At 42.6% G+C, this 144,179-nt stretch overlaps 6 protein-coding genes and 1 long non-coding RNA gene across 16 annotated transcripts in view; 2 read left to right on the top strand and 5 right to left on the bottom strand.

Annotated features, from left to right (window-relative positions):
- The window catches only part of if (integrin subunit alpha inflated), a 237,568-nt gene extending 211,406 nt beyond the window's left edge, over window positions 1-26,162 (bottom strand). For all 4 annotated transcript variants that reach the window (XM_069330688.1, XM_069330689.1, XM_069330690.1 and 1 more), the window contains exon 1: window positions 25,732-26,162. In XM_069330688.1, the coding sequence (XP_069186789.1) occupies window positions 25,732-25,889 (158 nt within the window). In that variant the 5' untranslated portion in view covers window positions 25,890-26,162. The remainder of the gene's footprint in view (window positions 1-25,731) is intronic.
- A 12,935-nt stretch (window positions 26,163-39,097) lies between these two features.
- HSPBAP1 (HSPB1 associated protein 1) lies at window positions 39,098-58,333 on the bottom strand. 3 transcript variants are annotated; one of them, XM_045747756.2, is made up of 5 exons: window positions 58,199-58,333; window positions 49,279-50,835; window positions 46,258-46,356; window positions 45,878-46,074; window positions 39,098-44,293 (listed from the first exon to the last, which is right to left on the bottom strand). In XM_045747756.2, the coding sequence occupies exons 2-5, from the start codon at window positions 50,575-50,577 to the stop codon at window positions 44,197-44,199; spliced, it is 1,692 nt and encodes a 563-aa protein (XP_045603712.2). In that variant the 5' UTR covers window positions 50,578-50,835; window positions 58,199-58,333; the 3' UTR covers window positions 39,098-44,196. The 3 variants fall into 3 exon arrangements, with proteins under 3 accessions (XP_045603712.2, XP_069186788.1, XP_045603713.2); XM_069330687.1 differs by lacking the exon at window positions 58,199-58,333 and having other exon boundaries at window positions 49,279-52,798; XM_045747757.2 differs by lacking the exons at window positions 39,098-44,293; window positions 45,878-46,074; window positions 46,258-46,356; window positions 49,279-50,835 and adding an exon at window positions 54,003-56,377.
- A 3,048-nt stretch (window positions 58,334-61,381) lies between these two features.
- Window positions 61,382-82,489, bottom strand: LOC123761671 (uncharacterized). Its single transcript, XR_006773246.2, has 4 exons — window positions 82,351-82,489; window positions 68,171-68,337; window positions 65,050-65,147; window positions 61,382-63,133 (listed from the first exon to the last, which is right to left on the bottom strand). It is a non-coding gene; the product is annotated as an uncharacterized lncRNA (long non-coding RNA).
- A 1,769-nt stretch (window positions 82,490-84,258) lies between these two features.
- Window positions 84,259-104,008, top strand: pug (pug C-1-tetrahydrofolate synthase, cytoplasmic). 5 transcript variants are annotated; one of them, XM_045747760.2, is made up of 23 exons: window positions 84,273-84,414; window positions 84,663-84,713; window positions 85,501-85,585; window positions 86,373-86,486; window positions 87,463-87,599; window positions 88,422-88,517; window positions 89,223-89,364; window positions 90,786-90,897; window positions 91,045-91,106; window positions 91,389-91,552; window positions 92,037-92,210; window positions 92,348-92,484; window positions 94,448-94,662; window positions 94,768-94,885; window positions 95,082-95,299; window positions 95,480-95,635; window positions 95,760-95,963; window positions 96,513-96,616; window positions 96,952-97,110; window positions 97,769-97,895; window positions 98,217-98,369; window positions 100,783-100,880; window positions 103,514-104,008. In XM_045747760.2, the coding sequence occupies exons 1-22, from the start codon at window positions 84,410-84,412 to the stop codon at window positions 100,858-100,860; spliced, it is 2,811 nt and encodes a 936-aa protein (XP_045603716.2). In that variant the 5' UTR covers window positions 84,273-84,409; the 3' UTR covers window positions 100,861-100,880; window positions 103,514-104,008. The 5 variants fall into 5 exon arrangements, with proteins under 5 accessions (XP_045603714.2, XP_045603716.2, XP_069186787.1 ...); XM_069330686.1 differs by having other exon boundaries at window positions 84,296-84,436; XM_045747758.2 differs by lacking the exon at window positions 100,783-100,880 and having other exon boundaries at window positions 84,259-84,414.
- A 3,936-nt stretch (window positions 104,009-107,944) lies between these two features.
- LOC123761673 (uncharacterized) lies at window positions 107,945-111,791 on the top strand. The gene is made up of 4 exons (XM_045747762.2): window positions 107,945-108,638; window positions 110,159-110,334; window positions 110,685-110,789; window positions 111,485-111,791. The coding sequence occupies exons 1-4, from the start codon at window positions 108,450-108,452 to the stop codon at window positions 111,642-111,644; spliced, it is 630 nt and encodes a 209-aa protein (XP_045603718.1). The 5' UTR covers window positions 107,945-108,449; the 3' UTR covers window positions 111,645-111,791.
- A 10,728-nt stretch (window positions 111,792-122,519) lies between these two features.
- Window positions 122,520-132,069, bottom strand: pths (probable ATP-dependent RNA helicase DDX47). Its single transcript, XM_045747763.2, has 10 exons — window positions 131,998-132,069; window positions 131,228-131,321; window positions 130,082-130,246; window positions 129,579-129,745; window positions 127,942-128,061; window positions 126,925-127,041; window positions 126,369-126,592; window positions 125,032-125,164; window positions 123,539-123,667; window positions 122,520-122,869 (listed from the first exon to the last, which is right to left on the bottom strand). Exons 1-10 carry the CDS (start codon window positions 132,031-132,033, stop codon window positions 122,744-122,746), a joined length of 1,311 nt encoding a protein of 436 aa, XP_045603719.1. The 5' UTR covers window positions 132,034-132,069; the 3' UTR covers window positions 122,520-122,743.
- Window positions 132,070-136,925: 4,856 nt separating this feature from the next.
- LOC123761676 (U-scoloptoxin(01)-Cw1a) overlaps window positions 136,926-144,179 on the bottom strand; it is a 12,354-nt gene continuing 5,100 nt past the window's right edge. The window contains exons 2-4 of the mRNA XM_045747764.2: window positions 143,976-144,105; window positions 140,692-140,839; window positions 136,926-139,343 (exon numbers count right to left, since the gene is read on the bottom strand). Of these exons, the coding sequence (XP_045603720.1) occupies window positions 139,230-139,343; window positions 140,692-140,839; window positions 143,976-144,105 (392 nt within the window). The 3' untranslated portion in view covers window positions 136,926-139,229. The remainder of the gene's footprint in view (window positions 139,344-140,691; window positions 140,840-143,975; window positions 144,106-144,179) is intronic.

Below are 144,179 nucleotides of genomic sequence, written 5' to 3'. Positions count from 1 at the left end.
CATCTTGACCCGTCCCCACTCGTGCGCCTCACCGCCCTGCCTCTCCGCCAGAGGTGTCCGAGCCGGAGGTCAACTACTATTTTGAAAATCACAATTACTATGGGGAGGATGTTCTAGAATATTCATAGGAACACAAATATGTGAATAATAAAAAGATGAGCCAAATGAACCCAATGCTTCTGAAAACACACACACACACACACTGACATACACACACACACACACACACATACACACACACACAGGTAGTGTAGATTTTTTTTAGCGCAGACACAAAACAAGCAAGAGCAAAAAACACGCAGACAGACAAGCACAAACAAGCAAAACCAGTACAATATGCTCAGGAACCTGTATACCAGTGAATAGTTCAGAGGCGGGACCAAAGGGCCGAAGCTCAACCTCCGCAAGCAAAATTAGGCAGGTGAGTACTGCTCACCTAGTTGTGCTTGCGGGGGTTGAACTCTGGCTCTTTGGTCCCCGCCTCTCAACTATCAATCAACTGGCCTACAGGTTCCTGTACATCTATCATATCTACATTTCAAACTGTGTATGGGTCTGCTTCCATCACATCACTGCTTAATGCATTCCATTTGTTAACTACTCTGACACTAAACAAAATTCTTTCTAATGTCTCTGTGGCTCATTTGGGTACTCAGTTTCCACCTGTGTCCCCCTTGTTCGTGTTCCTCCTATGTTAAATAGTTTGTCTTTGTCAACCATGGCAATTCCTCTGAGAACTTTATAGGTGGTGATCATGTCTCCCCTTACTCTTCTGTGTTACAGGGATGTGAGGTTTAGCTCCCGTAGCCTTCCCTCGTAACTCATACATCTCAGTTCTGGGTATTGACTACTACTCATACCTCTGAATCTTCTTTAACCTTGTGTTAACTAGGTATAGGTAACTAACTAGGTAACTAGGTAACTCTCTCTCTCTCTCTCTCTCTCTCTCTCTCTCTCTCTCTCTCTCTCTCTCTCTCTCTCTCTCTCTCTCTCTCTCTCTCACACTCTTCACACCGAGTATCTTGAGGTTATCTTGAGATGATTTTCGGGGCTTTTTTAGTGTCCCCGCGGCCCGGTCCTCGACCAGGCCTCCACCCCCAGGAAGCAGCCCGTGACAGCTGACTAACACCCAGGTACCTATTTTACTGCTAGGTAACAGGGGCATAAGGAGAAAAAACCTCTGCCCATTGTTTCTCGCCGGCGCCTGGGATTGAACCCAGGACCACAGGATCACAAGTCCAGTGTGCTGTCTGCTCGGCCGACCAGCTCCCACTTATTCAACTTGATGGCCAAAACGCCAGGAGAAGGGCGGCGAGGCGTGATGGTCAGACGATGTGCTCTACCACTCGGGGGAAGAGGAGGGGGATGTTGCAGGGAGAGTTGGAGGGGGAATGGGTGTTGTAGGGGAGGACAGGGGTAGATAGGAAAGGGTAGAGGGGGTGATGATGATGATGAGCGCTGAGGAAGGGGTTGAGGGGGTTATTGTGGTGACGGGGCGCTGCGTGATGTGAGAGAGAGAGAGAGAGAGAGAGAGAGAGAGAGAGAGAGAGAGAGAGAGAGAGAGAGAGAGAGAGATTATAAGGATCAGAAGGGAGAGGCAGCAAGATAACTATGTGTGAAATTGGGACCTATAATTTGGACGAGGGAGTCTATAATCACCTTAGCGCAGGGCTGGAGGGTCGGGGGGCAGGGGGGGTGGGGTGGAGACCTCTACCCTAACTAATTAGCAACATGTGCAAACCGATAATCATTAAAGGGCAGTACATGGAACCCCGAGGGTGGGGGGGGAGGTCATTTGAGGTCGTCGTCGGTCACGAGAGGTCAGGTTGAAGTGTGATCAGGTCAGGTATCAGGCCAGAACAGGGGTGAAGCCAGGTCAGGTATCAAGCCAGGCCGGGTATCAATCCATTTATTTTCTGTTAATCACTTAAAACTACGATAAATATCCAGAAGGTCCAACTGCGTTTTTTTTTATAAATGAACTTCATGCGTTTTTTTCTGTTCGGAGCACGTTACCTAAAATGTTTCACCAACGCACTCTAAATACCAGTCCCTAAATCTAAATATACGCCAACGAAACCAGTCCACGCGGCCAAACATGTGCCTAGGTTTACAAGCATAATATACAGCTACAAATATATAATTGTAGTGGGTGTATAGGCCCATGTGGGCGCGCCAGGACAGTGCATAGGGCATGTATCCCCCCTGCCCATGCTCCCCCCCCCATGTCTGTACCCATCTCTGTACCCGTCAGGGGGATGAATGGCAGCTACAGGGGGGATATAAACAAAATTGTTAAAATTGGTTAAAATTTGTATATAAAATTGGTCTTCAAATTTTTAAACCAGCTCAAAGCTCTTTAACATTGGTTATAAATAATATATATTCCGGTTTATAAAGGATATAGGCATTTTTTTGTTAGCAATGAGATTAAATGGAATAAAAGACCAACCAACATAGTTGAGGCTAACAATTTAGCAGGCATTAGAAAATACGGTTGGGAGATACAATGGTTGGATCTAAATGGTACCTGGACCGGCCAGTGGGCTTTCCTTATTACCATGATTTTAAACTCCTGAAGATCTGGCGAGAGGACCAGGCTTTTGGCGGCAGTAGCCTCTTCCCACGTCCCTCGAAACCGCCAAAGGCAAATTTAATGAGAAGAAAAAACAACACATGCTTTTTTCCTACCTACCAGTGGAGGCCTGGTCGAGGACCGGGCCGCGGGGACACTAAAGCCCCGAAATCATCTCATCTCAAGATAACACGTCGCTGTTCCCCGTAAGAACACAACTTTCCCCAGCAACAAGAGATGCGTCAGCGCGACAAACCTGTCTCGACAACAGTCTCTTTTTGTCTCCAACAAAACAGAACAAAACTGTAATGCAGCGCAGTGTAAAACTGTCTCCTTCGAGTGTGGCTATTCACAAAATGGCAACATTAAACAGATATACCCTACGCGCGAGTCACCCCCCACTGCCAGAGTAACGGGCTCCCCGGCGCGCACTCAACACCCTAAACTGATTACCAAGGCAATAGGAAAGCGCGAAAGATCCTGTCAAATGGGGGAGCCTTAAAATAGGTGTCAAAGCATCACTGAAGAACAGCACCTCTGTCAAACAACACCTGGAGGTGTGGGGGGGAAGGAGAGACACACTCGGCTATAATCACTGTTTATCGGCCATTATTACGGAGGGGAATTAGAGTCGGAAACGCTGTAGTTACCCCGGCCGTCCGTCCTCCACACTCCGGTAATTTCCGAGTGAGAAATGCCAGGGAAGGGGTGAGAGAAGCACGTTTTGCCCCCATCTCTTTTTGAAGCCATTTACTCTCCAGTCTCGTTCACGGTAGAGAACCCCTTTTATATTTTACAAGTCATTTCCTTTTTGAGATTGGATGGGAGGGATTCAGCTGTTTCTGAGACTCGGATGGAAGAGGTTCAGTTGTTTCTGAGACTCGGATGGAAGAGGTTCAGCTGTTTCTGAGACTCGGATGGAAGAGGTTCAGCTGTTTCTGAGACTGGGATAGAAGAGGTTCAGCTGTTTCTGAGACTCGGATGGAAGAGGTTCAGCTGTTTCTGAGACGAGGATGGAAGAGGTTCAGCTGTTTCTGAGACTGGGATAGAAGAGGTTCAGCTGTTTCTGAGACGAGGATGGAAGAGGTTCAGCTGTTTCTGAGACGAGGATGGAAGAGGTTCAGCTGTTTCTGAGACTCGGATGGAAGAGGTTCAGCTGTTTCTGAGACGAGGATGGAAGAGGTTCAGCTGTTTCTGTCACTCAGATGGAAGAGGTTCAGCTGTTTCTGAGACTCGGATGGGAGAGGTTCAGCTGTTTCTGAGACTCGGATGGAAAAGGTTCAGCTGTTTCTGAGACTCAAATGGAAGCGGTTCAGATGATGTTCAGTTTCAGGTGATGACAAACATCGTGGGATGTTTAACTTTGCAAATGTTAAGTAATCAGTTCACATCTCTGTCAATTTACAATATATTTGTTTCTTTTTGTTTACTGATTTACGAGTTTATTTGTTAATTTATTTTTTGTCCACTTCTGGGGTTATTATATACGAGACGGGACGCCTTTTTTGGGGGGTTTAATTTCGAATATGTTCTTAGCAATTAACTTCCAAAAACAAATATGATTTCTGTGTCATTTCCTCTTGATAATGATAGTCTTCCACGGCAGTGGTGTTCCTCGTGTCTTTGTTTTGTTTGGTGTTCCGTGTGTCATTGTCTTAGACGTGTCAACGCCAACGGTCCAAGACGTATCAACTCTTCCCCTCTGAGTCTACACCGTAGGAACATGTAATTCTCCGACCTCTGAGCACCGTCTGTGCGGCCCGGTCCTCGACCAGGCCTCCTTTTTTGTTACACACCCCCAGGAAGCAGCCCGTAGCAGCTGTCTAAACTCCCAGGTACCTATTTACTGCTAGGTGAACAGACCATCAGGGTGAAAGAAACATTTTGCCCATTTGTCTCCGTCTCCACCGGGGATCGAACCCGGAACCTCAGCACTAGAACCACAAGCCCCGCCCTCCTGGACATCTGGGGCCCACAAGCCCCGCCCCCTGGACATCTGGGGCCCACAAGCCCCGCCCTCCTGGACATCTGGGGCCCACAAGCCCCGCCCCCTGGACATCTGGGGCCCACAAGCCCCGCCCCCTGGACATCTGGGGCCCACAAGCCCCGCCCTCCTGGACATCTGGGGGCGACAAGCCCCGCCCTCCTGGACATCTGGGGGCGACAAGCCCCGCCCTCCTGGACATCTGGGGGCGACAAGACCCGCCCTCCTCCTGGACATCTGGGGGCGACAAGCCCCGCCCTCCTGGACATCTGGGGGCGACAAGCACACTGCTGCCACCTCCCCTAACACAACCCGCCGTGTTTGTTTTCTTCTCGGCGCCCGCAAAGAAAACCTGCCGCCACTTCCGGGGCAACCCTGCATGGTAATTCACAGGTGTGTTGTTCTTACTGCTTTGTTCGCGGGGCGTAGGTGGGGGTGTGTGCTCACCTAGTTGTGCTTGCGAGGGTTGAGTTTTGACTCTTTGATCCCGCCTCTCAACCGTCAATCAACTGGTGTACAGATTCCTGAGATTCTCAAGCTCTAGTATATCTACATTTGAACCATTCTTTCAGTTTGTCTAGGTCATCTTGTAGCCTTATACTACCTTCTTTAGTCATAATCCTCCTCATATTTTTTGCATCATCAGCATACATTGAGAGGAACAAGTCTATTCTCTCTGGGAGATCATTTACATATATCAGAAACACTATAGGTCCAAGGACTGATCCCCGTAAGACTCCACTGATGACGTTTCCCCACTCCGAGACCTCACCCCTCACAGTGACTCGCTGCCTTCTGTTGCTTAGGTACTCTCTTATCCGGTGGAGTACCTTCCCTTTCACTCCCGCTTGCATCTCCAGCTTGTGCACTAGTCTCTTATGTGGTACTGTGTCAAAGGCTTTCTGGCAATCCAAAAATATACAGTCTGCCAACCCCCTCTTTATCTTGCCTGATTTGTGTTGCCTGGTCATAGAATTTAATTAATCCTGTGAGCAATACTTGCAATGTGCAAGTATATAATTATGCATATTATCGAAGTATTCGTCTGTAGTGAATCTGTCTACTCCTGTCCTCAGTTTCATTACCAGTTCCTTCACTGTTGTTTTCCTCCTGATGTGGCTGTGCAGCAATTTAGGTTAAGTCTTTGCCTTGCATGCTATGTCATTTTCATATTGTCGCTCTGCGTCTCTTCGTACCGTGGCACATTCATTCCTGGCACTCTAGCATCTTTCTGTGCTCTCACGTGTCCTGTCATTTCTATAGTTTATCAACGTTCTTTTTACTTTGTTGCTATGATGGCTTACATCACATACATCTGTGTAGACCCCACACAAGGGTGTAAAGACACCTTTGATAGCATTTAAGGGTGAATGAACTAAACTACACAAACCGAAAAAAGGTTTAGAGGCACTCCTTAGGTGACGAATCTTGAGAAACTTGGCCTTATACATAACAGTAAAAACTGTCTTTCTCCACTGTCTCTCTCTCTCTCTCTCTCTCTCCAGGCCGCTCCAAGCAACAGCCTGGTGGACCAAACTCTCACAAGTCAGAGTAGAAGAACTCTGAATAGAAGAACTCTCCAAGAACTTCTACTCTTGGGGAGTAGAAGAACTCCCAGAACCCCATCAAGCAGGTATCAACCAGGTATCTCTCTCTCTCTCTCTCTCTCTCTCCTCCGTATCCCTCTCTCTGGCAGTAAACACAGGGCGGGACGGTAATATGATAGAGATTGCCGTGTCATGTAGTCAAGGGGGTCCGTGCACGTCGTAAAATATATCCTACGATGTCGTAATATTTTTCACGTTAGAGTAAAAAGGTGTTGCATAATTTACAACTTTGCGGTAGCTACTATGCCTCTTTTTACCCCTTTACCTCTCTCACTTTTCAGAAGAAGAAAATGTCAGGTTTGGTTAGACTGTTTACCCCGAGGGTGAAACATTTAGGGCACCTCATCTTGAGACTCGTCTTCATCAGTCACTGTCATACTGTATCAATATGAACTGTAGCGATATAAATAGGAGCTGCCTTATATAGCCCAATAGCTTCATGCTATTGGGCACGACTCATGCTTCATTTATTCTAGAGTTGGTCGCCAGAACCTGCAAGATATGTTGCAGTCATATATGATCTATCTGCAGGAACAGCTACTTGTATGCCTCTAGGATATATAGCTCTTCAGGATGTCTTGAATACACTCGCTATTCCAACACACATATTCAGGAGCCTATCGGGCTCTGTCATATCTACACTTGAAACTGTGTATGGAGTCAGCCTCCACCACATCACTTCCTAATGCATTCCATTTGTCAACCACTCTGACACTAAAAAAGTTCTTTCTAATATCTCTGTGGCTCATTTGGGCACTCAGTTTCCACCTGTGTCCCCTTGTGCGTGTTCCCCTTGTGTTAAATAAACTGTCTTTATCTACCCTATCAATTCCCTTCAGAATCTTGAATGTGGTGATCATGTCCCCCCTAACTCTTCTGTCTTCCAGCGAAGTGAGGTTTAATTCCCGTAGTCTCTCCTCGTAGCTCATACCTGTGTGTGTGTGTGTGTGTGTGTGTGTGTGTGTGTGTGTGTGTGTGTGTGTGTGTGTGTGTGTGTGTGTGTGTGTGTGTGTGTGTGTGTGTGTGTGTGTGTCAAGTGTCCTCAGGTCAATAGGGGTATTGGGTGACTTGTGGTGACCTCTCTCAGTCAACCACACTTCCGCTCTGGTCACCTCACTACCCTACCACCTTCACCACCACCACCACCACCACCACCACCATCACCACCACACACCAACCCCAACACCATCGGAGGCAAGAGACTGGCAGAATAGTAAATAGAGGAATGAAGATGAGAGAAGCGTGCAGAGTGCAGCCGTCGTCGTGTTGACAAAACAAAGGAAACACGCTGACTTGTGGAGCGTGAACGACCAAGTGATGCAGCAAACTGACAGGACTGGACGGAAAGAGACAGGTACATGATGCCTGGCAGCTGTGACAGGGAAGATAGAGACAGACAGGTAGGTAGATCTCCGGGTACTGATTATCATTGTTTCATTATGCAAATGAGGAACTGTGTCAATCACAGCTGTGTACCTCTGATGTTCAGACAGTGCTCTCTGATTGTGCCTATGGCACCTCTACTCATTTGATACCTTTCTCGTCTCCTTTCCAAAGAGTACATTTTGAGAGCTTTGAGACGGTCCCAACAATTTAGATGTTTTATCGCTTCTATGCGTGCCGTATATGTCCTCTGTATTTCCTCTAATTCAGAGATCTCTCCCGCTCTGAAAGGGGAAGTGAGTACTGGGCAGAGTACTGGAGTCCAACATTTCACATTTCAGCACAGTCTCATGACCCCACATATCGAATGGCTTTCGTCGTGTTTCCGGCGTGTGTACCCTTAGCAGCAGGTGTCAGCGTAAGAGGAGTCAGGTCAGGTCAGATGACCTTGGAAGACCATAGGGGGAGGAAGCGTCAGAGGAGAATGACTGGGAGGGGGAGGCGAGGCTGGGAAGGGAAAGGAGGTGGAAGGCAGGGGTGAGGGGGTGATAATAGCTTCACCTCCTTTTCTATCTGTTCTGTCAACCATTAAAATTGCTTATATCTCTTGATCTGGTACTCGACCAGTAAGTAGGTTGGTCGAGTCGAGACTCAACCAAGACTGTAGTCAAGCCTGGCCTCGGGCCGGGCTTGGGGAGTAGAAGAACTCCCAGAACCCCATCAACCAGGTATCAACCAGGTATTAACCATGTTTCAGTGAATGCCATTGTGTCTGACGTCTTCAACATACAACAGTGTTCAGAGGTCATCCCAGAGGTCAACGTCTGGAGTTGGTATAATATGCATGTATATACATCGTTGCTCTGCTGCCATATTTATATGTATATTCTGTCTATTACTGTTAATGGAATAAAATGGTTTGTTATTGTTTTTAATACATATTCCAACCCCCCCCCCCTCCTCCCTATTTTTTAAGTTTTCTCTAACCAGGAGTGGAAACCGGGTGGGGAGACGGAAGTGAACCACGGAACATACTGGTAATGCTGTTTAGGGCAATACACTTTTCGGTAATAATAATTTGGACACTTTTAGAACCCATCATTGGTAGCATTCTTTGTCGACACCTTTTGTACCTTACCTTGAGGTTACCTTGAGGTGCTTCCGGGGCTTAGTGTCCCCGCGGCCCGGTCGTCGACCAGGCCTCCTGGTTGCTGGATTGATCAACCAGGCTGTTAGACGCGGCTGCTCGCAGCCTGACGTATGAGTCACAGCCTGGTTGATCAGGTATTGTAACATTGTTTCGCTATTACCATTATTACCAACGCCAGTTTCCATTTCACGAATTACTTTTACGCATGTTATGAGTCGTTATGAAAACTTTGTTATGATCTTGATTGGTATACAGTAACTAGCACTCGTTAAATGCAAGCGTGAACCTTTTTCTTTCAGTTTCCTCTCCTCCTCTTTCCTTTCCTCTGCCCGAAACGCTGCGCGTACTAGTGGCTTTACAAGGATGTAAATACTGTACTATTCAATGTATTCTCACAAACCCAATGTACCTTCTTGTATATATATAAATAAATAAATAAAATAAATAAAGTTCTCTCTGCATTTAGGCTAGTATAGGCTCATTCTCATCGATCCTATCTTGATGAATTACTGATACATTCCGCAATCTCTCTCTCTCTCTCTCTCTCTCTCTCTCTCTCTCTCTCTCTCTCTCTCTCTCTCTCTCTCTCTCTCTCTCTCTCTCTCTCTCTCTCTCTCTCCGTTCGTTGCCACAAACTCCATCACCCACAGTCCTCTGTGACTTCACTTAGAAGAAACACTATCCCCACCCCTGCTTTATTAGGAATGACCTCCCCCCCTCTCCCTCCTCCTCACCCTCCACCACAACAACACCACCCCCACCCCTCCCTAGCCCCCTCCCACCCACCTCCTCCCAGGTCATTCGCTCAGGGATGGTCGAGTAGTTAAATCAAGGGGAAAAAATTCAATTGCGGCGCATCAGTCTGATTTTGTGTCCTAGGCGGAGCTGGCGGGTGTGTCGCGCCGCGCAACCCGACGACTCGGTGGTCCTTTTCTCAATCTTGTTTGCTGGTATTCCAAGCCCGAAACGCCAGGCCCGTTAAGAGGCTTTGGTACACGCACACACACACACACACACACACACACACACACACAATGCACTAGGCATTGATGTGGTGGAGGCTGACTCCATACACAGTTTCAAATGTAGATATGATGGAGCCCAGTAGGCTCGGAAGACATGGCAGGATGTGCAGAATACCCCCGTTGAAGAGCAGAGGTGCAACAGGTACTCTGAGAGAGAACTCTATCAACATCAGAGGCCCGAGACTGTTCAACACGCTTCCACTACACATAAGGGGCATAACTGGCCGACCCCTCACAGTGTTCAAAAGAACTTGATAAACACCTTTAAATGATACCCGATCAACCAGGCTGTGACTCATACGTCATAGAAAGGCGGGGTCCAAGAGCTAATAACTCGATTCAGCAGACACAAATAGTGTCTCACTTTTCTCCCAGTAGCCTAACTTTCCCCTACCGAGCCTCACTCTCCTATACCATCTTTAACTTGACCCCTATATGTGACATGTATCTATATGTCATCGCTCACGTCTTAAACCATACCTGCGTCTTCTCGTCTTTCTCTAACTCTACTTCTTGTTCATCTTTATATCCCCCATCTTCCTCTCATTAATATCTCTCTCTCGCTCCCTAACATCTTCCTCTCTCCATCCTCCTCAACATCTCCATCGTCTTCCAAAGACCATGTGATCAGTCAGGCTATTGCTGTGCAGTGAAGAAACGCTCGATGTAGAGTTACCAGTCGAGCCAGTGTAATGAAAACCTTTGCAACAGTGTTACCAGAAAATAAGATATGAAAAAAAACGTTTATATGCACTATGTTTATATGCAAAGGAAGCTGGTCGGCCGAGCGGACAGCACACTGGACTTGTGATCCTGTGGTCCTGGGTTCGATCCCAGGCGCCGACGAGAAACAATGGGCAAAGTTTCTTTCACCCTATGCCCCTGTTACCTAGCAGTAAAATAGGTACCTGGGTGTTAGTCAGCTGTCACGGGCTGCTTCCTGGGGGTGGAGGCCTGGTCGAGGACCGGGCCGCGGGGACACTGAAAAGCCCCGAAATCATCTCAAGATAACCTCAAGATAACTCTTACCAGCAAAGGCAAACTCTTGAAGCAGTATTACCAAATACAGAGACTACGAAATTACTCAAATTAAATGTTCCCAGCAAAAGGAATTAACGAAACCACTATACAATTGAAGCGTTACAAGTAAATTCAACTAGGATAAATGGTCAAGGCCCCAGCCTGTTCCCCGAGGGTCCGCCAGGCCTCCCTCAGGAGTTAGCCCTCATTAGCAGGCCTTGTCGGCGGCGCGCGCATCACCACCGGCACCCACGGACAGGACACCACACCCTGCTATCCCACACCGCGCAATTGAGTCTGTAATCACTCGGGAAAACTATGCCAAAATAACCCTTGCAGTACATGCTCCTGCAGCCGCCTCACCCCCCCTTCCACCGGGTGCAACAAATCCAGGCACACTCGTACCAATGGAATGTTACACCACTTGATACGCTTAGCGCAGTAATCCCCCATAACACTAACACGAAGCAGCCCTTAAAAAGCACACTAACCAGACACCCTTTTTTGTAGGGTGGAGTCGGTGCGAAAGATCTTGCAGATTACCCCCGTGCTCCGAGTGCTCTCCTCTGCTCCAAGCTCCGTCTCAACGTCTACGACACTGCTGTATCCGGTCGAGAGGGAGCCGGTAGGCCGAGCGGACAGCACGCTGGACTTGTGATCCTGTGGTCCTGGGTTCGATCCCAGGCGCCGGCGAGAAACAATGGGCAGAGTTTCTTTCACTCTATGCCCCTGTTACCTAGCAGTAAAATAGGTATCTGGGTGTTAGTCAGCTGTCACGGGCTGCTTCCTGGGGGTGGAGGCCTGGTCGAGGACCGGGCCGCGGGGACACTAAAAAAAGCCCCGAAATCATCTCAAGATAACTCAAGATAACTCAAGATATATCCAGGACTACTAAATAAATATGAAACTCGCCAAACACTCGTGTATCTAATCTACTCAACAACGTAACATAATGGTACGTTACCTTGAGCCGTTGGTGCGCTTAGCGCCACAAGTCGTCCAGGAAACTACCACAAGCTGGCCCTTGGCGCCACAAACACCCTTGCTACTATATAATGCTGCACACAAAATTAAGACTGCGTATGCCTAGAAACAGTAATGTAGGAGGGAGGGAGGGAAGGGGAGAGAGAGAGAGAGAGAGAGAGAGAGAGAGAGAGAGAGAGAGAGAGAGAGAGAGACAGAAAGAAAGAGAGAGAGAGAGAGAGACAGAGAAAGAGAGAGAGAGAGAGAGAGAGAGAGAGAGAGAGAGAGAGAGAGAGAGAGAGAGAGAGAGAGAGAGAGAGAGAGAGAGAGAGAGAGAGAGAGAGAGAGAGAGAGAGAGAGAGAGAGAGAGAGAGAGAGAGAGAGAGAGAGAGGATGCAGCATCAGGGACAGCATCAACTGGGAGTCATGTAGAGAGAGAGAGTCCTCCTAATAAGAGGCTTCAAAGCGCGGCCGATCAGCCCAGGCACGGGGGAGCAGGGGCTTGGACACCCACCACCACCACCCAGGGCCAGACGACAGCGAAGACAACTATGGTAGCAGCTCTCCCAGGGGGGGTGGGTGGCAGGGGAGGGTGTAGGGGGGCAGGTGAAGGTGCTGACGTGAGGGAACAAAGATACGGAGGAAGCGAGGAGCAAATGGAAAAAACCTTAGCTTATGTGTCTAAATACATCTCAACACTCTCCCTCTACCCCCCTCTCTCTCTCTCTCTGTCTCTCTCTCTCTCTCTCTCTCTCTCTCTCTCTCTCTCTCTCTCTCTCTCTCTGTCTCTCTCTCTCTCTCTCTCTCTCTCTCTGTCTCTCTCTCTCTCTCTCTCTCTCTCTCTCTCTCTCTCTCTCTCTCTCTCTCTCTCTCTCTGGAATAGATACAGGGACGTTAGAACAAGCGATGTCACTAATGTCACTATGGCGGTGTGTCCACTCACAGGATGGGTGACGCTGCCCAGTACTGTCACTATGGCGGTGTGTCCACTCACAGGATGGGTGGCGCTGCCCAACACTGTCACTATGGCGGTGTGTCCACTCACAGGATGAGTGGCGCTGCCCAATACTGTCACTATGGCGGTGTGTCCACTCACAGGATGGGTGACGCTGCCCAATACTGTCACTATGGCGGTGTGTCCACTCACAGGATGGGTGACGCTGCCCAATACTGTCACTATGGCGGTGTGTCCACTCACAGGATGGGTGACGCTGCCCAATACTGTCACTATGGCGGTGTGTCCACTCACAGGATGGGTGACGCTGCCCAATACTGTCACTATGGCGGTGTGTCCACTCACAGGATGGGTGACGCTGCCCAATAAACTCGCCCATCGGGATAAATTAAAAAAAATAGCAAATAGCAAACTGTGAGAGAGACAGGACTGAAGGGGATGACAGCTATGAGAGAGACAGGGCTGTAGAGGATGACAGCTATGAGAAGGACAGGATTGCAGAGGATGACAGCTGTGAGACACAGGACTGTAGAGGATGACAGCTGTGAGAGGGACAGGACTGTAGGGGATGACAGCTGTGAGAAGGACAGGACTGTAGAGGATGACAGCTGTGAGAGGGACAGGACTGTAGAGGATGACAGCTATGAGAGGGACAGGACTGTAGAGGATGACAGCTGTGAGAGACACAGGACTGTAGAGGATGACAGCTATGAGAGACACAGGACTGTAGAGGATGACAGCTGTGAGAGGGACAGGACTGTAGAGGATGACAGCTGTGAGAGGGACAGGACTGTTGACGGTAAAAACCCTTGTGTTTTTGTCCATCTCCTCATTTCGAGAAACTCGGCGGAAATTGAACAAAACTCCAGAGGTCTTTCTATAAAAAGTTCCAATTTCCTCCTTGTTATTTACCTCCCCTTTCCTCTTCCTTTCTACGGTGCTCCCCCCCCCCTTTTCACCCTTCATCTTCCCCTGAACACACTCCTTAGTTTACTGTCTTCCCTTCATAGCACATCATCGCTAACTGTCTTCCCTGCCAATTACATCCTCCTTCAGTGTTCTCCCTGTCAATTACATCCTTGTTTACTGTCCTCTCTGTCCTTATTCAGGCAGGAAGGACCAGACCTTCCCTCCCCCACCCGTCCCATCCCAAATCCTTATCCTAACCCCATCCAAGTGCTATACAGTCGTAATGACTTGGCGCTTTACCCCTGATATAATTCCCTTCCTCCCCCTCATTCCTACCTCACAAAGCACAAGCATTTTAAAATTGTAAGCGCCCTGTCATCACTTTACCATCCCCCCATCAACCCCCACCCCTCCTCCCCCCATCAACCCCCACCCCGCATCAACCAGCACAGATATGCAAATTACTCTGCACGGTAACTCGATGGTTTAAAAAACGTCAAATCCTCCCTTGTAATCGCTTTCCGGTTTTCGTGTGTGGTCCATCCCTCGTGCGTAAGTAATTGTCCTAATTGAGGAAATACGATGCCCGAAGAGACCCGTTGGTCGCTACCCTGGAAACACAAACCGAAACTGTCTCTATTTTCCGCTTGTTACAACTTGTAATAAAGTTGTTACATCTTGGCTTAACGTGTTTATGACGTATTAGAACGGATTTACAACTTGGTATATTGGTTGTTATAACTGGTTAGGAAGTGTTAAAACTTGTTCGAACGTTGTACCAACGTCGTAGTTTCGGTGTTTGTTTGGCGGGTACTAATTCCTCCTCCCGGTGTCATTAGACTTTGTAAAATGTTCCCTCGCAGACGGCCCGATATATTTATATACTAATGCCTGGTATGCCCAAGGTACCAAAGGCTCAATGTAACTGAGATAAATAACTCATAATAACTGAATAATAACTAAATAATAACTGAACAGTCTCCGTGGTGTAGTGGTAAGACACTCGCCTGGCGTTCCGCGAGCGCTATGTCATGGGTTCGTATCCTGGCCGGGGAGGATTTACTGGGTGCAATTCCTTAACTGTAGCCTCTGTTTAACGCAACAGTAAAATGTGTACTTGGATGAAAAAACGATTCTTCGCGGCGGGGATCGTATTCCAGGGACTTGCCCGAAACGCTACGCGCTGTACAAGAATGTAACAACTCTTGTATATATCTCAAAAAAAATATAAAAAATAACTGTAAAAGTGGGCACCGGGCATCTTCTACTCAGCTTTGACTACATATAAAATGCTGATAGTTTATCTATTACCGAGTAACAAATTATTAACGAATTTATTCGTTATTAACAAAGTTTCAGCTCCTGCGCGACGTAAAAAATGAAAATATAAAAACGGAAACCACGAACAAAACGCAGTCAAATCATAACATAGAACGAAAAGGCAAAGGAAAAGATTTGGGTGTACTCATGTCGGAAGACCTTACCTTTAAAGAACACAATAAAGTAGCCGTCACAACTGCAAGAAAAATGACAGGTTGGATAACAAGAACCTTTCACACTAGAGATGCTATACCGATGATGGTACTCTTCAAGACGCTAGTGCTCTCAAGAGTGGAATACTGCTGCCCAATGACAGCCCCTTTCAAAGCTGGAGAAATTGTTGACCTGGAGAGCGTGCAGAGATCCTTTACTGCTAGAATCCACTCAGTAAAACATCTAAACTATTGGGACCGACTAAAGAGCCTAAATCTGTATTCTCTTGAGCGCAGTCGGGAGAGATACATAATAATTTACACAGAGAGAGAGAAAGAGAAAGAGAGAGAGAGAGAGAGAGAGAGAGAGAGAGAGAGAGAGAGAGAGAGAGAGAGAGAGAGAGAGAGAGAGAGAGAGAGAGAGAGAGAGAGAGAGAGAGAGAGAGAGAGAGAGAGAGAGAGAGAGAGAGAGCTAGAGCTAGAGCTAGAGCTAGCTATTACAGTAGCCTAAGAATGATGAACGTTTACTGGTCCGCAAGTTGCACCGACCCGTGCTGCCATTGTCACGATGTAAGGATATTGTGAAATATGAGACGCTCTTGCAACATTAAATTACCTCAAATTACATTCGGCTTTTTGAGTGTGACAAATTTATCCATGTAGTGTGGTTGGTGTGAGTAGTTTATATCGTAGTGGAGAGAGAAAAGGGTAAGGGCGTACCGGAGTGCTCGCTGTAAGCGTGATTGGTCGTTCGCGATGAAAACGAGCCCGTGATTTGTTGTTTCGCTATGTAAGCGGCACCATGATTGGTCGATCGTGATGTAAGCGGCTCATGATTGGTCGATCGTGATGTAAGCGGCTCATGATTGGTCGTTTGCGATAAAAGCAGTGCAATTTTTTTTGTCGTCTACTCTGTAAAAAGCTAAAACACAAACCTAAATAAACCTAGGCCTAGTATAGCGTACATATACACTATATTAGGCCTCAGATAGTGAGCATTAGGCCTAGGAATGATAAGTTAGGTTAGTTTAGGTTCATTTGCAACATGAATACTAAACTTTTTCCGGTTTGTCCATATTCAACAGTGCCGAGGCCTACTCTTTAATTGCCTTTTCCGTCAATATATATGCACGATGGTCCTCGCCGTTACTATAAGTACTACCTAAACAGGAGGATGGGCTGTTGATAACAAACGACCCGTTAACTGGCGCAGGTAAAACAGTCAATCAGTGGACTAGTAATGGAAAACAAGGACTGGTTGTTGAACCTCAAATAAGCTATTCGTCTGTGGTGTAAAAAAAAAAAAAAACTTCTTGATTTGTAAAGAAATAAAACCAGCCCTGGAAACACAAACCGAAACTGTCTCTATTTTCCGCTTGTTACAACTTGTAATAAAGTTGTTACATCTTACCCGCCTCGTCACCGTTGCACTGCCCAAGCCGCACCTTCCTCGCATTCCAGATAATTAGTCACTTCACTATTACGTCTGCTAAATACCTGCAACAGCCTCACCATTATACCAGTTTGGATATACGCCCATTGCTGTTACATCATTTCGCAATTAGCCAGCTTTTACCGGTTACTTAAACCTCAGAAGGTCAGACTCGTGCTTGTCTAGAGTTAAATTTGCAGGTGCAGATAGTTCAACCCTTTCAATACGATACAAACAACGAAATGGGATCAAATTACTTAACTTGATTTGAACTGTCATGCAGACAAAGATAATTATCGTGGTCTGATCACCTGGTAGGAACAGCGCTCAAGCTCAAACTCCGTGATTATCATTCATTATCAATTCCCAATCTTCCTGGAGGATCTGCAAGTTAATGCCTGGTGGACCTTGCTCTCACAAGTCAAGCCTGGCCTCGGGCCGGGCTTGGGGAGTAGAAGAACTCCCAGAACCCCCCATCAAGCAGGTGTATCCCGGCCACAAATACACAACGATTGCAGTTATAAATTCCTCCATCTGATTCATCTTGAGGATCAGAAGAAAAACAATATTATATATATATAAATGTTTGTGTAAGCCATCAACCCTCAATTACCATCAACTGCCAGCTCCTTGCGAGCCCGGCCCCTGTGTGCACTGCAAATGACGCCCAACTCAACCCTACTTCACTCTACACAAGTTCAAATCCGCGGTGGTTGGGCCACCGATCTTTCGTCGCCTCTCTTCACCTCGTCTCCCGTTCCTCGCTCAAGATTTCTCCATCCTCGCCCCGTTCTTCCATCCCCTGCTTGCCAGCTCTATGAACATTTTCAAGTTTTAAATATGTGTGTATGAGTGTCTATTCACCCAGTTGTGCTTGCGGAGGTTGAGTTCTGCTCTTTCGGCCCACCTCTCAACTGTCAATCAACTAAGTTTTCTCTCTCTCTCTCTCTCTCTCTCTCTCTCTCTCTCTCTCTCTCTCTCTCTCTCTCTCTCTCTCTCTCTCTCTCTCTCTCTCTCTCTCTCTCTCTCTCCCCACACCACACACACACACCAAGAAGCAGCCCGTGACAGCTGACTAACTCCAAGGTACCTATGTACTGCTAGGTAACAGGGGGCATTTAGGGTGAAAGAAACTTTGCCCATTTGTTTCTGCCTGGTGCGGGAATCGAACCCGCGCCACAGAATTACGAGTCCTGCGCGCTATCCACGAGGCCCCTAAGTGTGTGTGTGTGTGTGTGTGTGTGTGTGTGTGTGTGTGTGTGTGTGTGTGTGTGTGTGTGTGTGTGTGTCTACACACAGACACGGTCACTCGCACACACACATTCGTATGTGCCCAGTACAATTTTGCGATCAACTTGCAAATTTAAGTGTGAGTGAATATGGCGCGTCCCATAAGCTCTCCCTGCATAAATTCCTGTGCAATAAAATGTTCAATCTCTGGTCTCTCAAGTGGTCAAAGTTGTTGTTTATATGCAAAACTCCACTATATTTCGTTAAGGCTACTCCTATTACACTCTGAATATCCCCCCCCCATTTGCACCACAAGTGGCCGCCAGCAGACATCTTATCAATACTCATCTTCACCCTACCACAGCCGTCTATTCTTATCCTTGGCCAATTAGAGCCCGTGATACGCGTTCAGCCAATCAACACTCTTCTTGTTAAACCCTACCCATTCAATGGGCTTCTTAGTGTCATTATTCAGATTGTCGACTAACCGAAGGATATCCCGCATATCAAAGACCACTAATATCCTCCATCCATCATACACTCGGTCAATTAACAGTGATCAAAAGCTTTACCGACTAATCAGCGATCATCATTCAGCTCAAGTTAAAATGGGGCCCACCGTTCTTCCGCTAACTGCAGGATTACCCTCAGATAGTTAAGCACAAAGCATTCATATTATGAATATAACTTGAAAAGGTATTTGAATCCCAGCCTTTCCCACCAGTAGGCCGAGTAATTCACTCTTGGCAAGAGATCTCTCATGAACAATATGGCAGCATGGGGCCCTTAGAATCGTGCCCATGCGTTTTGACGACACTGCATAAAAGGACCGAGTTACGAGGAATATAAGTTTCAAATGTACATATGATAGAGCCCAGTAGGCTCAGGAATCTGTACACCAGTTGATTGACGGTTGAGAGGACTGGACCTCACCATGCTGGAAAATAGAAGGGTAAGGGGAGACATAATTACTGTGTCTACGGGAAGTTTCTTCAGAGCCGTTAAAAAGGAAAGAACCGAAAAGTTTCTTATCACACAAACACTAAAGGGTATTTTTGACGCAAGTATAAGAGATATGAGCAAGTGAAATAAGCTAAAAGAGGAAGTTCGGTAGTTGATGCTACTTTCGTCCAGTTTCAAGAGTAAGATAATAAGCAAGAGGGTCAGTGCCATCGCCACAGGAGGCTGGCGAATAAAAGGCATACCCTGGGAGCTCAAGCTCGCCTTGCAAACACATGCATGTTTGTAAACACACACACACACAAGCGCGCTCACACACACAAGCGCGCTCACACACACACACACACACACACACAGGCCAGTGTCCCTAGCTTGCATTCCATATACATGCAAAATGATGGAAAAGATTGTGCGAAAAAAGCTAGTGGAACATCTGGAGCGGAAGAACTTTGTAAAACAACATCAGCATGAGTTCAGAGATGACAAATCATGCCTAACAGGATTAATTGAGTTCTATGACCAAGCAACAAAAAACAGGCAAGAAGGAGAGGGCTGGGCAGACTGCATATTCCTGGACTGCCAGAAAGCTTTTGACACAGTACTACATATGAGACTAGTGCACAAACAGGAGATGCAGGCAGGAGTGAAAGGGAAGGTACTCCACTGAATAAGAGAGTACCTAAGTAACAGGACACATCGAGTCACAGTGAGGGGTGAGGTCTCGGAGTGGAGGGGAGTCACCATTGGAGTCTCATAGGGATCAGTCCTTGGACCTATACTGTTTCTGATATACGTAAATGATCCCCCCAGAAGGAATTGACTCGTTCCTCTAGATGTTTGCTGATGATGCAAAAATTATGAGGAGGATCAAGGGGTCAACCAGTTATGCCCCTTATGTTTAGCGGAAGCGTTTGAACAGTCTCGGGCCTCTGATGTTGATAGAGTTCTCTCTCAGAGTACCTGTTGCACCTGTGCTCTTCAACGGGGGTATTCTGCACATCCTGCCATGCTTTCTGGTCTCATGTGCTGTTATTTCTGTGTGCAGGTTTGGGACCAGCCCCTCTACTATTTTCCATGTGTAAATTATGTATCTCTCCCGCCTGCGCTCAAGAGAATACAGATTCAGGCTCTGTAAAGCCTAGTCACAGAGATGTTAGGAAGTTTTCTTTAGTGTGAGAGCAGTGGAAAAATGGAATGCACTTAAGGAGCAGATTGTGGAAGCAAATTCTATGCATAATTTTAAAACTAGGTATGATAGGGAAATAGGACCGGAGTCATTGCTGTAAACAACCGATGGCTCGAAAGGCGGGATCCAAGAGTCAGTGCTCAATCCTGCAGACACAAATAGGTGAGTATACACACACACACACGCACACACAGTAAATTACACTTGCATTACAAGCGTGGGAGAAGGAAGTAAAGCTAGTCAGTCGGGTTAGTTGCCATATTCGGGAGCGTAGCCTAGCCACACACTCCTTCACCCTGGCAATGACCCTGACATCAACCACCTTGCTCCCTCATCTTCTCTCACCCATTTACCACTTATCTTCCTGTCTACAACCTTCATTCCCCCCCCCTCTCCATTCATGGTGTGTTTCATAAGGTTGATTCTCATTTCTGAAATAATCCACGGCCTGGGGGACACAAGCAGGTCCCCCAGGCCTTCAGCAGGTAACACAAGATAAGGTGGCTTATTCAAAGTTAAGCTTGTATTTCTCTTATTTGTAATACTGAATATAATAATTATATAAATACATTGCTAAATGAAGAGAATTAAGTCACAATAAAAGTGGCTAACAAAGAAAACCCGGTCCACACCTAGAAGCAAGGAATCTGATGACGTTTTAGTCCGGTCAGCACCGCTACAAAATACCAACTGTTTACATTAACATTTGCGCCTTTCTATGAGGAATAGTATCATCAGAGTATTCCATTGTCATGTTTTCGACACAGGGGGTATCGTAAGACATTTCCACCTAATCGCAGCGTTTATTGAACTTATTTACATCGTATCGTAATATATAATATATCACCTGAATGTTCCCTACATGGTTTGATGCGTGGAGCGGACACTCCAGGAAGACCCGTACGGCGCACTACGTTTTACATTGCTATTAATCTCATTAACAAATATTGCACCATTCTAAAAATCATATCACACCCTGACATTAACCTGATTGCCAGACAACCACGCCCGCTGCCCAAGGTCGCCCAACATTATAATCATAGCCTGTATATGCACTATGGTCTAACAAAATACGCATATTTCTACCAATGCATATACGGTATATATATATATATATATATATATATATATATATATATATATATATATATGAGTGTCAAACCACGGAGGAAGAATTGAAACAGGAATTTTCTTAACTACTTTCGTATATTAATACATCTTCAGAAGGAATGAATGAATCATTCATTCCTTCCTCCTGAAGATGTATTGATATACGAAAGTACTTAAGGAAATTCCTGTTTCAATTCTTCCTCCGTGGTCTGACACTGTCACATTTTTCATCACGTGTGAATTTTCGCGATTAACATAAATACATATTTGTATGTTAATATATTTGACGATTAACATACAAATATATATTTGCATGTTAATATATTTGGGCGATTAACATACAAATATATATTTGTATGTTAATCGCGAAAAAAATATAAAAAACTTTTTATATAAAAAAAATATTATATATATATATATATATATATATATATATATATATATATATATATATATATATATATATATATATATAAAGTAGCCTAAGCTACTCAAATAGCAACCATACCTACGTTGTGTTCCTTGGGTCAACGTCCCCTCGTTGGTCGTCTGGTCAACTAGGATGTTGGACGCATCCAAACTTTTTTTTTTAATATCCTGATATGATAACACTAACTTGGTAACACGGAAATACAACTTTCATTAAGAAATGTATATGTTTATCACTCAGAATGTTCGGTAATATGCTTATTGTTGTGTATTATTATATATATATATATATATATATATATATATATATATATATATATATATATATATATATATATATATATATATATATATATATATATATATGAACTCGTTATACTGAACGGAGTGAGAATAGCTTGAGCTACCTCATCCCTTTGTGTGTATTTATACCGCGACAAACTTATTTCAATTTGAACTCTCATTCACCTTACACTACACAGAAATTACAATAACGTGATATATCAAGTGAACAAATCCACCAGGGCCGGGATGAGGGTAGCCTAATATAGATGAGGGCTAGGTTCCTACCCCCTCATCACGGCCCTTGTGGATTTGTTCATTCATCTTCTGTCCTTAACACCTACTCCCTTTCTTCTCCCTGGCTATTCACGCGACTATATCCCCTCTTTCATTTTGTCTCCTCTTTTTCCTCTGCCTCCAGCACCGAGGTGTGACCAGCACACACTCATATGTTGGCTCTGGCACTGTTATTGTCCTCCAACAAACAGACTCGAGGGGAAAAGAGGGAGAAGGGAGGATTAGAGGGGATGGGGGAGGGGATCGAGGGAGGCCTCCAGCGGTCACGTTGTATCCCTTCAACCTCATTCCAACCTTTATTTTATTATTATTATACCCTAACTACTTACTAAAAAAATAAATAACAAAATTAAATAATAATAATAATAATATACATACAATATTACAATTATATTATAAACAGTCATTAATGATAACAATAATGACTCCTTACTACTGCTGTAACAGTATGTGTGTTTTACTGTAAAGCTGCTTCCTAAACACCCTAACAATAATAAAACATTAGTAATAATAATTATAACAATAATACTAGAATTAATTTGAAATAAATTATATTATTTATCAATAATTATTATTAATTCATTATAATAATCATTATTAATTTGCATTAATAATCATTATCAATTAATTATAAAAAATAAAATTAATCAACTATAAATGACTGCACACATTTATGATGATATTAAACTACATACTAAAACATCAATACAATTTTATAATAAAGGCGACAGCATGGACTGACCCCCAAGGCATATCAGATGACCCGGGTAAGAGGAGCATATGCAAGCAGGGACAACCGCGCCTGCCATTTAGTCTATTACCTTGGCGGTCGTATACCTTAACATAAAGTCCACTACGGGCTCACCATAGCCCGTGCTACTTAGAACTTTTTGTTTTAGGTAGCGAATCTTAAACAACAACACCTTAACGTGATCACCTAGCTGTAAATAGGTACCTGGGAGTTTGATAGCTGCTACAGGCTGCATCCTAGGGATGTGTGTGTGTGTGTGTGTGTGTGTGTGTGTGTGTGTGTGTGTGTGAGAGAGGGAGAGAGAGAGAGAGAGAGAGAGAGAGAGAGAGAGAGAGAGAGAGAGAGAGAGAGAGAGAGAGAGAGAGAGAGAGAGAGAGAGAGAGAGAGAGAGAGAGAGAGAGAGAGAGAGAGAGAGAGAGAGAGAGAGAGAACTGTGAAGTAGATATGATAATATGATAAAAGAAAACAAAATAAGTCGAAAGTCAGTACATTAGAGATTAGACAACAGACGGTTAGAAAGACAAGGTCCAAGAGCTAACAGCTCGATCTTGCAGACACAAATAGTACATACAAATAGTAAATATGCACACATCTCCAAGATGAAGTCCACAACAGCTGACTAAATTCCAGGTGCCTGTTTACTGCTAGGTGAACAGAAGCATGAGAGAGAGAGAGATGCATGCGTGCGTGCAAGCGTTTGAGCGAGATATAAGGAACCTACTTCAAAGAGGAAGCATTCGACCACTGACCACCTGTCCCAAGCCAGCTGATTGCATCTCTGGGAGACCACCTCAGGAAGTAGTGATGATACCCATGTAAACGAGTTGCCGGAGGGGGTGAGGGGCTTCGATAATAGCCTCCTGTCTCACTAGGTGCTGCTGCCGTGACGCAAGCTCTCACAAACACACTCTCACACACACACACTCAACCGCCTCGCTGGCGCCTATAACAGGAGCTACCTAGACAAAGGGCCGAGCAAAACAACTTTGGCTTACGCACAGTTCACTCTACTCTGACAATGTTAGACTTAGCCTAGTCGCACATAGGTTGTCTTCGGACTAAAGGATCAAAGAGTACTGGCTATACAGCTTCAGGGACTAGAACATAGTAGAATGATACGTCAAGAAGAACGTGAATTACTATAATATTTGTCAAAGACAAAACGTGCCAATAAACCGCTATTAACACCATAAAACTAGAACGTTAGGAACCATAACATACTAAATTAAAAACATTCTAAGGTAAACCGTTTCGTAATGAAACATTCTTAGCTAAAAATCTCATAATGAAATGGTGTCAATTTAAACTGTATTTTTGATGGTACGTTCTAAATGAAAATACATCATAATGACACGTTATACAATGAAACGTGAACGACCTAAACCTTTTATACTCTGAGAACGCATGCGAGTCCCAGCCATCAGGCTACGCACGTGGTATTCGGTAGGGCATCTGGCAAGCCTCTCGCTAATCAACACTTACATCGCATAGCTGACTTAAGACTCACAACGAAGGGCCAAAACATGACTTAAAAGATTGGGTCTAAACTCTTATGACTTACAGCTTAACGTATGGCTCAACATTTTCAACAATACGTTACAACTTAACGTATTCAAAGTCTTTCAGGTTATCTGTGCCTAATAATCGATTAATATTTCAATAATAACTTATTTCACCACTAGCATGAAATATACAATCGGTGTATTACAATTCAAATGTTAAGATAACAAAAAAGGTGTCATTCAACCGGAAGGCAGTATTGCGGGTGGAGTGATCGGGCACAATGGAACCCCGTGTCCTGGGCATAACCTTGTGGGACTGCTCCCACTCCCTCCCTGCCTGCCTGCCTGCCTGCTTGCTAGCTGGCCAACTTGCCACCTTGTTTCCCATCCTATTTGCCTGCCAGTCTGCCATCCGGTCAGTCAGCTTGCTAGCTGGCTCTCCTACCTGCCTGCCTACCTGTCTGCCATCCGGTCTGTGAGCTTGCTAACTGGTTATCCTGCCTGCCTGTCTGTAAGCTTGCTAACTGGCTATCCTGCCTACATGCCAGTCTGTTACCCGGTTTGTCGGCTGCCAGCTGGCTATCCTGCCTGCCAATCTGCCATCCGGTCTGTCAGCTTGCTGTCTATCCTGCCTACCTGCCCGACTGTCATCTGGTCTGTCAGCTGCCAATCTGCCATCCGGTCTGTCAGCTGCCAATCTGCCATCCGGTCTGTCAGCTTGCTAACTGTCTATCCTGCCTACCTGCCCGACTGTCATCTGGTCTGTCAGCTGCCAGCTGGCTATCCTGTTTGCCTGTCTGTCTCCCATCCTACCTGCCTGCCAGTCTGCCATCCGGTCTGTCAGCTTGCTAACTGTCTATCCTGCCTACCTGCCCGACTGTCATCTGGTCTGTCAGCTGCCAGCTGGCTATCCTGTTTGCCTGTCTGTCTCCCATCCTACCTGCCTGCCAGTCTGCCATCCGGCCTGTCAGCTTGCTAGCTGGCTATCCTGCCTGTCTTCTAGCTGGAGGTATTGCCAGTCTGTCTACCATCCTGCCTACAGTAAACCATCTTACCTGTCTATCTGTCAACCTGACTGCTATGCTTCCTACCAGCCGGCCAACCTTACTGTCTGCCTGACAGAGGTCGTCCCAGCGTTCCTCAAGCCGCTACTGTTTGCTACTGACGGCTCCTGTCTCACGCTCCACCCACACTGGCAACTTGACCCTCAAGTCTGTGGGGGCTTAACACCACATAATAAAAACGCTACTGATTTAGTACCCTGTCTCAAGGTGGAGAGGGGCGCCTTAAAGATAGCCAGATGGGGTATAGCGAGTATATTTTAACACATCGAGCTTAAATCCCACATTATCCTCATTATTTTATATATAAAAAATATCATTTACACGTGGGGAATAACTTAATTTTGTTGCAGAGACGCAATGAATTGTATTCCAGAACGGTGAGGAATAATGACACGGAAATTTGGTGGTAAGTAACATGAACTAAGGAGTATTGAAGGATACTCACCGACTCTGTCCTCTGTCCTTATGTTGAGCAACGGCAAAGCCGAACATGGATCCCTTCTGCGTTCCGAAATGTGTAACATGGTTGCCAATGTCGATGTTGAAGCCTGAGGAGCATCTCGCTAACCCCAGCAGAAATACTAGCAACATATCAGTCGCCATAGTGATCACTTGTTATATCCTAGTTTCCTAACTTAACGCCCCTAGATACAAACCCCTCGCAAAAAAGCTACTACAATACGGCACCTTGAAGCATGACACACACACAGAAGAAGAATACAGTCACTTGAATCAGAATCGTCATGAGTTATCTCGTTTTACGTTAGAATATCCACGTATAAAAAAAAGGATGCGGGAACGCGTGTTAAAGTCACCCGGTGCGCGTAGAGAGTACAGCCTGCTCTCACGGGCGGTCCAAGGAACACTGAGCGGCGGACACTCTTCAGGGCCATTTTGGTTCGTCGAGCTGGCTGGCCGTGTGCCGGCTCCTGATAAACACTTTCTTCTTATAAATGTTTCTTATGGGGGGAAATAACTATTACAAAATATTATGGGTAGATCACTTAAAGGAGATTACTTAATATATATTGGATGTCTTAGCAGTTGGCGGGTGCATGTAGTTGCCAGTTACTGAGACCTGTCAGAGATGCCAGTTTGAATACAAACGTTTCACTGATCCTAGTGGTATAATAAATGAATTAAAAAATGCCATCTGCGATCACAATCCTTTAATAATACCGCTATCATTGTATATGCTGCCAAATGAGGTACGTTTCGGAAAGCAGTTCCAGAAGGCACGAAACCTAGCTGAATAAAAATACAAAAGGTAATGAGCGAGGCCTTGAGAGAGGAAGAGTGTGTGGGACAGGAAGGTCTTCCCGGCCACCACCACCACACTTTATGACAACCGGGCTATGGGGCTCCACCTCCCTCCCTCACTCCCTCCCTTCATGCTACTATTTAACTTGGGTAAATATTGATACCACCATCAACTGGAAAGGCTACATTTTTTTTGTTTTTCAAGCGTGTATAGACACAGTAATGCGGAGGAGGAACATTAGTGCCAAGCTTTCTTGTGGTGAGTGAGGCTACGGTACACTATGGCACTTGGCACCTCCATCACCCCCCCCCCTCTCCCATCCCACCTTGCTCTCCAAAGGTTTTACAACACAATTTCCCCCAACCCTCATTTCCTTCCCCCCTTCCCTTTCGCTACTACTCTTCCCTCCTTCCCATACAACTCACCTTCCATTCTACTACAATCCCCAATTCCCTTCCCTATTTACTACTTTATCCAACCCTGTTCCCTTTCCGTATTACACACTGATCCCATGTTCAGCCCCTGCTACAAATCCTCTATTCTCTTCCTCTATAACTCGACCCCCCTCCCCATTGCCCCCCCCCTACCTCCTAGCCGTGGTTGGTTGGTCTCTGCCAAAAATAAGGGCCCATCCCACGTGTTCATCCCTCCTCGGCCTTATATAACTCTCTTCCCTAGAGCAATACTCTTTAGGGGCTATTCATGCCCGTGTCACCTCTTGGGAAGCTTAATCTTCATCTATCAATCAGCAACCCTCTAGGTACTCTTAATAGCGTGGTCATAATTAACGGTTATTCATAATACTTGCATTATTCAAGTTCAAGTTCAAGTATGTTTATTGAGATAAGCAAGAAATACATCTCAAAGGGATAGAGTAGCTTAGGCTATTTCTACCCCCCTATTGCATTATTAGATCTTAGAAATCTTGCATTATTAGAAATCTTAGAAACTTGACCTTAGAAATGCATCCAAATACACTAAATGATTCTTGAGAATGTTTACGACACAAGAGTATTCACTAAGTTGATAGTGTAGCTTCATAAATAGCCACAGTCATGAGGGATTTGATAACAGATGGAAATATTGACCTTAATTCGTCAAGTTTGAGCGTTAATATAGTTTATTTAATTTATTATACACCACATACCTTCATCCTCTTGTTCACCAAGCAGTAAATAGGTTCTCAGGAGTTAGTTCAAGTTCAAGTGTTCAAGTTCAAGTATGTTTATTGAGATAAGCAATAAATACATCTCAAAGGGATAGAGTAGCTTAGGCTATTTCTACCCCCCCCCTCAGGAGTTAGCTTGTGAGGTTGCATCCTGGTCCAAGGTATGTAGTTCGATTGCTGTTGTTGTTTTAGATTTAGCTACTCGGAACAAAAAGTTCCAAGCAGCACGGGTTATGGTGAGCCCGTAGTAGACTTACCTGGCACAGGAGCGGGGCTGTAACTGTGTGTGCCGTAGTTCGAGCTTAGGGAAGGGAATCTCGATAAAAGCCTAGCATGTATATATACACTGGCTGCCTGTCCCCCGACACAATGAATTATTATTATTATTATTATTATTATTATTATTATTATTATTATCCCATAAGTGGTGATGGGAGCCGGTCGGCCGAGCGGACAGCACGCTGTACTTGTTTGTGATTATGTGGTCCCGGGTTCGATCCCGGGCGCCGGCGAGAAACAATGGGCAGAATTTCATTCACCCTGATGCCCTTGTTACCTAGCAGTATATAGGTACCTGGGAGTTAGTTAGCTGTCACGGTCTGCTTCCTGGGGGTGGAGACCTGGCCGAGGACCGTGCCGCGGGGACACTAAAAAGCCCCGAAATCATCTCAAGATAACCTTAAGAAGATAGTGTAATTTACTATTGATATATGTACATATGATATCCGTGTAAAAAGAAAGTTATGTAACTAGTTTCACTAATTTGTTACTTGCTTAGCTAAATTAAATGCATGTAGGGTTCAGTTCTTGAACCCATTGTGTGCCTCAATAACCCTTACTACCACCGTTCCCGGGATGGGTATAGGGTGCATAATAAATGACTAAACTAACACACACCCACACAAACCAAATCATTATATTTCTCTAAGAATGTTCGGAAGGCGGGGCATGGAGCCTAGTTCAGCACTGTTAGTACATCTAGGCGAGCACACACGCAAAACAAAACATTCTTATAGGAATTGACAGGGTTATCTTGAGATGATTTCGGGGCTTTTTAGTGTCCCCGCGGCCCGGTCCTTGACCAGGCCTCCACCCCCAGGAAGCAGCCCGTGACAGCTGACTAACACCCAGGTACCTATTTTACTGCTAGGTAACAGGGGCATAGGGTGAAAGAAACTCTGCCCATTGTTTCTCGCCGGCGCTTGGGATCGAACCCGGGACCACAGGATCACAAGTCCAGCGTGCTGTCCGCTCGGCCGACCGGCTCCCGACCGGCTTAGGGTAGACAAAGACAAATAATTTAGCACGGGTGGAACACGAACGAGGGGACACTGGTGGAAACTTAGTACCCAGATGAGCCACAGGGACATTAGAAAGAATTTTTTCAATGCATTAGGCAGTGATGTGGTGGAGGCTAACTCCATACACAGTTTCAAAGGTAGATATGATAGAGCCCAACAGGCTCCAGAATCTGTACACTAGTTGATTGACAGTTGAGAGGCGGGGCCAAAGAGCCAAAGCTCAACTTCCCCCCCCCCCGCAAGCACAATTAGGTGAGTACAACTAGGTAAGTACACACATCCTGTACAGCGAAGGCATCATAAAACAGTGCCGCAAAAGGGAGGCATGATAATGATTCTGAAACTACCCATGGACCTTATGGGTAACCTTCCCAGAGAGACTAATAGTGTAATTTTATTGCCTACTTTACAGTTAGGGTTATACCTATAAGCTTTGTGGGTGTGAAGTCTTGAGTCTTACAATAAAATTTCCGCAACACGGAGAAGATAGTGAATATTAACAATTATAAATTTAAAGCAAAGTTTGTTGGAATCGAACTCTTGTAACCACCATTACGATCACTCATTGTGCTTGCACCGGGTGTACCCTCGCCAGTTTGGCAACATCTGCAAACATCAATAAGGAGCCTAGCCCCCCTCCTCCCCCCCCCCCAGGGCGACCGTCCACATATGGCAGCAATAAGATGGGTCCAAACACTAGCCCCTGTGGGACCCCGCTGGTGATCTACCACCCCATTTATGACATCCCTCACTGTGACTCCTTGTTCTCTATTGTTTAAGGCAATTCCTTATCTTCTGAAGCTCTCTGTCATTCCACCTGTTTCTCCAGCTAGTAGACTCCTTTCCTGTAGGATGCAACGGCAAAAGACCATCTGGCCGGTCAGACAATTATGCAGTATGACGATACTATTCTCGGTCTTGTTTGATCTCCATCGCCTCTCATGGCACTGTCAGGGCCGTGAGACTCGTCTTCCCAGACGCTCCACTGTTTTCTGAATGGTAATATATTTCCCATCACCTTATACAATGTTCATGAAAGGAACACCGACTTGTTCTTTAGGTCCCTTTATCCGTCTGTCTTGGTGCATATTATTAAAATGCAAGAAATCTTCCAGCCCTTTGGTTGTTATTAATAATCTATTTGTATTTATATCTGAACTCCTGTGTAGAATTGGTCTTTGATCCTCTCATTGTATAACCTACTTACTGTCCTTCACACTGACTCAGTTTCTCCTGATATCTCTGGTTCATTTGGGAGTTCGTTGTTTTGATCGCATACATTTTTTTGTTATTCATGTCCTCGTCGCACCCATTGTGTGGGCCCCTCGCTAAGGTCCCACCTTAAATAATGAGTATTATTTACAGACTTGGAATGGCAATGGGGAATCCTTTATCGCCATTGCTTTCAAACTTGTACATGGAATTCTTCGATAAGAAATTTGTTTAAAAAATTACCCCTGGGATCATTCCATGGTTTAGATATGGTGATGATATTTAGTGTATATGGCCTTCAGATGTAAACACAGACGAATTTGTAGCCAAACTTAATGATCAAGTCACCTCTATAAAATTGACACTGTAATATATATATATATATATATATATATATATATATATATATATATATATATATATATATATATATATATATATATAAAGAGAGAGAGAGAGAGAGTGAGAGAGAGAGAGAGAGAGAGAGAGAGAGAGAGAGAGAGAGAGAGAGAGAGAGAGAGAGAGAGAGAGAGAGAGAGAGAGAGAGAGAGAGAGAGAGAGAGAGAGAGAGAGAGAGAGAGAGAGAGAGTGAGAGAGACTGAGACAGAGACAGACAGACAGAGAGTAATAATGTCATTATAAATAGCTAGACATTATTATTACTATCACTAATTAAATGATAGTAAGTGAGAACTGAATAGCAGAAGGCGACCGACCCGGATGCCAGTAGTATCATCTTTATTAATAAGATATTAACACGCTGTGAGAGTGTTAGCTTGAGAGGTTATACAGTGGTCAGGCACCAATAAGCACCCAGGTCGACCTAAGTTCAAATGTTTCCAGTCTGGGAAAAGTATGTTTCACTCTGGTCATAGCCCCCCATTGTCCTCCCCTCCTCATTCCCGTCCCCATTCCTCCTCATTCTCATCCGTTCCCCATTTATCTATATTTTCATTTCATCTGCCCTCATGGCATTGCTGGATACATCCGTATATACATTTCTTGCTATCCTCGAGCAAATAATGGGTTGATATTATTATACAACATAATGGTTGATGGTGTTGGTCATTAAGAAGGTAGTGAAGTGCCTCATAATGGGATGCTTACCTGAGGGACCTGCCTAGCATGCCGCCGTGCTGACTTAGCATCACCCTGGCAGCTGGGCCGTCACCTGACCTCTCTAGGGGTCACAGTCTCACTAAACTGATGCACTAAATTGCCTGAACCTAACCTGACCGTAGACCCCACGAGTGGAAAACGGGACATCACGTCAATTTTAGCGAGCCGCCGCTATGATTTTTAGTCCATCAGTTTTATGGTCTTAGGCGGATAGTCTTTGAGTGAGTGAATTGAGTACATTAATGTAACGTTACTACGCGACACCAACTTGAGGTCCGCCAACTTTTTACACCCCCAAAAAGTATATTTTGTGACGATAATGATTAAAATTGTGCTCGTGTGGTATTTCCTAACGTGTATGGGTGTGCTAGGTGGCATTTCCTCCCTTGAATGGGTGAATTGAAATTGAAATAAGTTTATTGAGGTAAAATACACACAAAGGGATGAGGTAGCTCAAGCTATTCTCACCCCGTTCTCGCACTTTCTTACAGTTAATATTGACTTATTAAATAAGTGCATATGTGACATACTAATTTATTGTGAATATTTTAGTTTACCTTGAAAAGCTTCATAGAAAACACCGACCTTACCTAACCTTCTTAGTATGTTAAGATAAGCATCTTATTGCTTCGTAATTACACTTATTACTTAACCTATACCTATAGTATGGTAAATTTGTTAAAAACAGTTTTAATTTATAACGAGGGTAGTAATCTAATTATATTACAGTACAGTAGCTATGAGATGAGATCGCAAGAGCCTTGCTGTCCGTATATACGCTTTTCTCTTGCTATGTTCGAAGCTCACTTTCCGAACTGCTTCCCTCACGTCCTATATGTGCAGCCCGTCGCAAATGTTGCCCGCATGAAAGCCTTGCGAAGCTTCGTATCTCATAATTATTCATACGACAAATTTCAAGTTCAATTTTCTAATATTTCACTTATAAATTTAAAAAACATATAATACACTATGCATATTGAATATTTGGTATAAATAAAATGAGTTAAATTTTCTAATATTTTTGTGAGCAAATAATATTCTGATTTCAAGCCTCGTAAAAGTTTCAGTTTTTCAAGTACAGTGGGATGTTTACAGATGTTCGATAGCGTGGGCGTTGGTGACATCAAGAATTTCAAGCATCACTATATAGACATGTTGCTTCAAGCATCAGCAGCTTCAGTTAGCATTAATAAACCTTCCTCATCCCACTATGCTCATCAGAGGAGGCAGAGGGAAAATTAACTATAATTATCTTCTGCGAGATGACTGTGCAACATCAAGTCGTATACTCATGTGCATTTTCTTACTCTAAAAACCTTTCTTTGATGCTTCCATTGTAGTTCTTTTTTTATTTCAGTGATTAATGGGCCATTCTCAGCGTCCAGAAGTCTGCTACAGTTGGCGAGGCAACGTCCATATAGGTTTTTGGTTCTGAGGGAGGGTCTTCCCCACCACTCCACCTCCAGCCTGCACCTGTGGGAGGGTCTTCCCCACCACCCCACCTTGAACCTTTCTTTGTCCATTGTCTTGGCCAACATACCTCAACGCCTTTGAGCGGCCTGTATCATTGGTGGTAAAATAAGACAAATGAAATACCTGAAAACTGCAGTATTTTAACTATTTAGAGTATTTTTTACCTATTACTTTAGTGATTGCACATTAGAAATAAACTACAAGATCAATATATAAAAATACACGCACTTATAGATGATACATACTGAAGTATTTATATTGAAACTAAAAACTTGGCAGTCCACATATTTTTTAGTTGTAAATCAATTTATTTGGGGTTTGCCTCTTAGACTGTCATGTTGGCTGGTAACCTGTTCTCTGCAACCTATAATTTTCGTTAACAAATTGTGTTTGGAAGTTCCAGCTCTTTCCCGAAGGCACTCCAAATAATTTATGTATTCATTAATTCAAAACTTATTAGTTGTTCTTTAATCATCCGCATATGTGTTCCAGCCCTGTATTTTCTTCAGGCCATGCTGATGTTGTCTCTCACAATAACAATGTTGTCAAAAGATTCCTTTCGCGACAATAATGTGATGAAAGTATCCTCTCTCGTGACGACAAATGTTAAAGTACTGTTCAAAATTCAAATTCAAATGTTTATTTAGGTAAAGTACAATCATACAAAGGGTGATACAGATATTGATGAATTTATAGATAGAGCTAGTACACACAATGCCTAAAGCCACTATTACGCAAAGCGTTTCGGGCAGGAAAAACACTAAAGACTAAAACTTAATACTAATTGAGATTAAAGTATAAAATGTGTTGAAAAATATACAAATAAAAAAGGGGGGGGGACATGGCAAAGAAGTTCTCTTCTCTCGAGATGACTAGTACTCCTCTATTCTTATTAACATACGTGGTTATAGGAACAGATTCCTGTTAGCAGGATGAGAGCTTTCCCAACACGTAGCTCATGGTAGGCCTTACCCACCAGTTCCCCCGGAATACGAACCGCCAATAGTACCCACAGGACGAGTGTATTACCACTGAGCCACCGGACCTGGCAGTGACAATATTCTGAAAGTATTCTTCTGCCACGATGAGAATGTCATAAAAATATTCCTTTCTCAAGATACCAATGAAAACATTCCTGCCTGCAATCTTTCTCCACATTAAATGTATCTTATATTTACACGTGAAGGATACATGCCCATTAAACGTAATGCAATAAATAAAAATAAGCATATTAAATACGCAATTCTCGAGAAAAAACCGGACCGGCGCATATGGCTTTGCGCCAACGTGTAGGTTCGTACGAAAAGATCAATATTTTCATACCATTAAAAGTAACACATGTAAGTATTAAACCAAAAAAATAAAATGAAGAAAACAAATCAAGTGGACACAGCAACAGAGGTACATGGAATGTTAACTGCCACCCGTCCAGTCTTCAGTGAACCGTTACATGTAATAGTGTTATCAAGACCGTCTTCTCCAAATAAAGGAGATTCAACGAATAGTTCAACTGGTGCCCTGTCAGCTTGTAGTCTTGGGTACACATGGAGAAATGTGAGAATATGCAAGGCTAGCTCGCTAGGTAGCCCAATTATATTGACCCCCCCCCCCCACCCACTTTCTCCCCAAGACATTCTTAAAACTCTTACTACCAACATAGGAATGCAGTGAAGCAGTGTTCTTTGTGCAATCATCACGACTATAGAAAAGTAACACCACATTATTTATTAAAATTCTGCTCATAATCAATATCGGGATATTTTAATGATAGTGGGTACCAGGACATTTTAATGTCGTTACAGGAGGTACCAGGCCATTTTAATGTCGTTACTGGGTACTGAGACTAAGATATTTTGGTCCAAGGTGTATGGTTTCCAAGAGGCTGGGCATGGCTCTCAGAATCTAAACATGTGGAGTGACCCCCCAATTGTAGCCTAGCTGGCTGGCCAGGTCTTGGTGTAGGTGAGCACCCAGCTGTAACCAGCCTTCATGACCCAGGTGTTGTGTGCACCCAGCTGTAACCAGCCTTCATGACCCAGGTGTTGTGAGCACCCAGCTGTAACCAGCCTTCATGACCCAGGTGTTGTGTGCACCCAGCTGTAACCAGCCTTCATGACCCAGGTGTTGTGAGCACCCAGCTGTAACCAGCCTTCATGACCCAGGTGTTGTGTGCACCCAGCTGTAACCAGCCTTCATGACCCAGGTGTTGTGTGCACCCAGCTGTAACCAGCCTTCATGACCCAGGTGTTGTGTGCACCCAGCTGTAACCAGCCTTCATGACCCAGGTGTTGTGTGCACCCAGCTGTAACCAGCCTTCATGACCCAGGTGTTGTGTGCACCCAGCTGTAACCAGCCTTCATGACCCAGGTGTTGTGTGCACCCAGCTGTAACCAGCCTTCATGACCAGGTGTTGTGTGCACCCAGCTGTAACCAGGCTTCATGACCCAGGTGTTGTGTGCACCCAGCTGTAACCAGGCTTCATGACCCAGGTGTTGTGAGCACCCAGCTGTAACCAGCCTTCATGACCAGGTGTTGTGTGCACCCAGCTGTAACCAGCCTTCATGACCCAGGTGTTGTGTGCACCCAGCTGTAACCAGGCATCATGACCCAGGTGTTGTGTGCACCCAGCTGTAACCAGCCTTCATGACCAGGTGTTGTGTGCACCCAGCTGTAACCAGGCTTCATGACCCAGGTGTTGTGAGCACCCAGCTGTAACCAGGCATCATGACCCAGGTATTGTGAGGACCCAGCTGTAACCAGGTTTCATGACCCAGGGGTTGTGAGCACCCAGCTGTAACCAGGCATCATGACCCTGGGGTTGTGAGCACCCAGCTGTAACCAGCCTTCATGACCAGGTGTTGTGTGCACCCAGCTGTAACCAGCCTTCATGACCAGGTGTTGTGTGCACCCAGCTGTAACCAGGCTTCATGACCCAGGTGTTGTGTGCACCCAGCTGTAACCAGGCTTCATGACCCAGGTGTTGTGAGCACCCAGCTGTAACCAGCCTTCATGACCAGGTGTTGTGTGCACCCAGCTGTAACCAGGCTTCATGACCCAGGTGTTGTGAGCACCCAGCTGTAACCAGGCATCATGAGGACCCAGCTGTAACCAGGCATCATGAGGACCCAGCTGTAACCAGGTTTCATGACCCAGAGGTTGTGAGCACCCAGCTGTAACCAGGCATCATGACCCAGGTGTAGGTGAGCACTCAGCTGTAACCAGGCTTCATGACCCAGGTGTTGTGTGCACCCAGCTGTAACCAGCCTTCATGACCAGGTGTTGTGTGCACCCAGCTGTAACCAGGCATCATGACCCAGGTGTTGTGAGCACCCAGCTGTAACCAGGCATCATGACCCAGGTGTTGTGAGCACCCAGCTGTAACCAGGCATCATGACCCAGGTGTTGTGAGCACTCAGCTGTAACATGGCTGAACAGGTCTTGGTGTGGGTGCATTATTAATTCAATCAACTGGTGGATCAACGGGCGGATCAACAGGCGAGTCAGCTGATGGATAAATTGGTGAATAAGCTGGTGGACCGTCTGAAGCACCCAGTGGTGGACCAACTAGTGAATCAGCTAGTAGATTAACTGGGAAGTGAGCTGGTAGATCAACTGCGGATCAGCTGCACCTTACTATAGATGTGCTAAATTAGAACATGCATGGCTTACCCGAATATCCTCATATATGCCTCAGTGGCCTCGACGAGGACAGGAAGCCGGCGGCTTGCCAAAGGCTCTTCTCCCATTTGTCCTGATGATGATATATGATGTGTCACGACTGCTGTGTCGTAATAACTGGTGTAATGGTACCACAGTACTTAACAAGACTACCCAGAGATCATTTATGTATAGCAATCAAAATTATAAATACCCAGGTTCATTAGAGGATTTAATTGCAAGTCTGCTTAGAATAACAATGAATATGTACTTAATTTAATATTCCGTTCTCTTTGTGTTCACTATTAAGACTCATAAAATTATTGTACTAGTCATCAAATCCCTCCAAGTCATTGCTTTCACCTCTCTTGAATTATACAAATGAATGTGTATTTATTTCAGTATGTTTCACAAGCTTATTCTATGAACTTTTTCACATGGTGCCCTTTAACAATGTCAAATATATTGCATCCAGTGAGGTAATCATTAGAGCAGTGAAATCAGTTTTACCAGAAGCCTCAGTCAATAAACCCACCGACAGCACACTGCTTGGAGCACCTCTGGGCCACAATGCCACTGCTGCAATCCTTGACGGAAAGTTTAACGCCCTAAAGAGGATGGAAGAGAGAATAGGGGACTTGGACTCCCATGATGCCCTCTACCTTCTCACAAAGTGCCTTACCTTGCCCAGGCTAACATACTTTTTAAGGTGTGCACCCACTTTTGGCAACCCACTTCTAAATCAATATGATGAGCTCCTCGGTCAATATTCAGGAAGGCACTCAAGCTAGATTTAGATGACAGTTAGTGGAACCAAGCAACACTACCAGTGAGATTTGGGGGGATAGGCATACGAAAGGCAACTGAGGTAGCACTTCCAGCATTCTTATCCTCATGCACAGTGACCAACGAATTAGTAGGGAAGATCCTACCAGAGCGTATGAGAAACCAACCCGTTCTCGCACTTTCTTACAGTCAATATTGACTTATTTAATACGTGCATATGTGACATACTAAACATACTAGTTTACCTTGAAAAGCTTCATAGAAAACACCGACCTTACCTAACCTTCTTAGTATGTTAAGATAAGCATCTTATTGCTTCGTAATTACAATTATTACTTAACCTATACCTATAATAGGTTAAGTAATTGTACCTATAATAGGTTAAGTAATAATTGTAATTACAAAGCAATAAGATGCTTATCTTAACATACTAAGAAGGTTAGGTAAGGTCGGTGTTTTCTATGAAGCTTTTCAAGGTAAACTAGTATGTTTAGTATGTCACATATTTAATAAGTCAATATTGACTATACGAAAGTGCGAGAACGATTTGCAGAAACACAGCGGGAATTCATGATCAAACGTTCATCGCAGTCCGTCTAATTACCGCAAGCTACCACAAACTACACAAGCTTCACAAAGCTTCCTGGCAACACAGTAATGAATAAAATGATATATTTACTCATTATAATGTTGGTGCTGAATCTACAACACGAAAAAACATAATTTTAATCTGAAAAAGTATCTTTTTATAAAGAAATTAGACGAAAATAAAGAGCTGGTGATGCCAAATCAAGTCGACGATCCAAGCATTGGTTAGGTTAGGTCAGCCTAACCTATCATATTTATTCATTACTAACGTATTGCCAGGAAGCTTGTGGTAGCTTGCAGTAATTAGATGGACCCGTTCATCGAAGCAGCCAGACAATAGGAAACCATTGCACACCCTCTTCTCCGACCACAAGCAGGCCCACTGGGATAGCCCCATAATGAAAAAGACTGTCACAACAATGCTTGAAAACACACATGCTGAAAACAAAGCCCTCTTCCTAGTGGTAACAGCACCCCATGCCAGGGATTTTTTATTTGTTGTGCCCAATGCAGCCCTGGGAACTCGCCTCAATCATGACGCTCTCCGCATTGGAGTTGCCCTTCGCCAACTTATTGAGCACATAATCATAACATCTTCACTACTTACTATCTTCATCACTGTAACAATCTTCCTTACTCACTGTCTTCACTATAATCCGCGTGAATTCAGATCATCATTTTAGAGTAAATCATGAAAATACATGGGTAAATGGCAGATTAAACACCAAAATGCCTTGGAAAACATATCAGCGATCACCTTGTAAAATTGGGTGAGGCTAGCCCCAAATGTCTGGTATTGGACAAACCAAAATAGACAAACAGTCTGTCATATATAAATACCTGTACAGTAGAAAACTTTCCTAGATATTTTTGCTTGGTATTTTACCACATTTCACACTACTGTGCCATGATCTATCTTGTACTGGCCCCTAGGAATTAATGTTCCTCACTAGGCCACATTAAATTCAATTTTTGTATTTCTAAGCCTATATGATGGCTTAAGGTGATTACTGAAGATCTTTTTCATTATCTTAACAATATGAATGGGAGAGAGATTTAAAAAGAATTCTATTTTATGTTCTGTCCTGATTCAGTGAAGTATTGTACTGTTCTGTACAGTACAGTATTTAAACAAAATTGAGTGAGCATAGAAAATGTAAACTGCACAACAGAAAAATTATGGAAAATTACTTTATTTTAGATAAGAATTTACCAGTGTTAAGGTATATTAATGTGACAAAATGTATTCAGATATCCACATTTATAAATAAATATACAAGTTACATTCAGTGAGATCATATAAAATGCAAGATAAATGTATAATTATCAGTGCAAATGTTTTACTGTTTAAAAAGAACATTATCAGAAATAATTTTGTTAAACCTCACATCATCCAATTTTTATTATACAGTAATGAGGTATAATGTATACATTCCTTCTGAATTGCCATACATATGTGATTTATTCCTGTGCTGAAATTGCAATGTGATTGATCCCTATAGGTTTTCAATATTTTTTCATGCACACCTAGATGTGGTATTTTTAAAAAGCTTAGCAGTTTAGTGGGTAAAAGAACATCAGTACTGAGCTAAGATTTTCATTTGAGAATGCTTTACCCTAATTTAATATTTTAGCATACAGTATTCCTTTAATTAAACTTAGCTAACAGCATTATACATTTACTGTATCCTTCCTAGTAGGTAATTCATAGAGACTATTTTTTTAATAATGCTAGGCTATTTGAAACATCCATTTTAAATAAACAAAAGCTATTCTGTTTTAATTACAGTATTTTGAGCACACAACATCTACACTGGTAGCGGCTGTAGAATGTGTATATCAAGATTAACTATTACTGTACATAGCAAGAAATTCTGTAGCTATTACTGAAACCCCAAATGAGCAGAATGAAATTATTCACACTTAAAAAATGCCAAATGTACAATAGTTATGCCACAGGCTATTAAAAGCATTAAGACCAGGAATGAAGAAATTCTAAGAATATGTATAAGATTTATCTTTAACTGTTAGTTTTGGTTAGTCTTAATCTGGCAGATCAGGTAGATGGAAACACCTGTCACAGAGTTTATGTCAATACTTTTTTTTACCTACAGTGCAAATCAATCACTACATTGCATAACAAGAGTAGAGTTTCTTATCATTCAAAAATAAATACTAAATTGACCAGAAAGCCACTAACACACTAGTGTTAGTGGCTTCAACAAGCCACCGGCTTCCTGTCCTCGTCGAGGCCACTAGTGTTAGTGGTCTTCAGGTAAATAATCCAAGTGGGGGCATCCACATACAGTTTAATAACTACCTTCTTTCCCTTAAAAACAAAAGTATGCTTGATTATTCCTAAGGTTTGATTAGCTTTTTATTTTTTACTGCCGCATACATAACAAAATTTTTTGTATAAAATTAACATTTATAAACACTGCACACTTTAGAAAATGGGAACACATGTATAATAACTCTTTGGGAGGGAAAATGACAGCCATTTCATCCAAGATTTAGTCTTAGTAACCCATTGATGCACTATACAGGAGATAAAGGGCCAGCCTCTCTCCTGTTGATGGTCTGCTTCTTGTGACCACATTGATGTTTAAACATCACATATCCTTACATACTAAATTCAACTTTCCTAACAAATTATATTTGTTCATCATCCATGTGCCTGGGAGCCGGTCGGCCGAGCGGACAGCACGCTGGACTTGTGATCCTGTGGTCCCGAGTTCGATCCCTGGCACCGGCGAGAAACAATGGGCAGAGTTTCTTTCACCCTATGCCCCTGTTACCTAGCAGTAAAATAGGTACCTGGGTGTTAGTCAGCTGTCACAGGCTGCTTCCTAGGGGTGGAGGCCTGGTCGAGGACCGGGCCGCGGTGACACTAAAAAGCCCAGAAATCATCTCAAGATAACCTCAAGAAGATGTGTTTGCCCTGAACAATACAGTACTAGTAATATATATACACAGTATGTGAATATTATTTTTCACTCTTCTTTTCTCTCTGCTTCAATTTACTTTCCTCCTTGTGTCCTTCTACTCTCATGAAAGCTTTCTCAAGATGTTACTTATACTTCAACCTATCCTCTAAAACTGATAGTACCTATAGCTGCTATAGATGGAATGTACAAAATTTGGACTGGTGGACTCCTCAAAGTTCACAAAGTTGCTTCACAAAGTTCACTGTACTGTACTCCAGTAGTGTACTATTGTACTGGAGTACTCCAAAAGGCATGCCAAAAAGTGTTTTAGTAACTATAAACCAACCCTGACCTGTCCCTGGGTCTGGAAAAACAATCTTAGCTCTAATATATGTCATCTTTTCCCTAATTTAGTACAAATACTGTACAGTATGTAGAGTATATACAGTAGCCTAAGAAAGTTTAGATTAGGTTGTTTCTTTCCTTCTCTGGCCTGCTACAAAATTAATCATATAAAATGTTTTTTTTTGGGGTACAACAATCCATATTTTCTATTTTCCATCCAGAGCATTAATGGTACAGGTACTATCATTTTTTGGATGACATATTGTAATATTTATATAATTTTGTTATTTACTTAATAGGAACTAATAATCATTAACTTCAAGAAGTCAATGAACATCCAAATTGAATAAGAGATTTCGCATCTACACAGTAAAAGTTTTATATACAGTACAGTATATGTCAACAATAAATGAATGTGTAAGGTTTTGCACTAGATGCATGGAGTTATATATCATGCATAAAAATGACAAAAGAAAAGTTACTGAATAATACTGAGATAAATACTTTCTAACAAAATCCAGCATTACAAGAATTCTTCAATTGTGCTTTACAATTATTTGTAATAACAGAGTCAATGTTTATAGAGATGGTTTGTGTAGTAATCTATATAATTACATTTCACATATTTCCATAAATAGATAAGAATAGTATACAGTTTGGTTTTAATAAAGCAGCAGGTTGGTACTATGAATTACATTTCTCTAATATAATTTGTCTTTATATACTTGTCATGTACACATACCAAAGCATGCGAGTTGTAATTAGCAGGAACGTGAGCATCTATCAAATAAGACATAACTTTGAGTAATTTATGTGCTAAACTTGGAATTTTACCCTTTTTTGAGTTTCCTAAATATCATTATTCATTACATATTAATAACTTCTTCCCAACCACACTGTAAATCATACTGCTTTCATATTACCAGTTGGTCCACTTCAACAGGTTTCTTATCTTACCTTAACCCTTCGGCTGCAACAGTTGACAATATCCACAATGCAGTGTTCACCTACTTACTGTTTTGATTCAGTATGTATGTCATTTTGAGGAGTGAATTACTATCTGAAAATCTGGAACTTATATCACGAGTTGCAAGTCAAGCTAGCAGCGTGAAGATAAACTGAATGGAGGCATTTTGTAATTGGTTAATATTTCATCATACAGTATTGTAATATAGTTACTGGTAAGTAGTGGGACTGTTTGCAACCCATTCTTAAAACATAAGACTCAATTTAATTCCATGAAGCAATTAATTCCCCCCTGCTTATGAAATAAATGTACTTTATGCACAACTCACCACAGATGATCTTCAAGCTTGTCTCAAAAAATTAAAAAAAATTCTTTCACTCCCAGAGTTCAAAGCACCTGCCACACTTCTGAAATCTAAATGCACAGTGCAAGATGCACTAAATGCACAATCTACTTGATAATGGTCCAGGACAAATTGAAATGTCGTCGTCTTTTCATCTTCTAGTGTGCGGTTTGGTCAACATTCTTCAGCCACGTTATTGTGACTCATCATCTGCACAGTGCAAGAGTTCAACATATAAGCTTTCCACATCAACTTTCTTCTTGACATTAAATTTTGATTTTCAATAATAACAGTACAGTACAGTACTGTGTTTTTAACTACAATTCTTAAAAATGTCACTCAAGAGATTCCAAAGTTTTTCCAGTTTATCAATCTTGGCTGAATATATGAAGTATTCCTAACAAGTGTAAAAATATTCTGAGTATTCAAGCTTTTCATTATAATGCAGTAATTAATGCTTATTGCTCATGTTTTCAGGTGTAAAATTTTATGCATTCATTAATTCGTCTATGAGGGACAAATAGAGCATCACTTTACAGATTGAAACGTTTACAAAATGTGTGACCCTGGTCTAGGGGAAAATTATTTTACCCTACTGTATTTCAAGGGATCATAAACTATTATTTGTTCTTGCAATTGTACATTTATGTTTACAATCCTTATTAATCTGTTAATATCCCTTGTCAACACTGAATTTTCCTTGCAGGCATCTACAATTTAGGATGCTTTGCCCTTAAGGACAAATTGGGAGAGGGGGATCATATAATACAGTATAAAAAATGGCTCATCATTTCAGAGCAGCCATTATAAGACACTATTCTTATCAGCTCTTAAAATCTTAGTTAAGTAACATAGGTATATAGAAAATCATATCTTACTGTGACAGTATGGAGGACTTAGTGCATGTCTGTCTCTCAGAAGGATATATCAAATGATGGTATAAATACAGTCAGAACTTGTAAATTAATTCCATCTTGCTGAAAAGTCTAATCAAATTAAAAACAAGTAAAGCCTGCTAATTCAATACTGGCTCACTTGGCAGATCTACAGTCTTTTATTTCAGGTAAGACTATATTCAGCCAACCTGGACTGTTCAATCATTTCACAGAACTGTAAGATCCCGGACACGCGTTGCGCACCCCCCGTCGAGCACCTGCAGGCGCGTTGCGCAGTTCAGTGGTTAACTAAGCAATGTTGCAAGTGGAATTTTGAAATAAATCTTTCATATATATATAAATGATTTAATCCAACTCTTTATTCAGCTGACTCTTACTGTATTGTTATAATGCTTGGTCTTAGAGTAGTCATAAGTCCTGTAGCCTGGCTAGGCCATGCTGCTCAGCTTAAGTGGATGATTACATTTAACTGAAAAATGTCTTACTTGGTCTTTGGACTTATGTGTCATCATACATCAAAATAAATAATGTACATAAGCATTTATACATTTCAACAAATTGTAATTATGCAATACAAAAAAAAAGTTAAATTATGAAGATTTAGTTATTTGGTACTACTTACCAAATCTAAAATTTTCTTCCAAAATGGCCATACAGTACATGAACAGTGAGTTACAATAGACTTTAAACATAACAAACCCAGATGCTATTCTTGTGATAGATCAACATGGCCCTTCATTATACAGTATATCTTCAACTGACAACAGTGAAAACATATATAAAAATATGAGCACGTGATGGAAACATACAATACGCTGTTATACACTGCATAGCAATAAACGACCTTTGAATGATGAATAGCACAGGCTACCATGGAACATTACTGGAGTTATTCTTCAGAGGCCGTGGCTCATGAGCGACATCACAGTAATCATCCAGTCCATACACCTCAAGATTCCTATATCTGAAATAATTTGTGTTCATTACTGTACTGTATATGCATATCAATGACGTTTTAATACGTCCAATTAAGGTGAACATTTTCTGGTCCTAATGTCATTACACAGTAATCAGCAGCTAAGAAATAAAGAGCAAAACTAAGAATTTTATTTTATGACAAGATGCTGTTTTCTAATGATCAATAATCAAATTACTGTATCTCTATTCTAATGACATTTTATAAAGTTAAGGGCTTCATTTAATATCTCCTTCCCACTATATTCTCGTCTAACAATTCCTTTGCACAAAATTTATGCTTATCTAATGTAACTTTAAACTAAATCCCTTATCATCCTGTTGATCTAATTGTATTAATTCTAGGTACTGTATATGTCATGCTCTTGCTCTGCATATTCTCTATACTAACTAGCACTCTCTCAACACACCAGTTCAATAAATGATCTTGTAACTTTGAGACACTTCCTTTGTAACTTTGAGACACTTCCTTCAACTTATTCGCAACATATATTGGCTTGCCACCTGTTCAATCCCCGACCATCCAAGTGGTTGGGCAACATTCCTTACCCCCCCACCTCCCCCGGTTCCCATCCCATGTCCTTATCCTGACCCCCCTTCCAAGTGCTATATAGTCGCAATGGCTTGGCGCTTTCCCCTGATAATTCTCTATCTTCTCTGTTACCTACCCCTGTTATCTAAATCCCTACTCTGCTGTTTTATGTTACAGACCTATGTTTTACTAGAATAAAATATTGTTCACTGCTTGATATTTCCTATGGAAATATCAAGCCGATGTTATGAACGAAATTAACTACAGTATTCATAACTGGTTAGTCAATCATCCTTTGACATTTATACCAATGAATCTGAATATGTATCTTCATGTGCATATGTGTCTGGTATGCATTTGGATACTATTGACTGAAATTCAGTCAAACTCCATATGATAGTATGGAGCCTCCAGAAAATAGTCACAAGTGATAAGTGGGTTCACACAGCCCTAGGGGTCATTGATGACACAAAAACTTATACAATTTTGGTCCTGGAGTTTCCTAACTGCCCCCAGTGTGCAGGGTATAACCAATATTCTTAGCTCAGGCATAGACCAGGTACTAAAAGAGCCACTGGGCAACGCCAGGTATCCTCTGCTATTACTGTATCAAAATATTTCTGTAGGACTTTAATTTTGATGAATGAGTCTTTCATTCTGTGTAGAAAGGAATTTTTCCAACAGCCCCCCCCCCAGCACATTCCTGTCCCCCTGGAAGGACAATGTGAAAGGATTCCTATGCCACCAGTGCAGTTCTAATGAACATAATAGAACTCACAGAAGTAAGATAGCTTGAAAGTGTTGCGAGGCGAGAGGTGCAGAATGTACATATGGTTAGGCCATGTGGAGACAACATATTCAATACTTAGCTTTTCAGATTATTACTCATGAAAGAAGAATTATTTATACTTGGCAAAATAAACAGACATGACACAAAAAACAATAAAAATATATAGATAAATGATACAAACTCCAAATTCATGAGTCATATTAATTAATGACCACAAAAATCTTAACTTTATTACATATAATGCTCTTTACCTTGCTTTAAATGTATCAATGAGAAATAGTTTTGATTCTTCAGTTATCGAGGTCCACCAATCTGTTCGACCAAGAATTCTCAGATCATTGGTTCTTTGAAGTATAGCGAAGATAACATCCACATCTAGATCGTGTTGCAATCCAATTCTTAATTCTTCCAGTCTCCGTAAACCATTTCTTTTCACGGCAAAATATAACTGAAATAATGCATGACAATGCCTAATGAAAAACTAACATTGAAAGTAATGAAATGCCATTTTCTGGGCTAGCCCCAGAGGATCCCTGAAGCTATTCATATCTTTTAGTCTCAAAAAATACACACAACAGAATCTGCACTCAATGTACACAAGTACTGTATGATTATAAATATATAGGCATACCTTGTCACCTTCAATAGAATTTGTGTAGAGGGTAAGGCTCCTCAGATTTCTACACCACGTAAGCAACACATCAAACATATTTTGTAATCCTTGTTCTCTCTGAAGTAAAAAAAATAAACCCATGTACATTATACAGGAAAGAGAGAACATACGGTACACATATTCTAAGTACTGTAATCCAGAAATACAGTAATATTTACTTTTACATACATATAGTACAGTACAATATTTCAGACAGAATGCAAATACAGTATGCTATTTAACCCTTTCGCTGCAGGAAATATACACAATACTGTATATTTTTTCTTATTTTTATTAGATTTCAAGTAAAAAAACCAGTATTGAATGTAATGAATTGCCATTTTTTGGGTGAGCACCGGAGGCTGCCTGGAGCTATCGGGCTAATATATGATACATTAGACCAGGGCATTAGTCTATGGAGTTCAGCTTACTGGGGACCACAAGCCAGAACCTGGCCCCCTCAGAGAGGTGCAGGGAGCAATGGCCCTAGAAAACCTCCCTGTGGTTGTTTTTTTTCTTATCTGCCATTGACTGGGGTTAGGCACCCAGAAAGGTAGGCATAACAAAACAAACTCCACATGGTAAGAAAATTACAAATAAAAACTGAAAATAGAGCCAGAACTCCCTCATATCCCAAGGAAATAAGCAAACAAGTAAATGTCACATTCCACTGCCACATTGCTCATCCGTGCAGTCCTCCCATCCCCGCACCGGCAACCTAGAACTCCAGTTCAGAAGCTAATCACCAAACAACACAAAAACTGCCAACCAGAGGGAGGGAGGGTTGCCAGCGAGCCTCCGGGGCTCACCCAGAAAATGGCATTTCATTACATTCAACTTTGTTTTCTGTGGGGAGCCCCTGGAGCTACATAACCAAAGACAAGGAAAACAATATACTGTACATAACAGACAAGGAGAACATATACAGCATACATAGATGTGATAAAGCACCTAAATTATTGGGATCGTCTCAAAGCTCTCCAAATGTACTCACCAGAAAGGAGACGAGAGAGATTTCAAATACTGTAATATATTCAATACATGGAAAATACTGGAGAACCAGGTCTCAAATCTAAACAGTAAAATAACAACATACTGGAGTGAACGATATAGAAGAAAATGCGGAATAGAACCAGTGAAGAGCAGGGGTGCCATAAGCACAATCAGAGAACACTGTATAAACATCAGAGGTCCATGGTTGTTCAACATCCTCCCAGCGAGTATAAGAAATATTGCCGGAACAAATGTGGACATCTTCAAGATAAAACTAGATAATTTTCTCCAAGAAGTGCCAGACCAACCAGGCTGTGGTGGATATGTGGGCCTGCAGACCACTCCAAGCAACAGCCTAGTGGACCAAGCTCTCACAAGTCAAGCCTGGCCTTCGGCCGGGCTTGGGGAGTAGAACAACTCCCAGAACCCCATCAATCAGGTATCAAGCAGACCACCAGGACCAAAACAGCAGAAACCCCTGTGCCAGAGGAGAACATAAAGCTCACCGACCCGACTCCCAGAGACCAATGTCAACAAAAACAGAGCCTTGGAAAAACAATCTTGAATAAAAGAGGCCATCAAAAACTGAAGATAGGAAGCTAGAAGAGCACCCTGTCCATGGACCAGGTTGGTTCAGGTGGCGAATGAGCAGGCCGGAGGTGAAAAAAGCATGAGAAAGCTTATGGAATGGGGCAGAAGAGACATCTACCCTGAACGCAAGCTGAAGCGGCTCCGCCTGCACCGCAGATATGAGGAGACAGCATTACACAACAAATGATGGTCCTGAAAAAGCCAAGACAGAAAGAACAAGACAACCTGATCAGAAATAGAAGATAGCCTGTGATGTGATCCTGTGGTCCTGGGTTCGATCCCAGGCACCGGCGAGAAACAATGGGCAGAGTTTCTTTCACCCTATGCCCCTGTTACCTAGCAGTAAAATAGGTACCTGGGTGTTAGTCAGCTGTCACGGGCTGCTTCCTGGGGGTGGAGGCCTGGTCGAGGACCGGGCCGCGGGGACACTAAAAAACCCCGAAATCATCTCAAGATAATCTCAAGATAACCAAAATAGCCTACAAAGAGAGAGAAAATAGCAGAAAGAGCGCCAGGAAACTTCATACTGTTGCCAAGACAAAGCACTCAGATGGAACACTACCAATGAAGCCACCTGATCACCAAACAAATGGTGATAAACCCACATCAAAAAAGACCAGACACGAAGAATAGAGAAGACCGAACCAACCATGTACTGAAACAAACCAACCGTGTACTGAACCGGACCGACCAGCTGGAAGAGGCGGAACCATGTAAAAAGCCAGCACGACGAACCAGATGGGACTTCCGCCAGTTCACCAGGAACCCAGACCCAGCGAGCTGGGAAAGAACCACACCCTTGGCGAGCAGACAAGAGGACCGACTAGGAGCCCACACCAGCCAGTCATCGAGATAGGCCAGGACCTGAACCCCTAGCAGACTAAGCTTGGGGAGCTACTGAGAGCTTCCTTCTAGAAAGACGATATAACTAAGCTTGTAAATCAACTTCAATATTCTTAATTACCATATATACAGTATACAGTACTGTTTATCAGTACAGTGCTGTGTATCACTATTACACATGTCACAATGAACAAAACATTTAGATTAATTAAGTAGAAACATTCAAAGGGATAATTAAATTGTCAATGTGGGGGTTTAAAGTCAGCATTCTTGGCAGTTTTTGTGCTACCACTTAGGATGACATTTGATTCAATCAACAGATAATATCATATACCTTGTGTGCAGGTGCCAGCTTTAAAGACTAAAAAATCTGATTGAATATTACAGGGCGTGGAAATTTGTTTATTGCACTGAACAGCTTTTGATCTTCAAGTAACCAAAGATTTTGTTTTTTATTTTGCAGCGAATGGGTTAAAAATGTTAGAGAAAACTTCATACTGTACAAAGACAAAAAACAAAAAACAAGAAATATATTACACATCAAATTACTGATTGTTTTGCTATTCAAATTACCTCAATTCTACCAAAATCTTCAGTAAAGACTTCTCCTTGGAAGTAGAGATGCATCAGATTGCTGAAAACTCGGCCACCATCCCATGCGTCATTATTATTGTCTTGCCGTGGCCCAATTACCCACAGGTGAGTTATTTGAGGAAAGCATATTGAGAGAGCACCTAAATGATATGCATCAGCTTGACATGGTTCAGTCAGTGTTACTTCTGTCACGTGATTGCTGATAGGCATGGGGTCTTCATTGATGGCTATATGTGAGCGGAGGAGGTCCCATTCAAGGCCACATAGAGTGACCTTTTTTAAATGCTGCAAGTTTGCCAGTTTTTCAAAGTAAGACCTGATATCCCCTACACTGCAATGTTGTATAGTTATGCACTCCAGATTTGGGCAAGCTTTACAGATGGCTTGAACATTGGTTTCCCCAGGTGTAAAAGTATATGATGTTCTAGGTAATGATAATGTGGTATCTTCAGATGCTAGCAGTGAGTCTTTTATCACTACAGCCTGGAGATCATATCCACCATCTATTATAGCATCTAGTCTTTGAAGAGGTAAATGTTTTACTATTGCCTTAATGCCTACATATGTCAGCCATGTTTCACTAACATTGAGATGTTGCAGACGTTTCATGTTTAGCAAGGCAGGAATACAATCGGCAAAGTTTGCAACTTTCCCAAACTTTCCCACAGAATCTGGATCAAGTCCTGAGTCCGTAATCATTCCATACTTCATGTCTAGATATACAAGATGAGGGCTATTCGAAGCTAAGCCCAATAACAGATCATTAATTTTACAACTGTCAATTCTAATGTGACGTAATGTTAGGTGCCTGAGCATTGGCATTTTAATAAGTGCTGAGGAAAGTAGTTCAAATTTACTTAAAGAGTATTTCCAAACATTTTCTCTATAACTGATTAGCATTTTCATGTTTTTAGCACGTTGTAAGGCCATTAAATATTTTGAAGGATTTCTTGTTGGGAATTTAAACTTACCAACGTCAATCTGTGTTATAGATGGTGATAATAATATTAATGCCAATTCATCTATAATGTCAAGGACATTTTTATCTAAAGGACAATTTGTGATACTATCAAATATTGGAGCTAATTTATCAAGGAACTCGGCATGAAAGTTTGGAGGTATTGATTGCAGCGACTCTCGTAAGAACGATGCACAAGTCTCAGCAAATTTGATTTTCACAAAACGATGCAACACCACTCGTAAAAACACAATACAATTTTTAACCGAGAGAGATGATAAGGTCTGAATGCAATTTTCACACACTGCCATGACTGTCATTTAATTCAAGGCATCAAACTGTCAAAATACAAGAAGCCTTAATCTTAAAGTCGAAAAACGCACATAATGTATCAAGTGCACCCATCCTACGGTGTATTACAAACAACTGGCTATATTTTCTCTCCATCTCATTTTTTCTCATATACAGTACTGTATCTAAATTGAATTGAAGAGTGGTGTAATGCAATTTAAAGTAAGACTTTATTGCTTAGACTGTACTGCTATTGCATTCTTGAGACTGCAAACACATCCATTTCTCTGCAAAGTAATACTGCATGTAAGAGTAGTAAAAACAATCCTAAATCTACTAAAATATTTTGTTAACCTTTCAAATCATTAATTTTACTAAAATAAAAAGAGTGTACAAGTTTTAATGTAAATTTTTAATTCATTAATTTGTTTTATAAGTTGGGAACACTTTGTTATAGTTGAGGAATATGACAAGCAAACACAATAAAACAAAGCAAACAACAATTCAAGTTAATATAAAATGATTCAAGTTAATACAAAATGATTCAAGTTAATACAAAATGATTCAAGTTAATACAAAATGATTCAAGTTAATACAAAATGATTCAAGTTAATACAAAATGATTCAAGTTAATACAAAATTATTCAAGTTAATACAAAATATACATACATTTAGACATTCTATATATTTTAGAATGTCTGTCTGAAGATGGAGGCATGATGCTTTGGGCTAGCCTCACCCAACTTTGCATTAATTCCTGTGGGGTATGTGCCTAACATGGTCAGGAGAGGTTTGCCAAAATTCAAGAGGGAAAGCATGCCACAGTCACATACTCACATAACGAGCTCGGTGCCAGAACGGATTACACTCATTAATAGAGGTGCCACTGTCTTTCACAAAACTTGACATACATCTCATTTACTTCATGTCCTAACAGCAAGTCTTTCCAATCAAAGTCCTTAAAGAAATGTCTTGAGTTCCCCATAATGACCTCTCCTGAAATCAGGTTTTTCAAATACTCCAACCTCATTTTCTTCCAGATTATAACGCATTGCATACTTTATTCCCAAAAAGACATACTGTAGTCACTTTTACCCAAGGGAGGAAGGTACTGAATGTCAAATATCTCTTCCTCTTTCTTGGTAAATATCATGTGTGATGTGGAGGGGTAATAATAAGGCATAGGTGACTAGGCTATTTTTTATGGAGTGGGTGAATGAGGCGGTTTGCCCTTCCATAGAAAAATATCTGGAGGAGAAAAGTTTGCCACTCAAGGCCCTGCTTCTTCTCGACAATGCTCCTGCTCATCCTCCAGGCTTGGAAGATGCATTGTTGGACAAATTTAATTTTGTCACAATAAAGTTCCTTCCTCATAACACCACTCCTCTAATTCAGCCTATGGACCAGAAAATCATTGCCAATTTTAAGAAACTTCATGAAAGGGCACTTTTCCAGAAATGTTTTGAAGTGACTGATGCCACAAACCTCACCCTCAAAGAGTGCTAGAAAAAACATTTTAACATTTGTAGTGCTTTAAAACTCGTTGATAAAGCCTGGCAAGAAGTGACTCAAAGAACCCTGATCTCTGGCTGGAGAAAATTGTGGCCTGAAGGTGTTTCAGAACTTGACTTTGAGGGGTTTGAGCCTGCAAATGAAGTGCCTATTGTTGAGGAAATTGTTACTCTGGGCTGGAAAATGGGCTTGGAGTTGGATGGTGCTGATGTGGAGGAGTTGGTGGAGGAACACAGCGATGAACTGACCACCGAAGAACTCCAAGCCCTTCAAAAGGAGCAGCAACAAGAGGCAGCTGAGGATATTTCTTCAGAGGAGGAGGAGGCAGTAGAGAATGTCCCTTCCTCAACAATTAGGAAGTGGTGTAGGCTGTGGGAAGAAATGCAAACTTTTGTTGAAACGACTTACCCAGAGAAAGCTGTAGTAAGCCGTTGCATTAACCTTTTCAATGACAATGTGATGCCTCACTACAGACAAGTGTTGCAAAGAAGGGAAAACAATCTTTAATGGAACGATTTCTAGTGAGAAAATCAAGCAGTGAGCCACAAGCAGGTCCTAGTGGTATGCAGGCAAAATGTGCCAGAGTGCACCCCAGTGAAGTCTGGTAAAAACGCAGAAGCTTCAGCAGGAGGAACCGGCTCAAATGCCTCAGTTGTCAATCCGGATGGGGCAGCCCCTGAAGCCGCCCGAGTCTCACTTCCGTCTAAACCCTGCCCCAACTCCTAAACCCTCAGACGTTTGGGAGCAGGGAGGGTGGGGGGGGGGGGAAGCAGGACGGATAACACCAACAAGGGAAGGACTTGATAGCGCGGATGAAATCAAGGTCAAAGCGACTAACACCCTCAAGTTCGGGTCCCTATAACCCAAACGTGGCAGCCTCAGGGCATCCGGGTGAGCAATCAACCTAGCATGCTGCAGCAACAAAATAAACAAAAAGAAAAAGAAAACCCCTGCGAAAGCACAACGGCTCCAGGAGGAACAAACCGGCCACTGTATGTAATGGGAGACAAGCTGCACAGTAATATGCGCCCCTACCAGCAACGATACCACTTCCAACCCAAGGCAAAACAAAAGAAATGAAAACCCCCAGCTGACCCCAAGGGTGTGCAATTGCCGAGCAGCAAAAGATCCCTACGGAAGCGGTTCCTGATCGCCCTGTGGAAGGGAACCCCAGAATGCAAGGGTAGTACTTACAGAGCACTTAGGGAAGGTGACCCTAAGCACATGCAGCCCCAGTACTGATAAATTACTCCTGGCCTGTGCACCGCACCTCAGAAAAACTCCACAAGACACAAGACCGCACAGCATGAGAGGCCAAAGTCGACAACGTCCACAGTCAGACATCAGCCGAGAACTGAATGGTGTGGGAGGTCCAGGGGTGTTGGGTGGGGGGCTGTGCAGATGAGCAACGCGACGGCGGAGTGTGATGTTTGCTTGTCTTAGAATTGAGGGGGGTTCTTTTCTCTGTTCGGTCTTAGGGCAGCAAAAATATTTTTTTTACCATGTAGGGTTTGTTTTGTGATGCCTACCTTTTTGGGTGCCAACCCCGGTCAATGACAGATAGGGAATGCTTCCAAATATGTACATGGGGGTTTCCATTGGCCATTGCTCCCCTAGCCTCTCTGAGGAGCCCAGGTTCTGGCTTGTGGTCCCCAGTAGGCAAAAGAACTTCAATCGACTGATGGTCTAATACATACGTAACAGCCCGGTAAGCTCCAGAAAGCCATAGGGGCTCTCTATTTTCCAGGCAGTCATCCATCACACACCCCTCAAGTGAATTAAGTGTAAGCAGCTAAATGTGAATGTTTAAAATAATTTTGTTAGCTTAGGTTTTTATTGCCAATTTTACATTTGAACAATTGTGTATGTTGTAGGTCATTCTTTACATGTATATATATATTCTTAAATAATTGTTCTATCACAAGGTAAAAATAAAAAATAATTGCATAAAATATTTATTTTCTGTGATATTTCATTACGGGTCGCATTAAATTCTTTATCAATTGACTTGTTATTAATTTTTCTTTTAATATACTGTACCATGAATGGGTTATATACAATATTTACCTCAATTTGCAACACCAACTATCACTAAAGCTCCCCCTTCCCCCCGCCCAAAATAGAAAGTATAGTTAACACATGAGAATGTGTGAACACTTGTATCACTCACAAGCCATGTGACTGAAACTGTCTGCAGCGTATTATAATGGAAAATTCATATTCTTGGGAGACTCTTATTGATGCATAGTGTGCCTTTGGAATAAAGAATTGCTATAAGCTATAAATACAAAGGACAGTTTCAAAAATTCTATACGTATCATTAAACTAAAGGCCTATTTAATGTACTAACCAGTTGATCTATCCAAGGCTACAAAGAGTTGACGATTTTTGGATAGTTCAACCCATTTAGTACTTACTTAAGATAGCTTTTAGTTAGTGATACATTATATGCAGTAAAGGATTTTTGTCAATTTCATGTATATTTACAACTTAATATTGAAAGTCTATTCATCTTTCATGGTATATTTGACACTCTTTCATGTATATTTGACACTATACTCATATACTGCATACATCAACTTCTTTTTAGACTGAACAGTCTAATTATTTATTTGGTATAAAATTCAGTCAATCTTTTTTTATAGCACTTATGATCGGGACCTAATCTCTCAAAAATACCTGAATTGGGTCATTATACAGTGTATATGTATGTATGTATATATATATTATATATATACAGTATATATATATATATATTATTTTGTCATAAAAACATGACTTACACCATATGTCAATTTTCTGCTAATTTTTCATCTATAACCATTTTCAAAATGCTTATAACCCTTTGATCAGTAAAGGAATCAACCAAAAGCTTAATCTGTGAAAAATTTATATCATCATCATCATCGTCTCTAGAATTGGCATCTTGAGCCTTGGTGAGAGAATCTCTCTTTTTCATAGATACCTCAGTCTCCATGCAACAATTTCCTGAACCAGGTCCAAAAACTAAATGCATGTAATCCAAAAATGACATACTGCAAACCTTTTCAATGTTGTGATTTGCACACCACTTTTCATCTTTCCAGTTAAAATCAGTACATTTTCTGTCTAACAAAAGATTGCAATCTTTTGTTATCAAAGACTGTTTTCTCATTGGTTTCTCCCTGATTACCTCTTCACAGTTACTTTTAGCAGCAGTAGTTTCTCTCGGAACTGAATTTTTAAACACACGCTTAGTCAAAAGTTTTAAAAGTTCAGATGATGTCATAGTAGCAACATCCATCATATTAGGATTAAACACAGAACTAATAAGGTCCAAAGACTCTAATCCCTGACACAAACTGGCAACCTGATACATCACTAGTGACTCTTTAACCCGCTCCTCATGATCAGAAGGAAGTTCTAACCAGGTGTTTATACTCACTGCAAAGTCTAAATTCTCTACAAAGTGCCACCATTGCTTTGGAACAAACAAAACATCCCCTGGCTCAAGTGTGAATACATATGGAGTACTAGAGATTAATTTGGGATGGGAGGCCACACTAGGATGAGGAAAGCCTACTTCACTATATATACTAGATTCTTCATATGGAATACGTGTTGGTGATAGGTACTCAGACTGGGTTCTGGGAAAGAGTACCCATCTTTTTCTACCAATTAACTGTGCCACAAGGTTGCAGCCATATGTATCTATATGACATGGGGTGTTTGCTCCAGTCGTTCCTATCCAAAGAGTACTGTCTTGAACTCCTCTGTCAGGAAAGCCAAATAAACCCCAATCCAAAGCACCTTCCACCTGGTTAACATTCTCAATGTCCTTCATATAAAAATAATCAAAATAAGCCCAGTGATCATTACAATTCACTTCTTGGTTACAAAAAGTTGTGCAACTTCTCTTCCCTTGTGACCACTGAAGAAACTCAGAATATGTCATATTTGCCTTATAGCAAGCAGTTTCCCACTGCGGAGCAGAAAGCACTGTCTTATCCTTTAATCTCATGCCTACACGAAACTTAAGTACCTTTTCTTCAAAAAGTTTAACCCAATCTGAGGCATCCCACTGCATACATTTCCACTGGGAGACATGCTCATCCTCACATTTAAAAGTTGAAAGGTAACCTCGAAACACTAAAGGCTCTGTTAAATCATGAAGGATAGCTTTTCTGATTTCATTGGGATTTATAACTTGAGCTTGTTCTTCATACAGTTGAGTGGGATCTTGGCATAATCGTTTGGATAATTGTTCAGCCATATTTTTATCACTTGCAGAAAAATGCTTGATCAAAGTTCCACTGCTTTGCCAGCATTCTATTTAACCTGAAAAAATTATGTATTTAAAGTAACACAAGCACTAATTTTGTATAGAAAAATAATGCAGTCCGCTTTACTGGGGAAGTACTGTACTGGTTTGGTAACAGGATGGTAGGGGAAGTAGAAAACAGTGTCAACCAATTTCATGAAGAGAAATGGTGTAACTAGCTTTAAAAAGGATCAATAAATACATGGGAAAGAGGGGTTGGCAATGTTCCAGAATATGCCAATAGGGGTCTGCTGTGGTGATGCCTACTTATGTTCTTATATGCACTATATAAATACTGTATTCACCTTTGTAAAACATATATTAATAATACAAAAAAGATAAGTCTTTGAGTGTAAATTAAAAGCTTCTTTCTGAGCAGGCCACTTGGTTTCTTAGGTAATGTCCTACTCTTTCTAAGGACAGGACAAGACAACAGCCAGGTCATGTCAATAATTATATACTCCTCAGCACAATGTGGATAATTTCAAACGAACATTCCCTGTGTTATAGCGGAGGAAGTGAAACACTGGAGAAAAACTCAATCCAGGTTCATTTATCTATATTGAAAATCTTCTCCAAGTGATACTCAGCCTTAGAGAGACATTCAAGCATCACACCGCTCATTGCTAGTTGACCTGCCGAGCTATCATCCAAGACCACCACCAGATGGCAAGCACAATAAAGAGATAGCATAAGAAGTGATAAAGTAATAAGATAAGATAAGAATTTAGGTTACATAACCAGGTCTTGTACTGTGTTCGTTATAAACATTCCTGAATTTGTAGGTGTGAATGAATTGTGACGCAAGATTGATATCCCTCAATTGTACCAGTTTCAATAAGATATTGATTGTATTTTACCCTTCTTTATGATCAATATTTTTAATGACAGTTATAATTTTAAATCTGAAAAACTGGGGAAAGGAATACAATCTGACAGATTTTAATATAAATTGCAATAGAAAAGTAAATGCTATTATACATAATAGCACATGACAGATTCTACCAGATTTTGATTCTCAGACAGGATGAGGCATTTTGGCACATTTCCTTATATTTGAGGCCTTTGTTTACCAGACAGTTAGGTAACTATTGTGGGTTGCATCCTGAGGATGGTCACATGGGTCCGTCTAATTACCACAAGCTTCACAAAGCTTCCTGGCAATACGTTAGTAATGAATAAATATGATATGTTACGTTAGGTTGACCTAACCTAACCTAACCTAACTGACGCTTGGATCGCTGACTTGATTTGGCGTCACCAGCTCTTTATTTTCGTCTAATTTCTTTATAAAAAGATACTTTTTCAGATTAAAATTATGTTTTTTCGTGTTGTACATTCAGCACCAACATTATAATGAGTAAATATATCATATTTATTCATTACTAACATATTACCAGGAAGCTTAGTGAAGCTTGTGGTAGCTTGCAGTAATTAGACGGACCGGGTCACACTTTGGCTTAGGGAAACCTTGATACTGTTAGCAAGTAAGTAATTATCAAAAGAAGGCACCAAACCGGGAAGGCTATGTAGCACCATATACTGTTAGCAAACTTCTTGTCCCAAACAGCTGGGAACTATATGCCAAGCGCAGGATTTTACAACAGAAACAATTATGCCAAGAGCCTAACATTCCACCAAATCCTAATACTAATCCAGGAATTTTACATATTGCAAAGCAAGAAAACATGGGAGCCTCATGAACATATCCACAAGAGCCGTGATGAGGCTAGCCCGACAGCACCTCCCTCCATAAAATACACAATGACAACTGTCATACACCTCAGGGTAAATTCCACGTTGCAATCTGTTTAATCACAGGTTAGTAAATGAAATACCTTGGTCGAAGCGACCGAGGAGGAGGAGGACGACGAATGCACACAAGCTTTGTTTACATGCTTACAGTGGTGCCACATCCTCTCTGGTTAGCTCCTACAGATATGCCAGATCATATCAAGTTAACTCCTACACTGGTGCCAGATTATCTCTTGTCATTTGCTACAGTGATGCCAGGTTATTTATTGTCAGTTCGTACCGTGGTGCCAGATTTATTTATTTATTTATTTATTTATTTATATATATACGAGGAGGTACATTGAGTTTGTGAGGGTACATAGCATGGTGTTTGTATCCGAAACTGCAGTAGACGATTTGATCAGTCCCCGTTTACGTTCTTGTAGTCACTATATAGTACGCACAGCGTTTCGGGCAGAAACAGATCGCATTAGTTTCTACAGTAGTGCTAGATTATCGCATTAGTTTCTACAGTGGTGCCAGATCATCGCATTAGTTTCTACAGTGGTGCCAGATCATCGCATTAGTTTCTACAGTGGTGTCAGATCATCGCATTAGTTTCTACAGTGGTGTCAGATCATCGCATTAGTTTCTACAGTGGTGTCAGATCATCTCATTAGTTTCTTGAGTCTCTAGTTTGCCTAATGAGTTCCTCACCCACCTCCTTTAGGAACTTAAGTGCACATTTACCCAAGGCACCCAGTGGATGCGATCTCCCGTATCAGCTACAGATAATAGCGCCAAAGAGCCTTCACTTACGGGCTCGCCATAGCCCGTGCTGCTTGGAACTTTTTGTTCTGAGTAGCTGGATCTAAAACAACAGCAGCAGCTGGATGCAACATACTTGGCTGGCATGGGAGATGTCGTGATCATCACTGAATTTTGTAACTAGCTCATCAAGACAGTAACTTGCTTAGCTAATTGAATTTTGTGGTTCAGTCCCTGAGTCCATTATGTGCCAACATAACCATTTTTTTCTTATACCCACAGGATGGGTATGGGGTGCATAATAAATGAACTAAACTAAGATCAGTGTGACATGAAAGGAAACGTGCCTAAACGTTTCTATCTTGCCGCGGGAATTTAATGTATAGACCTTTCAGTTGAGCCAAATTCGTTCAGCAGAACTACACCACATACAGGATTTATTGTGCATAACACTATTATTTACATTACTTTGTTTTATTCATTAAATTATATGCACTCTGTAGCAGGCGGTATTATACCCAAATACCCTGCTTGAAACGCTATGCGTGTTAGTTAGTGGCTTTGCATGAATTACCAATCTTTTGTAATCTCACCAACCCATTCTACCTTCCTGCAAATAAAATTATTATTATTATTATTATTATTATTAAAATGTGGTCCCGTGGCGCAGTCGTACTTACTTGGCGAGCAGTAATTTATTAATGTATTCCGTACTCATCCTGTGTATGGCGGTGTGGTTTTCTATAGTCACTGAAACAGGAAGCCTGATGTTAGGCTTCGAGATCCCCCTGCTACTTGGCCAGCTACTGTACTGACCTGTCCCAAAAAGTAACCAACAGTTGCCTAGCTTCTTAGAAAATTTACATTATTTTTTTATTATTATTCTCCTATCTCTATTTGCTTCCTGTTTATTTCTTCTTAAACTACCTTTTCACATACGTTTCTCTCTCATTATACTCTCCTTTTCTTGCCCCTCCCCTTGCTACATAGCGTTCCCGGTTTGGTGCCTTCATTTGATAATTACTTACTTACGTGCCCTTCCTTTTCCCTATCGTTATCTCGACTTCTCACTCGTTAACTTTACGTCCAAAAGATAAATTTATGATTATTTTATCAACTGCATTTGCCACTTCATCACACTAAACATTTTTGTTGTACTTCTGTTAACCTTCCGAGAGCTTTCCCTTCCTATAGCTCACGGAAAGCCTTACCCACAAGTTGTCCCCGGAATACAACCTACTAAGCGTTTAACAATTGTGTACCCAATCACTGCTCGGTGATCAGAGGCGTACAGTTAAGGATTGGTGTCTAGTCGGTCCTTCCCAACCAGGATTCTGTCTTCTGCCAGTTTGTGCACCTCCACAAGCATCCTTGATCCCTACCCACTTTAATTTTTGTTATCCTGTTTTATAACATTTACTCAAATTCTGCTCTTCACATAATTTACTTTTATCATAGCCTACCATTAACTTGGCAAATTTAGCTTTCCTTTAAACGTCCAACTTGTTCCATATTCATTCTCCACACGTTCCATGTTACTATCAATTTAACTTTGCTTTCGTGGGTCTGGGCAAGTGTGAATAAATTTTGGGAAGCTGGGTCCCTAGCCCAATCCAACCCAACCCTATAATGCAGGGGATGTAAGGTTGATTGCAACACTGGTGCGTAATGGTAGCCCCACATTCCTACACCAATTATGGCAATACTACAAGAGTTACAACCTCTGGTGCTATGGCTATACTGTAGTTATTTTCTAATATTAAATGTCTTAATAGTGCACGGGATGCTGACAATGTCTGGTTACAGCTTTTAGAAGCCAAAGGATTCAAATCTCATCACATTAATTAATCGGAATTCTGTTAGAAAGTTGCATCTTAACATTTCATTTATTCTTAGTGTGTGCTTATTTGGTGGCTACTTTCACAACTGAGGTGATTATGCTCAGATTCTGACATGCACACCTAGTTTAGAAAATGTACTGGTGTTGATGTACCCAGTGGTAGCTTGTGTAAGATCCCCCCCATCACCCGTTCTTCATTATAATTTTTTACATTTTGAACTGAATCTATCTTGGTTTTTACAGCTTAAATGGGTAGATGAATCCATTGCTTTACCATCACTGAAAAAGTATCTCCTATTGACAAAAACTTCTGCCGCTTTGTTAATAATAAAGTATGGTCGAGAACACCATTACCTTCACCAGTGTATGCGAGCTATGTGTAAAAATTGGACCGAGAACCAGATTGGCGCCTCCAAATTAGCAGCGAGTTCAGGTGGACTCCAGGTCCAGGTCGTATAACTTTTAGCACACTTTTAGTCCATGGGTTAAGGTGCACATCTGTGGTTATCCACAACATTGGTTCGATCGTGCTGTCCTGCTCTAAAGATTATATCATTGATTTATCACATTGTGTACAATATCTTTATACATTTAATATTTTTTATGTTCGACATACAATACTGTGGTGTAAATACTTTCTAATGAAAGGATTCTAAATGGGAAATTGTAAACAACGCCACACCTTAGGGATGGCATGTGACTGAAAGCTTTATTGTACAGATTTTAATGGACAACAAGATACACAGCATTCACCCTTTATTTGTGCACATGATAGGGCATACATTTGTGCATAATTTGATGCAGAAATCCAATGGAAAAAGCACTGTTTGAATTTTTTAGTAATATTAATTTAAAATTATCAGTCTTGGAGGAATTCTGTATTATCTAGATGCCAAATTCCTTGTACAGGTCACTGGCTAGATTAAAATCACTATCTTGGACCAGGTTCCCATGTAGTGCAAAATCCACTGAATTTATATTCAATATAGTATTGTATAGTGAATATTCTTTGCTTGAGCCAGTGAGCCCAACCACCTTACTGATGCATCTCAGCGTAATACTGTAATGGGAAGGAGAGATACTGTATACAGTATAGTAACGGGAGGAACACGCAGTCAACGAGGTAGTACCGATAAAATCCTGATGTACCATATAATTCAACATGACAAATGCACTATTGAAAGGAGAAGATAATTATATATTATGGTAAAAGGTTTACTATGAAATACAAAAGTACATATTTAACAATAATACATATGGCCTGCATTAATATATATTTTATACACTAAGTATAGTACTGTATAAACTGTTATACATACTGTACTTACAACCTGTAACTATATTTTAGAAATTCTAAATTCTGATAGTTAAAATAAGAAATTAAGGAATGATATGTTTCCTTTGTAACCATAAAACAACAACTTTGCATAACTAAGCAAAATGGAAGAGGAGGCAGTCCTAAAAGAGGAATTAACAATTTACTGTAGAATCTGTCTTTATCCCCATGAACGCCCCTCTGATGGAGTAACCACAACTGAAACCTATTCAGGTAGCCCTATCTTAACATGCTCTTCTGATTTGTCCTCTTTCCTTTATGTCTAAGAATTATTAGCCAGCAGTAACTGGTTGGAGTTAATGTAATTTCATGATCAAAAAGATATTATGCAGTTGATGTCACCTCGAAGAAAACTATAAAATCAGTGCTAGTGACTGATAACTTTGCCTGTCATCCGATCAGGTGACAGCCTGGCTCTACTGAATGGACAGTACTGTACTGTACTCCAAAAGTCTCCCTTCCCCCATACTGACTGCCTACCATTCCACTCCCAATTCCCTTTCACTCTTCTATTTCTAACGTGGTGATCAAGTCTTCCTTTTATGTCTAATATGGAGGCTATCTACTGTACTAATGTGGTTGTCACTCGAGGATCAACTCGTATGGTACTTCATATTCCAGGATATTTTAAGCTTTGACCTTCATGCTATTGCCTTTTACACTGGCATGAATGACATGATAATGTTATGGGACAATACAAATTTGTCCATTTGTTAAAGAAAAAAAAAAAAGACAAGCTGCTTACAAGAAACTTTTGGATGGGAAGTATAATACAAGAATTATATAGTGCAGGCTACACAAATTAAAAGATTAACAAACCAAGCCATTTTGTAACTCATGCACATCATCAAATGTTGGCACTGTTCCATATTGCACATCATAATACAAACCTGGCACCATTAGCTAGCTTATTAAAACTAAAATTGTCACTGTCATTCAGCAGTACAATTTTAATACAAGTATGGTGAGGCAATTATACATTTCCATTCAACCAAAAACAATCGATAATATAGAACTGTTTATATATTGGACCATGGAGGTGTCATTGGCTGTGGGTTTTGAAGGTAGGACATCACAACTGCAGAAATGGACAACCTGAAATGTTAATATAATTAGTAAATTATTTGTGACAAGCAAATAAATGTATATTTGTTTAATTATGATAATTTACTTTGAAAATCAGAACTATTAGCCAGTAACAATGGGTTGGATTAATGTAATTTAAATTACATTTAATAACAAAAGACAATTATGCAATTGTTGTCACCCTTAAGAAAATCATGAAGTCAGTATTAGAGTGACTGACAAGTAAGCTCAGAAAACTACTGACAGGGCTCTCCCAAAAATAACAAATCAGATCAAGAGAGATTGTTGAAATACAGGGAATACAGAGAACATACTCAGCACACGAACACAATAAAGTACATAAATTATTGGGACCATTTGAAGCTCCCAAAATGTACTCTCTGGAAAGGAGACAAGAGAGGTATCATGTACTGTATACATGGAAAATAACTGAACGCCAGGTCCAAAATTTGCACAATATTATAACATTGTGGAGCGAACAATATGGTAGAAAATGCAGAACAGCGCAAGTGAAGAATAAAGGTGCCACAGGAACAATCGGTGCCAATCGGAACAATCGGGAGTCGGTCGGCCGAGCGGACAGCACGCTGGACTTGTGATCCTGTGGTCCTGGGTTCGATCCCAGGTGCCGGCGAGAAACAATGGGCCGAGTTTCTTTCACCCTATGCTCCTGTTACCTAGCAGTAAAATAGGTACCTGGGTGTTAGTCAGCTGTCACGGGCTGCTTCCTGGGGGTGGAGGCCTGGTCGAGGACCGGGCCGCGGGGACACTAAAGCCCCGAAATCATCTCAAGATAACCTCAAGAATCATAGAACACTGTATGAATATCAAAGGACCACGGCTGCTTAATATCCTCCCAGCAAATAAAATAAGTATGGCTGGAACAAAAGATTTCTTCAAGAAAAAATTAGAGTTTCCTGCAAGAAGTGCTGGACTAACCAGATTGTAAGTGGGTATGTGGGCCTGCAGGCCACTCCAAGCAACAGTCTACTGGACCAAGATCTTGCACGTCATGCCTGGCCCAGGCCAGGATTGGAGAAAAGAAATCCCAGAACCCCCTTATCCAGGTATAAATCCAGATCCAGGTAATGAAATGCCTTTTTCAGGCATGTAGTCAATAGCTCACCTCCCAGTCCTGTTCTCTTCCCTATAGAATATTCGGGTACTGTATACAGTATAGAGATACACATATAGTGTAAATATGCAACCACATATAGTGTAAATATGCAACCACATCCCACAGCAGCAGCTCAAACAACTAGAGCAATGCTATCAAGGCAATCTTTGAAGACAACACAACCAGCTGGGAACATTTTGGGATGTTCCATTTGGCTCAACGAGTGGGGATGGCAGGCTAGCTGGGACTTTAGGTGACCTGACCCACCATATGATGGTGGTCAGGCACATCATGGTTCAACCTGTCCTCTTGAAAATAACGCTTTTCGTTCGAATGCGTGCTATGGCCAAAAATGGACGTAATTTGAAATGAAATTGGCTCACGAAAGTGACTTACTGTTGCGTTTTCTGCAAGTCCTCTGGCTTACTCTGAAAGGTTAGGAGAGGAAACTTTCAATTAACGTTTTTCATAGCTTTTGAAACTTGAGGACAATTTCCTGCCCTCCTAACCTACGAGAGGACCCTTTACTTACTGTTTTGAAACAAAATCTAAAATTTATTTTTTTTTTTTATTTTTAAATTACGTCCATTTTCGGCCATATGGGCAAACGACCAAATTCAGACGTAATTTGTAAGAGGACAGGTTGCACAGTTAGGGTATTTACCCTGCAGCAATGTTTATTTGCCTTAGTACACCAGGTTTTGGCCTTGGGTAAAGTAAATGTTAAAATGTGATGTGCTATGAGGACAGGTTGTACCTTTATGGGTTTAGTAATACAAATTTCAGAAGAAAATAAGATAAACCTTACATGAAGCTGCTGAGCATTTGTTTCGTATCGTCATTGACTCTCGAGTTGGCAAAGCTGATGCAGGAGCAGTATAGCGCAACCCAAGCACACCACTTCAGCTGCAAGTAAAAAATAATGAGTTCACTATAGAGTATCATTTATAACAACAATGTCTAAAATTTCTATAATCATAGTTTAAATAATACAGTATTTGGAGGATTAAAATTCATAAATTGAGTAGAAAACACATTCCTCAATATAAATATTATAAGATTAAAACCCTAAATAAGAAAGTACAATATTATTGTACTCTTATTGTACATTAAGTCACTGCACATTCTCTCATGTGTATTATACATATATAAAACGCTAAACTATAATGCCAATCCTGATCTCAAAAGCTTCATAGAAGGTTGTAACAGAACCCATGAGCACCACACCAGAAATAAATACAGTTTTGATATTCCTAGAGTACGACTTAATCAAACCAGAAATGCTCTACAAATCAAGGGGCCCAGAATGTGGAATGACCTTCCCAACCATGTTAAAGACTGTACCTCTCTCAACCAGTTTAAGTTAAAAACGAAGCTATACCTAATAAATTCCCTGTAACCTACCTTACCCCTCTGTTGTCAACCCATGTATGTTTTTTTTTTTTTTTGTTTCAATTCAACGCTGTTTGAATGTAATTTTCTGTAATAATTTGTAATTGTATTTGTGCTGCTTTTTCAACAATGTTTCCCCCTCTTTTACCTCTATTTTTATTTGTACTCAACACATTTTATTCTTTTTACCCATTAGTTTTAAGCTTTAGTCAGTGTTTTTTCCTGCCCGAAACGCTTTGCATAATAGTGCCTTTAGGCATTGTATGTACTAGCTCTATCTATAAAGCCAACAAACTTTGTAAAATCTCTATGTATGTACCTTTACCTAAATAAAAATTATTATTATTATTATTCTTATAATGTGAAGAGAATGAAGAGTACGGATTAAATGTTTAGTATGTCCAGGGGTTTGAGCAAAGAGGCTGTATGTTGTCTGAAAACAGAATTTATTATAGTTGAGGGTATCACAGTGTAATCAACTCTCATACCAGGAACAGTTGAGGGCCACAGCACTAACAACACTTCAAACCAGACATGACTTAGCAGACCTCATTGAAATTTTAAAATACTGAACAATTTGGAGGAAGTTGATCCAGACAATGTCTTATAAAAGCTCAACAAACCACAACATAGGACTGAAAACAAGAGATGCCTTTTACCCCCATACGGTTATAAACCCATGGAACTGCCTACCTGCCAAACATAATTGCCCAAACTCTTACATTTTAAAATCCAACTGGAAAAAAAAAATCGAGGCAAATGAGGGGACTTTGGACAAGCTTTTCTGTTCTTGTCGAGGCCACTAATACGTTAGTGGCCCTCAGGTAAAGTCAGGTAAAAATCGGTTGCCTTCCCCCTTGACTCCCAATTGGGGATCCTGGGTTCGATTCCCAGTCAGGACAGATATGGCTGGGCACATTTCCTTTCACCTAATGCCTCTGTTCACCTAGCAGTAAACAGGTACTCGGAAATTAGACAACTGTTGTGAGCAGGAAGATATAAATACTGTACTTTGTGAAGAAAACCAGATACAGTACTGTAACATAATATATTTAAATTAAGATTATTAGTGCATTTTAAAATCTGGTTATGTGGTCGCTGATGGAGAGTTTCCATAAATACGTAACCAACATGAAACTGGCCGCTAACAGTTTCATGTCAATGGTTGCTTCGGCCAGCTGCATTTAGTTCAATAAACATTTCTGTAGATTACCTGTTGATGGTTTTAACAGTTCTTCATACACAGCCTGGCCTTTATACAGGTCATGAAAGGTCTACCAGAACCTAGTGAGTTACTTGAAATACCTAACATTTTTATGCAAACTTTGTATAAAATTATTAATTACTACTATACACTGATAACACAACTGTTGTTTTCCAATAGTTGTGTTAGTCCTACATTGCTTTTTTTCCACAAGTAATACGGTCTGTAATAAAGTGTCACCCTGTACACATGACTGTTCACCAATGGATTGGAAAATTTACCTAACTTTACCCAGGCTAACTCAAACCAACCAAGCCAAACACAGCCTAATCTTGGCTAATACATCCTAACGTATCAATCTTTATGGATGGTACTTTTTGGACATGAAATAATTCGACGATGCTTGTTTTCCCGTTTGTTAAAACCGTATACACTATATTGTTATGGTAGATGTTTTAGCTTAGGTTAAGCTGTACTGGACTCCATTGGTTTGCGTTAGGTTGTTTTTTGGTTTGGTTAGTTTAGGTTGGGTTGAGCTAGGTTATCTTGAGAGGTTATCTAGAGATGATTTCGGGGCTTAGCGTCCCCGCGGCCTGGTCCTTGATCAGGCCTCCTTTTTGTTACACCCCCACCAGGAAGCAGCTGTAACTCCCAGGTACCTATTTACTGCTAGGTAACAGGGGCATCAGGGTGAAAAACATTTTGCCCATTTGTCTCTGCCTTCACCGGGGATCGAACCCGGAAACCCTAGGTTAGATAGGTTTTAACATTTGTTTGCAAATCATCGTGTATGTGGTATGACTTATCTGATTTAATATGGTCTTATCTGTCAAAACTAAAAATTAAGTAAAAATCTTGTATACCTTCTTGTATATAAATAAATAAATGAGCTTTGTTTAACCCCTCACCATTTCTTTTCAAACTCCAAACAAAATGGGAGTAAAAAAATCATTTCAACAAAGCTAGTTTTCTGATAAAAATGTACTACTAAGTTAGACTTGGTTATGTCATATGGATTAGGTTGTTTTATCATTAATCATTATCGTTTTAAGTCTGCTAACTAAGCATCTTGTATACGTAATGACCTATACCCCCTAAAGCAAAAATACCGAACCATAATACCCTAAATCCCACCCATATAGGTGTACAGACAAGTAATTCTTTAAAGAACACACCAAAGCATTGTACAGACAAGAAAACCCATGCCTATATAAGAACGAATTGTCCATATGATGACCTAACTTCCTCTCCCCCACCCCCACACACACAGATCCTCATCATTACACAATAACAACATCTTATACTATAATATCCCCCCCCTACATTCACTTACCTAACAATCTTATCCACTCTCCGTGGGTCAGAGCTGTTGTTTGACGTCTGCATTTTGGGTGGGAATGTTGCTAGCGAGCTGCTCCTGTATGTCGTCTGCTGGTCCCCAACAGTGCTGGTGGAGGCCGAAGGTTCCGGGCCACGGGGACCACGGTTGCCAGATCCAAACTGCGGAAAATAGCGAATTTGTAATAAGAGTAATATATATATATATATTATATATATTATATATAATGTATATATTGTTAAATATGACCGAAAAAGTAAGATTAATAATTCTACAACGAATTTTCTCAATATTTATGTTTATTTTTACTGTGGATGGTAATTGAAAAATCAATTCTCCAAAATTCTTTTTTATTTCTAGTCTGACGCGAGGCTTGAACGCGTTTCGTAATAACTTGTTACATTTTCAGAGACTTTAGTTTATACACACACAACTGTAACCTGAGAACACTAAACAGAGTTTTACTTATGCTAACATTAAACAGATTGTCTTATATACTCGCATTTGGGTGAGGTGATGTGTTGCAACAGTTTTGGATGAGGTGAACAAACTTTTGACCAACACAGAACACGGAACAATGGGTATAAATTGGATAAATGAGAGGGAAGAATGGAAGTAACTGCAAAGGGCCTATTGACCCATACTTCCTCTTGATGCTTCTATATTGGTACGGAGTCTTGAAGTGGGTAGAATATAGTTGTGCATCAATTGGCTGTTGATTGCTGGTGTTGACTTCTTGATGTGTAGTGCCTCACAGATGTCAAGCTGCCTGCTATCGCTGTATCTATCGATGATTTCTGTGCTGTTTGTTAAGACTTCTCTGGTGATGGCCTGATTGTGGGAAGAGATGTTTCTTAATGGAGCCCTGTTGCTTATGCATTGTTAATCACCTGGAAAGAGATGTTGTTGTCTTGCCTATATACTGAGTTCTTTGAGGCTTACAGTCCCCAAGTGGGCATTCGAAGGCATAGACGACGTTAGTCTCCTTTAAGGCGTTCTGCTTTGTGTCAGGAGAGTTTTTCATGAGTAGGTTGGCTGTTTTTTTGGTTTTATAGTAAATTGTCAATTGTATCTTCTGATTTTTGTCTGTAGGGATAACGTTCCTATTAACAATATCTTTCAGGACCCTTTCCTCCGTTTTATGAGCTGTGGAAAAGAAGTTCCTGTAAAATAGTCTAATAGGGGGTACAGGTGTTGTGTTAGTTGACTCTTCAGAGGTTGAATGGTGTTTCACTTTCCTTTTTATGATGTCTTCAACGAAACCATTGGAGAAGCCATTGTTGACTAGGACCTGCCTTACCCTACAGAGTTCTTCATCGACTTGCTTCCATCCTGAGCTGTGGCTTAGAGCACGGTCGACATAAGCGTAGACAACATTCCCCTTGTACTTGTCTGGGCAGCCAACCCTATGCCCTATCAAGAACCCACCCGAAGCCGGACAGACACCCACCTGGAGCCCGCCAGCTGAGTGAACCGGGGCCCGCCAGTTGAATGAACTGGAACCCATCAGTTGAGTACCTGGAGCCTGCCCCGAGCCCAACCAAGAACCCACCCAGAGCCCTACCGAGAACCCACCCCGATCCCTACAGAGAACCCACCCCAAGCCCTACAGAGAACCCACCCTGAGCCCGACCAAGAACCTACCCCGAGCCCTACAGAGGTACCCCAAGCCCGAGAGCCCACCCCGAGCTTGACAACCGAGAGCCAACCCCAAGCCCTACCAAGAACCCACCCCCAAGCCCTACCAAGACCCCACCCCCAAGCCCTACCAAGACCCCACCCCCAAGCCATACCAAGACCCCACCCCCAAGCCCTACCAAGACCCCACCCCCAAGCCATACCAAGACCCCACCCCCAAGCCCTACCAAGACCCCACCCCCAAGTTCTACCAAGACCCCACCCCCAAGCCCTACCAAGACCCCACCCCCAAGCCCTACCAAGACCCCACCCCCAAGCCCTACCAAGAACCCACCCCCAAGCCCTAACAAGAACCCACCCCCAAGCCCTAACAAGAACCCACCCCCAAGCCCTACCAAGAACCCACCCCCAAGCCCTACCAAGAACCCACCCCCAAGCCCTACCAAGAATCCACCCCCAAGCCCTACCAAGAACCCACCCCCAAGCCCTACCAAGAACCCACCCGAAGCCGGACAGACACCCTCCTGGAGCCCGAACAGTCACCCACCCGGAGCCCGACCAGTCAAACACCCGGAGCCCGCCAGTTTAGTAAACCGGAGCCCGCCAGTTGAGTGAACCGGAGCCCGCCAGTTGTGTGAACTGGAACCCGTCAGTTGAGTACCTGGAGCCTGCCCCGAGCCCGACCGAGAACCCACCCAGAGCCCTACAGAGAACCCGCCCCGAGCCCTACCAAGAACCCACCCCGAGCCCTACAGAGAACCCACCCTGAGCCCGACCAAGAACCTACCCCGAGCCCTACAGAGGTTCCCCAAGCCCGAGAGCCTATCCCGATCCCGAAAGAGCCCACCCCGAGCCCTACCGAGAACCCACCCCCAAGCCCTACCGAGAACCCACCCCCCCAAGCCCTACCGAGAACCCACCCCCCAAGCTCTACCGAGAACCCACCCCCCCCCAAGCCCTACCGAGAACCCACACCCCCAAGCCCTACCGAGAACCCCCCCCCCCCAAGCCCTACCGAGAACCCCCCCCCAAGCCCTACCGAGAACCCCCCCCCAAGCCCTACCGAGAACCCACCCCCTCCAAGCCCTACCGAGAACCCACCCCCCCAAGCCCTACCGAGAACCCACCCCCCAAGCCCTACCGAGAACCCACCCCCCAAGCCCTACCGAGAACCCAGCCCCAAGCCCTACCGAGAACCCAGCCCCAAGCCCTACCGAGAACCCAGCCCAAAGCCCTACCGAGAACCCAGCCCAAAGCCCTACCGAGAACCCAGCCCCAATACCTACCAAGAACCCACCCCAAGCCCTACCAAGAACCCACCCGAAGCCGGACAGACACCCACCTGGAGCCCTTACAGTCACCCACCCGGAGCCCGACCAGTCAAACACCCGGAGCCCGCCAGTTTAGTAAACCGGAGCCCGCCAGTTGAGTGAACCGGAGCCCGCCAGTTGAGTGAACTGGAACCCGTCAGTTGAGTACCTGGAGCCCGCCCCGAGCCCTACCGAGAACCCACCCTGAGCCCGACCAAGAACCTACCCCGAGCCCTACAGAAGTTCCCCAAGCCCGAGAGCCTATCCCGATCCCGAAAGAGCCCACCCCGAGCCTGACCGGGAGCCAACCCCAAACCCTACCAAGAACCCACCCCCAAGCCCTACCAAGAACCCACCCCCAAGCCCTACCAAGAACCCACCCCCAAGCCCTACCAAGAACCCACCCCCAAGCCCTACCAAGAACCCACCCCAAGCCCTACCAAGAACCCACCCGAAGCTGGACAGACACCCACCTGGAGCCCGAACAGTCACCCACCCGGAGCCCGACCAGTCAAACACCCGGAGCCCGCCAGTTTAGTAAACCGGAGCCCGCCAGTTGAATGAACCGGAGCCCGCCAGTTGAGTGAACTGGAACCCGTCAGTTGAGTACCTGGAGCCCGCCCCGAGCCCTACCGAGAACCCACCCTGAGCCCGACCAAGAACCTACCCCGAGCCCTACAGAGGTTCCCCAAGCCCGAGAGCCTATCCCGATCCCGAAAGAGCCCACCCCGAGCCCTACCGAGAACCCACCCCCAAGCCCTACCGAGAACCCACCCCCCAAGCCCTACCGAGAACCCACCCCCCAAGCCCTACCGAGAACCCACCCCCCAAGCCCTACCGAGAACCCAGCCCTAATACCTACCAAGAACCCACCCCAAGCCCTACCAAGAACCCACCCGAAGCTGGACAGACACCCACCTGGAGCCCGAACAGTCACCCACCCGGAGCCCGACCAGTCAAACACCCGGAGCCCGCCAGTTTAGTAAACCGGAGCCCGCCAGTTGAGTGAACCGGAGCCCGCCAGTTGAGTGAACTGGAACCCGTCAGTTGAGTACCTGGAGCCCGCCCCGAGCCCTACCGAGAACCCACCCTGAGCCCGACCAAGAACCTACCCCGAGCCCTACAGAAGTTCCCCAAGCCTGAGAGCCTATCCCGATCCCGAAAGAGCCCACCACGAGCCTGACCGGGAGCCAACCCCAAACCCTACCAAGAACCCACCCCCAAGCCCTACCAAGAACCTACCCCCAAGCCCTACCAAGAACCCAGCCCTAATACCTACCAAGAACCCACCCCAAGCCCTACCAAGAACCCACCCGAAGCTGGACAGACACCCACCTGGAGCCCGAACAGTCACCCACCCGGAGCCCGACCAGTCAAACACCCGGAGCCCGCCAGTTTAGTAAACCGGAGCCCGCCAGTTGAATGAACCGGAGCCCGCCAGTTGAGTGAACTGGAACCCGTCAGTTGAGTACCTGGAGCCCGCCCCGAGCCCTACCGAGAACCCACCCTGAGCCCAACCAAGAACCTACCCCGAGCCCTACAGAGGTTCCCCAAGCCCGAGAGCCTATCCCGATCCCGAAAGATCCCACCCCGAGCCCTACCGAGAACCCACCCCCCGAAGCCCTACCGAGAACCCACTCCCCAAGCCCTACCGAGAACCCACCCCCCAAGCCCTACCGAGAACCCACCCCCCAAGCCCTACCGAGAACCCACCACCCAAGCCCTACCGAGAACCCACCCCCCAAGCCCTACCGAGAACCCACCCCCCAAGCCCTACCGAGAACCCACCCCCCAAGCCCTACCGAGAACCCACCCCCCAAGCCCTACCAAGAACCCACCCCCCAAGCCCTACCGAGAACCCACCCCCCAAGCCCTACCAAGAACCCAGCCCTAATACCTACCAAGAACCCACCCCCCAAGCCCTACCGAGAACCCACCCCCCAAGCCCTACCAAGAACCCAGCCCTAATACCTACCAAGAACCCACCCCAAGAACCCACCCGAAGCCGGACAGACACCCACCTGGAGCCCGAACAGTCACCCACCCGGAGCCCGACCAGTCAAACACCCGGAGCCCGCCAGTTTAGTAAACCGGAGCCCGCCAGTTGAGTGAACCGGAGCCCGCCAGTTGAGTGAACTGGAACCCGTCAGTTGAGTACCTGGAGCCCGCCCCGAGCCCTACCGAGTACCCACCCCGATCCCTACAGAGAACCCGCCCCGAGCCCTATAGAGAACCCACCCTGAGCCCGACCAAGAACCTACCCCGAGACCTACAGAGGTTCCCCAAGCCCGAGAGCCTATCCCAATCCCGAAAGAGCCCACCCCGACCCCTACCGAGAACCCACCCCCCCAAGCCCTACCGAGAACCCACCCCCCAAGCCCTACCGAGAACCCACCCCCCCAAGCCCTACCGAGAACCCCCCACCCCCCCAAGCCCTACCGAGAACCCCCCACCCCCCCAAGCCCTACCGAGAACCCCCCACCCCCCCAAGCCCTACCGAGAACCCCCCACCCCCCCAAGCCCTACCGAGAACCCACCTTCCCAAGCCCTACCGAGAACCCACCCCCCCAAGCCCTACCGAGAACCCACCCCCCCAAGCCCTACCGAGAACCCCCCCCCCAAGCCCTACCGAGAACCCACCTTCCCAAGCCCTACCAAGAACCCACCCCCAAGCCCTACCAAGAACCCACCCCCAAGCCCTACCAAGATCCCACCCCCAAGCCCTACCAAGAACCAGCCCTAATACCTACCAAGAACCCACCCCAAGCCCTACCAAGAACCCACCCGAAGCTGGACAGACACCCACCTGGAGCCCGAACAGTCACCCACCCGGAGCCCGACCAGTCAAACACCCGGAGCCCGCCAGTTTAGTAAACCGGAGCCCGCCAGTTGAGTGAACCGGAGCCCTCCAGTTGAGTGAACTGGAACCCGTCAGTTGAGTACCTGGAGCCCGCCCCGAGCCCTACCGAGAACCCACCCTGAGCCCGACCAAGAACCTACCCCGAGCCCTACAGAGATTCCCCAAGCCCTAGAGCCTATCCCGATCCCGAAAGAGCCCACCCCGAGCCCTACCGAGAACCCACCCCCCAAGCCCTACCGAGAACCCACCCCCCAAGCCCTACCGAGAACCCACCCCCCAAGCCCTACCGAGAACCCACCCCCCAAGCCCTACCGAGAACCCACCCCCCAAGCCCTACCAAGTACCCACCCCAAGCCCTACCAAGAACCCACCCGAAGCTGGACAGACACCCACCTGGAGCCCGAACAGTCACCCACCCGGAGCCCGACCAGTCAAACACCCGGAGCCCGCCAGTTTAGTAAACCGGAGCCCGCCAGTTGAATGAACCGGAGCCCGCCAGTTGAGTGAACTGGAACCCGTCAGTTGAGTACCTGGAGCCCGCCCCGAGCCCTACCGAGAACCCACCCTGAGCCCGACCAAGAACCTACCCCGAGCCCTACAGAGGTTCCCCAAGCCCGAGAGCCTATCCCGATCCCGAAAGAGCCCACCCCGAGCCCTACCGAGAACCCACCCCCAAGCCCTACCGAGAACCCACCCCCCAAGCCCTACCGAGAACCCGCCCTACCGAGAACCCACCCCCCAAGCCCTACTGAGAACCCACCCCCAAGCCCTACCGAGAACCCACCCCAAGCCCTACCAAGAACCCACCCGAAGCTGGACAGACACCCACCTGGAGCCCGAACAGTCACCCACCCGGAGCCCGACCAGTCAAACACCCGGAGCCCGCCAGTTTAGTAAACCGGAGCCCGCCAGTTGAATGAACCGGAGCCCGCCAGTTGAGTGAACTGGAACCCGTCAGTTGAGTACCTGGAGCCCGCCCCGAGCCCTACCGAGAACCCACCCTGAGCCCAACCAAGAACCTACCCCGAGCCCTTCAGAGGTTCCCCAAGCCCGAGAGCCTATCCCGATCCCGAAAGAGCCCACCCCGAGCCCTACCGAGAACCCACCCCCAAGTCCTACCGAGAACCCACCCCCCAAGCCCTACCGAGAACCCACCCCCCAAGCCCTACCGAGAACCCACCCCCCAAGCCCTACCGAGAACCCAGCCCTAATACCTACCAAGAACCCACCCCAAGCCCTACCAAGAACCCACCCGAAGCTGGACAGACACCCACCTGGAGCCCGAACAGTCACCCACCCGGAGCCCGACCAGTCAAACACCCGGAGCCCGCCAGTTTAGTAAACCGGAGCCCGCCAGTTGAGTGAACCGGAGCCCGCCAGTTGAGTGAACTGGAACCCGTCAGTTGAGTACCTGGAGCCCGCCCCGAGCCCTACCGAGAACCCACCCTGAGCCCGACCAAGAACCTACCCCGAGCCCTACAGAAGTTCCCCAAGCCCGAGAGCCTATCCCGATCCCGAAAGAGCCCACCCCGAGCCTGACCGGGAGCCAACCCCAAACCCTACCAAGAACCCACCCCCAAGCCCTACCAAGAACCTACCCCCAAGCCCTACCAAGAACCCAGCCCTAATACCTACCAAGAACCCACCCCAAGCCCTACCAAGAACCCACCCGAAGCTGGACAGACACCCACCTGGAGCCCGAACAGTCACCCACCCGGAGCCCGACCAGTCAAACACCCGGAGCCCGCCAGTTTAGTAAACCGGAGCCCGCCAGTTGAGTGAACCGGAGCCCGCCAGTTGAGTGAACTGGAACCCGTCAGTTGAGTACCTGGAGCCTGCCCCGAGCCCTACCGAGAACCCACCCTGAGCCCGACCAAGAACCTACCCCGAGCCCTACAGAGGTTCCCCAAGCCCGAGAGCCTATCCCGATCCCGAAAGAGCCCACGCCGAGCCCTACCGAGAACCCACCCCCCGAAGCCCTACTGAGAACCCACCCCCCAAGCCCCACCGAGAACCCACCCCCCAAGCCCCACCGAGAACCCACCCCCCAAGCCCCACCGAGAACCCACCCCCCAAGCCCTACCGAGAACCCACCACCCAAGCCCTACCGAGAACCCACCCCCCAAGCCCTACCGAGAACCCACCCCCCAAGCCCTACCGAGAACCCACCCCCCAAGCCCTACCGAGAACCCACCCCCCAAGCCCTACCGAGAACCCACCCCCCAAGCCCTACCAAGAACCCAGCCCTAATACCTACCAAGAACCCACCCCAAGAACCCACCCGAAGCCGGACAGACACCCACCTGGAGCCCGAACAGTCACCCACCCGGAGCCCGACCAGTCAAACACCCGGAGCCCGCCAGTTTAGTAAACCGGAGCCCGCCAGTTGAGTGAACCGGAGCCCGCCAGTTGAGTGAACTGGAACCCGTCAGTTGAGTACCTGGAGCCCGCCCCGAGCCCTACCGAGTACCCACCCCGATCCCTACAGAGAACCCGCCCCGAGCCCTATAGAGAACCCACCCTGAGCCCGACCAAGAACCTACCCCGAGCCCTACAGAGGTTCCCCAAGCCCGAGAGCCTATCCCAATCCCGAAAGAGCCCACCCCGACCCCTACCGAGAACCCACCCCCCAAGCCCTACCGAGAACCCACCCCCCAAGCCCTACCGAGAACCCACCCCCCCAAGCCCTACCGAGAACCCCCCCCCCAAGCCCTACCGAGAACCCACACCCCCAAGCCCTACCGAGAACCCACACCCCCAAGCCCTACCGAGAACCCACCCCCCCAAGCCCTACCGAGAACCCAACCCCCCCAAGCCCTACCGAGAACCCACCCCCCCCAAGCCCTACCGAGAACCCACCCCCCCAAGCCCTACCAAGAACCCACCCCCCCAAGCCCTACCGAGAACCCCCCACCCCCCCAAGCCCTACCGAGAACCCACCTTCCCAAGCCCTACCGAGAACCCCCCCCAAGCCCTACCGAGAACCCACCCCCCCAAGCCCTACCGAGAACCCACCCCCCCCAAGCCCTACCGAGAACCCACCTTCCCAAGCCCTACCGAGAACCCACCCCCAAGCCCTACCAAGAACCCACCCCCAAGCCCTACCAAGAACCCACCCCCAAGCCCTACCAAGAACCCACCCCCAAGCCCTACCAAGAACCCACCCCCAAGCCCTACCAAGAACCCAGCCCTAATACCTACCAAGAACCCACCCCAAGCCCTACCAAGAACCCACCCGAAGCTGGACAGACACCCACCTGGAGCCCGAACAGTCACCCACCCGGAGCCCGACCAGTCAAACACCCGGAGCCCGCCAGTTTAGTAAACCGGAGCCCGCCAGTTGAGTGAACCGGAGCCCGCCAGTTGAGTGAACTGGAACCCGTCAGTTGAGTACCTGGAGCCCGCCCCGAGCCCTACCGAGAACCCACCCTGAGCCCGACCAAGAACCTACCCCGAGCCCTACAGAGGTTCCCCAAGCCCGAGAGCCTATCCCGATCCCGAAAGAGCCCACCTCGAGCCCTACCGAGAACCCACCCCCCAAGCCCTACCGAGAACCCACCCCCCAAGCCCTACCGAGAACCCACCCCCCAAGCCCTACCGAGAACCCAGCCCTAATACCTACCAAGAACCCACCCCAAGCGCTACCAAGAACCCACCCGAAGCTGGACAGACACCCACCTGGAGCCCGAACAGTCACCCACCCGGAGCCCGACCAGTCAAACACCCGGAGCCCGCCAGTTTAGTAAACCGGAGCCCGCCAGTTGAGTGAACCGGAGCCCGCCAGTTGAGTGAACTGGAACCCGTCAGTTGAGTACCTGGAGCCCGCCCCGAGCCCTACCGAGAACCCACCCTGAGCCCGACCAAGAACCTACCCCGAGCCCTACAGAAGTTCCCCAAGCCCGAGAGCCTATCCCGATCCCGAAAGAGCCCACCCCGAGCCTGACCGGGAGCCAACCCCAAACCCTACCAAGAACCCACCCCCAAGCTCTATCAAGAACCCACCCCCAAGCCCTACCAAGAACCCAGCCCTAATACCTACCGAGAACCCACCCAAAGCCCTACCAAGAACCCACCCGAAGCTGGACAGACACCCACCTGGAGCCCGAACAGTCACCCACCCGGAGCCCGACCAGTCAAACACCCGGAGCCCGCCAGTTTAGTAAACCGGAGCCCGCCAGTTGAGTGAACCGGAGCCCGCCAGTTGAGTGAACTGGAACCCGTCAGTTGAGTACCTGGAGCCCGCCCCGAGCCCTACCGAGAACCCACCCTGAGCCCGACCAAGAACCTACCCCGAGCCCTACAGAGGTTCCCCAAGCCTGAGAGCCTATCCCGATCCCGAAAGAGCCCACCCCGAGCCCTACCGAGAACCCACCCCCAAGCCCTACCGAGAACCCACCCCCCAAGCCCTACCGAGAACCCACCCCCCAAGCCCTACCAAGAACCCACCCCAAGCCCTACCAAGAACCCACCCGAAGCTGGACAGACACCCACCTGGAGCCCGAACAGTCACCCACCCGGAGCCCGACCAGTCAAACACCCGGAGCCCGCCAGTTTAGTAAACCGGAGCCCGCCAGTTGAGTGAACCGGAGCCCGCCAGTTGAGTGAACTGGAACCCGTCAGTTGAGTACCTGGAGCCCGCCCCGAGCCCTACCGAGAACCCACCCAGAGCCCTACCGAGAACCCACCCTGATCCCTACAGAGAACCCACCCCTAGTCCTACCATGAAAACACCCTGAGCCCTACAGAGAACCCACCCTGGGCCCGACCAAGAACCTACCCCGAGCCCTACAGAGGTACCCCAAGCCCGAGAGCCCATCCCGAACCCGAAAGAGCCCACCCTGAGCCTGACCGGGAGCCAACCCTAAGCCCTACCAAGAACCAACCCCGAAGCCCTACCAAGAACATACCCGAAGCCGGACAGACACCCACCTGGAGCCCGAACAGTCACCCACCCGGAGCCCGACCAGTCAAACACCCGGAGCCCGCCAGTTTAATAAACCGGAGCCCGCCAGTTGAGTGAACCGGAGCCCGCCAGTTGAGTGAACTGGAACCCGTCAGTTGAGTACCTGGAGCCCGCCCCGAGCCCTACCGAGAACCCACCCCGAGCCCTACAGAGAACCCAACCCCCCCCCCCCCGAGCCCTACCAAGAACCCACACCCCCCCGAGCCCTACCAAGAACCCACACCCCCCCCCCCCCCGAGCCCTACCAAGAACCCACACACCCCCCGAGCCCTACCAAGAACCCACACCCCCCGAGCCCTACCAAGAACCCACACCCCCCCCCCCCCCCCGAGCCCTACCAAGAACCCACACCTCCCCGAGCCCTACCAAGAACCCACACCCCCCCGAGCCCTACCAAGAACCCACACCCCCCCGAGCCCTACCAAGAACCCACACCCCCCCGAGCCCTACCAAGAACCCACACCCCCCCGAGCCCTACCAAGAACCCACACCCCCCGAGCCCTACCAAGAACCCACACCCCCCCAAGCCCTACCAAATACCCACACCCCCCCCCCAAGCCCTACCAAATACCCACACCCCCCCAAGCCCTACCAAGAACCCACACCCCCCCAAGCCCTACCAAGAACCCACACCCCCCCCCAAGCCCTACCAAGAACCCACACCCCCCCCCAAGCCCTACCAAGAACCCACACCCCCCCCCCCCCCAAGTCCTACCAAGAACCCACACCCCCCCCCCCCAAGTCCTACCAAGAACCCACACCCCCCAAGCCCTACCAAGAACCCACACCCCCCCAAGCCCTACCAAGAACCCACACCCCCCCAAGCCCTACCAAGTACCCACACCCCCCCAAGCCCTACCAAGAACCCACACCCCCCAAGCCCTACCAAGAACCCACACCCCCCAAGCCCTACCAAGAACCCACCCGAAGCCGGACAGACACCCACCTGGAGCCCGAACAGTCACCCACCCAGAGCCCGCCAGTTGAGTACCTAAAGCCTGTCCGGAGCCCCGACCGACAACCCACCCCGGAGCCCCGACCGACAACCCACCCCGGAGCCCCGACCGACAACCCACCCCGGAGCCCCGACCGACAACCCACCCCGGAGCCCCGACCGACAACCCACCCCGGAGCCCCGACCGACAACCCACCCCGGAGCCCCGACCGACAACCCACCCCGGAGCCCCGACCGACAACCCACCCCGGAGCCCCGACCGACAACCCACCCCGGAGCCCCGACCGACAACCCACCCCGGAGCCCCGACCGACAACCCACCCCGGAGCCCCGACCGACAACCCACCCCGGAGCCCCGACCGACAACCCACCCCGGAGCCCCGACCGACAACCCACCCCGGAGCCCCGACCGACAACCCACCCCGGAGCCCCGACCGACAACCCACCCCGGAGCCCCGACCGACAACCCACCCCGGAGCCCCGACCGACAACCCACCCCGGAGCCCCGACCGACAACCCACCCCGGAGCCCCGACAGAGAACCCACTTGGGGCCCGACAGAGAACCCACTTGGGGCCCGACAGAGAACCCACTTGGGGCCCGACAGAGAACCCACTTGGGGCCCGACAGAGAACCCACTTGGGGCCCGACAGAGAACCCACTTGGGGCCCGACAGAGAACCCACTTGGGGCCCGACAGAGAACCCACTTGGGGCCCGACAGAGAACCCACTTGGAGCCCGACAGAGAACCCACTTGGAGCCCGACAGAGAACCCACCCCGCGCCAACCTTTCATGGAGAAAATTGAACACCAGGCGACAAAAATAATTGCAGAATGAAGTCTAGTTTCATACCATGAATGGTTGAGGGTCAGCGGGCTAACAACACTGCACTGTGTGTGGTGTGGGGGAAAAAAAAAGTAGTTAGTAAACAGTTGATTGACAGTTGAGAGGCGGGCCGAAAGAGCAAAGCTCAACCCCCGCAAAAACACTACTAGTAAACACTGCAAACTAGGCATGCCAGGATGGATCTCACCGAAACTATTAAAATATCGACTTGAATCGACTTGAGAATGGTCCAGGACGGACCGAAATTCGTCGTCCCTTCAACTTCTAGTGTGTGGTCTGGTCAACATACTTCAGCCACGTTATTGTGACTCATCGCCTGCCTATTAAAATATTGAACAGTTTCGAAGATATGGATCCAGAGAACAACTTCAAAAGGTCAGATGGAACACAAACAAGGAACAACGGTTTCAAGTCCAACAAGCCGCAGTGTAGGACTGAAAACATAAGCTATATTTTCACCCACAGGGTTATAAACCCATGGAACCGCCTATCTGCTAAAGCAGTAAATAACATAACACGAATTGTAAAATCCAATTTGAAAAAAAATCAGAACAAATGGGGGACCTGATCTGCTACCAGAAATTTTAGCCAAATATCCCCAGTCTGCTAACTGTAGGTAGTAACTGAGTGATTGTAACCTATTCACCGCTGCCCACTGGATGGGGGGCGGTGTGCAGGACAAACAAATTGTGACACTAGCTCTCCACATATGTCAGGTGCTTAATTTAGAACCTGTACTTGTGGTCGATCTCGAACCCATTGTTGATGTGACGACTTATATTGAATTTTGTAACTAGCTCATCAAAATTGTAACTTGCTTAGCTAATGAATTGTGGGGTTCAGTCCCTGAGCCCATTATGTGCCTCTGTAACCCTTTCCACTACCGTCCAGCAGAGGTGCAACAGGTACTCAGAGAACTCCATCAACATATCAGAGGTCCGAGACTGTTCAACACGCTTCCACTACACATAAGGGGCATAATTGGCAATCCCCTCAGTGTTCAAGAGAGAAATGGATAAGCGCCTCAAAATGATACCTGATCAACCAGGCTGTGACTCGTACGTCAGGCTACGAGCAGCCTGGTTGATCAGTCCAGCAACCAGGAGGCCTGGTCGACGACCGGGCCGCGGGGACGCTAAACCCCGGAAGCACCTCCAAGGTAGCCCACAAGATGGGTATGGGGTGCATAATAAACGAACTAAACTAACATTAAGCAGTCTCCGTGGTGTAGTGGTAAGACACTCGCCTGGCGTTCCGCGAGCGCTATGTCATGGGTTCGTATCCTGGCCGGGGAGGATTTACTGGGCGCAATTCCTTAACTGTAGCCTCTGTTTAACGCAACAGTAAAATGTGTACGTGGATGAAAAAACGATTCTTCGCGGCAGGGGATCGTATTCCAGGGACCTGCCCGAAACGCTACGCGTACTAGTGGCTGTACAAGAATGTAACAACTCTTGTATATATCTCAAAAAAAAAAAAAAAAAACATTGTTAGGCATTGTTCGAAGCAAACTTCATAACGCGAAACCCCATTATATTATATAATTCTATATAATGGGTATATATAAGATATAAATATGTCAAAAAGAATTATCACTCTTACCTGGAGCAATGTTGCTGATGTCGGAAATCAGCGATACATGTTGTCGCGTTGGCGGCATCGACAGTACTGAGCGCCTGAGCGTTCAACGACCAACCGCCGTTTGAACGCCATTTTGAAATTCCAGGCGTACTACCCGAAAAGTGCGTAAACTAGTATTTGCGTGCATTAGAGGCCATTCCAAGAAACCTTATTGCTATGAATATCTTGTTATCTAACAAACGAATTATTTATGTTAATATTTTTAGCATATATGTTAAATTAGGCCATTTTTCATTCAGAGGGGGTATATATATATAGCTATTTACATTTTAAGTTTGAAAAATTATCGTACAAAATTGAATGCAAAGATAAGATAAGATTTATTTATACAACCCTGTTTGGAAATTAACTCCTTTTACAATGAAATAAGACGCAAATAAGAACCTCAATTGTATAGTGAAATTTATGCATTTTGTTTTGATTAAAAGCTTAGGTAGTACAATGTACTACTTCTACTACTAATACCATATTATATATGAGGGGCTACTAAATAAAATTAAAGCACAAGCATGTTCACCTAATATCATTTGCTGACAGGTGAAATAATATGAAAGTCGGAAACTATTTAATTCTCTCCTAGAATTTCTACTAATCCTTTCTTCGTCGAGACCAATATATGTCAGTTACCCCTAAGATAAATTTCATTTGCAGAAATCAAATTATTCAAATTATACTTGACGGCGGGGGGTAGCCAGTGTGTCGGGTTGTGCTTGGTAAGCTTTGCTTCCTGGGCAAAACGTTTGGCGATACTGGTGGACGTATCTTCAATATAGTATCTTGTACTTGAAAGACGTAACTATGTAGGGAAGAGCAGGCTCAATCTCTCTTGAAAGAGATTATCGTCACAATATATATATATATATATATATATATATATATATATATATATATATATATATATATATATATATATATATATATATATATATTATATAACTTAGATTAAGTTTCTTAGATTAAGGACCTGCCCGAAACGCTGCGCGTGCTAGTGGCTTTACAAGACTGTAATTACCATATTTGTATCCTCACATTTTTTATGTACATTCTTGTATATGCATAAATAAATAAATAAATAAATAAATAAATAACCACACTCTCGCGGAAATTTCCACAATATGTATTTTATTTTATATAAAACAACAAAATCACTTGTTTTATTTATAATGCGAGGCACGAGGATAGTGTAGTGAAAGGGAACCCCGACTACTGGAGTCAGACTAGGAGAAAGAGGGAGCAGCGAGCGAGGCGCTAATAGCAACAGTTGACAAAAACCGACCTGTTTCAAGGTCACCCGCCACTCTCATGCCTCCACACATACACACCGCTCTATTTACACATATTTATACGCTCATACTGACTTTAGAATTTGTTTGTTTAGCAGATTGTTGTCAAATATCTAATGCATAACTTTATTTGTGATCAAAAAATTATGGTGTAGTATGCATATTGTCAATAATTAATATGACCAGTCAGAAAAGTGGCACCTCCATTAGGCTTGTCGATCACAGACAACTGTTATTGTATCATTATTTTAATTTGCTAACTTTAAAATATATATATATATATATAACTCATCCAAGAGATAACCTTTAATATATTTATAATATAACTTGGTATATTAGACAAATTTCCCATCCTTGGTATTTTCCTTTTAGCAATATTGGAAAATAAAATCATGTTTTGAGGATTCGTACCCGGCGGGCATGGATACAGATGACTCGTATAGTAGACAGTTTACCTAAGGATTTTAAAAAACAAAATCTACCCCAGCATAAAGTACCCCCATAATATATATTAAATATTTTAAAATCACGTAGCAAACTATGCGTGTAAAGGAGTTACAAAATGAGATATATTTAAAAGATGTTTGTTGATAGTACGAAACGAGGAGAGGCAGAGGGTGGTGTACGAATGAGGAGAGCGTAGCAGCTGTGCCCCGAGCGGTTTGTGAAGTCCAGCACCCGGCTCCTGCCACGGTTTCTTGTCACGCCCTCGTCACGCCCTTGTTTCTGTGCTGCTGATGAGGTGAGGCACCTGTGTGTGTTAGGTAAGGTGCCCCGAGACACAGACCGTGTGACATGCCTCAGTGATCACTCACCATGTTGCTGTGTTAGAGCTGCTGCTGCTAGCTATGTACTCACCTATTGGTGTGTGTGGAGGGTTGTACTTGGCATATCGTAACTGGTTGAGGTATATAGAGGTTGCCAAGTATATTTTTATGCTAAGCTCTTATACATATTAGTTTGTCAATTAATGTAAATTCGTTTTAACAGAATGGCTGAAGACGCTGGAGCAACTGTGTTGTCTGGGAAGGAGGTGGCTCAGTAAGTTCCTCTTTACTTCTCGAATATTGTTGTAAATTACATTGACATATATTATTTTCTCATTCCGAGGGATTATAACTTGTAGCCGGGTTGATCTCCCAAAGGTACGTAAATGTGCCGTTGTTGTTTCTCCTGGTCCAGGTTGTTAATGATAGTGCCAGGTCAGCGGCGTTCCAGCCCGTCCTCCTAAAATTAAAGTATTTATATTAACTTTGTGGTCCAAAGTACAAATATGTCGTGATGGACCACCCGAATAGTAGTACAGTATTTTGTATTTCTGTGTTACTGTATATTTGGACAAACCTATAATATTTTATTTGTTGCTTATAAGACCTGGCCTTGCCATCCTAGCTAGGCTTGACACATGCTCTCTATGAGGCCTATTGTAGTGTATATATGTGCTATACTAGGTCTAGTAATATTTAACTTTGGTTTAGACTTATTTTATCTAGATTATAAAAAATAGTACAAAAAGTGGTATATTGGGGCTCCATATATACATATTGATACAATTGACCACATAGTTGCAAAAGTGCTATAATTTCAGGAGGATGGGTTGTTGCATTGTCATAAATGTATTTTGTTCATAGTGTTTATCTGGCCTTATCACCAAATTTAGTTAAATTAGTTTATTTTATATTGGAGCCATAACTACCTGTACCACCTAAATTATTGGACAGGCTGGTCACACAGACACACACACGTACTGTACGTATATATAATGGGTTCAAAAGCCTGATCCCTCTAATGCCCATCTCGGCTTCTAAATTACATGCCTTCCACACAGGGATGTCCGGAACAAGTTAAAACAGCAAGTGGAGACTCTCCGACAAGAGCTTCCAGGGTTTGCTCCTGGATTGGCAATTGTGCAGGTGGGTATTTAGGCTTTTGTTAATTAATATCCTCAATAATATGCATAATATTTAAAGAATTTAGATAACTTACTTCAATTCTTTTGGCGTTTCATTAAAAGGCAGTCAGTTCTTGAACCAACTGTTTTGATGGCCTAGTTAATGGCCTAGTCTTCTTGTCATACAAAGTGAGAGTGCCTCATATTCTATCTTCTACTCTCCTTCCCCTGTGCAATTAGTAGTACCTGTAATTGGGACTGTGTTGTTGGAGATATTTTGTGCTGGACAGGCTAACTGGATCAAATAGACTAGCAGTTAAAAAAATAGGTGACTGTAGTTTGGTGCAGTATTGTGTAGCAAAGCTATGGTATATAAATATAAATTAGTTGCATGTTTTTTAAAGTATACGACTGTATCAGATCTATTACTGGTATAAGAATAATAATAATACAGTAATAATATTAATTTATCCAGAATTCATTTAAAACATGGTAAGGTATTCATAAATACACAATGTAAATAGTACTTTAAATGGTACTACAGTGTTAGTAAATGTTACTACAGTATTAGGAAAGGGCGAAGGGCCCAATCAGTTAAAGAAATATTGTACAATGTTTTTCCTAAATAAAGTGGGCCTAGTTTTGCATTGTACTCACCTGGGTGCTGATACTAGATGTGTAATGAAATGTGAGAAAAGTGTTTGCAATATTGTGGTTTATCTCATTATCATTTAATGAGTATTGGTCATTCAATGAGCATAATTACATGTAACTGTAGTTACAGAAGTTATTATTGTGTATTATTCCAGGTTGGGGGTCGTGAAGACAGTAATGTCTATATCCGGATGAAAGTAAAGGCTGCTGAAGAAATTGGAATAAAAGCACAGCACATCAAATTTCCCCGTACTATTACCCAGTCACAGGTGAGGACCTCTGTCATGGTTGCTATATGGAAGGAAAGCATTGCAAATTGTTGATGCCTACAAAGATTGGAGTTTATCAATGACCTCCGATAATTTAATGCTGGATGCTTAGCGTTCACTAACAAGTTAGTTTAATAAGGCTATGGTAATTGATTATAATGAGAACATTGAGTATAATGCTTACATACACAAGTAGCTTTAACTGTGCTTTCCTGTTTATACAGGGAGTAAGATCTAGTGTGGCTCAATAGCCTTGCATCATAGCTATTGTACCTAGTGTCATTTATACCCCCCAATAGTTTAACTCGTTTGCTATTAAAGCCATAAATTGAGGTTACATCAGCAACATTTCCTTCAAGCTATACATTATACAGAACATGCTATATATAGTATTATTCAGTATATTACTGCACTTATACAACTCAAAGGCAATCCAAGATGGTTATTAACTTTTTTAAAGATCACATTTGGCTAGCTCATTAGTTCTGTCAAGCATTCAGAGGCCAATATGGGATGGGATTCATAGGTAACAGACTCTTGACTCCTGTCTGAATTTGTCTCTTATGGATCCTATCCCATATTGGCCTCTGTTCACTAGTTAATTCATTGGAGTAATTTACATACTGGTAGTTTGGTGTGACAGTTTGGTATTATAAAATCACTGAGGATTTGGTAAATGAAAATAAGGACCTAATTAGTTAGAATTGTATATACATTCACTGGTACAAGTATATAGAAGATAAGAAACCTATCATGAAGAGAGATTAAGAAAACTTAAATTTATATTCTCTATAGAAGCAAAGAGTAAAGGGGTACATTATTGAAGTTCTGTATACCAATGGGGGGGGGATGTATATGAATGAGTTTAGTTTTGAATAAATAGCTGCCTAATATAAACCAATTAGCCTGCAGTTTCCTTTCTTATAACCTAACATTGTTTACAGGCAATTCATAAATGTTGCTTTTGTTCATTCAGCTTGTTCAAGAGGTGAAGAAGCTTAACAATGATCCCACTATCCATGGAATAATTGTCCAAATGCCGTTGGACTCTGAAAAGGATATAGATTCAGATTTGGTGCTGGACACCGTCTCGCCAGACAAAGATGTCGATGGGTAAGGAAAGCATTTTCTATGGCCGTTTAGTAGTTTTAAACTGTTAAATGATGAATCGAGATTGGATGAGATTAGTTTATTTTATTTTTGTTTGCAATGTTTATTTTTGTCTGCAAGCTGCTGCATCATTGATAAGTATCTGATGTTGACATTTAATGCAGCTGTATCTAGTCTGAGTGTAGCAAATTTACCAAAAACTGAGATTTAACAAAAACTAAATGGGAAGAGAGTAGTAATACAGTTGCTGCCAAAGTCCCTTAATTGAGAATTTGCACTGGAACATTAAAACATATTGTTCAAAGGTTTCTTGGTTATTTTTTTTAATATAGATTATTTTATAATTTTACAGAATATTAAAAGTAAATGTGACAACTGTATTGTGAAGTGTATCATAACTTTATTTGAAGTTAGTCTCTGTAACTAACAGAGAATACTTATCATTTATTTATCATTTAAATAACTAAAAATAGTTTTAAGTTATTTAAATGATTACTGTACAGTATTGTACGGTACAAATAAATTTTGCACATGCACAGGTTTAATAAGAATATTCTTTTTAACAATGTTATAGTATCTTGCATCTTTGAATGTTCAATTTTGTAGTATACAATGCTAGAAGCAGCTTGTATAATTACAGAAGTATGGGAACCATGAGGTCATTAACATAGTCTAGTTTTGCTTTCCCATCATTCATTAATCTGTTTGCAATTCTCCAAATATCTTACTATTTGTCACTACAGTATTTACAAAATTACTAAGTGGTATTTAAGTGTAAGGAATAAAGATCATACTAGTAGACATTTAGCAACTTTTTATTTCTAGACTGACAACGGCAAGTGCAGGACGTCTGTCCCATGGGATGCTCAACAGTGGCTTCATGCCTTGCACTCCAAATGGATGCATGGAACTCATCCGCAGGCGAGTCATAATTTACCGTAATTTCCATATTTACTTTGATTATGCATTCATGTTTCCCCATCTCTCTAAAAGTATTAAAATTCTGTTGGGTTGGTATAATATATAAAGTTTGTCAGCTCTGCAGAGACTTAGTTTTGCTCTGCTTTTTGCACATAAATTAAGGCAGAGCAAAATTAACAATGGTAGTACACAATATGTATTGTAATGAACTATTAAATGCAGTTTATAATATAATTTTTAATGTTGGCAGATTTTGCTAGTAATACTTGCTGTAATCAACTACTGTACATGAAACAACCCATCGGATTTTCTTCCTATTGGGGAGTGTTGTACATGCTGCTATGGTGTGTGTCCACTCACAGGATGAGTGGCGCTGCCCAATAAACTCGCCCCTCGGGGCAAAATTACATTTTTTTTTTTTTTATGAAACTATTACTGTTGATATATATATTTTTTGCCTGTATTGTGGTAATAGTTTCCAAATGTAAGACAGATGTAAAAAGAGTGAAATTTTTACTTTCAAGACAATGATGATATTTAAGATAAACTTAAAGGTTGAAGCATAAATACTTTGCAGTGCAATGGTATTATGGTGCTTAGTTGGCATCAAAGGATAATATTAGTTAATGCTTGAATGGGATAAGCAAAAGTGAGAAGTAAATTTTTGGAATGTTTAAATATTGTTTTAAAACCTTCATTAAACAGATCAGGAGCCAAGATACAAGGAGCAACTGCAGTTGTATTGGGCCGCAGTAAAATTGTTGGTACACCAATGGCAGAGCTGTTAAAATGGCACCATGCGACTGTCACTACCTGCCACTCCCGTACTGCTGACCTTCCTGCTGTGGTTAGTGTCCTGTCATATGGCATCTTGAAGTGTGTTCATTAATTATTCTCAATCTAAAATTTTGGATTATCAGCACATTAGTAACGGTTAATTTTAGCACAGTTGAATTAGCGAGTATTGTAAGTTCGTGGATATCTAAATGCAGTTGGAGTGTTTTTTGTCATGTAAAAGCAAGAGGAAACTTTTAGGTGATATTGGGCAGAGCATGTATATAGCAATTTTACCAGTCCCTTGACATGTGCTTTGTATTTGATTTTGACCTTAGAAATTCATATACAGTACAATTTTGCTTGACCTTGCCACTACCTTCTCATCATCTGACACTGTCTTATTTGGCTTTTTGGAGCAGTGCACATATTGTTGAATGCCTGGAAGACATTATAAGAATACTGTATTGTACTTTAATAACCTACAGCAAACAGTCTATTTGAAAGGTAAAATGGTCCTGTGTTCACTAATCTTGGTTAAAACGGTGCCTAATTTTGCTATGATTGACTAGTGGCACCCGTCCTCATGATATTTTTGTCATTGTCAATGACTTCAAAACAGTATGCTATCTTTACCTACCACCTGTCTATTCCTACCCCCTGTCTATTCCTACCCCACCTAACTTGCAGTCTACTCCCTGCCCAACCCACTATCTGCAGCCTGCCTGACAGGGGCCTGACAGCTAAGTGGACAGTGCCTGGGATTCGTAGTCTTAAGGTTCCAGGTTTGATCCCTGGTGGAGGCGGAACAAATGGGCAGAGTTTCTTTCACCCCTGATGCCCCTGTTCACCTAGCAGTAAATAGGTATTTGGAAGTTGGACAGCTGCTACGGGCTGCTTCCTGGGGGTATATAACAAAAAGGAGGCCTAGTCGAGGACTGGGTCGTAGGGACGCTAAGCCCTGAAATCATCTCAAGATAACCTCCCAGCCTTCTTGAACCACTACCTAGACTGTATAGGAGTGAAGTATTAAATCCTTCCACATGGAACCAAAAGTAGACAGAGTTGTAGGTACAGTACAGTGTACCAAATATAATAAAGTAATAAACCAAAACGTTGTAAATGTAATGAGTTCTATTTAATAAGGTCCATAGAAAATATGCTAGATTCTTGAAAAACAACCATGCTATAAATGGATAGCATGATAGCATATAAATGGATATAAATGTCTTGTGAAGTCATTGCTCAACAGTACCTGCACTTGACAAATTTGGTCTATGATGACTAGACAGTACAGTTTTTTAATTTATAACTTTAGTCAAACAGAACTGTTAGTTTTTGTTACAAATACCATGGCAGATTTTTGGAGGCATTTGCTGCTGTATACTCTAGTTTCAGTGAAATGTTTATGGTTTATTCTGAAATTACACAAGCACTTTTTGTGAAATTATGGAGCTCAAAATTCTGGTTCTATAATGGCACAATTTCTTTTAGACAGCGACTGCTGATATTTTGGTGGTGGGAATTGGTCGACCAGAATTTGTGAAAGGATCTTGGATAAAGCCTGGAGCTGTGGTGATTGACTGTGGAATTAATTCTATTCCTGGTAAGTTTATAGCAGTTAGTCATTATATTTTAATGTTATTCCTTTGTAACACTTGAATACGTATGTTACTGTCAAATTGTTACATGGAAACCATAGTATTTTTTAATTATCAAGATTAAGATAATAAGGTAATAAACTTTTATTCAGATTCAACTAAGAAGTCTGGATCTCGACTAGTTGGAGATGTGGCATATGAAGAAGCTATGAAGGTAATGTCTTTGCTGCAAAAATTTCATTTTTTCAACCCAAATACAATCATTTGCATATGCTCTTCTCAGTCTGTAATTTTATTAGTGTTTTCCCACATGATTTTTTTTCTATAAGATTACCAAGCTCTTTGGCAGCCCTTGAAGCTTTTGAAATGATAAAATGTTTAAATATTATTTTGCCTATTTTCACACTTTTAAGTATACAGGTACAAAAAATGGTTGGCTCTTTTGAAATTTTCTATCTACCGAAGATGTTAATGTGAAGCTCTTGATTATTTGTAGGTGGCATCAGTAATCACACCAGTGCCTGGAGGTGTGGGCCCTATGACTGTAGCTATGCTGATGCAAAACACTGTTATCTCAGCTCAGAAGGCAGCTTCTCAGATGCAAGCGTCCAAGTGGAAGATTGAATATTTACCACTGGAAATCCTTGAAAAAGTTCCAAGGTTAGTACATACAAGTAATATTGCAACAATAAACATTTATTGTGAACACATTACTGACACATGTATCACAGTTCCATGGAACATTATGAATGTTCTACTGTATACATATTGTAAAGGACACAAATATGCATCACATATGATAAAAAAAAATAAAACCGCATTGGAAATACATAGAACAAATAATTGAAAATATATTTGTGGCAACACCCGGTGCTTGAATGGCCTGCGCGACCATGTATGGGCGATTCACAGACATGTTCAGGGAAGGGAATTTATCATTTTACAAAGAAAAAAGAATTTTTTGGGAACACTTTTATTTCATGCGCACGGGGAATTTCACAATAAACTCGACGCAGCACGGTGGTTAAACAATGTGTCTCACTAAAATCATAAAATTCCATTTCTGTAACAAGTGCTTGTATCTTTTATTACATTAAAGGATGCAAGTTAATTTCTGTACTCAAGTTGTAATTTTATTTTCCAGCGACATTGAAGTGGCTCGAGCTCAGACACCTAAGGATGTTGCAGAACTTGCCGAGGAAATTGGACTACTAAGTTCAGAAGTAAATCTTTATGGAAAAAAGAAAGCCAAGGTGTCATTGTCAGTTTTACAACGCCTTGCATCTCAGAAAGATGGAAGATACGTTGTAGTGGCTGGGTAAGTGTTCATGAGAGATTAGAGGATTGTGTTTGTGTTGAACCCAGCATATCATATTTTGATCACAAGTGAATAGTATACTGTACAGTACATGCAATAAAAACATTTTGTTTTTACATTTTTCACTTGGCCCCTAGAATAACCCCAACTCCATTGGGTGAAGGGAAAAGCACTACCACTGTGGGTTTGTCACAAGCACTAGGGGCCCATCTGAAGAGAAATGTATTTGCTTGTGTACGACAACCATCACAAGGGCCTACATTTGGCATAAAGGGTCAGTAAACTGATTCGTAAACATGTTTTTGGGATTTCTGCATGCTTCGTCACCAGTTGATTGTCTTTTGGGAAATACCTTGCTTTAAATATTTAATTTTGTATTTCTTACAAGAAGTAACCATTATTAACTTTTACTGTTCTTTCTATTTCTTGACTAAATAATACTTACTATATTTACAAATTTTGCATTGGTAATGCTTATTTTCTTAAAGACTTATAAAACAGTTTCACTCATCAGTACTATACTAATACAGTATTTGCAACTCCTCCTCACTTGAAGTAATATTTTTGCTAATAATTAATCTTTATAAAAATATTTACTGAAGTTTCATGTGGCTGAAATGTGGCTTCTACAGTGTCAAAACTTGTCAGCTATGTAAATATTGGTTCTTATACCAGTATTTCATGTAAATATAAAGCTTTTAGCTATGCACGAATGCAGTACAGTTCATAATTTTTGCCAAGGTTGGACCATACTAAATTCATTAGCGACATGTAGACTTGCTTAAATCATTATCATGCGTTCTACTTTCCTAGAGTGGGGAAGCATCAACCTGGTGAAGGAAAATGACAATGAAAATACATATTACAAACATTTGACTCTGCATCTCATCACGCACACTACACTAGAACATCACGGGTAAACAAGCACCACCATGCACTCGGCTCTCTTTCATTTCACGTGAACTTCATTACGTATTGTGCTTCTCACGAGTTGTCATGCACAATAAAAATACACAAATGTAATCCTGCCTTGATAATTGCTTGTACCCTGCTTGGTCCCATTAATAATCCATGTATTATTCACACTATCACAATTACTTGCTCACCATGTTGGCCACCCTCATACTGGCCTCTCTTCTCTTGCTTCTTAATTCACACTTGCCTAACACATTTGAAGGTCTACCATCCCTCCTTTGCTCAGTATATTTGAACCATCTGGACATGTTCATTATTTTAATAACTTGTGCAGTGTATTGTTACTATACTGTATTTTATTGTTCTATTCTCCCAAACGCTACAATTGCTTTTCATGGTCATACCATACTGATCCTGTGCACACACATAGGGACACAAGCATTGGCATTATTACTGCTTCTTAAATTTATCTTGCTCTGTCTTTTGTGCCTCAATTATAACTTCAACAATTTTCCCAAGCATTAAATTGATCAACCACTTCTAGCACATCACAATTTACATTAATTTTGTACTATAGAATTTCCTTCTCCCCCATTACTATACTTTAATTTTGTCCACTCACTTTGATTAGTTCTCTAACAAATAAAATTCTAATTTTTTTTACATAAATATTTTACCGTGACCTTCATAAGATCAAAATTGGAATATGCAGCGGTTGTATGGTGCCCGTATCACAAGAAGCACATCTGAAAACTGGAAAATGTGTAAAGACTTGCAACTAAATGGCTTCTGGAACTGAAAAACAAGAGCTATGGATTGAAGTTAAAGATGCTAAATATATCAGAGCTAGAAGAAAGAAGAAAGAGAGGTGATAGGATCACTACATAGAAAATAGTAACAGCAATTAACAAAATTGACAGGAATTTTTGCATCTTCAAGAACAAGAGGTCATAGACACAAGCTAAGGAAACAAAGCTGCTGAAAAAACATAAGAGTTTTATTTGGCAGAGTAGTAGACATTTGGAACAAGTTAAATGAGAAGGTGGTGGATGTCAAAACTGTTAATGTTTTGTGTTTTGAAACCTGTAGTTTCAAAACTTCAAATGACAGTATTTGGAAGACAGGACACCATGAGGTTAGTTCATCCTGTAACGGCACTTAGGTAATTACACTAGCTTTACACCATTCTTATTTCCTTGGCTTAATCTTCCCATAGCCTTCATGCATTGTGAATGACCTGGGTAATGTGTAAACTCTGAATGCAAATGAGTTAATTCTTAAGGAATATCTAAGAATTGATATAAATGTTGGCTCCTAAACAGGTGGTGCAGCAGGTGGAGGATATTCACAGGTAATCCCCATGGATGAGTTTAACCTACACCTTACTGGGGACATCCATGCCATCACAGCAGCGCACAACCTATTAGCTGCCCAGATTGATGCCAGAATGTTCCACGAGTCTACCCAAAGTGATCAAGGCTTGTATAGCAGACTGGTTCCAACAATTAAAGGTGTTCGTCAGTTCTCGCCCATCCAGGTTTGTTGCGCTCTCATTTGAGGGGAATGGTTATAATAAGATTATCTGTGAATGTGGATTTTATGTGCTTTCTATTAATAAATAATTTAAACTTTCAAATAACAGTTGAATCGCTTGAAGAAACTAGGCATTGTGGAATCAGATCCTGACAAGTTGAGTGAAGAGGAGATTAGCAAGTTTGTTCGTTTAAATATTGATCCATCTACCATCACTTGGCAACGAGGTTAGTTTAAAATTGTTTGAGGCTGTATTGCTTAATAAGTATTCTATGAGTTTTCTAATTTAGTACTCTGCATGTCTTAAATTAAGATTGTTCTTAAATTGTCATGTTTATGGCTGTTGTATTTGGAAGGTAATTAACCAATTTCAGAAATATTAGGAATATAATGCTAATAAATTTTGAAATTGATGCATTCAAGTTATGGATACAAACGACCGATTCCTACGAAAGATAACTATTGGCCAGAGCCCCACAGAAAAGGGCCAAACCAGAGAATGCCAATTTGACCTTACAGTGGCAAGTGAGATCATGGCTATCTTGGCTTTGACAACCTCTTTGGCAGACATGAGGGAACGATTGGGAAAAATGGTGGTTGCCTCGGATAAGTCTGGCAATCCTGTTACTGCCGAGGATCTAGTGAGTAGCCACACATGATTGTCTTTTAGTAAAATTGTGATACAGTATTGTCTTAAAAAAAAATATATGGTATATGCATTGTAGTACTGTAGTATGCTCTGCTTTTTAGTACACATTTTGATATTTTGTATTTTGCTTTTTAATTCATATTTTTTCACTATCAAGGGTTTTTCTTTCTAGGGGGCAAGTGGTGCACTGACTGTACTCATGAAAGATGCCATTGAGCCAAACCTGATGCAGACCTTGGAGGGCACACCAGTCTTTGTACATGCTGGACCATTTGCCAACATTGCTCATGGAAATTCCTCCATCTTGGCTGATAAAATTGCCCTCAAGGTAATTTTGTGGGTCATTAATGAGATTGTTTTATGATGTATATGCTAAATAATTATAATAACTATTGTTCTTCTGGTGTAAATACTATAATGTCTAACATAGTTGATCACTTTAATCATAACAGTTGGTTGGTGAAGAAGGATTTGTGGTGACAGAAGCTGGATTTGGCGCTGATATTGGAATGGAAAAATTCTTCAACATTAAGTGCCGATACTCTGGCTTGGTGCCTAATGCAGTGGTTCTGGTGGCCACAGTTCGTGCTCTCAAGATGCATGGTGGTGGGCGCGCTGTTGTACCTGGTGTTCCTCTTCCATCTGATTACACTGAAGTAAGTCCTGTTATGTAGACTAAGCTTTTAAAATAATTTTAGAGAGGGAGTAAAGATACACTCCATTGCCCATGTACTGTACAGGATCAATGAGATTCTAAAAATACAAGAATATGATCCTTTAGTAAGGATCAACATTTCCCTACCAGTAATTTGCCAATTAAGTAGGCCACCGAAATGAACTTAAACCTTTTGCAAACTGCTCCCATCCTACTTCTGTTCCAGATGTGGAAACGTGTAGTATAACTGGGATCCCATACTAGTATATATGAAGGTTGTTTCCCGCCTCATCTTGAATATACTGTACTGTAAATAAAGTACCCAAAATATAAATGAATAGTGTATCAAGAATGCTAAATTTCTTTCAGCATGCCCATAATTGTTGCCATTTTTGTTTTCATATATCTAATAAATCAAATTATTTTGACTTGGTAATATTAAAATGTTAATTATCATTCAAAGGTCTAGGGAAGTATTTATTATTACCCTTTCTTATACTTTTTCAAAAGTGAGTAATTTGTTTCCCCCTTGTGTTTTTGTCATCTACAGGAAAACCTAAGTTTGGTTGAAGGTGGTTTTAGCAACTTGAAGAAACAGATTGAGAATGGCAAAATATTTGGTGTTCCAGTTGTGGTTGCTATAAATTCCTTTGTGTGAGTATATGAGTACCAATATTATTTTTGTATTGGTGAAGGACAAAGGTGCTGTAGTTCTTGAAACATTTCATAATTGAAATGATACACTGTACAATGAAATAACAAGAATATGTCTGGGAAAATATTGAGGCCATACAGTGGGATTGAACTTGCATCCCTGGATGCCCCCATGCTAGTGCATGTGCCTGGCATGTCCAAGGATGCAGGGTTCGGTCCCATCATACAGCCTCAGTATTTTCTCATACATTGTATTTGAAATGGCCGGGTGCATTTAAAATCTCTTATTTTCCTGGAGAAGAAGAATTATAATTTAAAGATTTCCTAATGCACAGGACTGACACAGAAGCTGAATTAAATCTTGTGAAGGAGCTTGCAATTGGTGCGGGTGCTGTTGATGCTGTCATTTGCAACCATTGGGCCAAGGGAGGAGCTGGAGCTGTCAGGCTGGCTGAAGCTGTTGTTGCTGCTTCAAACCAGCCTTCAGATTTCAAGTAGGAACTTTGATTTGCAAGATTGAGTGCATTTGAGGTTTATCAGAAACTAAAAGAATGATTTAAAGTGGCATTTCTGATACTATATGTGCATTTTGTTATTTTTATGTTGTAAAGAAATGACCCATTAGCAAACACTCTTGAGAACTATGCAAAAAGCTCTTTATGTGCTTTAGTTCTTTATCATCTGCAGCTTTTTTAGTATAATTTGAATTAATCTTGTGGGCATTTGTGACCATTTTATTGTGCACAAAGATTTCATTCTTTAAATCTTGTAATAATGTCTAATAGTATGAAAATGGAAATTGTAGTAAGATTCTGCGTGACAGTGAATACATGAGACCACATGTCTAATAAAATTTAATTAAATGAACATGAAATAAAAGCCAATTTGCCGAGTAATGTGGAATAACGTTGATAAAATATTGAAATAGTTACTTATCAAGGTAAAAGAAGAGTGAGTGCTGCTGTAGACAATTTATTATTTTCAGTGGTGCTGGTTCTCAATGTTGGAAGAAATGATGAACTGATAGATGATAATTTTTAATCTATAGTAATTGAAAACATTTGCAATTTTATTTTTAAGCTTTTGTATATGCTCAATGTATTGTTCAAATTAACTTTGAAATAATTGATACTCCTGTTTTTATTTGTTCAGGTTTCTGTATAATTTGACTTCATCCATTGAAGATAAAATACGTACCATTGCCCAAAAGATATATGGAGCTGATGATATAGAAATCCAACCCGAGGCACAAGAGCAGATAAACAGATACAAAAAACAGGTCAGTGTGACACCATATATACACTATTTAATCCGTCTTAGTTTCCTGCAAGTGAACCTCGATCTTGTGAAAATTGTTACAGTATTTTAGAATCCAGTAACATGTTTCCCCACACTGTTTCTACATATATACTGTACTAGCTTTTGAATACATCATTGTTAAAGTTTGCAGATATACTAATACAATAATACTTTAAATATGCACTGTACTGTTTTGCTCTATTTATGACAGCTTAGATAAAGAATTTAAGTCACCATTGCAAAAGTCATAGATGAAACTTCCATATTTTATTTGACTTTAAACTGTGTACCTGCATTTCAGGGTTTCAATGACCTTCCTATATGCATGGCCAAGACTCACTTGTCGTTAACCTCTGATCCAAGTAAGAAGGGAGCACCTACAGGCTTCACCATTCCTGTAAGGGATGTTCGAGCTTCAGTTGGAGCTGGCTTTATTTACCCTCTTGTGGGAACGGTAAGGAAAACCTATTTTGTCTTTGTTAATTAACACTGTAATGAGTTGCATGACCATGAAGAACCATGGTTAAAACAATCCTTTGTAATCTGTTAAGTTTTGTTGGAACATTGGATGGTTATTGCAGTGTAGGTTGTGCAAGCTGATTATATTTGTTACTGCATGCTTTGTTAAGTCTACTAAATACTCGGGGTATCTTTGATAATACATTCAGCCTTTACCTCGTATGCCATTACATGCCAGAATATAGAACCTTACCTGTGCAAGTATGCCTAAAGTTTTACTTAAACATTTTAAGTTTGCATTGTTGCTTATTATGTACTTGTCTTGTATTTGATTAGTACACTGGGCAGGCTGTTAATATGGTTTGCTGATATAATCATGAAATATTGCATTAATGATTTTGAATTGCTTTACCTGAAATATTTATTCATTTATCAGGGTTACAAATTTTCAATACTTTTCATTATTGTTCTTCAAAAAAATTAAATTGAAGGAATGAAAGAATTGGCATAATATTTTTTGCTCAAAGTAATATTAAAATGTCATGGCCCTGGAGTTAACGTGCAATATAGACATTGACTTTGACTAAACTGTTGAAATGTTCATAGAACAAGCTATGCTTACTATTAACAAAATAAATGAAAGGGGAGGAAACATAACTGGTTAGGCCAAAGGACTGAAACGTAACCAGTACATGGGCATTATTATTTTTATTTATTTATTTTATTAATGTCTTGGTAGAATAGAGTATTAACCATTGTACTTTGCAAATTGTGATATTGGGGGTAAAGGTGGTGTGCCGCCGAACATACAGTGTTTGTTAGTGCAGTACATATATCGTAAAATTCAAAACTCCTGCAGGTATGTGGGGCTTGTATCTTGTTCCTCAGAACTCGAATAAACAGATGCCATCTTGAAAAAAGGTGGCCTCATGTTCCTTTAGAAAATAATCTTGTAGAAAACAATTCATATTCATGATTTAATGACAGGAATCTGATAATAGCAGTGTTGTAGTAATAATAGCGATGTGTGTAGCATATGTCTAGGTAATTTGTTCCGTCACTCGAAGTAATCGGCTAGTCATAGCATGTAGCTCTATACTGTGTTAAGATTTCATTACCCCACACACCAGAATTAATTAGTGGTTTGTTATAGTTTGTAAAATTATAAATATATACCTGTATATATAATGTGTGTATAGTGTAATAACGGCTAAAACAGTTTATTGATCTAACAGCATAATATACACTAGATATGAGGACCATATTTTTTAGCATAGCGATGTTACACACATTTAACTACATAAATGCCTAAAATTACACACAATGGAATAATATTACAGTAAAAACTATGTATAAAACCAATGAAATAATTATATCAAAATGTGTTTGCGATAACCCCCGCCACACTGCTGGGCTGAAGCGCACACCACCATTGGCAACCGCTCTCTCAATATATGAATATTGCCAGACTTTCTTCCCCCTTCATGGCCCCCTTCATGACCAAAGCATGTTACAACATATTTGTTTAATTTCCATGATCAGAGAAAGCATGTTAACAATATTAGAATAAAAAAAATTGTAGGACTAACTTTTTCTGCACACAGTGGACTTGTCATATTTAACCAAAGACAGTGAATGTATGTGAGAGCTGTAGGGTGGGGGTTTCCCACCATCCAGCTAGGCAGGTGCTGAGGAGTGGGGAGGCTGGCTGGCCAGGGCGTGGAGGGTGGGCTTGTGACTGTGAAGTGGGGTGGTTTAATAGCGGCGCAGCACAGTGGTTAATGCCCTGTGATCCTGAAGATTTTTTTTTAGGTTAGTATAATACTCGGTATAGTTGACAAAACTATGTTCCATTAAAACAAAATACTGTATTTGTAGAGTACTAAATAAATGAGAGAATTAGATAGCTTTATTGAGGATGAAGTGTGGGCTGGAGAGTGGATAATAAGAAACGAGTATGAGGACATGTTAGAGATAAAGGCGTTTTGATTATACTGTATGATGAAAATGATGCTTTTAAGAAGTGGGGTATTGCCAGTTAGTCTTCCAAGAGATACCATATGTAATGTGCATCATTACATCGTTCATAATGTGCAACTCTTAATCTTAAGTTGCTATACTTTCCTATGGTAATGAAATTTAGTTATTTCAACTTATTTAGTTTAAAGTAGAGTCTTTTGGTATATATGAGTTTTTGTGACCATTAATGCATGGTGAAAGATGCTTGAATGGTTGCTAATTCTTCCAATTAATTTAGTTCACTTTATTTTCTTAATTAACTGATGAATTACATAATGGGTATATACATGGTTACTTTAAGTAGCAGGCTTGATTGTATATTTTGTAATTTCTTGTAGTTATTTTTAGATTAGGTTTTGTCAGTTTTAAGCATGATTGTTACCTCGTAGAAGGAGTCAGGTCAAGTCCCGCGTCCACCTTCGCTGGCTCGTGGCTTACACTGGCTGCGACGCCTCACACCAAAGTGAGGCCCAAGTTGAGATGTGAGGTGAGTTTTGATTTCTGAATAAAAGTGCTAATTACAAGCACTGTTGTGGATGCTAATTAAATAAGCAATTAAGTATTGGCACAAGAGTTTTTAATTAAATTAATCATAACTACTACTGCTTATATAGGGTAAATCAAAGGTTCAGGGGGCACAAAAATAAAAATACTGAAACAAATGACTGGTCATACAAATTTGGAAATCTAGTGAAATAAGTTCCTCATACACTTTATAGTTAAATATAACTTGAACAAATCTGCATTTCTAAAATATTTTAAGCCATTTAATTTTGTGCATCTATTTTTGCATCAAAGGAACCTGAATGCTGTATCTGGTGCTTTTATAATCCATTCTGTTTAGTCTTGGTTTAATGTTGTCCATTTAACCCTTTTGCCGTGGGAAAACATGTGCAGCTGTTTGGCAGATTATGGCCAATTTTGCAAAATTTCCCCTAGGTCTAGAAACAGTATCAAGACAGTATCTATACTTGCCCTACAGTATCTAGAAAAAAGTTTCAAAGTCCTATAAAGTTTGTCCAGAGCCCCTAGCAGTCAAAATAGGAATTTGTATTTAATACAGTACATTAAAAATTGGTAATGCCCATAGCTAGATATTAAGTGACAATGAACCAATTTTATAATTTATAATAACCAACAAAAATTAATGAATTTTAGCTTTGAAAACACTTAATATTCTTTCATTGTATCTAGAAGGAGCATTGCCTTAGCATTTATATATATTCCATCTTATTGTTTGACTTGTTATAGAGTTGGTTACATCATATTTTAATAGAAAATCCTAAATTATTTTTTCCAGTATTTATAATTGTGTAGATGGAATAAGCAGATCTTTTAAGTATAAATGCTTTAAAAATCCAAAACAAATATTTATGGTTTTCTACCCCTTAACGGAGAACAAACCCCCCCCCATCCCTGGTGGGTGCCGCAATGAAAGAGTCAAGTCAGTTTTACGGCCACTCGTAAATTTGATTTTACACCGTCCGTCTATGCAGTTTACTTTAGCCTTCCATTGTTTTAGTCCATTGCTTTGCTAACTCCTGTATCCATTCCAAGTGGATAGGCTTCCATTTGTTGCTTACAGCTAGCATTCTTGCCCTTTCATTGTTGCAGTTGTTCATTCGTATAATGCTCCATCGGTAATCTGCAGTAATTTTCACTTTGCGCACGTTGGTCAGCAGCCAACATTTCTATACAGTCTTGTGCACATTTGATTTTCTTGAAGCTGTTGGCTCAAAGTTGGCATGTAGGTATTGCATTAAAGCTTGTCAGTGGTATGTGTTTATAAAAACAATTAGGTGATCAGTTTTAGCTGTTTTAATACTCTTGGAGGTATAAATAACTGTTTAAAGGTTATTTTAGCCATCGTATCATTTCCTTATGTCTTGAGCACTTTATGTAGAGAGATCTTTGACAGCACCATTATTATTCACCTTTGTTTAGTTTATTTGCTTCTTTTTCTTTATTTTAAAGTGTCATTCTTCTCTGCTTATTTTGTTATCTTGCGCATGCTGGTGCATAAACACAAAAATCACAATGGAAAATTTACTTGGTGTACCTAAAGCTCAAAACTGGTGGGGGAAAAAACAAACAAACTTGCAGCAACATAAAGTTCAGGTAAGTATCTTGTTTCCTTAATTTTCACCTTTCAGATTTGCACACCTTGAGGGTGGTAGCTCATTCTGGTATGTAGATGGTTATTACTCTCATTTGAATATCATTGATTGTGTAACTGTACACAATGCTTATCTAAAGTATATATATTGAAATTTTAAATGTCATTCCCTGTATTTGCTAGCTTTTCAAATAATGAAAGTAGGGCATTGAGGGAAATGAAGTGCACTCATTAAATGAAATTAAATGAACGTGTGTGTGTGTGAGAATCTTGTAGTTGGAGAAAGGAAGATGTAGCGAGTCTAACTTCAGCTATCACCGAGAGACCAACTTGCTTAACTTGCACAGGTTAAATTTATTTATTATTTTCCAAAATAAATTTTCAAACTGTCTAGATTAGTAAATGAGTCATTAGATGCTGCCGGCAGAATTTGTGGAACAATGCAGGCTGCGATCTCCTAATGACCAAGGGGGCCTTGACTAAAATAAATTGAGCTTATGCTATTGGCATTAGCCTTGCATGTGCATGAAATGTATTTATAATGGCTGTCCATTCATTTACTTTATTTCCCATGCATGAATGAATGATTTAAATTTGCTTCAGTGGTAATTTTAATTTATTCTGATTTCTTTGGTAAAGGTTAGTATGGTGCAGTAAATATTTTCACTAGGTAGGGGGCTAGTTAACTTGGTGTATTTGTGCTTCGGCACAAATCACTATTTAGATAAATTAATTGCCTAAAGATTTGATACAATCATTGGTAGAGTTGATATACTAGTATATCTGAATATTTGCATAAAATTTTAGGAATTGTACAGTAAAATTCTTTAATTTGTGACTTTTATTTTTTTAATAATCAATAGTAATGTTTCTATACTTAAATAAAATGCATGCGAGCTCTCACTTGCACACACCATGCACAATAAACAAAGTAGATCAATTGGCATGGTAGAGCTCTGCAATTTCAGATGTTAAGTTTTAACGTTTGACATTTCAATCCTCAGATGAGTACAATGCCAGGTTTGCCCACGCGTCCCTGCATTTATGATATCGACCTCGACTTGGAGAAGGAATTGGTACAAGGGTTATTTTAAAGAATTTTGCAATATTTTTCCCCTAAGTGCTTTGTGACCATAATTGGTTAGAAGAGGCTGTGTACGTTGCCTAGCAGCTTATATGATGCTGTGTATTGTTGCTCATCTTGCTTATAAGGGCTGTCTTGTTGCTCATCTTGCCAATAGGTAAAGTGTGATTTATATTTTGGCAACTGGGATGGGTTTGTTATTAATTGAAGTGTGAAGGATGGGTTAGGGGGAAGAGTTAACCTGTTCCTGGCCACATGAAATTTGTTGTGTAATATTTTTTAGTTATACTGTATATCTAGAAATTGTGGTTCCATAAATGTAGTTTTGAGTATACAGTATTTTAAATTTTGGGGAATATACATGAATTTGTTACATATTTTTGTAAAATTGTTAAATACATTAATAAAGAAAGTATTCAGCATGTATTCTTTCATACCTTATTCATCAGCAAAGGTAGACTAAAGTTTTGTAGTCTGTATTTGTACTGTAAAGTATTCTGATTTTTTTTTTAGACCCCAATTTTTATCCAATTTATTTTACTCTTCTGTCTAGTTAGGTAAATTTTAACAAAGAAATGTAGACAAAATGGCATAAAGTTTGCCCATTCCCTGCAGGACCTATTTCTTAAGCTCCCACTGTTCCTTTGAGTTGTCTCTTGATAAAGTAACATCTCTTGTTATTTCTTCGTGTCTTGTATTGACATACTGAATAATACCTAATAACTGGCAGTACTCTTAGTAGGCCAGAAAGTACTTACTGCCAGTGTTGGAATGTGCAGACTCTTTATGAAGGGGCTGAGCAAAGGTGCTGACAACCACATTGGATATGGCACTATTTCCCCCCTTCCCCCCCCCCCCCCCCCCCCCCTGTAATACATACGTCATACACAGCCATTATTTCAACATTGTGATGAAAACTGATACTTTAAAGCACCAGCTTGTAACACTTGTAAATGAATTATGGCCACATAAGGATTTATGCTTACACAGATGGCTCTGTGTTTTACTGTCAACTTATGTTGTAACACTGTGTAATTATATAGAAACAAAAGGTGGACACAGACTATTCTAATGCACTGAAATTATAGGACTTTTTTTTTTTTCATCATTCAAGGACTTGAAAATCCAACTTACATAATAGGAATATGGTGGTTATAATTGCTGGTTATAATTATATATATATATAATTGCTGTGCAGTCAGAATTTTCTTGTATGCATACTGTCTCTGGTATTAATCATAACAGGTAAGTCGGCTCAAGCTGCATGTAATATATGAAATTGTACCTATCCCAGCTTGTCCTTATATCCCTTTCATGTGCTGTATAGTCATACTGCTTTATCACTTTCCTCATATAATATACCTGACCTGGATATCGTAGTCTTTGTTGAACCACACCATTTCAAAAACCTTGTCTCAACAAAACCACAAACACCTAAATGGCAGAAAATGTCTGGTATGTAAAGCTGTAATGTGTTAAGAACATGACTATGGACAGAGCACAAGTTCAAGTATGTTTATCGAGACAAGAAAACATACATCTCAAAGGGATAGAGTAGCTTAGGCTATTTCTACCCTCCCTAACACAAAGCATCCACCAAGAAGTGTAGCATAGTAATAGTCAGAATTAGGTTGTAGTATCACTACTATTAATTTCTGGTGAAAAAAAATTCTCAACTCAGTACAGTAATTGTAAATTTGTAGAAAAAGAACTTGATACTATTCAACATTATAATTTCCATATCTGGTGTCAGGGACAGGAAGCCTGTATCAAGGTCTCCTTTAGGTCGAGCTACCTTCCTTCCCGAGGATGCAACTGATAAAAGTTGTCGACTCCTAGGTACCTATTTACTGCTAGGTGAACAGTCACATCAGATGCAAGGAAATGTACCCAGTCATTTCTGTCCCACTCGGTAGTCTAAAATCTGAGCCTGAACAATGCTATGTTATAGTGTCATCACACGCCTTTTGCATACCATGTGTAAATACCATATTTTATCTGCTGGTTAGGATAAGACAGGTTGGGTTCAGTTTATTTAGTGGTGAAAATTTTGCCCGGGAATCAAATGAGGTGCACAATTAAGAGAGCAGACCGACTCCAAGTCAAACTCCAGATGGGACATAATGATAAAGAACCACCACTGAAGCAAGAGAAGAGATCAGAGAGCAGATATAAGACAAAGTATTACCACAGAGAAACATAAATATTATAATATCAGAGGTATCTTCTTGAGGTTATCTTGAGATGAGTTCGGGGCTTTAGTGTCCCTGCGGCCCGGTCCTCGACCAGGCCTCCACCCCCCAGGAAGCAGCCCGTGACAGCTGACTAACACCCAGGTACCTATTTTACTGCTAGGTAACAGGGGCATAGGGTGAAAGAAACTCTGCCCATTGTTTCTCGCCGGCGCCTGGCGATCGAACCCAGGACCACAGGATCACAAGCCCAGCGTGCTGTCCGCTCGGCCGACCGGCTCCCACCGGTGACCGACTGCAACAGACTGCACGGTGATGCAGTCTCCACGAGATAGTCATTTGTTGACCTACACAACATTCTTCAGATTGTCCAGATAATCTCCCGTACGATGAGATAATGACTTGCAAGACCGGAGTTACCCGTTCTCTCGCTTATTACGTCCCATATTTTTTTTTACGGAAGCGGCCCAAACCGTAAAAAATGCAACGTATTAACAATAATATATATATTACCGTAATTTTGACGTTTTTGTTTTCTACGAATAGATCTCGATAACGTTAAGTGGGTTACCCGGGCTTATAGCTTTTTGGTTAGGCAAAACAATTGTATTTTTTTTGTACGAAGTGGCAATTAGGCATATAGTGCTGACCACGAGTGCTGAGAACTAGGGGGTTGGGGGTGATCAATGGAGAACTAGGCTGGGGAGAGGGGATCAATGGAGAACTAGGGGGGTGGGGGGCGATCACCGGACGCACAGGCATGACGTACAACCCGCCAGCCGTGTCTAACGACCGGGTAATGTCGCCTTGCCTTACGGTCACAATAGTTGGCATTCATTCACATAACGGGTATGTACACGCGGGTTTTACTGTTGGTGGCGGCTGTGTTATCGTCGACCTGGTACTGTCCTGTGAGCGGTAGTTTACTGTATACCATACTCGTCTTGAGCTGTGGTTTACTGTATACCATACTCGTCCTGTGAGCAGTGGTTTATGGTGCACCTCTTTGACCCATGTGATAATGGCCGCTACCCCTCTCCTCTTGTTCTGAAACGTCTTTACCCTTGACAATTGTTCTTCGTACTGGGAAGGGTCGAAGTTTTCCGACGGTGTTGGCTATTCTATCTTTCTAGACCAACCCTACAAGTGCCGCCTACCTCCCCTGGCTAGCGTCTTCACACAGCTGAACTGTAAGCTATCTTGTATGTCCTTTGTCGATTGTGTTTATGTCGTCAGCGATCCATGGTCATCGTGATTGACTCTCGAAGTGCTCTCGTGGCTTTGGAGTCATTTAACCCAATACATCCTGTGGTAGAAATCCAATATTGGTTGTTTCTCCTCTCTATCAGAATTAAGCAGGTGGAGTTTTGCTAGGTTACCAGCCATATTGGCATTTCCTTAAATGGGCGTGCGGATGTTGTCGCTAAGGAGACTATAGGTACTTATCCCATTTCCCTCAGAGGTGTTCCTTATTCCGACTTCTACCCAGTTATTCATTCCTCAATCTTTGCCCGTTGGCAGGGTCGTTGGTCTTGTGTTACTGGTAACAAACTGTGTGTTCCTAAGGGTAGTGTGTCTCCACCACCGTTACCGGCGGTGGGAAACGGCTCTGGCTAGGTTACTGGCCATACGCGTTTAACTCACGGGCACTTAATGAAGCACCGCTCCTTGTTGTCCAAACCGCATTTCCCCTCTTAAGGTCGTGCAGAATTCTTGTTGAATGTCCGGACTTCCAGGACGTGCATGCGTCTTGCTTCCCGACTGACCCTCGCGGTTACCTGACCCTCGATAGAATCCTTGGTGAATCTGATACCTTGCGGGGGCCACTACCGCCCACGGGATGGGTGTGGGGCCCACTACCGCCCACGGGATGGGTGTGGGGCCTACTACCGCCCACGGGATGGGTCAGAACACCTTAGCAAAACATGGAACTTCGAGTACAGCCTAAATAAAATTCCGTCGATAACGGACCTGTCTGGACTGTGCGAACGTTTAAGTGATTGTTTCCATTGTTGTCGAGGGATTATGCAGTTAGCAAGCCCTCGGGTAACTGGCCATTGCATGTTTGAGATTATCAACTGTCAGTCAACTGGTGTACAGATTCCTGAGCCTACTGGGCTCTTATCATATCTACATTTGAAACCGTGTATGGCGTCAGCCTCCGTCCTCCAGGTAGCCTCCGTTACCTGGAGGCTTGTGTACTCACCTAGACACTGTTGTGTGTTCCCCTTGGGAGGACGCTACCTGGAGATCTCTTCTCCAGATCTTTGACAATGACGGAACGCTAATTGTATGTCATTGCGGGACGGAGCCATTAAATAATTATCCGGTAACGAGAGAAGATTGGAGTATATGAAGGGACTGTGGCCGGTGTCCTCCTGTAGTGTCCGTCCAGCTCATGTCCGTAGAGCTTCTGGGGGGATCTTGTGCCCATTTCTGGGGGGATCTTGTGTTACTGGGAGAGTGCTACGGACGGATGGGTGCAAGGACCGCCGCACACGAGGGCAACATTGTGCTAACTACGAACGCAAACGCAACAAGGCTCCCTTTCCCTGCAAACATCAAGGCCCCCTCCACACGCGTCAAGACAGTGTCTTAATTTCACCCCCGCAGACGTCAAGAAAGTGACTTCCTGCCCCGCACACGTCAAGAGAGTTCACTACTATGGTCAAGCTTCTGCAGGCTGTGCTGGTGACGTCGAGTATGAGCGTGGTGATGGCGGCGCTGGCCGCGTTGCCCGAGGGCGACCAGTTGGATACGCCAGAGTGGCTGCAGAATGTCCCCGAGGGAAGTAAGGTCGCTAAATATCGCAAGAGACGCTTCCTTATCTTCCCATTGGGAAGTTTACTCGGGGTAAGCCGTTGTCGCCACCATCTTGTCCATTATTTACACCGAAGAAATGATTGCCATTCTCGTTTACTACTAAGTACAACTATAATAACCATGAGAGAAAAACAACTTTACAAATTAAAAGGATTAAATTTAAAGTATTTGTAAATTTGGATAGGAAAACAACATATTCTTTATATCAAGCCCCGTCCACTTCGATTGGTTATGTTGAGCTTACCTTGAGATGATTTCGGGGCATAGCGTCCCTGCGGCCCGGTCCTCGGTCCTTTTTGTTACCTCCCAGGAAGCAGCCCGTAGCAGCTGTCTAACTCCCGGGTACCTATTTACTGCTAGGTAACAGGGACATCAGGGTGAAAGAAACATTTTTGCCCATTTGTCTCCGTCTCCACCGGGGATCGAACCCGGAACCTCTGGAATACGAATCCGAAGCGCTGTCTACTCAGCTGTGAGGCGCCCACAGAGGGTACACTGTACCCGCTGCTGGTGGGTACAGTGACTGCACTGCTTCGTGTGTAAGGTCGGCATTCGATTCCCGATTGCCCAAGTGGTTGAGCAGCATTCCTTCACTCCATCCCAACAACTTGGGCTGGGCGGTAGAGCGACGGTCTCGCGCCATGCAGGTTGGCGTTCAATCCCCGACTGTCCATCGTGTTCAATCCCCTGACCCCGAGATGGTCAGCGACCATCTGCGAGGTCGCTGACCTGCCCTTCCAGCACGGTCTCCTCGGGGAGGTCGCCACAAGTGGTTGGGCACCATTCCTTCCCCCCCCCCCCCGAATCCTTATCCTGACCCCTTCCCAGCGCTATATAGTCGTAATGGCTTGGCGCTTTCTCCTGATAGTTCCCTTTCATCCTCGTATCCCAGCTCTTACTGTCTTCGTCTCCCTTCAAAGTAATATAGAATTATAGTGACAATACTCCTAGTTACCGATAATGGCCTAAACCAATCAATGTGCCCCCGTGCAGTGACATCGCGAGAACGTAGTGAACCAGTGATACAGTATTGAAGTCCACGCAGAAATTACAATAGCGTGATATATCAAATGAATAAATTCACAAGAGCCGTGATGAGAGTTCGAACTTACGTCCAGGATGATCCCGGACGTGTCTTAATCGACTGAGTCACGACATGGTCAAAAGAATTGCAACCGGGATTGCTACTGCTCTCACACGGATCCCGCAGTCTCTCCGAGACACAAACTCGAACCTTCTTCACGGCTCTTGTGGATTTATTCACAATAATGAGGTCATTCAATGGGATCGAACCCTCCTTCCTGGACTCCCCCAAGGCACACGCACCTTCTCATGGTCCATTCGGTGGTGCACGTGTCTGGGAAGTCTAGTGACGCGAGTTCGGTCTTAAAATTTCCTTCTCGGCGAGACGTCAAAAGACGTCCGGCGGGAAGAGCTTGTAGTAATTTCTCAGCGAGTTCCTCTTAGACTGTGTAGCGTATCATCCTTCACTGGTGTTACCTAGTCCCCCCGGGCTTGGTGTCTTCTCTTGATCACTACTTCCTCCACAGGTACAAACTAATCTCCGACTGCCTCTGCCCGGAGTCGGGTACCTCAGCAACCTGGCACTCCAGAGCTCAATGCTCTTTAACCTCAACAACTCCACCACCATCAGTTTTGGACGATCGTTGCAGGCTTTGGAGCAGCGCTTTGACTTCTACCGTGAAATTGAAATGCTTCTTGACAGGTAGGGGAAGGGGGGGGGGGGGAGGGGGTGCGAGCATGCGTATCTTTAAAATTTTATTATAAATAATTTTTTTTTATATATACAAGAGTGGTTACATTCTTGTACAAGCACTAGTACGCGTAGCGTTTCGGGCAAATCCTTAATCCTATGTTCCCTGGAATTATTATTATTATAATCATTACTATTACTGATAATAAATCCGAACTGTTAGATTATTTTTGTTTCGGCTTGGTGCTTTCATTTGTTACCACAATATTAACTGTCAGGTATACTCTCATATACTATACTTGATTACCCTGAGACGGTAGTTGTACCCACATGTAACCTCTCCTCCGCGTTGACCTGACCAGCCTGGGCTACAACGGTCACGAATGCACGCTCAGGACCATCTGCGAGGTCGCTGACCTGCCCTTCCAGCACGGGCTCCTCGGGGAGGTCGCCAACTTAATTTTATCGTGAGTACCAATGCAACGTTTACGTGTAACTTAGTCGTCACTTCGACCGTCAGTGAGGTACTTTGGCCTCTCTCTCTTGCCTCTCTACGACCTGCCACTTTTGGTGTCTCTTTCAGCTCTGTGTTCTTAAAGATAAATGTGGATTTTTACTTGGTGCTTCTATTCTGATTGTACTTTCCATTATGAAAAATTTGCTTAAGAACTCTTAGAATATTCCATAGCTTATTCTCTGCTTATTTATAGAATTCTTAAGCTGAAAATTAATTATATTACCGTTTAAATTGGCTTAAGATTGAATGTAACACTGTGAGAGTAAGGAACATTTCGGGGATGTGAATCAGCGACCAGTGGAAGGTCCCGGAGCTCCCCGTGTGAGCCTGGTCCTACGGTACCTGCAGTGTGCCTGAAGGGTGTCCCGAACACGGCCGGCTCGTGTACCTGCATGTGGTGTCCGGTGTTGCAAGTCCCATGCTCGCTGGTTCAGTGTCCTTGTATAGTTTAAAAATCAATTACATCATGTTTAATTTTCTTTGCACACTGAGAATTCTAGAAAGTAATGACGAGCTCTCCAGAGGAAAGTCTACGGAGGAAATTTTACTTTAGTTTTGTTCCGTTTCAAGCAAGGCCGCCACATCTTGCTCCTTTTAAAGTGCGGGAACTAAGGCTTATGTTTTGATTGTGATTTCGTTTTCCAGGATAAGCGCCGCAGCGCTCAACGAGGTGGAGAGCGACCTAGACAACGAGTACGCTGCGGCTGAGCATTATGGTCGCCACCACGGGTCCTGTCACTCCATCTACTCCCAGTGTCCCGTCTCCTTCGCCGACTTTTTTACCACGATTACTCCGGTCTACTAGAGTAAGGCCACAACCTTCCTTCAGGGCGGTCCCCTGGTCTAATGGCGGCCTGGTTGGTCACTTCTGCTCATAGTATTCCAGTGAGTGCACACCCTCCCTCTTCCCTTACCTCGCCTCCCCCCCCCTCTCCCTCTCCCTCTCCCTCTCTCTCTCTCTCTCTCTCTCTCTCCTCCCCGTCCATTGAGGACGGGATAGATGAGGTACACTGAACAAGCGGCAACTTTACCTGTGTAAATATTTTGAATAAAATTTTAGCATTCATACCTATCGTTTTTATTTTGGTACAATCACACGTTTTAGATCCCCGTTGTCCAGAACCAATACACTCCACAACCTGAGAACCTTCTTCAGCTCTTCTCTCCAAAATCACTTATCCAGAAGCAAGCAAATAATCCAAGCGCCAAGATGAATTCGAACCCTGCCTTACCTTTGCCTAAGTAAACAGTTATCAAAAGAAGGCACTTAGCCTGCAATAATATTTAACCCCGTCTCTGGCGCAGAACGGTTAAGTCTTTTATATCATTCGATATGTTGACAAGACGAGTGATGTCAAAAGGGTCCCGCAGTACCAGTAAAAATTCTGTCCTAAAAGGAAGCTTGTCGAGCTTTTGATTGTTGCCGCTGGAGGCGGCTAGTTTATTGTGCACCCCATACTCGTCCTGCGAGCGGTAGCGCAAAGAAGCATTGCAGACGGCACAAAAAGGTTTTTATCAGACCTCAATGGATTATTACATAAACAATTTCATCTACGAGCTTGGAGCTGTTACCCGGGCTTGTATGCATTTGACCTTTTAAAATTATCTGGAATAACATTTTTAAATTTGTTCAGTATTTTAAAACTAAGGATGAAATCAGCTTTTCATGTCTGGTGTTAGTTCTGATTTCGCCTAATTTTGCTTGCGGAGGTCGAGCTTCAGCTCTGGTTCCACTTCTCAACTGTCTATCAACTGGTGTGCAAATTCCTGTGCCCATCCTACGTGGGTAATAATGTTTCATTCACTTGGATCGTCCATGGCCTAGTCAGTAGGACAAAAATCTTGTACTTTTAAGGTCCGAGTTCGAATCTCCGATGATCAAAATGAATGAAAAAAAAGCCCAAGTTGGACAGTCCTGATTAAATACAACACGACTCGTATCGGTTTCCTCTGACTCCAGAGAGAATGGATTCTCCCCCCGCGGTCAGGCAACTTCAGCGTGCAGCCAGAAGATCCTGGCCACTTTGTGAGCCGTCGACCCTCTGGTCGACGGCTCTGGTCGACGCCTCTGGTCGTCGGCTCACCCTCTACCTCCGCGAAGCCAAGGGAACCCACCAGAGCCATGTATGACCTTGTGTTTAGAAGAGCCTAATACGAAAACCCAAATTGTGCTTTTTTTCCCCCACACCAAGCGCTTAAACATGTCTGTGTTCAGGAAATGAAACTTGTAACTACACGTAAAAGCAATCTATGAAGCAATACGAAGTTTACTCTCGAGAGATGTTACATCAGAGAGAAAAGTCATGATGTTCGCACCTGTCGTCATATACGCACCAAGAGGTGCCCTCTGTGTGCATGCGCTCGAGTTTACTTACCAAATCAAAGCACGCATCACCAGTCGCCTACGAGACATGACGGAGAGTGGAAGTACGCTCCCTTTGTCGCATCCTGAACGACATGGCACTCTTGGCTGCCACCTTCATGTTGAGTCTAGCACTGCTGTCAGAGGTGTTGACCTCGCGTTCTTGGCAGCCTTGTGTGCCTTACGCTCATCACCAGGTCAACAATGTGTTCAAGACACTGCTGCCTACCACCTTCGGCGTCAGCATCACACGTCAGGACTGGTCCGCTGATTTCATCATCAAAGGTCCTAACTCTGAATGGCGTTTGGGTCTTCGACTTGACTACAAGAACAAGAACAAACTAATGGTCACACTGCACACAGGCGAAAAGTTAATTAAATCGAACTCTTGGCCCGCCGAAGTTTTTTCTGTTGCTAATTGGACTGATATTGACCTTAGGTTGACGAATGAGAGCGTCCTGGAGGCTACCACCAGTCACCAGAACCATAGTTACACTATCAGCTCTGGCGTGAGGGAGGGGTGTAGGCAGTTCGAGGTGCTCGTGTACCAGCTCACAACGGCCCGGCTGGTCTGGGAATGTCCCCGACGCTGCATTGGTCAACAAGTGATGCAAGATAATTCCATTGTGTACTTAAACGGCAAGAACAACACGCTTTTCATGCTACCCCAAGACCATTTCCAGCTAAACCTTTCCGTAGTGATTAAAAATTGTGTTTTCAAAGAGGAAAATTTAGATATGGAAGTCGTTACCCAAGAAAATTTGAACTTAAAGGCTGAAGTGTGGAACGAGGTGTCCATTTATTACATAGAAAAAGAGTTCCATGGGGGTTGCATTCGCGTGAGAGAAGGCCCAGACTCCTGCTTCTTCACCAGCAAAAAAGTCTTCAAAAACTGCAATGTTTCATTCCTCAGGTTTCGGCTGAGAACGAAGAAAGTATCCATGGGGTCCCTTAACTGTGGGAGAAACGAATACTTCAAGAATGACACTTGGAAGCAGTCTGAGAGCTGCGCCATCACCCCCACACACAACCCTCCCCCAGGAGTGATGGAGGCCTCCCCTGGGAAGCCGTTACCGCCGTCCACGAGGAACCTACCCCCGTCCAGCACCACGGTGCCTCCCTCCTCGGTGGCGTGTACCACTCTGAGGCTCAACAGAGTGTGGGTAGTACTAGTGCTGGCTGGGGTGGCGGTGGCCTTCGTCCTCGGCACGAAGGCACTAGCGCTCACCGTCAGACTCGCAGCACAGTGAGGTCCTCCTTCACCAGTGCTTACCTTGCGGCGATTCCGGGGGTCAGGGTGCCTGGTCTCTGACCAGGTCTCCTCAGTGGCCTCCTGGTAGTATCTGTACTATCAACAAATACATCACCGACAAAGGAGTATTTAACTCAACGTTCTTAGAAATATTACTGCTGATGTGTCTTTTGGACACTTCACATAACTTTGTATTGAACGGTTTTAGAAAAAAAATCCACATTGAAATATTTGTTTTCCTAATAATGGTCACTTAAGTGACCATTATTTATTACATATTTTGTTGAAAACGACAAAGTTTTAGATTTATGATTCTGGCACGAATCTTCTCGATATTCCTTATCTTTTTCTTCACTGAAACAGGAAGTTGAAAAATTAACTCTCCAAAGTTAATTTTTACTTTTTATTTAGGTCTGACGCCTAGTGATGCGTTTCGTAAGGTCTCTCCTCACATTTTCAAAGACAAATTCTACTGTGTTAATATTGTTGTTTTAGATTCAGCTACAAAAAGTAGCACGGGCTATGGTGAACCCGTAAGTGGAGGCTCTTTGGAGCCATTATCTGTATCAATAGCTGATACTGGAGATCTGATACCCGGATCCAATTTCAGGGCGGGCGAGAAATGGTTGGGCAAGTTTCCTTTCATCTAATGCCTTTGTTCACCCAGCAGTAACTATAGGTATCCAGGAGCTGGGCTATTTTTTTTTTTGGGGGGGGGGGGGAGTTTCATCCTGGGGAGGGCAATAGCTCCACCTTTGAGTGGACCTCGATACATGCCTACAGTATATAATATATAGAAACTTCCCGACCGACACAAAAATGTGCAGGCGATGAGTCACAATAACGTGACTAAAGTAAGTTCACCAGACCACACACTAGAAGATGAAGGGACGACGACGTTTCGGTCGTCGGACCGAAGGGACCGAAACGTCGTCGTCCCTTCACCTTCTAGTGTGTGGTCTGGTCGACAAAACTTTTATTATTATGAAAGTAAACTGCATTACTTTTGCAACGAACAGGAAACTCATTTCAATACTAATTCATGTATAATAATACAGAGGATCAGATTACAGGGGTTACTTAGCAGGTCCAGCTGTGTGTGAGTATACTTCATGTAGCGTGTACGTGCAGCGTCTCGGGTATAACCTAAGTTTAATTACATCTTAAGTGTATATCTCAAGATGTAATTAATATATTTTCGCTATACTGTGCTTAAACAGTATCAAAGTTTACTTTTCAAATTATTTAAGATATTGTTTACAATTGTCTGAAGCCTGTTAGGCTTATCGAGTCCACTTATAGGACTTTGACCAACGACTGACCTCACCCAGGATACAACCCATAACAGTTGCCTAACTCCCAGGTACCCATTTGCTGCTAGGTGAACAGAGGTATCAGGTGGGTGAAAGGAAACGTACTCAAACGTCTCGTCTTGCGCGGGAATCGAATTCGGGATATGGATCCCGAAGGGGGTTAGAAATAGCCTAAGCTACTCTATCCCTTTGAGATGTATTTATTGCTTATCTCAATAAACATACTTGAACTTGAACTTGGGATATGGATCATTTCCAGCCCCAAGGTGCCAGCATCTGCATTAAGGCAATATCATAAGAGAAAATTATTTAATTATTTATTCACGAAAAATATATATTTCTAGATTTCCTGTTGATATAAAATTATTAATAAATGTTCCACGATGCTATATACGTTGTTTTATTTGCTCTAGCGCTCTTTGGCAACTCTCATACAGATAAAATTCAAAAAAAAAATTCAAATGTTTATTCAGGTAAAGTACATACATACAACAGGTTATACAAAAATTGATAGATTTATAGAGCTAGTACACACAATGCTAGTGTACAATGCTAGTACATACAATATAATATAATAACTAATACAAACATTATACAGGTATCGATATACAACATTGTCAAACCATTATACTTTCCTGGAGTCCGGGAAATCATACGTGTAAGGGGAACCATTCGTCGATATAAGTTAACTTAGCTAACTTGTTAACTTAACTCACCCACTCTTTGACTTTCGGTCTCCCAGAGGCCGTAGTCAGCAAACTACAGCCAGACATAAGCTTGGTCATTACGGGAGAAACAAACAAATTGGCAATAATTAGTTTCTTTCAGGAGTCAATTATTGTCAAATTGACAATAATTGACTCCTTTTGAAGATGTATTAATATACGAAAGTACTTAAGGAAATTCCTGTTTCAATTTTCCTCCGTGGTCTGACACTGTCACATTTTTAATCACGTGTTTATTTTCGTGATATACACACACATATATTATATATTATATATATATATATATATATATATATATATATATATATATATATATATATATATATATATATATATATATATATATATATATATATATATATATATATATATATATATATATATCACAAACTAAGATTTACGAGATATATTACCGAACATTCCGAGTGATAAAACATATACATTTCTTCTCCATAACAATGATAACGTATCGGGACCCTGTCATCTGGGCGCGGATATCTCGACCGGTATCCCCAAGGATATCCGCCTCGTGTGATAGAAATGGGTGCGAGGTCACAAAATATAGGAACGTGTAAACTATAGTGAAAATGTAACCAAGTAAGTAATTGCCATAAGAAGGCACCAAACCTGGGAGACGATGTAGCACCATCAAATGTGCGGGATATTCAGAAGGCGCCAAATATCATTAAGGACGCCAATACGGGAACAAAAGCGCATAAGGCGAACGATATCAAAGGTATATGATTCACCCAGGATTCTTTTCCAGAGACAAGTGGCCGCGAGGGACGATCGGGAAGCAAGACGCACACATGTCTTGGAAGTCCGGACATTCTACAAGAATTTAAACGACTTTAAGAGGGGCAATGCAGTTTGGACAATGAGGCGCAGGGCGGCGTTCCATTAAGTGCCCATGAGTTAAACAGACACTCTTTAAGACATAACTGTAACATGCTCGTGTCCGAAGATAGACACAAATATAACAAAATTATTAAAGATGGTAACAGAGTCCATTTCATGTGGTCTCCATCTCATGTTGGCCTCCGAATGCATGATAGAGCTTCTTAGCCAAAGAATCTGTCTTTAAAGGAGACGTTGAGTGTAACCTTGGATTGTCAATGAGCAATCTGAGAGCAGCAGTACACCTAGAACTTTTCACCGAGCAGTTCACCGAGAGAGAGAGAGAGATTACCACGAGGGCCAAAAGAACGGAGTTGGGACAGAATATGGTATCTCCAGGTGGTGTCATACGCCTTTTCCAAGTCAAAAAAGGGCAGCAGCAACAACGGAGGTCTTCGCAACAAAGGCAGTACGAATATAGACCTCCAAGTTCACCAAGACATCGGTCGTGCTACGACACTTGTGAAAGCCAAATTGAGAAGGGGAGAGGTGGTGATAGTGTTCCAAGAACCACATCAGACTGACATTGACCATACGTTTCAAAGTTTGCAGACGAAACTCTGTGAGGGCGAAGGGGCGGAAGTCCGGAGGGGATAACCCTAGAGAACCTGGTTTCCGAATAGGAAGACTAACCGCCTCTAGCTTGTCCTCAGGTATAGACGACGACTCCCAGATACGGTCATAAGGGGAGGGGGGCGGGGGGGGAGGGTAGAAATAGCCTAAGCTACTCTATACCTTCGAGATGCATTTTCTTGTCTCAATAAACATACTTGATACAGTCATACATATTCAGTAAATACTGAAACGTAAAAGAAAAGTAGGTAAATGTATACTAAATGCGTTAGTTGTAAATTATCAATGCGTAAACGTGTATACTAGCAAAGCATGAATAACTGTAAATAATGAGCGGTCAAGATTTCTATCAAGGCAGTTTACTTCATTTAATGCATGTTCAAAATCCATCCTGTTACCACCAATTGAACCCATTATGCTATAAAAAAAATTATATCGATATGCACGTACTGGAATATAGAGCTTTCTCTAGATGTTGTTGTTTTAGATTTAGCTACTCAGAACGAAATGTCCATGTAACACGGGCTATGGCGAGCCCGTAAAAATTCTCTAGACAATTACCATGCCTGGAATACTTGATTATAGTGTGTGAAGGACACGTAGCCTACTTGTATCCTCCCGCCCCATCACTTCCTGTTGATGCGGCGGTCAGAGAAAGGCCACGCGAATAGTTCACATTTAATAGTTTGCGATTTGTTATTCGCAATACCTAACACTATCTCCCATGGTTATGAAGGACAGGGAGATGTGACAGGAATGAACACTTTTTTTTCAGAGTTGCGTCGCCCGCCAAGCTGTCAGAGTTTGTAACACCAGTACGACTGGAAACCAAGCAGAGCTCGACTGCTTTATCAACTAAAAATAGCCAGCCAGAGTTGGATTTCAGTTAACTAGAGACGTGAAGGGTCAAATGACTTAAAAAATTCACATAAACGTTGGTATTTGTCACGTAACCGTCTCGGAGCATGACTAAAATGATAAAACGACTCCTCACTGCATTTAGTTTATTATCCCCCCCCCCTTCCATCTAAGCAAAGTTGGGCAAATATTGATTCAGTTAAATAAATCAGCATCCAAAAGTTAATCGGGCAATATTTTTGCCTGTTGGGTTACGTTATGTGAAGAGCGAGCCAAATGTAGGTAGATACCCAGCCGAATGTAGGTAGATACTCGTCTGGATACCCACAGCCCGCCAACTTCCCCACCCTGCCCAGCCTCTACCAATCTCAGAGCACCAATGAAAAGCCATTAACTCACCTGCACGACCGACTTGTTTAACTGGCCATCTGCCTCTCACTATGTAGGCATCTAAACTGAATTTATAACCAATTTTGATGGCTCACCTGCCTATATCTTCGTCTGAAGATACAGTTCACCATTCTTGGGTACAGGAAACCTATTACTTAGGTTCACCGAGGTGCCTATGGCCAAGGGCGACTGGCTGGACCGGCCACCAACCAACTATACCGACTTAACCCTGATTGGTGCTCGCTTCATTCACTGTGCAACGCCATTGGCTTATCCACATATGCTTTAATGATCCTAATAGCCTTGTTTAAGTGGCAGTCTCAATTGAACCGGCAATTCAAAAACGCTATTTCCATTAAGCAAATTTGTTGCATCGTTATCGTTCATATTCTGAATGTTAAAGTTCTATATTCTGAACATTCTATATTATGAATATTCTATATTCATGTTTAGAATATATCAACCGGCTCAAGCTATCTAGCACATAGGATCACACTATTGTACACTAAGACTCAAGGCGTCATTCACAAGTTGATTATGTAATTCGCATATCAAATTGTTGTTCACAAGAGCAAAATAATTCCTTTATAAAGAACGAATGACCTCATAAAGGTTCATTTCATGTAACGACTAAAATAGCCAACTAGCCGCAACCACCTGAAAAAAGTAATGGAAGCCAGAGTGGAGTCCAGATATTCCAGGTGCTTGTAAATACAACATATTCAAAGTCTGATTTTGAAACCATAGCACAATCCTTAAATCAATACAAGCACAAGGACGGTAACAAGACACAATGGGAGAGATACCTCGACAGCAGTGATGCCAAAAGCTGTTTTTGCAAAAAAAGGTCAATATTAAAGGTCAAAAATCTTGCCTTCTCTTTCAACTGAAACTAGGCAGATTGGATTTTCTGCAAACAAATTTCTTTAGAGGTGAGAACCCATTGAAGCCTAAATAATTAATTCTGGTAAGATTGAATACACGTCCAAATTAATATTTCTACCTTTTATTTGTAAAATTTATTACCAGTATTCTTTTATTTTAAAAGTTAAGAAAATATACCTTAAGAATACAATTAATAGATGAAGTGCATTTGAAAGTTGTCGTATGTGTACTATGATCATATTTGTGATCACGATAGTAATAATTTTGTTTTGAATCAGAACAGATGCTTATCTGTTGTCTTGCTTCGTTACCCCACCACTTTATTGGTAGCCGACCGTGCTATATTTTAAGGTACAATGCCACCTCCAAAGTCTACAGTTTTGGATTTCCAAAAAGTTGCCCCTTTCTTGGGTTATTTACCACCACTTTTTGTTACTTTTCCAGGGTTAATGGTCAAATTTGGGACCTTTATATAACAGCAAGCAATACATGTTTATGCATATTTATACATATAAACAATTACCGGTATTTTGGTGCGGTATATTATTTGTAACGAATAAATTTACAGAGCAAAATTTTTACTTACCTTTCTAGAAAACAGGCTGGGCTTCTCAAACCTAGTGCAGTGAAATACTATGCCTTTTCGCATCATGCCGTAAATACACACAATGCTGCATAGGCCGCAGAAACTGCATCATCTAGCTGATCATATTTACATGCTTGCTTCTGCTCTCCCTCTTATTAAAAAACCCCATATTAATAAACTCCCTTGTTGTTTAATATTGGAAACACTACTAATGTTAATACCACACTTCTCTGTGAATCATTTACCAGATTTTTTTCTTTGAATCCACAGTCATAAAATTTCTTTTACCCTTGCCACTCTAGGTGGATGACTTGGTTTCATATTCCCGATAACTATAATCCAACAATGCTGTGAAACTGCTCGAGTAATGAGAGGTCACACTACGAGTGACCCATACATGCACTCAGCATGACTTTAAATGTAACTAAAAATTCTCACAAGACTTTTTGTGCAATTTATAACATATTACAAGCTCAGTAAGTCATTTGTAAAATAAAAATGCATTATTTTGAACAAGACTTACAAATGAAAATGCAAGAGTAGGAAAATATGAAAAAATGCGATTTGAAGAAAATTACGGTGACGAAATGATTCAAGTTTTCACTACATTCCCTACGAAATCCTTATTAATAATTTTTGGAGGGTAAATCCGGTGTGCAAATTTGGTCCCTTGTTTAGAGGGAGGTCCAGATATTGGAGGATGCACTGTACACCACAGTTTTTCAGCATTTCTTAATTACAGAATATAAAAAGTCCCATCTTTATATACATACTCTGGCAGTGACTCTCATAACCAGTCACTGCCAGAGTATGCCATTAACAAGGGAGATAATAAAATTCACCTTCAGTTATATGAATTTAGCTATTCTGTACTTTTCATTAAATATGTGGAGGAAAATAAAACTTCTCTCTCCTACTTGACAAGTTTCTAGACGTGTCTCAATTGTAGCATAATGCACAGTTATTTGACCTATTTCCTGAACTATTAATAAATGGGAAAGTTCTTGCATGTGCACTATAATCAAAGTTTTGACACCCCAGATTATTATCTGGGGTGTCAGTGAGGGGTAGTACCTCTGACAGGGAACAGTCGCACCTTTGGGTGGTTTCGCCTGCTTTAGTACCCACCAGCACTCAACTCTCACCTGCGGCTCCTAGTAGCGGTTTGGATGCAACAGCGGCCACGCCCCAGTAAACTACTTCGACTGGCAGGTGCAACCAGGTGAAGGTAGCCGAAGGTTTGAGGGCCCTCGGTGAGTTAAGGCTACCTATTATCTCCTGCTATCTCGACTTGTCTTGTTGCTGGACAGAAATAGGCCAGGATAAGAGAGTGAGGCTGGTGATTTGCGCAACTCTCCCTCACTTAAATTGAAGTCAAGCGCCAGTCATGATCTCAACCCATATTCTGAAGTCATGGCCATCTTTGACAACGAAGGACAAAAATCATCATCAATTAATGGGAACATTTAAGCCCTAAAAAATCTGTACAAGCAATAGTTATGGTGGAATTTAGGTCTGGGGTTAGGTATTGGAACTAGATAACCTAGCCAGTTCCATGTGTAAGTGCATTAATTTGTTTCCTCCATTGCTAGGCATTACCCAGAGAACACCCAAATGTGGTAATGGTAGGACCTTCTACCCTATAATTAGTATGAAGCATCTTAGAATTGTCAACAAATGTTTGGTTATACAAAAATGTAAAAACTCTTTCACATTTTGCTATATATTAACCACAATGATCATTGTTATACACATTCATCTTGTGCTTACATGGCCGACCAGGGTAAAGCAGTCGAAATGAAATGAGAGGTAATAATGAACAAAGTGACAATAATACTATTTTATCTTTACAGTTTTAATATAACATTAACATTAGATGAAAGTATTTTATTTAACATTTTAATTTGCAGGTAACACTTTATAGTACAGTACTGTATACTGAAATACACAAGTCGAAAAAAAACTGGCACCATTTCATTAACAACACAGGAAATGAAATCCACAGCACCCTTCAAGTTTTAAACATTCTGCATTACATGTACAGTACACAACTTAATAAGTGTTTACTTTTTAAAATTTTTCCTTTTGTTCATCCGGTTCCGAACACCCATGCTTTCTTCAGTGTCGTCGCCAAAGGCGTCCCGCTTCTTGCCTTTCCTTCCACCTTTCTCGTCCAGCCGAGACATCTCCTGCAGAGACTCCAAGTGTTAATGTGGATAAACTGGGTTATAATCAGGGTTTCAGATAATCTTTTATTAATTAAACTGGCTGGCTTATTTATGCTTACATGTTTGTATAAATATACAATAAAATAATCACATGCAAATACAAGAAAGCATAGAATAGGTCTTTCCTAGGAGAGGGAAGGCATCACCGGAAAAAGTTAAAAGCAAATGAGTCAGAGTGATACATGAAAATACTTGTGTGCAGTGAGGGGTGACAAACAAATTGAAATGAGCTTTGACATAGAAGTGGTGCAATGGTACCACACTTGCCCCGTGCTTCACGAGTGATTTTGAATGGATTCAAGCTCTGGCTAAGAAGGGTCAATTGGGCCTCAATCCATAACTCTTTACTCCCTTTCATACGGCAGTAAGTGGAGACCAAGTAAGTTGTTAACCAACTGGTCAGGTAGAGTTCCAGGGAAAACAGTAATGTAAGGCTTACAATGAACCATGGGAAGAGGAAGCTCTAAGCCTGCTAAAAGGTATCAGAAGTCATTTATGCCTGTGAAGCACAAGAAGGTACAGTATTTGTGTGTAAATAGAAGGAAAAGGCTTCAAGAGAATGCAGTAAGGGCTATATCTAATTTCATGACGTTTCTGCCCACTTATCAAAATCACTGAAGAGTTCCTTACCAGTTTGGCAAATCTCTCTGCTTCCACTATTCTTTCCTCTAAGACCAGAGCCTCTTCTTTAACTGTTGGATACACATCAAGCTTTGTGTCAAGGAGCTGTTCTATTCTCTGATACACTTCCACTTCATACTGAAAATGTAATTAATGTTAGTAAATTGGTAAAATTTTCCCCAGACCTACATATAAAAGCAGTCTCTAATCACTCTTCTCTAACTATAAGCCTCTCTTTCCCAACATGCAAAAACTTAATTCTTAAAAGTTTGAAGTGAATGTCACATAATAAAATGTATTCAATCATGTTGAATACAAGTATGAAAATTATTAATATCTGCTTGTAATTTTCATAAAGTTTTTGACTGGGCAGCAGTAAATAATATGATGTTTAACAGTGATAAGTTCCTGGTACTTAGGTACGGTAAAAATGAGGACCTTAAACATAATACAGGGTACAGAACATAATTAAATCTGCCAATAGTAGGACAGCAACATGTAAAGGATTTGGGAATAATGATGACTGACGACCTAACGTTTAGGGAGCATAACCAAGCAAATATTGCGTCAGCCAGAAAAATGATAGGATGGATTATGAGAACTTTACAAGGCTCCTGCAGGCTGTGTTGTATCAGATATAGGAGTTTTCAAAGCCCTTGCAGGTTGTGCCAGAACATAGGTAGACATCTTCAAAGGTTCATGTAGGCTTTGCAATGGGTCAACCCAGAAGTAATGACCATGAGGGCTTGTAGGTCACCAGCAGCAATGGCAAAAGAAATTTCAACACTGCTTTTTGTCACTCGTCTTAACTATTTATGGGCTAAAGAAGATTGAAAGTGATTCGAGACAAAGGTCACCCAGACCTATCCATCAGCATCATAAAATCAGACACATCATCTATAAGATGTGGAGCACTTCAATTTTTTTTTTACAGTAATAAAGGCATATTCTTGATTGCTGTTTAGAATAAAAGTCCCTTAACATGGCGTACTTCTTAAGATGGTAAAGGGTCCAAAATATAACAGTTTGTATGAATTAACCTGGATAAAGATCAGTACGTGCAGAGAACATAAATATGGCAGCATGGTAAAGGAAAAATACATGAGACTTCGGAAACTATGGACAGCCTGTGGCAGATAATTGCAGAATCAGGCAAATATTTTAGTTATTGACTATTTTTTTAAGGACAAGACAAAAAAAAAACCCTCTGAGGAACAACTGTAGAAGAACAAGGGCTTTAATACCCAGCTTCCTCTATGTTCACATCACTGATTCATTAAAGTCCTGTTAATCAGTAGTTAACAGTTCAGAGAAAAATTTAATTAACTAGGTTAATAACACATTTTTAAATAGATGTTAAATAAAAAAAAGGATTAGTCATTATAAATCATTACTACAGTAATGATTTATATGGTACAGTACTAAAAAAAATCTGTTCTGTGAATTTCTAAGTGAAAATAAAATCTATATAAATTTACAAAATGCTGCATCCTGTACCATACCTGTGACACAAAGGTGATGGCAACGCCAGACTTGCCGGCACGAGCAGTTCTACCAACGCGGTGAATGTAATCCTTGCTGTGCATCGGAACATCAAAATTTATCACGTAGTCCACACAAGGAATGTCCAAACCTCTGCAAGATGAAGCAACATAAGACAATACTCCAATTTATCATCATAAGTTTCCCAACATAAATTTGTTTAAAGGCTACTAAGCCTAAATTATCTTGCCTGCTTTCACTTCCATAACTTTTCCTGCCTGCTTTCACTCCCCTAGCTCCTACTCCCTTCTTTCAATTCCATAACAACTCCTCCTTGCCTTCAGTTCCCTAACTACTCCTGCTTGCCTTCCACTTGATCTACAATGTATACAGTATGCTGTTTTATTACTTTTTAATTTAGCTAAATATTCTACAAATTATAATGCATCAGTAATTAATGCAATAAATTAGCCTGCAAATTATAAATGATTTCTGTTTAATGTGTGTTACAACCATAAGGAGAAATGTTGTAAGTAGTTAGTGGTCATTTGTTGGCAGGGGCAAGCAAACACACACATACACACAGTTGTGTGCATTGTGTTGTGCATATGTAGCAGCTGTATGGTGCCCAAATCTCAAGAAGCACATAAATAAACTGGAAAAGGTGCAATGGCATGCTACAAAATGGCTTACAGAACTGAAAAACAAGACTTACAAGGATAGACAGGAGGCATTAAACATGCCAAAACTTGAACACATAAGAAAATGAGATATGATCACCACTTACAAATCATTAACAGGATTTGACCAAATTGACAAAGAGTAATTCCTGAAACCAGCAACTTCACGAACAAAAGGATGCAGATTCAAGTTAAGGAAACAAAGTGCCGAAAAAATATAAGAAAGTTTTTTTGGGGCAACCAGAGTGGTAGACGGTTGGAATAAGCTAAGTGAGAAGGTGGTGGAGGCCAAAACCATCAGTAGTTTCAAAGCGTTATACGACAAAGAGTACTGGGAAGACGGGACACCACGAGTGTAGCTCTCATCCTGTAACTACACTTAGGTATTTACTTGCTTGCTTGCTTGCTTACACACACACTTACATACACACACAAAACAGTTCTTTAGCTTTTTATCAGTGTATCAGATATATTTGCAATGTGCAAGCTTGGACATTATTTGAAATTGAATATCAATTGAATATTATATTAACAATTTTAATATAATTTAATAAGCTGATTGTCTCCTTACCCTCCCTGTATTTATCAATATAGTAGTTTCTACTATCTTAAAGTAAAAAAAACTATTTGATTTTGAAAAATGTGACATGTAGCTTTCAAATAAGCTTTGTTATTACCTTGAGGCCACATCTGTTGCTAGAAGAATAGATCTTTCTTTTGCTTTGAACTTATTTAGTGCTCCAAGCCGTTTGTTTTGGGACATTTTCCCATATAGCGGAATAGCAGTGAATCCCAGGTTTCGCAGCATTAGTGCAGTTTTGAGGGTTGATAGCTGAGTCGCACAGAAGATGATAACAGACTGGTTTCCAATCTCATTCAAGATGTACGCCAGGTATATGTGCTGCAAATATGTAAAGTCATCAATATCCAAAATAATACACTGAGGAATCACATTACCGTGATATAGCAATGAGAGAATCCACAGGAGCTGTGATGAGGATTTGAACCTATGTGCTGGGTATTCGCAGATGCACGCTCTAGACGACTACGCCACAACATGGCCATGACCATGTCGTGTCGTAGTCATCTAGAGCGTGCATTTGGGAATATCCAACGCATAGGTTCGAATCCTCATCATGGCTCCTGTGGATTTTCTCATCCAAAATAAAGTTACTGAATATAGGGCAAAATGTCAGAAGCGTATATAAATTTCTCTGAGTCTTTAAAACTTACTTTATGTTTGCATGGAATGAAAAGCATATACTGCTGCAGCTTGGTTACTGTCTGGTATTTGGATGACACCTCCACTTTCACAGGATCTTTCAAATGTGCTCGCTGTAGTTTGTTAACCTGGTTAAGATCATTAAAAATTAATTATATATAGGGGCAATTATGAAAGGAAATCTGACAGTGAAGTAACAGAATTGTGGAAATCTGGCTTCTAAAGATCAAAATGATTTTTTAACATTTAAAAACTTGAAAATATAATAAAGTAGACAATTATAAATAAAATATTGAGAGTACTTTTCAGGGTTTGAATGTGATCCTAAAACATTAGACTGAACATGGATGAAGTATAATTAACTTGGATGCAAGTGATGTAAAGAAGAATTGTTGTAGATGATGTTTAAAGGCCTTTAACCAAGAAAGGCAAGGGGGCATGTGCAATGAAATCCTTAGATTCTTAGGTCCTTTTACCTTTGAAAACTGTGTTTCAAAGCATAGGGAGTGGGGAATATGCTAATGTAGTTAAATTTCCTTCCAGACAAGTTCTCTTGGTAGTTGTCCTTCATATGTCAAGTTGAAATCAGCCCATAGAACATGAAAAATATTAGGGTGTGAGTATACAGCGGTACCTCAGCTTATGAATTTAATCCATTCCTAGAGACGGTTTGTAGCCCGAAAATTTATAAACAGTTACCTTACCAGGAACACACATGACGAGTGCAATAAAAACTAAATTCCAACAATTTGTGCTAAATAAAACAAGATTCACAAATTGCTCCGAAGTAAGGACTATAACAAATAAAATATCCAGAATATTTTTAGCAAATGTTAAAAAAAAATTATCATAATTAAAAGTGACTAAAATAAACTTAAAAGAAAAAAAAAATCAATATGGTTTGATGCGAGATCACATGCATAAAGATCAATTATGCGTGTGCAGATTCAGGCCACATATTAGGGAAATTTCAATGTCTTCAAAATGACAACTGAAGAGTATAACTATATACACTATCAACTGTTCACCTTACTGGTCATGGTGGCAGAGAAGAGCATTGTGCGCCTCTCACGAGGCAAGACCTTCAGTATCTTGTCAACCTCCTCTTCAAAATCCATGTTAAGAATGCGATCTGCTTCATCCATTATCTGCAGAAAAAGACAGCTTTAGCTCTACCCAGAGCAGCACACCATCACACATCACAACTTAATACAAGGACAATTTGCTTGGGCTGAAGTAAACTCTAATTCAACATTTCACTATAAAATAAAACGGTAAAGACCTCTTTTAGCATGATAAAATTAAATCACCAATTTGGCCAGAGTTTGTATCCTAGCCAGTGAGGATTGATTAGGTGCCAGTTTTTAACTGTATGCCTCTGTTCACCCAGCAGTGAATGGGTACCTGGTTGTTAAACTATTTGATGGGTCATATTCCAGGGAAAATTAAGATTAAGGACCTGCCCGAAATGCTATGCATGCTAGTGGCTTTACATGAATGTTAGAGCTCTTGTATATATAAATAAATGTGCAACACTTGTTTTCTTTGAAATGGTCTGAAGAATTTGGTTTTCTGTAAATGAAATTCTAGGGGGATGCTCAAATTGTTTTCAAATTTCACATTTGAGAATAACACACTGTTATAACCTAACCTAACCATTGATAGAGAGTAGATAATGGCACTACTGTAATTACATATTGCTTTGAAGTGATTACTTCAAGGGTAACCCCCCCCCCCATCCATGAGGACAGGTTGCACTAAAACATATCTTATAATTCCCCCAAACAATTTTTTTAGCACATTATAGGCATAGCTTATCAGGGAACCAACCAAGGTATCAGGAGACCAACCGGAGATGACCTCGGCAAACTATCTATATCGCTCAAGACAACAACTGGCCTGCTTGTAAAAATTTTCACCATGCTTTGCAAATTACCTGCCAGAAAAGTATGAAAGTTATGATCGCTTTCTTTTTTCAGTAATGTAGACTGATAATGTGTTCACATTTCCATATGTTTTATTTTTATGTTGATAATACTGTACATGAGGAATGATGAGAAATACATGAGAAATGTTATAATGTTTATAAAAATTTGTACATTCAGTGCCTTCAGGCAAATTCTATTATCAAATCACATTATATTTCTAGCAAACTTATTTGTGAACATTTTGACACCAAACTTATAGTAATAGCTCAAAAACTGTGGAAACATTAGGTGAGTATAAACATTTATGCAGAACCCTGAGATTCCGGGAACATTTATGGTTGGGAAATTGCTGACAGGTCAGCACATTAAAATCCTAAGTAATTTTCAATATGTTTTCAATGCATGCTGTAACTTCAATAAGATTTGTTGGGTACAAAGAGTATAACTAAAGCCATAACCCCTGCTTTCCACTTCCCCCCAAAAGTAACAAGCAGAATGTAGTCAAGTTGCTTGTTTCTACAGCAAAATAGCAGGGAATGGTGTTCACTGTCATTCCATTAAATAAAGTTAAAGACACCAACACAGGATGCAACGTCACCAGATTTCAGTCTACCGTGGGCCATTATTAAGGTATTAGCTACTATAATTATACGAATGTACCCATTTAATTATAGATTTACGCTTTGGAATAAATGGAGAGGAGTATGATGCATGGCGAAAAGTTAATAAATTCTTACCAGGTACTTCAGGGCTTTAAGGTTAAAACCCTTTGTTTTTTCGAGGTGGTCCACAAGACGGCCGGGTGTTGACACAATTATGTGGGGCCGCTTTCCGAGCTCCAATGCCTGCTGAGTCATGTCCAACCCTCCCACAATAACTACACATGTTACACCCACTGCTTTACCTGTTTTAGCATAAATTAAAACAAATTTAATAAAGAAATACTGTAATATAAAATAAACAATGAAATTTAACCATAACATTGCTAGGTTACAGACGATCACTAGATTAGGTTCCACAGATCTTAAAAAGTCCACTCTTTCCCCACTTTAAAGACAACTTCCCCCCTGCAGTACTTGAACTTTCATGTTCAAACTTCCCCTGAAGTACTGCAGTTATTTTAATTTTAATATTTAGTGCAAAACAGCTTTATCGAACTTCATTTGTTTAAGGCAAATATAAAAAATGGGATTCAAAGTACAACAGATACTAGCAACCAATTAATATAAGAGCAACTCACCCAGAGCCTCAAACTGCTCCTTAATCTGGAACGCCAATTCTCGAGTTGGCGTCAGAATGAGAGCAAAGAGTCGTTGTGGTCGAGCTATTAGGGCCTGAAGTACAGGGATACCAAAGGCTCCTGTTTTCCCAGAGCCAGTTTCTGCCAGGCCAATGACATCTTTATCTAAAAATATACAAAACATTTAATAAAATTTTTTACCACTAGTATATGTATTACAGTATTTCAATATTTTATTATACTGTCATTATTAAACGAGTGTACAGACCTACAGTAGTACTGTACTCTGAAATGTTCCATATTTCACATCTCTATTATCCTATTGAAATACATAGACAAATTAATTATCAAACAATCCAGCAAAATGAATCCACATCAGTAACTACCAATAGCTATGTTTTAATCATATTTAATCATAGCTAATCACTACTGTATTTATTTAATAATTTGTTGCTATTACAGTTCAATTTCTTAGTGTATTTACCTCGCCACATAATAGGAGAGATGTTATTAGAATACTTTGCAGTTTTTGCATAGGCCATGCCAGCCAAGAGAAGTTCGTGTTCAAACTTAGTAAATATTATGCCATTTTGAAATTTTATAAGCAATGTCGAGCTTGGCCCCAGGCCGGGCTCGGGAGTAGAAGAACTCCGAAACCCTCTCCATGTATGCTCCAGGTAAGGTGTTAAATACTTATGTTTCACTAAAATAAACATGGAAGTAACAAAACTCATAGACAAATTGATAATATCATTTTGATAATACAAATTTTGCACATCATTTGATTTTCAATTAGACCTATTCAGCCAAGCCATGAATAATTAAGTGTGGAGAACAGGTCGACAGCAGTGCATCAAGAATTTGGAAGTTATTCCAGTTTCTTAAGCATATTATCAGTACTGTTATGGGATTTTAATTTCACACAGGTTATTGAAAAATGAAAAAAGACATTTAATAATCAGATAACTAATTTTTGATGAGAGAAAATGTTGCTGTAATTCTTAGTCTCTAAAGACTTATATATATATGCTCACTGTATAACATTTTGTATCCCTATGGATTCAGAAAACTGTATAAATAGTCCATGAGAAAATAAATGAACAAGACTATGATAAACTTGAAAAAGACTTAGAAAACAAGAGTTACCTTTCAATGCCAATGGAATTGCTTCTTTCTGGATGGGTGTTGGTGCCTTCCATCCCAGTCGAGAGCATGCTTCACACAGTTCATCGATGACACCCTGCCACATAGGAAAGAAGAGAGATTACTGTAGCACATAGAAACTGTGTTGGTACAACAGATCTGATGTATATATAAAATCACATGGTTAGCAATGAATTTAACACAAATGTATAAACTTCAGAGGTGTACAGTTGTTCAACATCCTCCCAGCCAGTATAAGAAATATTGCCGGAACAACCGTGGACATCTTCAAGAGAAAACTAGGTAGTTTTCTTCAAGGAGTGCCGGACCAACAAGGCTGTGGTGGATATGTGGGCCTGCGGGCCGCTCCAAGCAACAGCCTGGTGGACCAATCTCTCATAAGTTAAGCCTGACCTTGGGCAGGGCTTGGGGAGTAGAAGAACTCACAGAACCCTATCAAGCAGCATCAAGGTATAAGGAAAAAAAAAAGACATTGTCCATGTTATGAATGGAACTGTCAGAGAAGAATTTGATTTTTAAAGGGAAAACTATTTTCAGCAAGTAATACTAGCGTATCCCGGGAAGGTCAGCACTGGACCCCCTCGCCACACACAACCAACCAGATAACTGTAGCGTTAGGCCGCATGTTTATGGCTAGAAACTTAATCTACAGTGCGACCCTATCATCATATCTTTGATAAAAGTAAAATATCATAGTCCTAACGCCAAAATCTATTCATAAATGTCTTCAAAACCACTAGAAAAATGCATACAAGGTCCTTAAAGCTGACAATGTCCTCTTCCTCCATGCTGGGTTGTTTTGTTTACGTTAAACACCATCTTGGTCAGCGTCTGCACCAGTGGATCCACATTTTTTTATTTTTGTATATGATTAAATACATAAGATATATAGATTATAATATATAATTTATATATTATAAATTTTTATAATAATGAAAAGTGTAAAAGAGCAATAATTTGTCTTTATTTTAGGATCAGATATAGTCATTTGAGTGTTGCAGCCGAAGCCGCTAGTTTATTGGAGAGCTATGATGAAATTATGACGTCATACCTTGTACTCGCCTAGTTTTGCTTGCGGGGGTTGAGCTCTGGCTCTTTGGTCCCGCCTCTCAACTGCCAATCAACTGGTGTACAGATTCCCGAGCCTAATGGGCTTCATCATACCTACATTTGAAATTGTATATGGAATCTGCCTCCACCACATCGCTGCCTAATGCATTCCATCTGTTAACTACTCTGACACTGAAAAAGTTCTTTCTAACGTCCCTGTGGCTCATGTCGGTACTCAGTTTCCACCTGTGTCCCTTTGTGCGGGTACCACCCGAGTGGTACCCGTGTGTATACATGTGGTATACCATATGTATATAAAACACAACATATATCTTATTTTAGCTAGGCTAGGCCAAGCTAAGTTAAGCTAGGTTAGTTTGGGTTTACTTAAATAGTAGCTACGACGTAGGCAAGTGGAAATTTGCTCAGGTTTTAGCTATGCTATTTTATTATGCACCCCATACTCATCCTGTGAGTGGTAGCGCAAAAAGGTTTTTTTCAGAGGGCACAAAAGGTCTTGATCTGACCTCAGAGGAAATGTTTACATTAACAATTACATATAACCTGCGCAACTTATAATGACAGCTAGTAACAAACATTTTACATTGCATCATCTGTGTATGTTGACCAGACCACACACACTAGAAGGTGAAGGGACGACGACGTTTCGGTCCGTCCTGCTGGACCATTCTGAAGTCAATTGTGTATCTATAATATATTATTATACACTGGAGGTAGATCTTTTAATATCTAATTCAATTTTAAATATCGGATGTTACAGGATACTAGAAGAGCTGCATTTATGATACAGGTAATTGGTCTACAATATTACACAGCGTATATATTTATTCCACATATTCACACAGCCACCGGCGCGGTGGTGGTGTGTGTTCTTACAAATAGGTAAGAACCCCCACACACACGTGTTCACCCTTGACTCACATACAAAGACCTGTAGACTTCAAATTCCCCCTTCACATATTACCCGTGTCCCCTTCCTTCCTCCCCTCCTCCTCCCTCCCCTAGTGTGTGGGGAGGGGTAGGCCGAGGGGATAGAAGGGTCCGACACATAACACCTACCTTCCTACCTTTCACCTCACAGGTGGACGAAACCAAACGCGTGTGTACTTACCTACCAGTACTTACCTACCAATACTTACCTACCAGTACTTACCTACCAATACTTACCTACCAGTACTTACCTACCAATACTTACCTACCAGTACTTACCTACCAATACTTACCTACCAGTACTTACCTAACACTCACTGCGAGGTCCAGCTCCTCGACCAGACCATGCAGGAGGCCTGGGTCGAGAACCGGACCGCGGGGACGCTAAGCCCTGAAATCATCTCAAGATAACATATCTCAAGATAACCTCGTGCCCCGGCTCATGTCCATGCTTGCCCTCTCGATACACTGCTCAACCAAAGCACCCAGAGTCTGTTTCATCAATATGTTTTAAATATAGTGTATTTTGCATATCTGGATCATGTCCCCCCCCTATGTAATTTATTTCTTTTAGTGGCATTAGAATTATTTTTCTGTCTATCCTGTGCATATTGAGGTAGGGGGGGGGGCCCTGCTGGTCATATATTATAACTGGAAATGCATGTTTCTGTAGATTCCTGAAGCGTTTTCTCGTGTTTGTGTCCGCCTCGGCCGGGAATTGAACCCGGGCCCTTAGGACTACGACCCCTGTGCCGCGAGGACCCTGTGGTACAGAGGCACAGAAAATTCTCTGTGTATTGAAAGCGGGGCGTCAGAGTGCATGGGGGGGGGGGGGAAACTCTGGTTGGGTTTCAGTGGGAGCCTCAGGAATCCTCGAGGATTCCCCAGGTTGCAATTCTTTTGACCCTGTCGTGGCGCAGTCGACTAGAGCGTGTGTCTGGGAATACCTAGAGTATTCGAATCGTATCCGGGTTCGAATCCTCATCACGGCTCCTGTGGAGTTGTTCATTGGTATATCTCGATAATGGGATTTTTTCTGAGCCACACATCCATGGTTCATCCAATAAAATCAGCAGACTTCTAGATATTACTACTGCTCGGCTTAGACTCGGTTACAAGTATCTCTGGGAATTCTCATTATCTGCTGATGTAGACCTGACCAAATGTAAACTGTCAACAAAATTATTCGCACACCCTCCGTCACTATGTGATGGAGTGCGAAAAGATACGTGAATTCAGAGACAATTCTATAACAAATGTTCCAAAGATGTGCAAATATTTCATTCAAAATGATCTGCTACCAGAAATTTTAGCCAAATATCCCCAGTTTGGTAACTGTAGGTAATAACTAAGTGATTGTAACCTATCCACCGCTGCCCACTGGATGGGGGGCGGTGTGCAGGACAAACATATCAATTGTGACACTAGCTCTCCACATATGTCAGTTGCTTAATTTAGAACCTGTACTAGAGGTCGATCTCGAACCCATTGATGATGTGACGACTTATATTGAATTTTGTAACTAGCTCATCAAGATTGTAACTTACTTAGCTAAATGAATTGTGGGGTTCAGTCCCTGAGCCCATTATGTGCCTCTGTAACCCTTTCCACTACCGCCCACAAGATGGGTATGGGGTGCATAATAAATGAATTAAACTAAACTAGTAAAATTCTTACTACTACTACTACTACTACTACTATTACCACTAATAATTGACAGGTTCGACTCCTCTCACTTCACTAGCGAGTGGGCAGAACTTTGATCTTACCGGAGGACCTTGGCTATTATCACAGGGGGGGGGGGGGGGGGGGGGGGTGTGTATGTGGCTGTTTTCCAACACATTTCCTGTCTGCGTCCGCGCTGTTTTTTCCCCCGCTAAAGAGACGGTTGGAGCAGGCGACCTTCTCCGTCCAGTAGGGTTCAAAACCTGAGCCGGGATAATGTTATGACGTCACAGTGACGTCACACACCTGGTGTGTATATATACCCTATTTATATATAAAATACGAAACGTTTTCCCTCATATTTTGGTTACCCGGTTGTCTTGTTAGATCAACCGACCGATGTGTTTGGTTCTCCCGGTCGCCATGTTGGTTCACCCGGCCGCCATGTTGGATCACCCGGCCGCCATGTTTGATCACCCGGCCGCCATGTTGGATCACCCGGCCGCCATGTTTGATCACCCGGCCGCCATGTTTGATCACTCGGCCGCCATGTTTGATCACCCGGCCGCCATGTTGGTTCACCCGGCCGCCATGTTTGATCACCCGGCCGCCATGTTGGATCACCCGGCCGCCATGTTTGATCACCCGGCCGCCATGTTTGATCACCCGGCCGCCATGTTTGATCACTCGGCCGCCATGTTGGATCACCGGGCCGCCATGTTGGATCACCCGGCCGCCATGTTGGACCACCCGTATCACAGTCGCCTCTCTGAACTAGGTAATCATCCACTTGCCTGGTGTTCCTTGGCGTCTCCCGGTATCTCCTGGTGTCACCTGGTGCTACCTGGTATCTCCTGGTGTCACCTGGTGTTGCCTGATATCTACTGGTGTCACCTGGTGTTGGCTGGTATCGTCTAGTGTTGCATTATAAATGAAATGATGATTTACGCGATCGTCATTTATTATTATGTATTATTATTGCTTATATTATGTTTATTACGCTTATCATTCTTCGTATTCACCGAGGACCTAAAATGGTTAATAAAAGTCATTTGTTTATTCATCAACATTTTCTATATTTAATTTAGGCAAATACAACAGCATGTCCAGCTTTATAATAAAAATAAGATATAGAATATCACAAGTGATGGCCGGGCAAGGCTGCCAACTGTTCCATCTATACAGGATTACCAACGTTAGGGGACCACGCAGGGCTACCAACATTAGGGGACTCCGTAGGGGCTAACAATATTAAGGCACCACACAGGGCTACCAACGATAGGGGGATTACGCAGGGCTACCAACATTAAGGGACCATGTAAGGGCTAATCTCATTAGGGAAGACAGCCTGCCAACGTTACGGAAATATGCAGGACTACCAACTAGACAACAAGACAGGGCTGCCAACATCAGAAGTGACGCAGGACTAACAACAAGCGGGACTGCCAACTAAATAGAGAGCACATATTCAGGTCTGCCAACGCCAGAAGCCACGCAGGGCTACCAACCTCAGAGGCTCCACAGAGCCGCCATCACAGAGGCGAAATAATGTAAACAATATTGGCAAATACGCTCATGGGATAACAGTTATGCAAATTTCTTCAGCAGAAAGGGGAAAATAAGGACTACCGTCAATCAGGACTACCGTCAATCAGGACTACCGTCAATCAGGACTACCGTCAATCAGGACTACCGTCAATCAGGACTACCGTCAATAAGGACTACTGTCATAAAGGTTCCATACACAAACCACCTTCTTTCACATCCACCAGGCGACGCTCTCGCACAAATACTCACACCTCTGAAAACAGTATTAATTGGTAACAATGTTCTTCACCACCTACATGGACGCAGGCCGTATATATATATATATATATATATATATATATATATATATATATATATATATATATATATATATATATATATATATATATATATATATACACATATATATACACTGACATTTTTATTTCGTTTTTTGTGATAGTTTAGAAAACTCTTTGGATACATGAAAATATATAATTTGATATTTTTTTGTATATTATATTTTTAATTTGAAGGTGTTAAGGAGATAAAAGGAATTAGACGCGAAAAGAAGAGGAGTTACAGAGTGCATGTCCACACTGTGGAGTTACAGAGTCTGCACTAGGCAAGCAGCACAAACTTTGTATACCGTGGTCATATCCTTGACTGAAGAAAACGAGCTATTTCTATGCAGTTTAGAAATGCATAGAAATATGTCTGTGACGGGAGAGCATAAGAGAAAGAGAGAGAGAGAGAGAGAGAGAGAGAGAGAGAGAGAGAGAGAGAGAGAGAGAGAGAGAGAGAGAGAGAGAGAGAGAGAGAGAGAGAGAGAGAGAAACAGACACACACACACACAGATTCGTATCTAAAAGTGACTTTCTGTTGTCGTGGTCACTCCCTACGACTGTAAACATTCTCGCAGAATCCGGATGCCTCTCAGGAACGTCAACACGACTGGAGAACCCCGTCTTGCTTTCACATTATGGCACATGCTGGGAGGGAGGTGGAAGGAGGCTCTGCTCGCGAGTGCTCAAGGGATAGTTTGTCGGTGTTGGGCTTTTTAGAGAATGGGAGCCAGTCATGACGACAGAGCTAAGATGGCAGAGTAATATTATTCCCCTTTGATGCTTCCCTACATTGTGAATCCGGATCAGGAAAACCCCGCGTGTGCACACACACACACACACACACACACACACACACACACACACACACACACACACACACACACACACACACACACACACACACACACACACTGTAAAACTACTTAAACTAACAACCACAACCCGTGTCCACAAATAACAGTGTATCATGAGAGAAAACTCATATCTCACAGACATCAATCTCTCCCCTCCCTCCCCTCTTCTTACAAAACACCCCATGTTTAGCCCACACCTCATACTGGCACACTTCATGCTCCCACGGGCGTTCGTCTAGCAGGTGACAGACAGACGATCTGAGACATCCGGAACTAAGGTGTAAAACATCTACTTTTGTCCAGGGAGGTCTTATATTTTGTTATTATCTCCCGTCACTAAATGTTTTGCGTCAAATAACTAGTCAATCAGCTTCAATAACCAATCAATTAGGTCAATCAATCTCAATCAACCAGGTCAATCAACCTCAATCAACCAGGTCATTCAACCAGGTCATTCAACCAGGTCAATCAACCTCAATCAACCAGGTCAATCAACTTCAATCAACCAGGCCAATCAACCTCAATCAACCAGGTCATTCAACCAGGTCAATCAACCTCAATCAACCAGGTCAATCAACCAGGTCAATCAACCAATATCCTAGTCACACAAACTAGTCAATTAGTCAGCTGATTAGCCAATAACCTAGTCACTCAAACTAATCAATTGTTTAATAAATCAATTACTCCATTATTGAATCAATTTGCCCATCAATTAATCATTTAATAAATTTGCCAATCAAACAGGTCAATTAGTCTGATAATTTTTAAATCGATCAACTAACGGATCAAATCCATCAATCGGATCAATCAATAACCGTTTAATAAATTAATCGGACCAAATGACACCAATTGAAGAAATAGCCAAGTTTTCAACCAGTTAACTACTTAATTGAGCAACTAACAATTAAGAAATATCTCACAGTCAATAGAGACGGTATTAACTACCCAATTTACTGTGAACAACACATACCAATTTTGCATCAACTAAATAGGAAATCTACTGAATTCTTTCTTTCTCTCTCTCTCTCTCATCTACTATTTTTTTTATCCATTTCTCATTATCTCTTATTTCATTTGCATACTTTAATCCTTCTTTTTATCTCTCGTCATCTCTGTTCTTCCAGTATCTTTATTTACTTACCTATTACAAAAAATATTACATTTGTGGTTGTCTACAATCCTTTCCTTCTATCTCAAAATAGTAGTAATTATCTCTGATCTACCATATACTAGTATCTATAATCTACTATCTACTGGTATCTCTAATCTGCCATCTAGTATTATCTCTGATCCACCATCTATTTGTACATCTGAACTACCATTTACTAGTATATCAGACTTACTAGTATATCTGATCTACTAGTATATCTGATCTACTAGTATATCTGATCTACTAGTATATCTGATCTACTAGTATATCTGATCTACTAGTATATCTGATCTACTAGTATATCTGATCTACTAGTATATCTGATCTACTAGTATATCTGATCTACTAGTATATCTGATCTACTAGTATATCTGATCTACTAGCATATAACCATCTACTGGTATCTCTTATTAACTACCATCAAGAACCAAGGCGCACATCTACTCTCTAAAGTTGACATCCTTGAGTCCAAAGTAGCCGTTTGAGGAGTCGAAGTGTTTGGGCGAGTCTTCACAGGGGATGGAGTCCTTAGTGTGGTCACACACTAGCGCCACCTGTGGAAGGAGAGGGGGAGACTAAGGGGTTAAAAAAGGGGTCATTAGAAGGGGGTGGTGGATGTATATAAAGGGTGAAAGATAAGGGGTGAGTGAGTATAAGATGGATGACTGATGGGACGAAAAAAATTCGAAAAACTAATTTTAAATGACGAAGAATTATTTTTAATTACTCAGTTACTAAGTTAAACGCAAGAATGCAATTTGAATAAACAATTGTAATTGTAATAAATTACAATTAATAATTTGTAATCAATATTGTAAATATTTGAATACTGGATTATAAGAATATGATTAATGATTAATTCTATTATGAGTCCAAAGGAGAATACATAAGAATGTGATGTTGATTAATCAGGAATATAAACAAAGATCAATAATCCGGCCTCTTGTGGATGTCACACCGGATGGGCCTTGCACATGGTCTGGGTTCGAACTCTTTCTCACACTTCAAGACACGCTGGAATGTCAGACTAGCCAGCCAGAGACCATCAGGTCCACCTCACTCACGCCTCACTACCCCCTCTCACACCTCACTCTCCCCCCCCCCTCACATCTACTGATCTACCCGGTAGATCTCTGCCTTTCACTTTCTAGACGGCAACGCGGCTGCAACCGCGCCATAAACCTTAACTAATCAGTCAATCACTTTCCCTCTCTCTTTCCTGTTGGTCTCTCTCTCTCTCTCTCTCTCCTGTTGGTCTCTCTCTCTCTCTCTCTCTCCTGTTGGTCTCTCTCTCTCTCTCTCTCCTGGTGGTCTCTCTCTCTCTCTCTCCTGTTGGTCTCTCTCTCTCTCTCTCTCTCTCTCTCTCTCTCTCTCTCTCAGGAAGATGCAGGTGTGATAAGACCACCTCCCAAGATATACTTCTTGATTGACCTGGATCAATCACCAAACATGGACACTCTTCGATGATTGATTAAGTTGAAAACCGCAATATTACTAACCTGCGTGACTCCCAGCCCTCTGACTCACCTGGGTAAAGACCTTCCCCCCTCACTCACCTGGGTAAAGACCTTCCCCCCTCACTCACCTGGGTAAAGACTTCCTCCCCTCACTCACCTGGGTAAAGACTCCCCCCCTCACTCACCTGGGTAAAGACTTCCTCCCCTCACTCACCAGGGTAAAGACTTTCCCCCCTCACTCACCTGGGTAAAGACTTCCCCCCTCACTCACCTGGGTAAAGACCTTCTCCCCCTCACTCACCTGGGTAAAGACTTTCCCCCTCACTCACCTGGGTAAAGACTTCCCCCCTCACTCACCTGGGTAAAGACTTCCCCCCTCACTCACCTGGGTAAAGACTTCCCCCCCTCACTCACCTGGGTAAAGACTCCCCCCCCCCTCACTCACCTGGTTGAAGACCGCGCCCTGGCCGCAGATGAAGGACCACATACGGGTCCGCAGGAACTGGTCAGCGTCCAGGTAGGGGTAACACACATGGAAGACTCTACAGCCGTTGGCGACGTCGGCGTAGTACCCGTACTGCAGCCCGTCACAGCTGAGGGCGGAGGTTCTCTGTTTAATATTCGCTACTGGGAACAAAACGTTCCAAGTAGCACGGGCTATGGTGAGCCCGTACTTGACTTATCTGTAACTTAGGGCAGAGGGGGGGGAGCTTAGTCTTATAGGCCACTGTGAGGGGAGGATACTGTGATGGGGGAGGATACTGTGAGGGGAAGATACTGTGAGGGGGAAGATACTGTGAGGGGAAGATACTGTGAGGGGGAAGATACTGTGAGGGGAATATACTGTGAGGGGAATATACTGTGAGGGGAATATACTGTGAGGGGAATATACTGTGAGGGGAAGATACTGTGAGGGGAAGATACTGTGAGGGGAAGATACTGTGAGGGGAAGATACTGTGAAGGGAAGATACTGTGAAGGGAAGATACTGTGAGGGGGAAGATACTGTGAGGGGAATATACTGTGAGGGGAATATACTGTGAGGGGAATATACTGTGAGAGGAATATACTGTGAGGGGGAAGATACTGTGAGGGGGAAGATACTGTGAGGGGGAAGATACTGTGAGGGGAAGATACTGTGAGGGGACGATACTGTGAGGGGAAGATACTGTGAGGGGAAGATACTGTGAGGGGAAGATACTGTGAAGGGAATATACTGTGAGGGGAATATACTGTGAGGGGAAGATACTGTGAGGGGAAGATACTGTGAGGGGAAGATACTGTGAGGGGAAGATGCTGTGAAGGGGAAGATACTGTGAAGGGGAAGATACTGTGAAGGGAAGATACTGTGAGGGGAAGATACTGTGAGGGGAATATACTGTGAGGGGAAGATACTGTGAAGGGGAAGATACTGTGAAGGGAAGATACTGTGAGGGGAAGATGCTGTAAGGGGAAGATACTGTGAGGGGAAGATACTGTGAGGGGAATATACTGTGAGGGGAAGATACTGTAAGGGAAAGATACTGTGAGGGGAAGATACTGTGAGGGGAAGCTACTGTGAGGGGAATATACTGTGAGGGGAAGATACTGTGAGGGGAAGATACTGTGAGGGGAAGATACTGTGAGGGGAAGATACTGTGAGGGGGGACCTTAGTACTCAACAATATTAAAAATATCTTAAATATATTTTAATAAGACTTGACACAATAAAAAATGTAAATCATTCTTAATAAAAGTGAACAGATCTGAACAAAGATGAACATGAATGTGAACATTTTCAAATGGGTCTGAAAAGGCTGAATTAAACAAGATTTAGACAAACGTGAACAAGAATGAACAAAAGTTTATCAAAGATGAACAAAGACTACCAAACTCTGACCAGTATGAACAGTATGAACACAGCTGTAAAAGACTGAGGAAACCGAACAGGCCAGGTAACATTTCGAACAAAAACAGAGACATGCTTCTTATGCCCCGCGTGCTGAACACGTGCTGAACACGTGGTGAACACGTGCTGAACATTCGCTGGTGGTGTGTAGTTGTGAGTAGTGTGGTAGTTGTGGTGGTAGATACGGTGGTAATGGTAGTGGTGGTTGAGTAGTTGTGGTGGTTGAGTAGTTGTGGTGGTCATGGTGGTGGTTGAGTGATGATGGTAGTGGTGGAGGTAATTGTGGTTGTGGTGATAATATTTGTAGAAAGGGTGGTAGTTGTGGTGATGGTGGTACTTGTAGTGGTTGTGGTGGTGGTGGTAGCTGTCGTTGTAGCACTACATATATACTCACCCTCGTAAAAAAAATATTATAGTCGTTTCTTGCCTCTGTATTCAAGTCGCGACACTTTCAGCCTTTCAAGTCTTTTATAAATTAATACACTCCAGGGTCGTCTCTGAACAGCGTCGTCGCTCCTGCAGTAGTCGTGTCCGTTACATCTGCAGGTGGTCGTTGTAATTGGTGTTTAGGTCAGTGGGTCAACGGTCGTGGGGTCGTCTCGGCTGGATTGGTCGTCGTAGTCATTCATCACCGTCGTGTCGGGTCGTACGACGACGTGTCGGGTCGTACGACGACGTGTCGGGTCGTACGACGACGTGTCGGGTCGTACGACGACGTGTCGGGTCGTACGACGACGTGTTGGGTCGTACGACGACGTGTCGGGTCGTACGACGACGTGTCAGGAGTCACTGTCGACATCAACAAAGAAAGTCACTTATGAGGAATAATATCAATAAATGCAAATTATAAAAAATATAGTAATTAGCCGTAAATATGCTATACACGAGTCTATTAATTAATTTATACAAACCAATAATTGAGTTTTTTAAGTTTTTACTTATTCTGTATAAGTGAAAATAAGTATAAAGTTGGATTAACAAAGAAAATTATGATAATCTGAGCTGTTTGTTGATAATGTCAAACTACCAAACCAAAGGGAAAATTAACACGTATGCAGCTATGGCACAAGGTCCAAACTACTACTACTACTACCACCCGTCACTCCTTGGGGTGTGTAGCACTTTCTTGGCCCTTGTACAATAATGCGGAAAAAAAATGCACTTTTATGAATGGGTATATAGTATGTTGCGATGGGTGGGGGGGATGGGGGAGAGGGGGGAGGGGTATATGTGGGGTGGGGAGGGGTGGGAAGGGGTGAGTTGGGTACTCACACCCCCCCCCCCTCGTGTGAGTGACCAACTCACTTGTTTATGTAAATGTTCGCCAATTTGTTGTCACCATAAATGTTTTTTTTTAACTCATCTAGTTGTGCTTGCGGGGGGTTGAGCTCTGGCTCTTTGGTTCCGCCTCTCAACTGTCAGTCAACTGATATACAGGTTCCTGTGTCTAATGGGCTCTATCATATCTACATTTGAAACTGTGTATGGAGTCAGCCTCCACTACATCACTGCCTAATGCATTCCATTTGTTAACCACTCTGACTCTGAAAAAGTTCTTTCTAACGTCTCTGTGGCTCATTTGGGTACTCATCAGTACCAACACTGATGTGTATGTTTGTGTGTGTGTGTGTGTTTGAGGAGATATGGACTCGTCAGTGGTGCTGCACATCCTAGATTTGGTCTTGCATACGTGGTATTCAGAGCATTAAAGAATTCATTATTCACCTCTCCGCAGGAAGTTCCTATGTTAGACAAGCTGTCATATGTTACACCTTGCGACACATGTAAGCTAGTCGACACCAGCGGCCAAACAAACGGGTTCGCATCTCTCCTCCCACTGACCTGAATCCCGTGACGATGGGGCCTCCGTTGACAACGGTAGCGTTGGAGGGCAGCTCGTACACCGTTGGAGAAGAGTCGGCGCTAACGGAGTGGAGGAGACACACCCCCAGCACCACCACCAACACCACACCTGTAATGAGGGAGACAACGCAGGTGAGTAATGTAGAGGGGGGGGGGGGCGGCGTTACCAGGCCTGGGGGCTCT

The sequence above is a fragment of the Procambarus clarkii genome, chromosome 24 (assembly GCF_040958095.1).
Source record: "Procambarus clarkii isolate CNS0578487 chromosome 24, FALCON_Pclarkii_2.0, whole genome shotgun sequence".
In the NCBI taxonomy this organism is placed as follows: Eukaryota; Metazoa; Arthropoda; class Malacostraca; order Decapoda; family Cambaridae; genus Procambarus; species Procambarus clarkii.
This window is presented reverse-complemented; position numbering and strand designations above follow the sequence as displayed.

Bases quoted from the DNA above. Each gene is read 5' to 3' on its own strand.
- pug (XM_045747758.2), top strand. The intron at 88,518-89,222 runs GCGAGTCATAAT...TTCATTAAACAG, and splicing joins TGCATGGAACTCATCCGCAG to ATCAGGAGCCAAGATACAAG. The intron at 92,485-94,447 runs GTCAGTAAACTG...GCTCCTAAACAG, and splicing joins GCCTACATTTGGCATAAAGG to GTGGTGCAGCAGGTGGAGGA.
- LOC123761673 (XM_045747762.2), top strand. From the start codon at position 108,450: ATGGTCAAGCTTCTGCAGGCTGTGCTGGTGACGTCGAGTATGAGCGTG. The intron at 108,639-110,158 runs GTAAGCCGTTGT...CTTCCTCCACAG, and splicing joins CATTGGGAAGTTTACTCGGG to GTACAAACTAATCTCCGACT. The intron at 110,335-110,684 runs GTAGGGGAAGGG...TGACCTGACCAG, and splicing joins ATTGAAATGCTTCTTGACAG to CCTGGGCTACAACGGTCACG.
- HSPBAP1 (XM_045747756.2), bottom strand. From the start codon at position 50,577: ATGACAGTCATGGCAGTGTGTGAAAATTGCATTCAGACCTTATCATCT. The intron at 46,075-46,257 runs GTATGCCTATAT...GCATTATTTCAG, and splicing joins ATTCTATTGAAGGTGACAAG to TTATATTTTGCCGTGAAAAG. The intron at 44,294-45,877 runs GTAAAGAGCATT...AAATTATTTCAG, and splicing joins ATTGATACATTTAAAGCAAG to ATATAGGAATCTTGAGGTGT.
- pths (XM_045747763.2), bottom strand. From the start codon at position 132,033: ATGGAGGAAGAGGACATTGTCAGCTTTAAGGACCTT. The intron at 127,042-127,941 runs GTGAACAGTTGA...GATCTTAACCAG, and splicing joins CTGCCACCATGACCAGTAAG to GTTAACAAACTACAGCGAGC. The intron at 125,165-126,368 runs GTAATAACAAAG...TTCATCTTGCAG, and splicing joins GCAACAGATGTGGCCTCAAG to AGGTTTGGACATTCCTTGTG.